At 48.3% G+C, this 121,896-nt stretch overlaps 2 protein-coding genes across 4 annotated transcripts; both read left to right on the top strand.

Annotated features, from left to right (window-relative positions):
* The first annotated feature begins 19,000 nt into the window (after positions 1-19,000).
* Positions 19,001-103,028, top strand: GLB1 (galactosidase beta 1). The gene is made up of 17 exons (XM_056129383.1): positions 19,001-19,183; positions 37,641-37,810; positions 44,268-44,418; positions 45,599-45,659; positions 47,394-47,488; positions 54,242-54,422; positions 58,254-58,312; positions 61,066-61,187; positions 61,265-61,305; positions 65,201-65,313; positions 74,850-74,924; positions 76,997-77,086; positions 81,410-81,523; positions 83,607-83,738; positions 86,583-86,852; positions 100,551-100,763; positions 102,081-103,028. The coding sequence occupies exons 1-17, from the start codon at positions 19,112-19,114 to the stop codon at positions 102,144-102,146; spliced, it is 2,025 nt and encodes a 674-aa protein (XP_055985358.1). The 5' UTR covers positions 19,001-19,111; the 3' UTR covers positions 102,147-103,028.
* Positions 19,069-28,127, top strand: TMPPE (transmembrane protein with metallophosphoesterase domain). Of its 3 annotated transcripts, none has more exons than XM_056129384.1 (2): positions 19,069-19,183; positions 22,034-23,553. In XM_056129384.1, exon 2 carries the CDS (start codon positions 22,131-22,133, stop codon positions 23,499-23,501), a length of 1,371 nt encoding a protein of 456 aa, XP_055985359.1. In that variant the 5' UTR covers positions 19,069-19,183; positions 22,034-22,130; the 3' UTR covers positions 23,502-23,553. The 3 variants fall into 3 exon arrangements, with proteins under 3 accessions (XP_055985359.1, XP_055985361.1, XP_055985360.1); XM_056129386.1 differs by lacking the exon at positions 19,069-19,183 and adding an exon at positions 19,747-19,861 and having other exon boundaries at positions 22,034-28,127; XM_056129385.1 differs by lacking the exon at positions 19,069-19,183 and adding an exon at positions 20,282-20,372 and having other exon boundaries at positions 22,034-28,127.
* Positions 103,029-121,896: the final 18,868 nt, after the last annotated feature.

Here is a 121,896-nt window from a genome sequence, read left to right as displayed (position 1 = left end):
GTCTGATCTCGGAAGCTAAGCAGGGTTGGGCCTGGTTAGTACTTGGATAGGAGACCAGGCCATATATGCTCCCCCAAACAAATCTCTTTGGTGTAATTTGGTATGCTTTGAGTTATATATGTTAGGCAGTGAGTACTTAAAGACTTTGCCTATCACTACAAAATGTTCAGTTCATTTTCTTTAGCTTTTTTCTCCCCACCCTCTTTTACAAGGTGTTGATAGTGGGGGAGACTGGGTGCAGTGGTACAGAGTAGATGAAAAATCTTAACTTGGAGCCAGAACAATAGTACAGTGGGGAGGGCATTTGCCTCCCATGCGGCCAACCCAGGTTCGATCCCCAGCACCCCATATGGTCCCCCAAGCACTGCCAGGAGTAATTCCTGAGTGCAGAGCCAGGAGTAAGTGAAAGAAAGAAAAGAAAGAAAGAAAGAAAGAAAGAAAGAAAGAAAGAAAGAAGGGAGGCAGAGAGGGAGGGAAGGAAGGAAGGAAGGAAGGAAGGAAGGAAGGAAGGAAGGAAGGAAGGAAAGGTGAGAGGGAGGGAGGGAGGAAAGAAAGAGAGAGAAAGAAAGAAAGAAAGAAAGAAAGAAAGAAAGAAAGAAGGAAGGAAGGAAAGAAAGAAAGAAAGAAAGAAAGAAAGAAAGAAAGAAAGAAAGAAAGAAAGAAAGAAAGAAAGAGGGGAGGCAGAGAGGGAGGGAAGGAAGGAAGGAAGGAAGGAAGGAAGGAAGGAAGGAAGGAAGGGTGAGAGGGAGGGAGGGAGGAAAGAAAGAGAGAGAAAGAAAGAAGGAAGGAAGGAAAGAAAGAAAGAAAGAAAGAAAGAAAGAAAGAAAGAAAGAAATCTTAACTCTTTTGGTCAATGTTGCACGTGTAAAACTGCTCGAGAAGTAAGGAGTGTACACCAATAGTTTTATCAAAGCACCTGCTTTTCAGATGTCTCATTTTCTCCTAAGTAGGTTGAGTCTGTAGTCTTTTGGCTGGGACAACCAGAAATAATATTGCATTCTTGTGACATCACATGAAAGGGCCAAGATGTCTCTCCCTCATCTATGAGAGTAACTCTGTGACTTTGTTAAGATCCTGCCCATTTCCCCCCACCACCCACCCGATTTTTTTTTCTTTTGCTATTAAGCTTTCACTGTAAGTATAGCACTGTAGCACTGTCCTCCCGTTGTTCATTGGTTTGCTCAAGTGGGCACCAGTAACGTCTCCATTTCGAGACTTGTTACTATTTTTGGCATATCAAATACACCACGGGGAGCTTGCCAGGCTCTGCCCTTCAGGTGGGATACTCTCCGTAGCTTGCTGGCCTCTCTGAGAGGGACAGAGAAATCAAACTACCCGCTGTGCTATAGCTCCAGCCCAACTCTAAGTATAACATTATTCTCAGTAGCTGAAAACAGGACTGGAGAGATAATACAATGCTTTGCACACAGCTGGCCTGGGTTTGGTCCCCAACACTGCTGGCAGCAACGCCCTGAATACAAAATTGGAAGTAGACCCCAAGCATTGCTGGGTTTGGTTCACCCACCCCCTCCCCAAACAGCAAAAAAATAAAACCTAAGAGTGTATTTTTCTGGGGCTGGAGCAATAGCACAGCGGGTAGAGCGTTTGCCTTGCACGCAGCCAACATGGCCGACCCTGGTTCGATTCCCAGCATCCCATATGGTCCCCCGAGCACTGCCAGGAGTAATTCCTGAGTGCATGAGCCAGGAGTAACCCCTGATCATTGCCGGGTGTGACCCGAAAAGCAAAAAAAATAAAGAGTGTATTTTTCTTATTTATGGATTTGGGGGACTGGTGAGGTGGTTCCATAGAAAAACATTTGCCTTGAGTGTGTGCTGCCCTGCCCAAAAATTCCTAGCCCTGTCCAAAAAAGAGTAGATTAAAAAAAAATAAAGTATTCACAGAATAATTTATAACAAAGAAAAATTAAAAACTACAATTACACTTAAAAACACAGACTTATCTATATACTTTAAAAGAGATTCCATTTGTCGAGTATTTTATTTATTTATTTATGGTTTGCGGGCCACACTGGTTGATGCCCAGGGGTTTCTCTGCACCCAGGAATCACTCCTGATGTGCTTGGGGGATCATATGGGATTCTAGAAGCAAACCTAGGTCGGCTGAATAAAAGGCAAGCACCTTAGTCGCTATGCAATCACTCCAGTCCGTCAGTGTTTTAAAATATGCTAACGCACATAGCGATAGCACAGCGGTAGGGCGTTTGCCTTACAAGCGGCCAACATGGCCGACCCGAGTTCGATTCCTCCGCCCCTCTCGGAGAGCCCGGCAAGCTACCGAGAGTATTCGCTATGCCAGACACAGTAACAACAAAGTCTCCAATGGAGACGTTACTGGGCCCCGCTCGAGCAAATCGACGATCAACGGGAGGGCCTTTACCTTTTTACCTTAACGCACATAAAGTATTTGGGGTGGGGTGGGGGGAGCCAAACCTGGCAGTAATCAGAAACTACTCTCAGCTTGGTGCTCAAAGACCAAGACGTGCCAGGGATGGCACGTGGGCCTCCTGTATGCAGAAGCATGCGCTCCAGCCATCTCCCATCTCCCTGACTCCTACACAATATTATTTAATTATATGCACTGTAGCACTGTCCTCCTGTTGTTCATCGATTTACTCGAGCGGGCCCAGTAACGTCTCCGTTGTCAGACTTGTTGTTACTGTGTTTGGCATATTGAATATGTCACGGGTAGCTTGCCAGGCTTTGCCATGTGGGTGAGATACTCTCAGTAGCTTGCTGGGCTCTCCGAGAGGAGGAATCGAACTCTGGCCAGCCAAGTTGGCCGCATGCAAGGCAAATGCCCGACCGCTGTGCTATTGCTCTATATTATAATATATGATTATGTATAGCATTTATATAAAGTACACAAAATATTCTTTTATATGGGGTAAAACTAATAAAAAGACTAAAAAGTAGCCAGAACCAAAACTTAGGATAGTGTAAGGTAAAAGGAAGGGTGTGGTTGGAACCAGGCTACATGAAAACATCGACCTCAAGTTCTAGAAGCAAACACACACACACACTTTTTAAAAATATAGACCTTTGGGGCCGGAGCGATAGTACAGTGGGGAGGGCATTTGCCTTGCATGTGGCTAACCCAGGTTCAATCCCCAGCATCCCATATAGTCCCCTCAAGCACTGCCAGGAGTAACTCCTGAGTGCAGAGCCAGGAGTAAGCCCTGAGCATTGCTGGGTGTGACCCAAAAACAAAAAGCAACAAAATAAAATAAATATGAACCCTTCTCTATTATAACAATGATGGTTGGAAGGGATTGCTATGGATGGGAGATGTGTGCTGAAAGTGGGTAAAGGACCAAACATGATGGCTTCACGGTATCTGTATTGCAAACCGCAACGCCCAAAAGGAGCAAAAGGTGGGGGAGGGGGGGAGGGGGAGAGGGAGAGAGAGACAGAGACAAAGACAAAGACAGAGAGAGAGAGACAGAGAGACAGAGAAACAGAGAGAAGAAAAGTGCCTGCCATTGGGGACTGGAGCAGTAGTATAGTGGGTAGGGCTTGCATAGTGGGTAGTATAGTATAGTGGGTAGACCTGGGTTTGATCCTGGGCGTCCCATATGGTCCCCCAAGCACCAAGCACCACCAGGAGTAATTTCTGAGTACAGAGCCAGGAGTAACCTCTGAACATCGCTGGGTGTGACCCAAAAAAAAAAAAGTTGTCAGGTGTGGGTGGGATGGGGGTTGACAAGAGGGACAGGAGTGGGGGAGGGGACATTGGTGGTGGGAAATGTACACTGGTAGAGGGATGAGTGTTGGAACATTGTATGACTGAAACCTGATCATGAAAGCTTTGTAACTGTATCCCACAATAATTCAATTTAAAAAATTATAAATTAAAAAAAATTTTAAGGGGGCTGGAGTGATAGTACAGCAGGTAGGGCATTTACCTTGCACGTAGTGGACCCAGGTTCGATCCCCTGCATCCCGTATGGTCCCCTGAGCACCAAGCACTGCCAGGAGTAATTCCTGAGTGCAGAAATGGTAATAAGCCATGTGCATCACTGGGTGCAACCCAAAAAGTCAAGAAAAAAATTTTTAATTAAGTAAAATATTTACTTATTTAAAAAAAAATTCTCTTATCTTTATTTTTTTTCCTTTTTGGGTCACACCCAGCTATGCTCAGGGATTATTCCTGGCTCTGCACTCAGGAATTACTCCTGGCGGTGCTTGGGGGACCATAATGGGATGCCGGGGATCGAACCCAGGTCGGCCACATGCAAGGCAAACGCACTACCTGCTGTGCTATTGCTCTGGCCCTCTTATCTTTAAAAATCAGTTTGAGTAATCTTTTAAGTCAGGTAGGGTACATAGGGATAGACTGTTATCCCGAAACCTGTCCAGAACACTTGGCCTCTGCTGACATGTCATCTGACCATGCTTGTCACCAATAAAATGTCATCATCTCTCATTACACTTAATTCAGATTCTCCAGGTTCAGCAGCGTTAGGCCATCTCTGGACCATAGCCCTTAAGACATTGCTTAAGTTCCACCTCCACATGCCAATGCCCTAACCACCTCACCAGCACCACCAGCCCATTCCTGCCCACTTCTGGAGGAGGTGACCCAGGGTAGGTGAGTGAGGCTGCAGTCTGGAGGGCAAGGAAGGCGTGGAGATCGGCATGGATGGTACTTACCCTTGAGGAGCAAGGTGAGGGAGGCCAGGTAGAGGCGGAGTAACCAGCTTTCCCGGGAGATTCCCCATAATTAGTCAACCCCCCACTTTCTGAAGCGCTCTGCAGCTTTTCGAGCTGTGTCTGAGAGTGCTCCTCACTGAAGGAGCCAGTGACAAATTCTGACAAATTCTCTTGTGGGTATGTTAATTCTTTCCTTGTGCTGCATAGATCAGCCTTACCTCAGGTCTTGCCTGGAGCACTAGAATACAGATACAAATCAGACACAGTTCATTGACCACAAGGAACTCCCTGGTGTGCAGGAAAAATAAATTGTCTATTGGGAGGGGGGCTGAAGGGGTGGACTACAGAGGTACTCCAGAGAGTTGGAGCACCTGCAAATGAGTCTCGGGTTCAGTTCTTTGGACCACACTGTTCCCCAAACACTGCTGGGGGGAATCTTGTGGGCTCCTATGTGTGATGAGTAGCCCCCAGTAACTCCCAAATTCAAAAAGATTTTGTTTTTATCTGTGATTTAAACCTATGGTGAACTCCTGTTGTGAGTCAGCCTCTGTTTCAGAGAAATAATGACTCTCACTTCAGGAAACTGAAAGGCAGAGGTAGACAGCCAAGGATGCTTACCTTTGAGGAGCAAGGTGGAGGAAGGGTAGAAGAAGGCGGAGGAACCAGCTTTCCTTGACGATTCCCCATAATTAATCAAACCCCTCTTTCTATGAGTAAGTCTTCCATCAGAACTGAATCAGAGACACGGAGAGAAATCTCTGTGGGTCCCCCGGGGACTAGGAGACAGTCTCAGTTCCTTCTGGTTGCTGTAATATAACTCCCAGGGGCCAGAAGGTCACAGCAGAGAAATTTCTTTTGCAGTACTGGGGTCTGAGAAGTCCAGGGCTCGTGAGAAATATAAAGTCTGGAGAAATAGTACAAGGGTGACAGCAGTTGCCTTGCCTGATACTATTTTAATAAATAAAGTCCAAATAGAGCTGATACTTGATGATTTTCTGGCTCCAGGCTGGAGGGGCTGTCTGGCTTCTTTGTTCTAAAGGCACTCATCCCATTCCTAAGGACTCTGCCTTCTCTGATATCCCCTAGGGGCACTGGGTAGTGGCTTTCATAATGGATATATGGGGTTAGGGGGAGGACACAAACCTTCTAGAGCCTGCACTAATCTGGTCTGAGGCTATACTCCAAATTAGTGAGTGACCTCCCTTAAACTCCTCTACAGGCTGTAGGAAGGGGTTGGAGTGATAGCACAGCAGGTAGGGCATTCGCCTTGCACGCGGCCCACCAGGTTTTGATTCCCAGCATCCCATATGGTCCCCTGAGCACCACCGAAATAGTTCCTGAGAGCAGAGCCAGGAGTAACCCCTGAGCATCATCGGTGTTACCCCAAAACCAAGCACTGTCTGTCCTCCCGTTGTTCATCGATTTGCTTGAGCAGGCCCAGTAACGTCTCCATCGTGAGACTTGTTGTTACTGTGTTTGGCGTATCAAACATGTCACGGGTAGCTTGCCAGGCTTCGCCGTGCCGGTGAGATACTCTCGGTAGCTTGCTGGGCACTCCGAGAGAGGCTGAGGAATCGAACTCAAGTCGGACGTGTGGGCCTCGTGCAAGGCAAACGCCCTACCCGCTGTGCTATAAAGGCTATAGCAAGGTGGACCAGTTGGTGACTGGAGCAGAACAAAAAAGGAAATGATTCTGGCAGAGGAAGCACCCCAGCCAAAAACTCACTTGAGGAAGAAGGTGTTGAGGCTAGAAGTAAAAACACAGCATAGGATGTTAATTTTTGTAAATATAAAATAGGTCTTCCTTTTCTTCAAAGTTGCCTCCTTTTTCTTCACATTTCACCTTTGAAACTTGCTATATATATTTTAGAATCAGTTTCACATATTCTACAAAATATATGAACGTACAATATGAATGAATTTATTTCATATGTAGAAATATGTATATCCATAGGCTCTTTGGAATTTGTATTTATTTATTTATTTATTTATTTATTTTGCTTTTGGCGATGCACAGGGCTTACTCCTGGCTCGTGCACTCAGGAATTACTCCTGGCGGTGCTCAGGGGACCATATGGGATGCTGGGAATCGAACCCGGGTTAGCCATATGCAAGGCAAATGCCCTACCCACTGTGCTATCACTCCAACCCCTCTTTGGAATTTTTATTTCATTGCTGTTATGAATAATTTTCTTAAAAATAGATACTTCTGTAGCAATGAATTCTCTAGTCCTTGAACTTGGTGTTATGTATAATCTCCATTTATTTATATCTTTAGTTTATCTCACCTTAATTTTGTACTTTTGTTTAGATGTCCAATACAGAGATTTATTTGGATGGATTTTATTCTTGTTTCCTTTGCAAATTATTTTAATTACATCTTTGTTGTTACTGTTACTGTTGTTACTGTGTTTGGCATATCAAATACGTCACAGGGAGCTTGCCAGGCTCTGCCGGGCGGGCAAGATACTCTCGGTAGCTTGCCAGGCTCTCCGAGAGGGGCGGAGGAATCAAACTCGGGTCGGCCATGTTGGCTGCATGCAAGGCAAACGCCCTACCACTGTGCAAAAAAACAGCATAGGAGAGCTCAAAAAGATGCCCATAACACAGAGAAGGATGTGCCACCAGCCCACTTTCAGTTCATCAAGTCTCTCGACACCCAACCCCCACTGTGTCTGCAGAGTCACATGCATACCCCAAACCACAGGTCTGTTCTGTTTTACCCACCCTACTCGCTTAAACTTCCTACAAGGAACCCACAGAGGCTCTCTGTAGATCCCACTTCTACCAGCACTTCCCCCATCATTAGAATTTGCAACCTGACTCCACCCAGCCTCTCCAGCAGAAAAAAATCCTGGTAAGGCAGAGGTGGCAGCCAAAAGTCAAGCCTCTTAAACGGAAGCCTGATACAGTGAGCCACAGGCCAGATGACTGCCCTGACCATCTGGAATTTGCAGTTCCCTCCGTAGCACCCACAAAGCATTAGGAGCAATGAGGACAAAATGGAATTCAGTTGCTTTAGCACAGACAGAAGTCCAACTAAGTCCTCAAATTTGTTGAAAATTTCCACACTGCCCAAGGATAACTTTAGGTGCTCTCTTCAGGAAAGCAACAGTCTTCTCTGGAATAACTGAAATTTAAAAAAAAAAAGCATTGAGAGTCACTCGGGTTGAAGAAATATTGATGAAAAACATTGCTCATTCAAAGGTCAGAGAGATCGCACAGTGGGTAGGGCATTTGCCTTGCATGAAGCCAACAAAGATTCAATTCCTGGCACCCTATATGGTTCCCTGAACACTGGCAGAAGAGATCACTAAGCACCAAGCCAGGAGTGAGCCCTGAGTACTGCTAGGTGTGTCCCCAAAACCAGAAAGAGTTAAAAAAAAAAAACCCACATTACTCATTTAGTTAGAATTGAAGGAACTAAGGAATGCAGTCTGGAGCGATAGCACAGCGGTAGGGCGGTTGCCTTGCACGCAGCCAACATGGCCGACCCGAGTTCGATTCCTCCGCCCCTCTCGGAGAGCCCGGCAAGCTACCGAGAGTATCTCGCCCGCACGGCAGAGCCTGGCAAGCTCCACGTGACATATTCGATATGCCAGACACAGTAACAACAAAGTCTCCAATGGAGACGTTACTGGGCCCGCTCGAGCAAATCGATGATCAACGGGAGGGCCTTTACTTTTACTTTACTAAGGAATACAGTAGTGAGTCAAGGAATGCAGTAGTGAGTCATGGCAGTAGAAACGAAGAACTGAACACCAAATCGGAGTGCTGGAAGACAAAACAGAAGACATTAGAAGAGGCAATAGACAGGAGACACAGAGTCTGGGAGACAAGACAGGGGGGAAGTGAACACAGAACAGATGACGGCTCCAGCCACCTGGGATTTGCAGTTCCTTCTGTAGCACCCACAAAGCATTAGGAGTGATGAGGAAACAAAAGAATTCAGTGACTTTAGCAGATAAAGACAGAAGTCTTGCTTTGCACTGCCTTGCACATATGATCTTTTGAGCCCCATCAGAAATTTTCCCTGAGCACAGAGCCAGGAGTAAGTCCTGAGCATCACTGGGTGTGGACTGCCTCTTACCTGGTGGGGAAGGGGCAGGGGGAGAAGCAAGGGAAGGAAGAAAAACAGAGAAAATTTTGAAGAAAATAGAAAATATTTAGTGGACAACAGCAAGAGGAATAATCTCCAAGTCACTGGAATGTCAGAAAGAGGAAAGAAGGAGAATGGTTGGAGGAAGAGATAGTTGCAAACTTGCCCAGTCTTAGGAAGACCTATGTTCAGAGTCAACACACTCACTGGAATGGTCAATAGTCGGAATCAACCACAAGTGTGGGTGTGGGTGGGGTGGCGGTTGGGGCGAAGGGTAGGTAAGATAGAGAAGGGAACAGTACAACAATAATAGCTGGGGATGATCACGATAGACAAGAACTGAGTGCTAAAAGTAGCACTGTAGCACTATCCTCCCATTGTTCATCAATTTGCATCAGTGGGCAATGTCTAAAAGTAGGTAAAGAAATATTTTTGATAACCTTTTCAGTATCTGTATTGCAAATGCCCAAAAGGAGAGGGAAGAAGGGAGGGAGAGAAGGGGGGGAGAGAGAGAGAGAGAGAGAGAGAGAGAGAGAGAGAGAGAGATGAAAAGTGCCTGCTGTAGATGCAGGCTGTGGGGTGGGGTGGTGGAGGGGGTGATGGAATGGAAACTGGGCTCACTGGTGCTGGGAAATGTACACTGGTGGAGGGATGGGTGTTGGAAAACTGTATGACTGAAACCTAGTCATGAACAGCTTTGTACCTTGTAGGATTACATTGGTTGTCCTTTCTCCCTTGTTACAGAGAGCTTAGGTTTTTCAGGTGATGCTCGTCACAGTGCTCCTGAAGCACCTCCATTCCTCTGTGTTTATTGGAATGTAGCTCTAAACATTTTTAGGATAACATTAGCATGTCCTGTTTCCCTTGCCACAAGGAACTCAGGTTTATTACAGTGTTCCTGAGGCACTTCCATTCCATTATGTTTATCTGTAAACTCTTCCCTATGCTCTCCTCCCCAACCAGTTAATCAGCTTTTTCCCCTCATCAGACTCTGTTAACCTGTAAGGTCAGATTCCTCAGAGATCTATGATTTTATATGTATGGGTGAAATATTGCCTTTCTCCTCTCCTTATGTCTTTTGAAAAGTTTGCTTTAAAGCAATGTCCTTTTCGTATAGATACAGGAAGACAGTTAATATGCTTTTGTAACTTGGGATTCATCAGGAGCGATAGCACAGCGGTAGGGCGTTCGCCTTACAAGTGGCCAACATGGCCGACCCGAGTTCGATTCCTCCGCCCCTCTTGGAGAGCCCGGCAAGCTACCGAGAGTATTCGATATGCCAGACACAGTAACAACAAAGTCTCCAATGGAGATGTTACTGGGCCCGCTCGAGCAAATCGACGATCAACGGGAGGGCCTTTACCTTTTTACCTTCAACTTGGGATTCAATTGGCTTCAAATATTATTCACACTCTGGTATCTGCTTTCTTGACTTAAGCCTCAGTTGCCCTTACTTCCTAGCACCCCAAAAGCAGGGTCCTGAAGAGGGACTGAATGGACCCAGGTCAAGCTGTGAGCTACCTTGGCATCAAAATGGGCCAGGCCAAAGTGCCACGATTCTTAACTAAGTTAAGAGCTTGATCACGGACAAATGCTGTCATGATCCAAAAGTAACGACGAGATAAGGACCCTGCTAGTGCTAGGAAAGACTAATCCGGCCTGAGCACTGTAGTCTGAGATCGAGATGGCCCTCAGAGAGCAATTCTATAAGCTTAATGTATCTCTTACCGTGTCCACACAAAATGATTACTATTATGAATGCCTTATATGTTTCTTGGACAAGGAGAGGAGAAACACACCCATGGAATTCCGCTCTAGGGTGGGTCAACCTGCTAAATGAGAATCTGTCCTAGAAGCAGCTTTCCCGAGGGAAAGAACTTTACCCCTGTAGATTGTGACCACACCTATGTGTAAGACCCAACCCCTCATGCTTGGGATTTAACTAGACTGTAAGAGTGGGCTGGGGGATCAAGATCCAGATTCCAAAGCAAGAGAAGAAAGGGGGATCCAGATTCCAGAGCCAGAAGGAGAACGGAGGGGGATCTAGAAAGAGAATGAAGTAGCACGGGGGGGGGGGGGGGAGTGTGGGGAGGGAGAGAAGCAGGAGGAGAATCAGAGGAAAATGGAGATGGAAATAGATTAAACTGCAACTGGCACCAACCAGCCTGGCTCTCTGTTCTTCCTTCCTCTGCCCATTGCCATGAACCTCCCTGGGGTGGGGGACAGCCTGAGACTACCAAACGCAGACCGGGGAGAGATAGACCACTGCTGTCTTTTTGAGTTTCACCTCGCAGAGATTCAATTAAAAAAAAAAGCCACCGAAATGGAACAATCTTGCCATTTTAATAATAAGACACATTGTAACCAAAGTGACAAGAACCATAGAGAGTGGCAGATTACCATTAACATAGTAACAGAGAAACAAAACTACAATTCACAACTAATGTCACAAGAAACCCTGCAGACAAAGAGGGAAGAGACCCGGGAGAGTCCCAGATCCCATTTCTAGGCAGCTGGGCCTGGTGGTAGGGACACCTGCGCCAAATGGTTCATCCCACTATACTTCCCTCCTCTGTCTCAAGGAGGCTCCTGTTCCCCGTGGTGGGGTGAAATTTACCTGTCCTTGGGGGTCCTTATATTTTTATTTATCACTGGTTAATAACATGATAGAATTTTAGGGGACTATTCCAATAGCCCTAAGTGTGTATAAGGCTCACCAAAATCACCACCAAAGTTCTACTGTCATTTCACACCCTCAGAACTCCTCAATTAGTCATTTTCTATTTTTTCTTTTCCTTCCTTCCTTCCTTCCTTCCTTCCTTCCTTCCTTCCTTTCTTTCCTTTCTTTTTTCTTTCTCTCTTTCTCTCTTTCTTTTTCTTCTTTCTTTCTTTCTTTCTTTCTTTCTTCTTATTCCCTTTTTTTTTTTAACCACACCTGCTGGTGCTCGGGGCTTACTCCTGGCAGTGCTGGGGGACCATACCTCACTGCCAGGGATCAAACTTAGGTCAGTCATGTACAAGGCAAGTGCCTTAATCCTTGTATTATCTCTCCACTCCCACCATACTTTCACTGACATTAAGAGTTAGTTTTATTTTATTTTTTATCTTTTTTTTGCTAGTTCATTTGTTTTAGTTATGTATGTAGCATTGTAGCACTGTCCTCCAGTTGTTCACTGATTTGTTCGAGTAGGCACCAGTAACGTCTCCATTGTGAGACTTGCTACTGTTTTTGGCATATTGAATATGCCACGGGGAGCTTGCCGGGCTTTGCCGTGTGGGCGGGATACTCTGGGTAGCTTGCTGGGCTCTCTGAGAGGGATGGAAGAATCAAACCCAGGTTGGCCGCGTGCAAGGCAAATGCCCTACCCACTGTGCTATCATTCCAGCCCCCAGCTATTACTCCAGCATACTCCACATATAAGTGGAAACTCCTGCTACTTCCTTAGTTCATTCATGTAACATAAGCTCTCCACCTTTCATTCATTTTATCAGGCATCATTTCGTGTCTTTTGCAGAGCAAGGTCATGTTCCTCTGCAATCACCAGTTTTTTTTATCCAGTCATCTCCTGATGGGTATTCAGTTTGATTCCATGTTTTGTCTTTACATCATTTGGATAAATATGCAAGAATAGCATTGCTGGGTCTCATGATATTCCATTTGATTTTGTTACTGTACCAAACACAGATCCTTGCATATGCAAGGTAGTGCCTTCACTACCCTAAGTTTCATCCCCAGCCTTGTGAATTCAAGCATGGGTGCATTTAGTGGCCGAGAACTATCTCCCAGAGAGCTGATAGTGACAGACTCCCACTTCCCGGGCAACTAAATTGAACAGGGTCCCCAAGGCAGAGGGAGAAGGACAACGGGGTAAGGAGGGCTGGACAAGCAATGCTCATGCAGCATTTTTATTGAACAAGCAACAGACTTTTATAGGTCTCTAGAAGGAAGCCTGTCACTGTCCTGTCACTGTCCTGTCACTGTCCTCCCGTTGTTCATCGATTTTGCTCAAGCGGGTCCAGTAACGTCTCCATTGGAGACTTTGTTGTTACTGTGTTTGGCATATCGAATACATCACGGGTAGCTTGCCAGGCTCTGCTGTGCGGGCGAGATACTCTCAGTAGCTTGCCGGGCTCTCCGAAAGGGGCGGAGGAATCAAATTCGGGTTGGCCATGTTGACTGCGTGCAAGGCAAACGCCCCCCTCCAGAAGGAGGCATACATTGGAAAATATACAGGAATGTTCAGGATACATAAGTTTAGAATGTACTGGGCTTCTAGATGTCAATGATTTTTTCTATAATTACATCTTTTCAATGATATTTTCCTTGGTTATATATTCATACACCTTAGCAACATGTTCTGCCATAAGAACATGAAAGAGCCCGCTAGAAAAATAAGAAAGTCAGCCCTTATGTTGTGTAACCCCAAGACAATGGTTTCTAATAAACCAGCCTTTAGACAACACATCCCCAAGACAAGGTAAGGTAAAGTAAAGGCCCTCCCGTTGTTCATCAATTTGCTCGAGAGGGCCCAGTAACGTCTCCATTGGAGATTTTGTTGTTACTGTGTTTGGCATATCGAATACATACATCACGGGTGGCTTGCCAGGCTCTGCCGTGTGGGCTAGATACTCTTGGTAGCTTGCCAGGCTCTCCGAGAGGGGCGGAGGAATCGAACTCGGGTCGGCCATGTTGGCTGCATGCAAGGCAAACGCCTTACCATTGTGCTATCACTCCAGCCCCAAGACAAGAACTTTCTTAATATTAGCTAGCACAGGCTCCCAACAACAGACAAAGGAATGGAGAACAAAGGAACGTGATCACAGTCTGGTTTGTAAACAGTGACTTTTTATTTTCCTCTCGCAAACTTAGTTGTTCGTAATATAGACATTATGAAGGATGGGGGTACACATTATCATAACAGCAAACCGATGTAAAGCCCTTCCTTCAAGGAAAGTTTTTTTAGGAGATTAACTTAAGGATAAAATCTCATCAGGGATTCGGCACTCTAGATTACTAGGAGATCTGCTCAAGGGTGATTTTTTTTTGACTCTTTTCTGGGTCACACCTGGCGATGCACAGGGGTTACTCCTGGCTCTGCACTCAGGAATTACCCCTGGTGGTGCTCAGGGGAGCATATGGGATGCTGGGACTCAAACCCGGGTGGCCGCATGCAAGGCAAACCCCCTACCCACTGTGCTATTGCTTCAGCTCTCTAAGGGTGATTTGCTTTCTCCTTTCCTTAGCTAGCAATCAATTTAAACAATTATATTAAATTCACTTCTCACTAATATTTCTAGTCATTTTGTAGGAACACAGTAAATGAGATATTAAGCTTAAAGGGTGGCTGTCCCTTCCACGACTGTGCTGTTATTATACTTTTTTTTTTCTTTTTGGGTCATATCTGGCAATGCACAGGGGTTACCTCCTGGCTTTACACTCAGGAATTACTCCTGGTGGTGCTCAGGGGACCATATGGGATGTTGGAAATCGAACCTGGGTCAGCCGCGTACTATTACTCCAGTCCCAAGTTATTATACTGCCTATGGCTCTTAGCTTGCCCCTTTTTGATGCCAGGGTAGTTTGTGACTTGGCCTGGGTTCATCCAAGTCCCTAGCTGGGACCCTCCTTTTGGGGGTGTTAGGAAGTAAGGGCAACTGAGGCTTAAGTCAAGTAAATATGATGGATGCCCAGGAGTAAAAAATTAATTCCCATTTACAAAATCATAGCATCAACTGTCTTCTTGTGGACATTGTGGGGCTGGAGAGATAGCACAGTGGGTAGGGCGTTTGCCTTGCATGCGGCCGACCCGGGTTTGATTCCCAGCATCCCATATGGTCCCCTGAGCACCGCCAAGAGTGATTCCTGAGTGCAGAGCCAAGAGTAACCCCTGTGCAATGCCGGGTGTGACCCAAAAAGAAAAAAAAAAAGAACATTGCTAAACCATGCAAAGGACATAAAAGAAAGAGAAAAGCAATATAGGATTAGGAATATCTGATGGAATTGGGTGTGCCTCAGGAGCACTGTGATGGGTGCAACTCAATAAACCTAAGTTCCCTGCGGTAGGAGCAAGAACAAACCAACACAGCCCCTTTTCATTCTTTGCTTGTTTTTGGCCACATCTGGCTGTGCTTAGGGCTTACTCCTGGCTTTGCACTGGAGGGTTACTTTTGGCAAGACTCTATGGGTAGCTGGGGATTGAGCCCAGGCAGTTTTATACAAGGCAAGTACCCTGACTCCATACTATCTTTCTGGCCTTGGGCATGGAGTTTCAGCATTCTTTCTTCTGTTTTCCAAAGGTGGCCTCATGTGGGCAGTTTGTGTATTCAGATATCTCAAACCCCCAAAAGAAACTTTGACATAGACAAAAGAAACATAGACAAGGTATGGCCACCGCCCCTCCCCCAGCCCTCCATGACCACCACATGATGTGACCCAGTTCCTGATACTTGGTGGCCACACCATTGGAAATCTGGGGAAGCTGCTGCTGATCATTCCACAACTTTATCTTCCCAAGGTTTCATAACCATTGTTGGTTGCACAATGTATTGCCAACGCACAGGTCTTGAGACTTCTGTTCTGAAAACTTGAAGACACGTGAGGATAAAGGACAAAGAATCACTGCGTGGCAGAACTGCTCATGTCTGTAGGCAGATAACATTATCTTTTTAGTTCTTTAAATAAATATTTGTTTTGGTCCCAAAATTCCTGAATGTCCTCGACTTAATTCATCAACTGCTAAAATTTGCCTCATTTCTCTGTGTTCTACTTCTCATATGCAGGTTCTGTAGACAATATATAAATTTTTTTAAATGTATGAATATATCATTATCATTGGAGAGAAAATTGCAAATATTATCCCCTGTATCCCTAATTATTTCAGCGATATGGAATTCCTTTTTCTTTATGTGGTAACCTTGGCCCTGTGGAGAAGTCTGAATTCCTGAGTTCTCTCTTAATTGCTTCTCTCTCTCTCTCTCTCTCTCTCTCCACACACTCACACTGTCCTCATATTTTCTAAACAATTTTACTTTGAAAAATAATTAAGTGTTTTTTACTTTGAGCATTGGCACTTTGTCATTATCAAACTTAGAATATGTATCATTGTTCCAGTATACTTTTCTAACCCACAGTCTATGTTTAATTTTTGTTCATTGTCTCAAAATCCTTTTTTCCCCCCCTCTAAATACTTTCTACTTTATTAAAATGAATCCTGAGGCCAGGGAGATGGCTTAAAGGATTGCAGCACATATTTTGTATGTGGGAACCTCTAGTTTCTTAGCCAGCTGTGGAATTCCTATCCAGCAACTAAGAACAAGAAGAAAATTGTACTTGGGGCTGGAGAGATAGTACAGTGGGTAGGGTGTTTGTCTTGCATGTGGTCAACCTGGGTTTAATCCCCCGCACCCCCGTAAGGTCCCCAAGTACCACCAGGAGTGATTCCTGAGTGCAGAGCCAAGAGTAAGACCTGAGAAACTCCTGGTGTGGCCCAAAAAACAAAAAAGGAGATGAAGAAGATGAATAACAAGAAGGAGGAGGAGGAGGGAGAGGAGGAGGAAGAGGAAGAGGGGAGGGGGAGGAGGAACAGGGGAGGAGGGGGAAAAGAAAGGGGAGAAGGAGAAGAAAAAAAGAGAATTATACTTAAAATAATACTTAATGGTGGGGGCTGGAGCAGTAGCACAGCAGGTAGGGTGTTTGCCTTGCATGCGGCCGACCTAGGTTCAATTCCCAGCATCCCATATGGTCCCCTGAGCACTGCCAGGGGTGATTCCTGAGTGCAGAACCCCTGCGCATCGCAGGTGTGACCCAAAAAACAAAATAAATAAATAAAATAAAATAAAATACTTAATGGGCCAGGGAGATAGCTCAAAAGGCAAGCAGAAGGCCTGGGTTCCATATCCAGCACCACATAGTCCGTCTGAACACCAATGATCTCTAATCCCAGCATTAAGGGACTAGAGCACACAGAATGTGGCCTCAAATGACAAAAAGTACCAATATCCTTGCACACAACCTATGCTCCTTTCCTCCATGCGTGTTTTTTTAATAGAGGACCAACTCCCGGCCAGGGTGCTGTGTTCCACCGTGTATCAGTGCAGTGTTGCTTGGGCGAGTGGTGTTGGAGGCTTCCAGTGCAACCCACTGCCTTGGGATGTGGGGGGTGCAGGGGGCCCCAGTAACCACTCTCCGGCCCGCAGAGGTGGCCCGAGGATTGATCCGATGGTGCAAGGAGGGACCAACCGAATGAACACGAGACACAAGAGACAGAGTACAGTTTAGAAACAGAGAGAAAAAGAGACAGGCTTTATTGAGGGCAGCTCAGTCAGGAGCAGAAGCAATATAACCATATATGGTAAGGTCAGCAACAAGAGCTTTACCTAACATTCAAGGTAGACATTTGTACATCAAAGGGTCTTGTGGCAGTAGGTGCATCCTGAGCTTTACATTTATATATCAAAGGGTCTTAGGGAGTAGATGCATCCTGGAGGTTACTATAGATAAGGCCAGATAAGCTGTCAGCCTGATGTGTGCCTATAGATCAGGTATCTGCTGAGATCAGGAAGTCCTGGGAGACTGTCACCAATGTCTGTCCCAAGCAGTTCCTAACATGGGAACCATGGCCAGGGTCTATGAGAGGGCTCTTGGCTTCCCACAGTGGGGAGGGGCGTGGAGAGCATACACTAGGTTTTAAAAACCAAGTCAAGAAGGACTTGCGGGTTGTTTTGTTTTGCTTGCTCATTTTCCCCTCTTCCCTTCCACTGTTGCTGTGACAGGGGGTTTGCACACTTGGTTGTGACAGTTGGGGGTCTAAGCTGAGGGGGAGGGGTGCAGCACTCAGTCTCACATTTTTGTGGTGGTTCTTGCACGAACTCGGGTGCGTGAGACAACGATCATACTTTGTTTATGGTGTCAGAGACCCCAAATGGTCATGCCATATTGTATCCTTGAGGACAGAACAAGTAAGCTGAATTCAGGTCTTCTAAAGATCACAAACTGTGATAAAAGAAATGCTAAAAGAGTCAGGGACACACCTCTGAGTTATATCCCCAGCACCACAGGGACAAACAGCACTGTAGGCCTGGGCTAGAGGGTCACAGGTATGGGCCCTGCACAGTAGCCTCGCTTGGGAGGCCCTGTCATGTTGGGGCAAGCAGTGATCTTACAAGGAATGAGCCTCTTTGGGAACCAGGGAACTATCCTCCTGGGTCCCAGAAAAGGATTTTTTTTTTTGGAGATGGGCACACCCAGCAGTGCTCAGGGCTTCCTCCTGGTTCATTCCTGACAGAGCTTGGGAGAACCACATGGGATGGGATACTGTGGATTGAATCTAGTTAGGCCATGTGTTAGGCAAGCACCCTAACCCACTGTACTATCTCTCAGGCCCCTGCAAAGTGTTGATATCAGGCCTTTATTTGGTGAAGCAAGATACTTTCTTATTGAAACTTATTTAGAAAGGTGTGAGGGGGAGAGAAATATGTGTTTAAGAGAAAAAAATGGCTTCTTCAGAGTAGATAAGCAAAAAAAAAAAAACATAGACAAGCAAGCAAAATACTGTTCAAGGGAGAACACGGGTTTGAAGAGCAAGCTAACATCAGACTCTTAACTAGTAGTAACCAGCAGACCCAGGCCAGTTACCAAAGTGTCCGAAGATCTAGCAATTTTAGCTTCCCCAACTTGAGTTCCGGGCATTGCAGACACGTGGAGAGGCTCAAGAGCAAAACCAAAGGGTTGAGAGGTACTGCTCTGGCGCTCTCAAAGCCCAACAACGAAATCCAGGAGACCCAGGAGCTTTGAGAGGCGACATTGGCAATTATTTGGGCACTTCTCCAGCACCTGAAACAGGTTCTTAAACTTCCACACGAACAGGAACAGCCCGGAGGTAAATAATAAAGACTTCTGGACTCCGTCCCTAGAATTACCGGAGGCCCCGGAACTTGCCTTTTAACCAGTGCCAGCCAAGGCGGCCCCCAGGTTTGCGATGTTGGGGAGAACTGCAAAATTCTGCCGAATTGGTGGAGCCTTAAGAGGTTTCGAGTTCCTCCCCAGGTCACGTTAAAGCAGCCAGGGAGCCTGGAGTTAAAAGTCCTGCAATACCCAGGGCGCGTGATCTGGCTGCTGACAGCCTGGGGGCGCCCCCGGACAGGCCCTTCCCTGGGTCCCTGCCCTCGGGCAGCGGCCCCTAGTCGCCCTCCCGGAATCACGCGGTCGCGGGGGCCCGGTCCCCGCCCGCAGCGGGGCGGGGCGGAGCGCGGGGCGGCGCCAGGCGCGGGTCCTTAATCTGGGGACGCCGAGCGCCCGGCGCGGGTGCCGGTGGCGGGGCCGAGAGGCTGCGGGGACACAATGCTCGGGCTCATCCCTCTCCTCTCTTTGCTCCTGGTGCCGCTGCAGACGGGCGCGGCGGGCCTGCTGCGTGTAAGTCCAACCCTCTCCTGCGCCGGGACGCGCCGAGCGGGCACGGGCTGGCGGAGGACCGGGCAGGGACCGCGGCCCCGCGCTTCTGGGCTTTGGTGGGCGCGGGGCGCGGGGACCCCAGGACGCAGCGCCGAGCCGACGACAGCTGGTGGCAGGCACTGGCCCGGCCCTCCCGTCGGGGGCGGGCCGGGCGGGGCGCGCGTCCTTCTCGGCATCGCTGCGGCTCCCGGGTTCCGCCTCGGTTACCCCTTTGCTCCGGGACCCACGTTCCCCATCGGCGTCACGAGGGGGCTAGTAGCAGGTGCGCCCCAAATTTGCAGCGGGGCATGTATACAAATGGGAGGGGGTTGTGTTCTCTCGGGAGAGCGCGTTTCTGCAGCAGGCGGGGGTGGGCACCTGGGGACTCGGGGGCGGCCTCCCTTGCCCAGCGTATGCTCTGCTGGAGCGCTCCGGAAGGAGAAAAAAATGGGGTCAGGAGCGAGGTCCCCCCACTAACGCTGCCAATGGGAACTTGGGGCTGATCGCTTCCCAGGCGTGCGCTTTTCAAACGTCTCGCGCCCTCGGCTCGGCGCTCCCCGCCCCCGATCCTCCGGGGTCTGGGATTTGCCAGCCGCCGCGGAGGGGGGCGGGCCGCCGGCTGGCCCCCAGCGGCGCGGCAGAGGGGGTCTGGCGCGCCAGGTAGGCGAGGTACCCGGGCCGGCGCGCGCGGCCCAGCGGAAGCACAGTCTCCGCCGCACCGTGCGCGCTCTCGGGGGCGCAGCGGCCCGGCTGCGGACGCTGGGGACCCGGGGGGCGGTACGGGGAGACGTGGGCGCCCTCACCCAGCAGCTCCGACTTCCGTACCTCCGGGAGCTGGGGGTGGGGCCGGGCCAATCTGGAGCACGTTTGAAGTAGTTAGGTGCTTGCCAGGGGGTCCGTGGCTTGTACTTGACAACGCTTTGATGAATGATGCCGAGAGCGAAGAGGGTTGCAGTGATAATCGCAAACGGAGAATGTGAAGTATTTGAACAGCAGCTGCTGAGAATATTTTCATGTTGGGTTCTTGGGCGGTCGGGGAGGGCGGGGAAAGCAAACAACTACTTGATGACCTCCGTGTACCTTGCCCTGACTTCCAGTTTGGAGTGAAGTGGGGCTTCTGGGAAGCCAGGAAGAGCCCCGGGTGAGAGCTAGCTAGCTTTGAGACCCTCTGGTACGTGGAACTGTTAGGCTTTCTCGGGGAATATTTGGAAGGAACGCTGTCAGGGAAGGGGAGGGGGCGCGGGACAGATGTAACCTGCCTCTGGGAGGTTTGTGGGAGGGAGAGAGGATTTATGGGTGAGGGGCAGGATGGCGCCTTGTGGGTAAATGTTAGCGTTGCCTTCTGCAGCTTGGTTCTGCAGAGGGCGCTCTGATTGCCTTGCCACAAAGGAGGCTGGCTTCACCCCAGGATTTCTTACACCAGCTGTCTCGTTTGTTCCCCCTGGACCTAATCCTGGAGGCCCCCAGCAGGCCAGCGTTCAGTGATTCCTAAGAACAGTGGTTCTCAAACTTCAGCTGCCCTAGTTATTGAGACAGGAAACCATTTGTTTTGTTTGTTTTGTTTGGCCACACCCAGTGTTATTCGCGTCTTAACTCCTGGCTCTGTGTCCTGGGATCACTCCTGGCAGGGCTCAGGGGACTATGTGGGGTGCTGTGAGAGAGACCTCTCGTTGGACGCCTGCAAGACAAACGCTTTTACTGACACCCACCAGATAGAAAACTTTATTCTATTTTTTTTCTTTTTGCTTTTGGGGTCACACCCTGCTATTCACAGGGGTTACTCCTGGCTCATGCACTCAGGAATTACTCCTGGCAGTGCTCAGGGGACCATATGGGATGCTGGGAATCGAACCCGGGTCTGCCACTTGCAAGGCAAACACCCTATCCACCACCGTGCGATAGCTCCAGCCCCCAGACAGAAAACTTTAAAACAGTAACTTGTTTAAGAAATAATTATTTTTTAACTTAATATATTTTGTCTTTTTTTGATTCTTGGGTCACACCTGGTGGTGCTCAGGGGTTACTCCTGGCTCAGCACTCAGGAATTATCCCTGGCAGTGCTGGGGGATCATATGGGATGCTGGGAATCGAAACCGGGTGGCTGCGTGTAAGGCAAACGCCCTACCCGCTGTGCTGTCACTCCAGCCCCACTTAACATATTTTGAAAAATAATAATATTCCCCCAAAAATGATTTTTTTTTAGGATGCAGAGTGGCATTGTTTGACATTTTTTTGTAAAACTCTTTCAGTCTTCATGAGTCAGGTTCTTCTAGCTTTCTGTATTCAGCCTTGCCTTATCTCACGTCACTCAGCTTCCGGAAAAGCTCTTACTTTCCGGTCATGAAGGAAGGAGAACTGGAGTGGCAGTTACGGCTTAGCATTATTAATCACACTTTGAAATCCAGTCATTTGAAAGGATTGGGGGAGGGTGAGCGACTGGACCACACTGGTGACACTTGGGCTCCTAGTGCTATGCTCCTGAGAGTGGCTCAGACCTTGTGCAGTGCTGGAGTTCAAACTTAGGTGTTCAGCCGCCTGCAAGGCAAGTGCTTTAACTTTACCCAGTACTATCCCTGACCCTGGCTGATTTTAAGTTATTAAACAACTTCCTGTGCATGGTGGCCACACTTTGAACCTCAAAAAAATGAATAAATAAACTGGAAGTATGCTGTAGGGCATGCTTTTGAAAAAGCAAGTTGTCTATGGCACCATCTGGCTCTGGAGTGGCTTGGACTCTAGGCGGGTTGGGCTGATGTCAGTGGCCTTCAGGTTTTGAGTGGGGACAACATGGCTCTTATATCCCACAAAGCTGATGCCAGTTCCTGGTTGCAGGCGGAGCTGACCTGGAAACCTCTCCTTGACCTCTGTCCTTTTTAAGAAGCTCACCACCCAGGACTGGCAAGGGGGGACCCACTTAGGAGCCGAGGAAATGGCCATCTTCAGGCAGCTGTCCGTGGGCATGAAGGCTGCCCTGGCAGCCAGCACTGTCTTCGTGTCCATGATCGTCTCACGCTCCTATCTCGCAGAGAGCCTAGAGCTCCGGGCCTGGCGTTGGCTCTTCCGCCTGCAGATGGCCCTGTTCACCAATTCTCTCATGCTCATTGGCTCTCTGTACATCTGGCGGGGCACGGTGGGCAACCTCAGCCACGCCCCCGCTGCAGAGTCTGCCTGCTTCCAGCTCTGGAAGATGGCTGTCTTGACATTTCTGGCCTTGGCCCATTCGAGTTTCTTCACCACACTCTTTTTAGTGGCCGAGGAGCCCTATCTCTTTTCCTTGGTTGCCTATTCCTGCCTGGGGGCCTATGTCATCATGGTCTTTTTCCTCTGTACGCTCAGTGGCATGGAGCAAGCCTACCAACTTGTGGCTTGGCGCAGCACGAAGGCCACGAGCAGCCTGGACAAGAGCAGGAAGCTGGCACTCAGGCCAGCCTTGGCAGTGGCGGTGACCGCCGTGCTCAGCGTGGCCGGGCTTCTGAATGCGGCCCAGCCCCCTGCCGTGAATACCGTAACTGTGCCCATCCACCAGCTACCCCCCTCGATGGACCGCCTCAAGATCGTGCTGCTCTCAGACATCCACTTGGGCCCCACCGTGGGCAGGACCAAGATGGAGATGTTCGTGAGGATGGTGAACAGGCTGGAACCAGATGTCACGGTGATCGTGGGGGACCTCTGCGATTCCGAAGCCTCCATCCTCCGGACCGCTGTCAATCCTCTGAGCCAGCTTCAGTCCCGCCTGGGCACCTACTTCGTCACGGGCAACCACGAGTACTACACGTCAGATGTCAGCAACTGGTTCGCCCTGCTGGAAACTCTGAAGGTCCAGCCCCTGCACAACGAGAACGTGAAGATTTCTGCCAACCGGGCCCAGCACGTTGGCGATAGTGGTGGCGGTGGTGGGGATGGCGGCGAGGGTGACGACTGGATCTGCCTGGCGGGAGTGGACGATATCGAAGCCGACATCCTGCACTACTCTGGCCATGGCATGGATCTCGAGAAGGCGCTGGCCGGCTGTAGTGCTGACCACACCACTGTGCTGCTGGCCCATCAGCCCCTGGCCGCCAAGAGAGCCCTCCAGGCCCGGCCTGATATTAACCTCATCCTCTCCGGGCACACGCATGCTGGGCAGATCTTCCCCTTGAACGTGGCCGCCTACCTCCTGAATCCTTTCTTTGCTGGCCTCTACCAAGTGGCTCAGTCCACGTTTGTCTATGTCAGCCCGGGCACCGCCTACTACGGGATTCCCATGAGACTGGGGAGCCGGGCGGAGATCACAGAGCTCATCCTGCAGCGAGCTCCGTGAACCCACCCCACCACCCTGTAGACCATTTCCAGCCCTCCCTCCTATCCCCTCTTCACTGGCTTCATCCCTTCCCATCTCCTGTGCAACCCTAACCAATTCACCCCTGGTCCCGGTCTCCTGCTAGAATGGTGATAGGGATGGTTTCTGTTGACTGTAGGAGCCAATTGATTTGCACTATGCATTTGGGAGACCACTGCATGTCCACATGTGTGAGGACACGCATCGGCTTTCCATCCCCCGTGGAGTGAGCACCTGCATTGCAGAGCTCACTGGGGGAAACGGAAGCATCCACTACCTCTGGAAATCGATGTGTGGGGAAAGCTCAGTGTTGTTCCAGCTGCTCCGTAGGACTCTCTGGAAACACTGATCTGGAGCACTGTGGCTGCGTAATCCAAGAGAGCTGGTGGGCAGAGTGCTGTCTCCCTGTCTTTGTTTGTTTTCACTCATCTTGTGTTGCGGGCCTCACAGAACCTGCTGGAACCTGGGGCTTATCCTTTGCACGCTTTCAGCAATGCTTAGCTCCTGGGCACTTGGGGTTGGGGCCTGAGTGGAAACATGAGCACAGTGCTCGGTGATGCAGAGGGCATTGCCTTCCTGGCCTCACTCGTGGTGAGGCCCTTTGGGACAGATGCTTTGTCCTATTTGGAGACTGGGAAAGGAGGCAGAGAGGCCAGAGCAAGGGCAACCAGATGGGCCTTGGGAATTCCAGGCTCGCAGGCGCTCCCCCTGAAAATTCTTTTCTGACACTGTTAAAGCCATTCCGGTTTCAGACTCGCTTAGAGAGAACTAGTGATGCTTGCTTTGTGGGGTTTTTGTTCGGTTTTATGTTTGGGGCCAGACCTGCAGTGCTGAGGAGCAGGGGGGTGACTCCTGATGGTGCTCAGGGGACTGTGTGGTGGCAGGGATGGAATCGGGGCTCCCACATGCAAAGTATCTGGCCTAGTGCTTTGAGCTGTGTCTCTAGCCCACAATGATACTTGTTCATAGCATTTCTGTGAGGCTGGTTTTAAGATTTTTTTTTTCCTCATTTAAGTTTTTTTTCCCCCCTTGGTTGCAGGGGTGTGACTTTATTATGCAGGATGTCTTCTGCACTGAATTACATCCTCTGCCACTGAGGCTTAATGGCAATCAGCCTGTGTCTTTGGGGGTCAGGGAGAGAGCCCAAGGGGCTGGCAATATGAGGGAGCCTGGGGCTCAGTCCTCAGCACCACCTGCCCCCAAACAAACAAGATACTCAGGAGAAATGAAATGTGTCTGAGGTATGAAGGCTGTCCTGCCCCCTACTCCATACAAGACACCCTTTAAGTCAGGAGTAGACTTGAACTATGGTGGAGGGCCATGAGCCACCACCAGGGCTAAGGTGCCACTCCCTGCCCTATCCCTGGCTCCCCAGCTCCCTTCTCCTTGATCCCACACCCAGCGCACCCTGCCCTGGCCTTAGCAAAGGTGTTCCCTCGGCCCTCTCCCTTTGCGGTGACCCTGCTCCTTTTGGGGGGGGGGGGCGGGAGGGACCATGTGATTTTGGAGAGGAGCCGTTTTAGGCCTTATCGGATGATGCTCCAAAACTATTCCTGGCTCTGTGCTCGGGGGTGACTCCTGGCCATGCTTGGGGATTGTATGTGGTGGTGAGGGATTGAACCTAGGTCAGCTACGTACATGGCAAGCACCTTAACCTCCTGTACCACCGTCTCTGTCTCCCAAGTTTTTGTTTTTGTTTTGCTTTGGGATCATTCCCAGTTGTGCTCAGGGATCACTCTGTCAGGTGATATGTGGTATGTGGTAGCAGGGATCGAACCCAGGTCAGCCTCCTGCACAGCATGCGCCCTACCTACTGTACTATCTCTCCAGCACCCCCTCCCCCCAGTCCTATTTTTTGAATTGACGTGCTTTGTCTCTTTTCTGTCTCAAATGCTACTGTCCCCCATCCTGACCCTGAATTTCTAGCTGGACCGATTTCTCTGTCGGCAGAAACAAACGCCTGAGGAGACAGCAGCACCTTCTCGTGGAGAGGGGAGTGTCCTGCAGTGTTTCCCACTAGGGTTCAGCTGGGACCTTCTTTCTCTTCTTCATCCATTTACCTTCTTTATTTTCTTTGCTTCTGCCTAGGGAAGTGGTGAGAAACATATACTTGAAGTTTGAAAATTCTTTCAATTATATTTGAGCCTTTAGAAAGAAAAATCTATTAAGTGCAAGTGAAAAGGAGAGTCTGGGGAGATGACTCAAAGGGTCGAAACACATGTTTGCCTGTGAGAGCCCTGTGTTCCACCTCCAGCTTCACGTGATTTCCCTAAGAGTAGCTCCTGAGCACTATCGGTGTGGCCCCTCTCCCACAAAAACAAAAACAGGTTAAATGGTATGCTTCTGATAAATAATGTAGAATGATAATATTGTTATCAAATCTCAAATTAATCCTATCACCATCCAGAGATCCTTTTGAAACGTTGTGTTCAGCCCCGGGGTTGGAGCTGAGAGTTGAGCACTTGCCTGGCCTGTGTGAGGTCCAGGGGACATCTTCAGCGCCACACACCAAAACTGGTCACGTTTGACATTTTTCAATGAGGAATATTTGGAAGTAGCCACCAAGTAGAGAGAACTGCATATAAATTCCCACGTTTTCCGTACCCAGTGTCAACACTGCTAAGCATATTCGCGGTGCCATTATTGCAGCCCCTGAAATGAACGGTAAATTTTCTGTTTGTTTTTGGGCCACACCCGGCAATGCTCAGGGGTTATTTCTGGCTCTGCATTCAGGAGTTATTCCTGGTGGTGCTCAGGAGACCATTTGGGATGCTGGAGATCGAATCCGGGTCAACCGCATGCAAGGCAAATGCCCTACCTGTCACTGTTCTATTTCTCCGACCCCCTGGACAGTAACTCTTTAAGATCAGCTGTTGCCTAGGTTTGGGGCTAAAAGCCAAGTCTTCTGCATCGCACCGGAAAGAGAGGCTTTCCACTATCTAAGTGGTACGTGGCTGTATCTGTTACAGGGATCCGGATTCAAGCACAGTTAATTATGTAAAGAGTGTTCCATTTTTTCTGATTATATCAATTGGTTTTTTTTTTTTTTTCAAAAAGCCTGGCATAAAACATATCATCTTAATGGTTCTAAGTGCATAGTTCATTCCTGTTATGTCTATTCACATTGTTCTGAAACAGATATCAAGCCTTTTCATCTTGCACATGTGAGGTTCAGTATCCTCTGAGTAACTTTTCTCCCCATGTCCTGAGCCCCTGCTAAGTGTCATTCTATTTTCTGCTTTGGTGCATTGCGCTGCTCCTGGTATGTCATTTAAGTGGAATCCTGCAGTATTAGCTTTTTGTGTACTTTTTTGTTTTTTTCCAATTAATGCCCTTTGCCTTCATCCATATTCTAACATGTGGTCACTTTTTTTTTTTTTAATTTACACTGGAACAGTATTCCAGCCTAGGCATGGACCATGCTTTGTTTATCCATCCATCAGGGGATATTTGGCTCATTTTCACTTGTGAATAACGCTGCTAAGAACAAGGGTGTACAGATATCCCTTCCACACGCTGCTTTCTATTCTTGTGCCTTTGTGCTCACACTCTGGGACTGCGGGACCATCTGGGAGTTGGAACTTTACATTTTTTGAGGCGCCTTCCTCTAGCACTGTTTCCTCTAGCACTGACACCATGGCACTGTCCCACCAAGAGGGCCTAACGGTTCCTGTCATCTGCAGATCCTCTAGATCTCTATTGATTGTCCTCATTGCTTATGCGGGACTTGGCTTCTCCAGCCTTGTGAGGTAATGAACTTTCAGTGACTTTGGAGGTTGGAAAGGCGCTTGGCTCTGGAGTCACCAGTCATTTTCTAGTTCTCTGAAATATTCCTCCCCTTTCTCTTTGCTCTGTGAAAGGAGAGTCTGGGAGGAGCATCTGGGCAAACACCCTTCCAGTGCTTCTCTTCCCCGTCCCCAATCCCTCTTCTCTCTTCCAAGAGGGCTAGCAACCTAGGAGGAGGTGGTCTCTGCCCTTCCCCTCCCCCCCCCAACCTAATAGCTTGTGCCAGGAGTCCCCAAACATTGCGCTCTCTAGGGAGAGTGGAATAGACGTGAAGCCTCCTGGCAATGGAGATGCCCCCGTCGAATATGTGCTTTTCAGAATTCTAGGAAGGACTCCACTGTCTTCACCTGATCAGCATGGCCTATAACCTGTGGCCGCGCCGAGCTCCTTTAATTCCTTCTAGTTGAGGAATGGGCCCCCAGAATTGTAAATACAATGTTCTTTAGTCCCAAGGATTAGGAAGCATGTGGAATATATCTGTCACTTGGTAACGGCATGTATTAGTGTTAAACTTAATGTCCTGTTTTTCAAAAAAAATGCTTCTTAACCATCAAAATCGCCTAGGACAGATCACTTAACTGTACACATGCTCTGCTGAACAGTGTTTGGTCCTGCTGTGTGTCTGGCCCACATTTAAGCTGCTGTTTGACCTCCCAGTATTATACCACATGTATGTACACAGGGGAGAGGGGGCGGGTGGGGTGAATTTTCCCTTGCTGGGAATTGGGGTTTATTTTGTAATTTTTTCTTTTTTTTTTAATGATCACATCCGTTGTAAAATGACAATGCTGCTGAGCTTGTGTGTCTGAAATAAAGCTGTACTGCTTCAGTCTTGCCGCTGCTTGGCCAGTTCATTTGAAGAGGGTCGTTGTCTCCGCAGCACTTACGTGGGTCCGGAATCCAGCCTGCAGACAACCTCCCTGAGGGTGTGACTCCACTTTGAGGGGACAGTGGATGTTTAGAAAGCTGGGAGCTGCATCCCCTGGGGGGCCCTTAAATATGCAGAGGGGTCAGCTTCGAGGTAGGAAGTAGATTCCCCTAGGCACTGATCCAGTGTGCCCCCGTGATCCTTCCTCTGCAGTTAGCTGCCACCCTACCCTCCAGGTTACTTGTCACTGACCAGTCCAGAGAACCTAGTGTTTTATCTGTATCCAACAGGGTGAGGGGGTGAGGGGAGCCCCTGGAGAGAGTGTGTGGACGGTCCTGCCCGAGACGCACTTCTTGGTTCTTTTTGTTGAAATAGCGAGAACACCCAGCTGGACACCAGAGGCTGTGGGTCTTTTCCAGGAACAGTGCTGCTGGCCCCAGGGCTGCCACTGGGAGGGAGAATCGGGGCTCACAGGGGAATGGTTGGAGGGTTGCGGGGAGCACTGATCCCCATGATTCCAGGAGGGGTCTGGTCCTTCTCTCTGCAGTGTCCCCTGACCCGTGGCAAGAGCCTCACGTCAGCCAGTTCATTCGTGTCCAGGCTCAGGCAGTGGGGATGGGTCCCCTGAAGGCCAGACCCACCTCTGCCAGTCTCCCTGAGGGCTAGGGGGCGCTCAGGACACCCTGACCCCTGGAGCATCTCTGACTCCTCAGCAACTGACACCACTTCCCTTTGGACATCGCAAGTCTCACTAGGAAAGAATTGGAGCACTTCCCCCCCACCCCCTTGGTTTTTGGGGCCATACCCAGCGATTCTCAGGTCTTAAGTTCTTAAGATCTTAAGATTCTCAAGTTCTGGTGATACTCATGGGTGCCAGGGATTGAACCTGGGTCAGCTGCGTGCAAGCCAAACTCCATAACCCCCATCCGCTCTCTCCGGCCCCAGGGCTGAGGGACTCTGCAGTGTGAGTCCGGGTGGTGTCACTGCAGGGTTCTATCTCGAGAGGACCCAGTCACCCCTCCATTTCTTTCACTTCATTTTGCAGAGGGGAAGCCCCCAAGCAGGGAGTCAGGGGTGTGTGGGGGAAGTGGGGAATGGCATGCCAGCTCTGTTGACGGGCTGATAAGGGCTCAGATCTAGCAGTGCAGGGCTGTGCGGGTGGCCCTCGGTGCAGGCATCCAACTCAGAGCCTCACACATGCAGGGCCAGTGCAACTGCCCTTTGGGCTCCTTCCCCAGCCCCTCTTGTCACTGGACTGTGTGTGGGGACTGCCCCAGAGCCCGGGCTGGAAGAAGTGGTTTTTGCCTTGCAGCGCTGACACCACCTTTGGCCCACACGTTCTTGATTAGTCTCCTCAATGGACGTGTCAGGGATCACCGGCAGGTGGCCCGAACTCCTCACCCTCCAGGAATGCTGTGGCTGAGTTGGCTTGAAGGTGCCTCTGGCCTGCAGACCTGAGCGGCAACTCTGACCTTTGCTGGTGGAGGCAGCAGGGCTGCCATGTGACATGGTGACATGGTGACATGGGTTCTGTGCATCCTGCCAGGATCTGTGTCCCTCCCCTGTGTCACCCTGTTTCCCCTGCCCTCCTTTGCCCATGTAGATAGCTCTCAGGTCACTCTAGGGCCATGGTCCCCACCTTCCCTGCCACATCATCATCCTTCAGGCTGTCCAGGAAAAGGCAGTCAGGTGGGAGGTTGTCTGACCCCCACTTTTATGTTCCCATCCTGGCTCTGCTTGGCAGTACCCCTCTTGTCTCCCCATCACAGTGCCCGCTGGAGTTGTGACCAGCTTCTGGAATTCACCTCCACCCCAAGGGGCACTGTGTGAGGTGCCCGTACAAAGATGATGGTAGGGGGCCAAGAAGAATCCCCCTTGCTGACGCATGTCCACCACCCCTCAGCAGCCCCCTCCTGAGTCCCCAGGGATCCCCCTAAAGTCGGCTTCTCTGGCAGAAATACAGATTCCTTAAAGGTGGTGGTTTCTAGAATGTCCAGAATGTTGGAGAATGTTCCAAGTGGGGATCCTGTTCTGAGCCTGTCAATCACCCAACCTTCTTTTGGGTTCTCCTTCCCTTCCTTTATTCCATTCTTCTGCCACACCCAGCTGTGCTTGGGGCTGAGTCCTGGCTCTGTGCTCAGGGATCACTCCTGGAAGTGCTGGGGGACCATATTGGGTGCTGGGGATCAAACCTGGGTCTACCATGTACAAGGTGGGTGCCTTACGCACTGTACAATCTGAAGAAAGAGACTGTCAACCCGTCTCTTTCTTCAGAGCTTCCAAATCTATCAACAATAGCCAGGCAAACACACACTGGGACGAATGACCTGCCCATTCCAGGGGTGGGGCTGCCACAAATGCCAGCTCCTCCATTTCCGTCTGTGTGCATGCCATGGGATGTCACTGCCCACCTAGCACCAGCTCCAGCCTCTTCTTGTTTGACTTCTAGGAAAGATCCAGGTAAGACTCACAGAGAGGAGCAGCACTCAGGCCATTCCTGGGGCCTGTGTCTTCACCGGGGTTGCCCTAGAAGCAGAATGTGAAGCCAGGGCTTGGGTGCAGAGGTGATCGGAGAAGTGATCCAAGAGCCCAGGTACCACGGATGGCAAAACAGGGACCTCAGTAACCCTGACTGTCAGAGCTGTCATTTCTGCATGATTGCCTGGGAAATATGCAAAAGGTCTCCGGAAGGAGGAGAATGTGGTTCTCCAGCCGTGTCGCTTGGGGCCACTCTGGCATGTAGGTTCCCCAGATACAGTGCAGCAGGTCTCAAAGCCTGGAGGAGTGAGTCTGAGCTGAGACACTGTCACGGGCCCCCTATCCTCAGCTCCTGAAGCTGAGTTAAGTTCAGGCTGAGCTGATGTGAGGAGGTTTGGAGAAACATTTCTGCCTTCTCTGTTCTCTCTATATACCTGAGATCTGGCCCCAGCTGGTTTAGGAGAGCATCTTGCTAACCTCAGGAGCTGCATACTATGCCATCACATGTGGGGGTAGGCACATACTGCATATATTATCCACACATCATAGACAGCTCGTTTATCTCATCATCCTCTTTCATTTCTGTCCATATTTGATTGCATTTGAAGCATTTTAGCATGACCATACAGATGCTTCCATTAACATAGCCCTCCCCATCTGTCCCTCTGTTTGTCCACACTTTTTTTTTTCTGGATGCATTTCAATGAATCAAAAACACTGAACACTTCCTTGTCACACTTTGCCATCATGGTAATCATTAACTAGAGGTTGATATCTGCACAGAACCCTTTAAATAGAGGTGTGTGTGTGTGTGTGTGTGTGTGTGTGTGTGTGTGTGTGTAAAATGAAATGCACAAATTTTCTTTTGGAGGGGCATTTGGCACCACTTTCAACTGTGCTCTGGCCTTACTCCTGGCCTGTGCTCATGGATCACTCATGTCAGTGCTCATGGGACCATATGTCATCCTGGGGCTCAAACCACTACAACCCTGTGTAAGGCCAGTGTCTTAACCTCAATACTCCCTCACCAACAGTGCACAGATCTTAACTATACCATTTAGTGAGTTTTGACAGTTATAGAGCAGTATAATCCAAAGCCTATATAATATTCCCATTATCTCAGAAAGATCTCTTGTGTTCCTTCCCAAGAAATACCTATTCCCAGATCTTGTGTTCCTTGTGTTCCTTCCCAAGAAATAACTTTTCCGTGTTCTTCTGTTTTTTAGCCCACACCCAGCAGTGCTTAGGGTCACATCCCAGTCTTAGGGGACTGGCTCAGTCTGTTGAACTATCCCTCCAGCCCTCTAACAATAATCTGGTTTGTTTTATTTTAATGCCATTGCTGTGTGATTCAACTTACAGAATCTCACGCATTTTGGATTTGGCTTCTATGATGCCATCAGATTCTGGTTCACCTGAAACGGAAGTTCCATAATGAGTGCTGTGCAGGGCGGGGATGTGTACAGAATGTTGAGTCACAATACCGAAGGCGTTAGGCCTGCCTGTTCCCCTCTTCCAGGGCTCAGCCTGAGTCACAGCATCACATGGGGCCTGCCTGATGCCTCCTTGCTAAAGTTCCAACAGCTGTGCAAATCATGGTTGCAGTATTTACCGACGGCTAGAGCAATTCTTTCATCTCACAAAGATAAGGGTGACTTTTTGTTTCCCTGTTTAGATTCTATTAATCTACCTGCTATTATTAGCTGGAATAATGTGAAGTATCTTCTACCATCAACTTTCTTGATGCCCTGGAATATAGTGTTTATGGCAATGGGAAGTGAACAACTGAATTATTTCCCTCTATCATTTTTTTTTTCAGAATAGTGACTGTTTACATTATTACAATGTGGACAGAATATCCACCGGTGATTGGTAACTTTTGTTTTATCGCCATGAACCATAACAGCCTTGAAGTTCCCACCCACCCCATCCCCAACCTGTACCAGTACCTGGACACTATCCAAGCTCAGTTAAAACCTGAATGGCTAAGAGCGAGGTCCAGCTTTACCGTTTTAATTTCTTTACATTTTTTGGTTTGTTTTCACTGTAGGTTATATCCTAGAGTACCTGGGGGCCATGGATCAAACCCAGGGCCTCATATATGTAAGACGTTTGCACTACCACTTCAGCCACATCCCCAGCTCTAGGTCTGCTAATTTATTATTTTTTTGGGGAACCACACCCATGGTGCTGGGGGGCTACTCCCATCTTATTGCCCAGAGGTTGCTTCTGGTGATACTTGGGGAGACCCATGCAGTGCGGGGGATCGAACCCAGAGCATGCAAAGTAAAAGGTAAAAAGGTAAAGGCCCTCCCATTGTTCATCGATTTGCTCGAGCGGGCCCAGTAACGTCTCCATCATGAGACTTGTTGTTACTGTGTTTGGCATATCGAATACGTCACGGGGAGCTTGCCAGGCTCTGCCTTGCGGGCGAGATACTCTCGGCAGCTTGCCGGGCTCTCCGAGAGGGGCGGAGGAATCAAACTCGGGTCGGCCATGTTGGCTGCGTGCAAGGCAACCGCCCTACGGCTGTGCTATACAACCCAATCCTTTGAGCTTCCTTAGCTCTAGCTTTGTCCTTTTTGTTTTATTATGAGGGTGGTGCCAGGATTCAAACCTAGAACCTCATTCATGCCTGATTTCTATCACTCAACCACATCCCCATCCTGGCTTGGCTAGTTAAGAGATGGTTCGGACATGTGCAAGATGAAGACAGTTGAGGCAGCTTCTAGGAAAACAGCCCTCGCTGTACACCCCCACCTTCGCCCCACCATCCCATGCCTGCTTAACTGGCTCACTGTGACTGCTGCAGCCCTCCACTCTAATCCCCTCCAACTTGTGGGGTTGGAAGTTTCCAGGGCGCACGGTGCTGAGCTTGTCGCTCCTACACCACTGGGCCGCCCGAGGTTGTACTGGATCCTGGCCATCTCAGGACGGTTCCCCTTGGTGACTCTGACTCCTCAGCCCACAAGCCGTGCTTTGGCTTACTCAGGCATACATGGAAGGAGACTTTCAGACTTGCCTGGGAGGGGACTGGAGCAGAGATGCAGACGCTTTCCTTTGTGGGACAAACCCAGGTCCCAGTACCCAGAAGCATTGTCCCTCCAACCCCTTCCTGCTGTGCCCAGCCCTATCCCTCGAGGTAACTTCAGCTAGTCTTTCCCTCTGCCCATTCTGCCCCAAAATTCTAACTTCATTTCTACCTGTCCAAAGAATTGCCATCATGCACAAGTCTCCTTTGCACTCAGAACTTGTAGGGTGGAGATTGGAGCAATAGTACAGTGGGCAGGACATTTGTCTTGCATGCGACTGACCAAAGTTCAGTCCTAACATCACATACGGTCCTCCGAGCAACTGAGCATCATTGGGTATGACCCAAAAAGAAATGGAAAAAAGAAAAACAAACAAACAAAAAAATTGTGGAAAACACTTCTTTGGAGAAGATGTTTTTAATTTTTATTATGATTATTTCCATTTTGCTTTTTTGGGTCACACCTAGCAATGCTCAGGGGTTACTCCTGGCTCTGCGCTCAGGAATTACTCTGGTAGTGCCTTGGGGACCATATGGGATGCCGGGGATTGAATGCAGGTTGGCTGCATGCAAGGCAAACACCCTACCTGCTGTACTATGACTCCAGCCCCCCGGAGAAGAGGTTTTTAAAGGCACCGCTGGGGACACCCTCTCTGATTTTTATATTTATGTGAATTTCTTACCTTTGGATGGCAATTAAAGCTTCTTTTTTCTTGTAAGATAAGATGACACTCAATTTACAAGCCTGCCTTTAAAGAAATTTTTTCTTCTTCAATAATGTTGGAGGTTTGGGGCTGCAAGGAGTTCTTAGGGGTGCCTAGGGACCATATCTGGTGACACTTGGCTATGTGGGTCTACTCAGGCCCGGTAGTGCTTGGGGTCACCAGGGCCATCCCCAGCAGTCCTGAGGGACCAGGATTGTATGCCAGTGCTCTGTGACATCTCCTGTAGCACTGTAGAACTGTCCTCCTGTTGTTCATCGACTTGATTGAGCAGGCACCAATAACATCTCAAAACAAATTGTGAGATTTGTTGTTACTGTTTCTGGCATATCAAATACGTCACAGGTAGCTTGCCAGGTATTGCCATGTGGGTGGGATATTCTTGGTAGCTTGCTGGGCTCTCTTCGAGAGGGGCGAAGGAATCGAACTCAGGTCGGCCCGGTCTGCCACGTGCAAGGCAAACGCCCTACCCCCTGTGCTATTGCTCCAGCCCAGCATCTCCTAGGTCTTAAAATTTTTTATTTTTGCAGCACCAGGAATTAAATCCAGGCCCTCACACATACAAGTCAAGTGCCGTACTGTAAGTGCTCTACTCTAGGCCTTAAAATTTTGGGAGGGTTTCCCAAGAAATGCTCAGGGACCTTCCTTCTGCCCCCTTGAAGCCACCACCAGCAGTGCTCAGGGCTTACTCCTGGCTCTGTGCTCAGGGATCATTCCTGGCAGGTTTGCGGACGGCAGGAGGTGCCGGGATCAAACTTGGGTTGGCCACACTCAAGGCAAGTGCCATACATGCTGTTCTACTGCTACACCCCTACCCCCACCCCCAGTGACTTTAAATGTACTTTCTTTTTCTTAGTTGGCTTTCTTGTGGCATAACTCATAACAGAGTGAGCCCTGAGCATAGCTGGCTGTGCCCCCCAACATCAAAAATATAGTATTTTTTTTTTTTTTGGTGTGTGTGAGGGGGGCACACCCAGCTGTGCTCAGGGCTTACTCCCAGCTCTAGACTCAGGAACCACTCTTGGTAGTGCTCAGGGAACCATATACAGTGCTGCAGATTGAACCAGGCACCATGTGCAAGGCAAGCACCTTCCCTACTAAACTATCATTTGAACCCCTAATTTTCCATTTTCTGAGTGGTTGAATTTGGCAGTCCTAGTACTCTGGATGTCAGATTTGGTCTGATCCAGGACCCCTGTTCTTACAGTGGCTTACAGGTGTGACTTCAGGGTAGCCCCAAGCTCTCACATACTGTGAAGTTACAATTAAAGCTCTTTTTGAAAAAGCAGGTACCTTTGAGAACTTCAAGATATACAAGGGAATCTATCTAAATAAAATGTGACCCTGGTCCCATAGGCACCTGTTGCCTGTGGCTGCCTTTCTCACCCACCAGAGAGCAGTGTTCCACTCTGCCCAACCCTCCCTGCAAGGCAAGTCAGCTTGCAGAACCCCACCAGCAGAACTGCTGTGAACTGGGTTTCAGGAATCATACCTAGTAACCTGCCCACACAGCAGAGTCTGGCAAACTCCCCTTGGCATACCCAGTATGCCAAATACCAGTAACAATGATGGGTCTCATTCTCCTAACCCTAAAAGAGCCTTGAATATGGCACTTTTTAAAATATCAGGGCTAGGACAAAGGAGATGTTACTGGTGCCTGCTTGAAGCAATCTACGATCAGGGTGGTTATTGTGACCTAGTAGGCATATTCCCCAGAGATGCTTATGTTATCTCCAGAGATAACACCCTTATCTTCAGAACCTCCCCAGACTCCATGGGCTGACTTTGCATGAAGGAGGGGAAGAGTTCAGTGTGGGTTCACTACTCCACACCACATCCAGAGCCCCACTGAGAGCACCCCCACCCCATCATTTAACTGTTTGGAGGTTTTGGGGGTTCCCAAGGAGTGCTTGGGGGTGCCTAGGGTCCACTTCTGGTGACATTTGGCTGTGTGGGTCTGCTCAGGTCCAGTAGTTGAGGCCTTGAGACCACCAGAGCCCTAAGTTAAAATAATTTTAACACCTTTCCAGTCTTAGCACTTTAGTTCCTGAAGTCACCCCAAGAGAGCGTTTCTTGACATGTAAGTTGACTGCTAGAAATGTCTTAAACTGCAGCCCCATGGAGACTAATTCGTAGGCACCTCTCTGTCTATCTCAGACGTTTCATAAAATAATGCCTGTACTGTGTACAGTACACTTCGGTATCTTTATTCTCTGTCATTAAAAAAGAATCAATGCCCGTGTTGATTTCCTGGCTAACAAATCTAGTCCAAGCCACAGCTGCTGTGTGAAAAATACTGCCTTGCAGTTACTGCGTCTGTTCTGCAGAGAAGAGAAGATGCTGATGTAGATGTAGATAGGGAACTGCATGGCCTAGAGACATCCAGTATGAGGCTCCCAGGCTTTGGGGTTTGAACCTGCTGCTCTCCGTGCATCATGTTTATAATGGGGTGTGGGATGATGGGCACTCCCAGTGGTGGTCAGGGACTACTTCTGACTCTGCTCAGGGGTGCCCCCTGTGGTGTTGGATATACAGTGCAAGGGATGGGGAGGTGGGGGTGCAGGGTGTGGGGGCAAGGGGGTGGTTGGGGGGAAGTCCACATCAGGCAAGGCAAGCGCTTAACCTATTGAACTATTTCTGACCCCCACTTTGACTTGTCTTTGTTTTGGTTTGCTGGTGTGGAGGCCACACCTGGCAACGCTCAGGGGTTACTACTGGTTCTGCACTCAGGAGTCACTCCAGGAGTGCTCAGGGGCCACTATGGGGTGCCAAGGATGGAACCTGAGTTGGCCGTGCGCAAGGCAAACACCCTACCCCGCTATGCTACTGCTTTGGTCAACTTCGAATTTTCTTAATGGATCTCAGGGCTCCCAAAGGCATCGCTACGGAGGTAACAAGATAGTATTCAGATCACAGTCACTGTGTACGTGCGTGCGTGTGTGCGAGAGAGAGTGTGTGTGTGTGTGTGTGTGTGTGTGTTCGTGTGTGTGTGTGTGTTCTGTTTCCATAACACAAGGATTTTCTCTCTGGGCCTGTTGCTTCTGTGTGTCAACCATGGGTGATCAGATACCAGGCTGGCTAACCCCGTGGACCCCCACATGGTCCTTTGACTTAAGTAGCCCAGAAACCAGCATCCCATCAGTCCTCCACTGCCCCTTGGTAGTCCCCCACCACAGCTGGCCACCATGTGCACTGCAGCTGGTGGCAATGCTGACGTGATGCCGTCCTTGCTCTAGAACACCACAAAGAGGACATTCACCATTGACTATGAGCACAACCGTTTCCTCAAGGATGGCCAACCCTTCCGCTACATCTCGGGCAGCATCCACTACTCGCGTGTGCCCCGCTTCTACTGGAAGGACCGGCTGCTGAAGATGAAGATGGCAGGGCTGAACGCCATCCAGACGTGAGTACGGGGGCATGGCAGGCTCTCCCAGAGAGGGGGCACACCTGTATTTCTCTGGAAGTTTATTTTTGATTTTTGTTCTGTGAACCCTGCCCAGCAGTGCGCAGGAGCTTATTCCAGGCTCAGTGCTCAAGGATCACTCCTGGTGAGGCTTAGAAGGGGGTCCTATGCAGTGATGCAAGATGAACCCAAGTCAACCATGTGCCAGGCAAGCGCCTTAACCCAAGTGCTATCTCTCCTGTCCCCAGACAGGCAGAGATTTTGATGTCAGAGGCCCCCACGGGTGGATTATGTGAGGTGGGAAGAAGAAAGTTGGTCGCTTTCTCTCGATCTGCCTCTGCCACCCATGACCCAGCTGCAAAGACTAGGACAGATAAAGTCTGCGATGAGTCCCGGCTAGGCCCGGACCAAAGCCCCTGCCAGCCCCACCAGATGGCTGTCAAGCCACACCTGTTGTCTGCTTGGTCTTCTGAGCATGGGAATTGATACCCTGCCATCTGATTTCTCGGGGAGCCAGGGACTCAGGCTAAGACGAGGAATTGCTTATTGAAGGAAAGTAAAGTCAGTCCTAGACCTTACCTAGGGTTACCAGGTTCTTGTCTTGCCTTGCAGCAAAGAATTTTAGGAGTAGACAAACAGTAAAGTAAAACAGATTTTATTTGGAGGATTTTGAAGGTGAGGAGGGAAAGAAAGCAAGGGAGACAGAGAGAATGCGGGCTTCTTCAAGGACTGAGAGAGCCCCTACACATATCCCAGTACTAAGAAAGTACACATCTCAAGAGGGGGCATGCGGGTACCAGATGTACTCAGGCGCCACATGTGCTTGGCCAGCTGGGCAAAAGAGACATATGGGCTCGGACAGCATGTGTGCGCCCTTCCTTTGGTCAAGGTGACTTTTGCAGGGTTATTTCCAAGCCACACCCATGTAGGGCTTTCTAGCTAGACCCTGTGCTAGTGTTGTTGCTAAGTGGGTAGAGTTGGGAGTGGTCTTGAAACTCCTTTTCTTAACCTCTGTTCCTCTTGGATCTTCTCTTGAGGGTAGGTCCAGTCTTCTCAGGTCTGGACTAGCTGAGGGCTAATCAGATTAATCAGATGAAGGTTAATCAGATTAAAGGAATTTCAGGTTTTCCAGTAATTTCCTCAGGCCCTTTCTGTAGGGGTTCAGTCTCCTCCAGGTCGGCTGCTGGAGGTCTTACCCATCTTGCTTTCTGTATCCACAAGGTGGGTCACACTTCGGACTACTGGCTTTATTTCCAGAAATTTCACTGCCACGATGTGTGTGTGCAGGGGGGAGGTGTAGAGGGAGGAGACAGCATATGGGGGGGGCGGTCCCTAATCTACCTGCCTACATTAATTTTTTTGGCTTTTTGGGTCACACCCGGCACTGCACAGGAGTTACTCCTGGCTCTAAACTCAGGAATTACCCCTGGTGGTGCTCAGGGGACCATATAGGATGCTAGGACTTGAACCTGGGTTGGCCGCATGCAAGGCAAATGCCCTACCCACTGTGCTATCACTCCAGCCTCTGCCTACGTTAATTTTAGTGCAGAAATAGGAAGGAGCCAAGTCCCATCTTCAGAGAGGGACTTGTGAGCTGGATTGGTCCTTCTTCAGATGATTGCCACATTTCCAGCAATCTTGAACTATTGTCACCAGAAGCCATCAAATGTGTGTTGACCTGCAGAGAGCAAAGGGAAGTAGAGTTGAGAGAGAGACTGTGACCCTTCATTTGCATGAGTCAAGCCGTTTCTTTGAGGTCAGGATTGCCAGCCTGTGCCAGCCTGGATACTAGCACTTGCCCCAGCACATTATGTGGTATTTGAAGTTTTTGTTTTCAGTAATTCCTATTTTGAAGTCACACCCCAAGGGGGCTGTGATGCCTCTCACAGTTCTGTGCTTGGGGTGGGGGATTGTGTCACTGCCAGTGGGGCTCCTAGACCATGTGGCATGGAGTACTGAGCCCTGCCCTGACACCCCACCCCACCCCTAGCTACATGCAAAGTCAGACCATTGAGCCTGGCAAGACTCTGGAGATAAGAAAAGCAGCTCTAGGGAATATGCCTGCTAGGTGTGATTCCTGAAAGCCAGCTCCAGTGCAGATCTGCTGGTGGTCCTGGGGTTGCCCAGCTACCCCCATGGCTGTCTCAGCTCCCTTCTCTTTTGCCATTGCCAGGGGACAAGACGAGGGGAGAAAGCTGGGAATGGCTCTCCACTTTGGTTTTTGTAACCCCATGTGGATTGCTGATAGCATTTCAAGTCAAGTAGAACACACAGAAGTAGATTCGAGGGACAGAGAATAAAGGACAGTCCCAGTTGTTCTTCTTTTCTATGACCGCTGGGTCTTGTCTGCTGTTCCAGTGCTAGGTACTAGGAACCCAACTGTTCCTAGGAACCCACAGACCTTGGGGTCCTCAGAGAGACCTTTGTGAGATTTTGCCGGGAAATGTGTTTTGTACTGCATGCAGCCAGGAAACTTTGGTCATCGTGCCTCCTGCATGCAGTTCCCATGGTACATGGCAGGTTCCGCTTGCTTTTTTTTTTCTTTTTGGGTCACACCTGGCGATGCTCAGGGGTTACTCCTGGCTCATGCACTCAGGAATTTCTCCTGGCGGTGCTCGGGGGACCATATGGGATGCTGGGAATCAAACCCATGTCGGCCATGTTGGCTGCGTGCAAGGCAAACGCCCTACCCACTGTGCTATCGCTCCAGCCCCTCCGCTTGCTTTTTTAACTAAAAAGTATTTTTCACACTTGCCTTGCATATGTGAAACCCTGGGTTTGATCTTTGGCAGTGCAAAAAAAAAAAAAACTTTTAAAAATATTTTTTTGGGGGAGGCCACCACATCTGACAATGCTCAAGGGTTACTCCTGGCTCTGCACTCAGGAATTACTCCTGGCAAAGCTCAGGGGTCCATATGGAATGCTGGGAATTGAGCCTGGGTCAGCCGCATGCAAGGCAACCGCCTCAGCCCCTAAAGTATCGTTCTGGGGCTGGTGATATGTCTCAGCAATAGAAAATATGTCATATACATAAGGCTCTGAATTTAAGCCTAGTCACCAACCCTTTCTTCCTGCCAAAAAATTTTTTCAAAATCATGACTCATTACTGTAACACTGATATTTTCATTTTTTTTCCCTGTCTTATAGAGGCATATTTAATTTTTACAAGTATGTACATTTACATATGTCCTGTCTGTCCTGTCCTCCCGTTGTTCATCGATTTGCTCGAGCGGGCCCAATAATGTCTCCATTTTTTTCAGACTTGTTGTTACTGTGTTTGGCATATTGAATACATCACGGATAGCTTGCCAGGCTCTGCGTGCAGGCGAGATACTCTCGGTAGCTTGCCTGGCACTCGGAGAGGGGCGGAGGAATCGAACCCAGTTGGCTGGGCTGGCTGTGCGCAAGGCAAACGCCTTACCACTGTGCTATCTACTATTTAGCATTCGATTCTTTTTTATTTTTCCTTGTTTTTGTTTGTGGTGTGTTTTTTTTTAGTGGTTTTGTTGTTGTTGTTGTTGTTCATTTGTTTATTTACTTATTTTTTGTCCACCTGGTGATCAGGCTATTTGCATCTCTGTACTTGGTGGGTTCCTCCCCGTGGTGCTGGAGAAATGGACAGGTCATTCAGTGCCAGGGATTGCATGTAAGGCAAGCACCAGAACCTTCTGACTCTCTCTCTCTCTTTTTTTTTTTAATGTAGGAGTATTGCTATTTATTCAGCCACTGATTAGGCTGATTGAATTAGGCATGAAGTCCACTCAGACTATCTCTTCTCCCTCACTCTTTTCAAGTTTACACTGCCTTGAAAGATCTTCCAGTTCTGTGGAGATTTGATTTATATCTGGCCCTGAATCTGTAGCCTTAGATAGGTGAGCCAACAGTTACACAGCAATCCACAGAGACCCCCACATGATGACTTAGACATGGGGAAATGTGTTGGTTACACTAAGTTTAGCTAGCACCCATCACTTTATATAGAAAACAAACACAAACACCGTCCTCCCGTTCATCGATTTGTTCGAGTGGGCCCAGTAACATCTCCATTTTGAGACTTGTTGCTACTATGTTTGGCATATTGAATATATACAGGCGAGATAATCTCAGTAGCTTGCCGGGCCCTCCGAGAGGGGTGGAGGAATTGAACCGGGCTTGGACGGGCCAGCTGCGCGCAGGGCAAATGCCCTACCACTGTGCTATCGCTCCAGCCCCGACTTCCATAGTGTAGTGGTTATCACGTTCGGCTAACACTTCATATAGGTACAAAAGAAATACTGTGGTTTTTTTTTTTTTGCAGGCTGGAGCAATAATACAGCAGGTAGGATGTTTACCTTGCATACAGTGGATTGGATTCTATGCCTTGTACCACTTATGGTCCCCAAAACTTGCCAGGAGTGATCTCTGACTGCAGAGCCTGGAGTAAGCCCTGAGCACTGCTGGTTGTGGCCCCAGAACAACAAAGTAGACAAGACTAAGGGTGCAGATCAGCTGTAGAAAACATGTGAAGTGTTGGGTCTCTGAGCCCTGGCATCAAGACCATAACAACAAATACAACATATATACAAACTCAAAAAATCAGCAGAGTGTTTCCCGCTAGTGAAAACAGCCTTGCCTTGAGTGTATTCGCAGGACAAAGCTCTAAACTACCAGAAGATGCAGGGGCCCAGGAGATGGCTCAGAGAGGGCTGGAGAGCCCAGTGTGGCCCAAACACAGAAACCCACAATTCTTTTTGTTTGGTTGGTTTTTGGACCACATCCAGCAGTGCTCAGGGCTTTTTCCTGACTCTGCACTCGGGGATCACTCCTGGCAGGCTCAGGGGAACATCTGTGGTGCCAGGGATCCAATGGAGGTCAGCTGCATGCAAAGCAAGCACCCCACCCTCTGTACTGTTGCTCCAGCAATGCCCCCGCTCCCACACACCCCACCACCACCACCACCATCAGTTCATTCATAGAGAGATAGCTCGACAGGCCGGGTGAATGCTCTGCGTGCAGGAGGCCTAAGTTTGTTCTTCAATTTTTGTTTTTCCAGTAACACCTGGCAATGCTCAGGTTACTCCTGGCTCTGCATTCAGGAATCACTGCTGGGATCTGTTGTGCCCAAGTTTCGGATCCCCAGTTGTAGAGAAACCAAGTCCACACATGATAATGCAAAAGCAAAGGAACTTCATTACTAGCTGAGCTCTTGCTAGCTCGAGCTAGGGTCCAAGTCTTACCGAACGCAGTGAAGTCTTGACAAGGACCCCGACTCCAAATCACTAGCAGTTTATATAGAGTTCAGAGTTAAGAAGCAATTTATATACTGGTCTGTTTTTAGCATAGGTCCTATTACAACAGTGGTCAGCCATTAGACAATTGTTTCCAGTATACCAGTTAGTAACAGTTTCTAAGGAGGGTACAGTGATCCCTCATGACCGGCCAGACCCAACAGCTTGATTCCTTATCTCGGCAAATTACTCAACTGGAAGTTTACCAGAAACTGCAAGTCCTGCTTGGGGAAAACAGAAACCGAGGCCTCGTTGAGATTTTATGTTAGCTGCAGCTTGTCATGGCATCAGTTCGCCCTCACAGGATCAACCCTGCATCAGCCACATGCAAAGCAAGCGCCTTCCCCCCTGTACTGTCTCTTTAACCTGGAGGCCTAGGTTTGATCCCCAGTACCTCATGGTCTCCTGAATACCACTTGGAGCAACTCTCAGGCACCGAACCAGGAAAAGCCCCTAAGTACTGTTGCCTGTTGACCCCTACCGCAAAAGAAAAATAGAAATAAATTAAAAATTAAAAGAAAATGCAGGGGGGGCTGGAGAGATAGCACAGCGGGTAGGGCGTTTACTTTGCACGCGGCCAACCCAGGTTCGATTCCCAGCATCCCATATGGTCCCCTGAGCACCGCCAGGAGTAACTCCTGAGTGCAGAGGCAGGAGTAACCCCTGTGCATCGCCAGGTGTGACCCAAAAAGCAAAAAACAAAACAAAACAAAATAAAATGCAGGGGCCAGGAGATAGTACATGGTTAAGGCACTTGCCTTGCATGCTGTCAACCTTAGTTCCATTTCAGCACCTGCATACATGGTCCCCTGAGCACTGCCGGGTGTGGCCTCAGAAAAAGAAAATGCAGGGGAAGAGATAGTACAGCAGGTAGGGCACTTTCTTTGCACGCAGCCAATCTGGATTCAAACCCAGAACATTGCCGGGTATAACCTCAAAACAAAACAAACAAAAAAAGAGAATGTAGTCTCCTTTTGTCTTATTTCCAAGTTGCATATCAGCTTTCCCTTCCTGTTCTTCCCAACAAACACTCTCTCTCTCTCTCTCTCTCTCTCTCTCTCTCTCTCTCTCTCTCTCTCACACACACACACACACACACTAGCTAGAGTCCTAGGAAGCTTCGATCCACCCACCCCCATCACAGTTCTGTACCCTACCATATGACCAGGAGACACTGTGTGTCTTGGCAGGTATGTGCCCTGGAACTTCCATGAGCTCCAGCCAGGAAAATACCAGTTTTCTGGAGACCAGGATGTGGAATATTTCATTCGGCTGGCGCAGGAACTGGATCTGCTGGTCATCCTCAGGCCGGGACCCTATATCTGTGCTGAGTGGGACATGGTGAGTGTGTCTGGACCGGCTCCTCTAGCCTGCTGTGTGCGTGTCAGGGTAGGCTCACGAAGAGTCTTGGGAAGCTGAATGAAATCCACTTGATGAGTCTCACAACCTGGAGGTGTGACTCTCACCAGCAGGAAAATGCCAAAATTAACTGGAATCATCAATATAAAAACTTTGCTTCTCCATGTGGATCCTCCCTGAGTTCTATCCCTGGCACCATCGGAAAAAAAAAAAAAAAACAACAAACTTTGAGTCCCAAAACACTGTATTCATACACAGTGACACAGTGATCTTATCTTGTTAGTTTCTAACTTCTCACAAAGTGGGACTGAGCTCAAATAACTACTGAGCTCAAATAACTTATTTTTTTGCGGGGGGGGGGGGGTGGGGGGAGTCACACCGAGCGACACCCTACCTGCTGTACTATCACTCCAGCCCCTCAAATAACTTCTCTTCATGAGATTTTTCTTCCCGACTCCTCCCCAGCGTTAATTTAATTTCTTTTTTTTCTTTTTAAGTTCAATTATCTCTCCCCCCACCCCCGCCACAGTTACAAAGTTGTTCATGATTGGGTTTCAGTCATACAATGTTTCAACACCCACCCCTGCACCACTGTACATATCTCAGTATCCCCAGTTTCCCTCTTGCCCTTCTCCACAGGCTGCCTCTTTCTGTTCCTCTTTCTCTCCTCTCTCTGTCTCTCTCTCTCTCTCTCTTTCTCTTTCTCCTCCCTTCTCACCTATCTCTCTTTCCTTTTGGGCGTTATGGTTTGCAAGATAGGTACTGAAAGGTTATCAGGTATATCCTTTTCAGCACTCAGTTCTTATCCAGAGGGATAATTTCCAACTATTATTGTCATAATAATGGTCCTTTCTCTGTCCTAACTGCCCTCCACCCCTCACATACTTGTGGAAAACTTCCAACCACAGACCAGTCTTCCTGGCCCTGGGGCTACAGATGGTAACATTCAGGGATAATATCCTGCTCTCTGGGGGGGTGAGGGTGGGAGGTTATTCCTAGCAGTGTTCAGCAGGGAATCACGAGGTGCTGGGGTTCAAATCCAGAGCTCCCACTTGAACGCGTCCCCAGCTCACTGAACCAGCTCTTCTCTGACCTTGCTAGTTCTCAATTCGATTTCCCCTGGAGTGAACATTATAATAACTTCTTCTACCCCTTGTTCTAGGGAGGATTCCCTGCTTGGCTGTTAGACAAAAAATCAATTGTTCTGCGGTCTTCTGACCCAGGTAGGAGGCTACTGATGTCTTGTTGAGAGAGTTTAAGAAAGCTGAGATCACTCACCCAAAAGGCTCAGGCATTTCACGTGCTTCGTGTGCAGGAAACGAGACTTTTGGGAATTGTTCCATTAGATCGCGCTGACAAGCTGAGCCTCTTAGCAGCTGATCCACTGGGTGAACGTGTCCCTCCTGCAGTGCTGGTGTGTAACAAGAGTCAGTGCGTGCATCTGGCTTTCAAAATAGCAGGTGTCACTTCTGAAACACTCTCACTGTTTCACTTGCCCGATAGAAGCAGCTTTTATTTCTTTGCTTTCTTTTACAGAGTGATATTTACACGGTAGAGGTCTTTCCTTACCTTTGTAAATCACTAGATAGTACTTTATCTATAAACCAATCAACTGCAAGGTACCACTTAGTTAGGCTTTTATATTTTTTAAATTTTTTGGCTTTTTTTTTTGGGGGGGGGCATGTCACACCGGCAATGATCAGGGGTTACTCCTGGATCTGCACTCAGGAATTACTCCTGGTGGTGCTTGGGGGACCATATGGGCTGCCAATCATCAAACCCAGGTTGGCCCCGTGAAAGACAAACTCTCTGCCCACTGTACTATCACTCTGCCCCCTCGTTACACTTTTAAATTGTGTTTATTTTTTCTCCCTTCTCCTCTGTTGCTGTTGAGGTGGTGAGTGGAGATTACGCGCCTTTAGTGGTGGGCTTATCTGTGTGCCCCCAGAGGTCATAGTCCTGCCACCATGCTCATGTGTCTTTAGATGCAGTGCTCGCCCATACATCGGAGCTCATGTGCAGTGTCATGAAAGCACACAGAAAAGGTGCTGGGACCGTGCTTGGTGCATGTGGCCGGTGCTGGCATCCAAACTCATGCCTCAACCTGCACAGCAGGTGCTTTTTGCCACTGAGCCATCCTTGGGTCCCTTTGCTGTGTTTCTTCTGAAAATTCCTGTTTCCCTTGGTGATGGTGGTGCTAAAAAGTCAACGTCAGCACACATCCACTGCACCCACGAGATAGATGCCGAGACTCTTACACGTTTCATTATTGTATTTGCTTTAGAGAGTTGCTGCGCTCTTTGTGTTTTTCATATATTATCTCCTTTACTCTGTACAGCAACCGTATGGTCTGTATGTATTCTAGTATACCCATTTGACAATGTTCATATTTTATGTCATTTATTAGTTTATTAATTAATTGGCGGGGGAATTGGGGGCCATACATACCAGTACTCAGGGTCTAATTCTAGCTCTGTGCTTTGGGGTCACTCTCAGCAGTCCTGAGGGTATCAGGTGGTGCCCAGAATAGAACAGGGGTCAATTGCATTCGAGGCAAGGTGCCCTAAATCCTGTGCTCTCTAAGGTCCAACAATGTGTATATTTTCTTAGAATTTGATTTTAGAAAACATAGACTTTAATTTAAAAAAGGAAAACAAATTGTACCGTGGCAGAGAAGGCCACACCATTATGTCACTTACCGTTTTTCTTATTAAACCTTAACTCATGCCTTCTGCATGCTGAGCTGTGTTCAGGAATGCGTGGGCCTTGTCCACTTAGAGCTGAGCCAAGGGGACAGCATCCAAAAAAATATCTTTCCTCAGACTTTTAGCACGTGTGGCAGGTTCCCTATGACAGGTCACGGGTGAATAGGGAATATAGAGCTGTGTATCGGTCTGGGTTGTGTGTTTGTACTGAAAAGGAGGTGATGTATATGATGGTGGGAATCTTCTTTCCAGATTACCTTGAGGCTGTGGACAAGTGGCTGGGAGTCCTGCTGCCCAAGATGAAGCCTCTCCTCTACCAGAATGGAGGCCCCATTATAACTGTGCAGGTAACCATGGCGATAAGCGTGCACGGAGGTGGGTGCTGGAGGAGGGTCCCCTCCCTCCTCAGTAGAGAGAAGGGCAACGCAGACTGGGCAGTGCTCAGTGTAGCTGTGCTGGCCTGATGGTTTAACCCTCAGGCTGGGGAATGTGGTGCTGCTCGGGCCCGGTGGTGCTACCCCTGCTGAGCTTTGGAGGGTAGGTGGTTCTGAGGATCCAACTCGGAGCCCTGGGCTTGCAAGGCAGGCACTCCAGCCCTTTCTGTTATTAATGGCCCTGAGTTGGCTTCTTTCAGAGTCAGTGCCAGGATAGCTCAGGGAGTTTCTGTGCAGCGTCTCTGGAAGTCGAGCTTCTGAATGCCTGTCTCATGCCAGACTCTGGGTAGTATGCCCTGCAAATCCATTTCAATTCTTCATCCACATTTTAATTTTATTTGATTATACTCATTTTTTTGGCATATCAAATACGCCACGGGTACAGTAACAAGTCTCACAATGGAGAAGTTACTGGTGCCCACTCGAGCAAATCGATGAACAACGGGTGGACAGTACTAAATACTCATTTAGTTTCATGATTGTCTTATTTAAATTTATTTATTTCACTTTATATGATTTCTTAATAATTAAGTTAACTAATTTCTAATATAATTATAAATTATATTTATAATATAACAAAATGGATTTATAATATAGTTAATAATATATAAATAATTATATATTATTTCATTTCTTTTTCATTGATTGGACTGGAGAGATAGCACAGCGGGTAGGGCACTTGCCTTGCGCATCAGCGACCTGGGTTCAATTCTTCCGCTCCTCTCGGAGAGCCTGGCAAGCTACCAAGAGTATCTCGCCCTCATGGCAAAGCCTGGCAAGCTACCCGTGACTTATTCAAAATGCTAAAAACAGTAACAACAATCTCACAGTTTGTTGTGAGACGTTACTGGTGTCCGCTTGAGCAAATCGATGATTAACGGAGGACAGTGACAATGACAGTGATTTCATTGATTTATGGTTTTGGTTTGGGGGTCATACCCAGCTGTGCTCAGGGCTTACTCCTGACTCCTAACAAGGCTCAGGAGACCATATGTGGTGTCAGGGATTAAACCTGGGTCAATCACATGCAAGGCATAGGCCTTCACCCCAGTACTATCTCTCTGGTCCCTTAATTAATGTATTCTTATTTAATTTAATGTACTAAAATATTTTGTCCTTTATTTATTTTAACTATTGTGGTATTCGTTTTTATTTTATTTATTTTCAGTTTATGTCTTTATTTTACTTTTTATCTTTCTTGTTTTATTGAATTTATTTAATTTTTTTTTCAGTTAAATTTTATTTCTAGGGCCAGGAATGTGGCTCAGATAGAGCACTTGCCTCTTTTATGTAGGGCTTAGATTTAATTCTCAGCACCATAAGGTCCCCCCAAGCACCATCAGGAGCTACCCCTGAGCAGTGATTTTTTATTGATTTACTTTTGTTTCTTGGGACCGCGTCCAGGTGCTCAGGGCTTAGGGTACCACATGCAATGCCAGGAATCTAACTGGGACCTTAACCCCTGTGCTAGCTCTCTAGTACAAGTAATTTTTAATTCATTCATTTTGTTTAGTTTGATGTTAGTTATTTTTGCGGGTGGTTGGGCACTCCCAGTGATATTCAGGGATTGTTTCTGCCTCTGTGCTCAGGTGTGATCCCTGTCAGAGCCCGGGGACCAATGTGGTGCCAGTGAAAAATTTTGATAATGCTCTGCTTCACATCTTTTTCAGGAGTAAGCACTCAGGGCTTTTACTCCTGGCTCTGTGCTCAAGGGTGACTCCTGGCAGTGCGTTGGGGACCTTACATGGTACCTTATATGAGTTCCACCATATGCAAGATGTTTTAGCTCTCTAGCTCAAGTTATTTTGAGATTTTGTTTTATATTTTAGATCTAAGTAAATTTTTTTTCTTATTTGATTTATCTATTTTAATTATTTATCTGATTTTATTTGCACTGTAATTTAAGTTACTTATTTCTATTTACTTTAGTACATTTTATTTTGTTTTTTTTTGCTTTTTGCTTTATTCAAATTTTGTAATTATTTTATTATTCTAACTTATTTCTGTTGATTATTTGTTTTAGACTTTAAATATATTTATTCTCATTTGTTTTTTATTTTTTGTCTTATTAATTTAATTTCAATTTTTGTAATTTTAATTTAATTTTGTATTTATTTTTACTTTATACTGTCACTGTCCTCCCATTGTTCATCGATTTGCTCGAGCAGACCCAGTAACGTCTCCATTGTGCGACTTTTTGTTACTGTGTTTGGCATATTGAATACTCTTGGTAGCTTGCCAGGCTCTCCAAGAGGGGCGGAGGAATCGAACCCGGCTCAGCTGGGCTGGCTGCACGCAAGGCAAACACCCTACCACTGTGCTATCACTCCAGCCCTTTATATCCTATTTTATTCTATACTATTATTGAATTTATATTTTATTTTTCATTTATTATATTTTTATAATTTGATAATAAATTTTACTGTGTTGTATTTTTAAATTATTTGATGTCTGTTATTTATTTTATTTTGCTTTTAATTGTCGCTTTAATTTATAATTACGCTTAATGCATTCGTTCTTTTATCATTTCCCTAACTTTTTTTTTGCTTTTTGGGTCACACCTGACGATGCACAGGGGTTCCTTCTGACTCTGCACTCAGGAATTACTTCTGGCGGTGCTCAGAGGACCATATGGGATGCTGGGAATTGAACCCGGGTCGGCTGCGTGCAAGGCAAAATGCCCTACCTGCTGTGCTAGCTCTCCAGCCCCTCCCTAACTATTTTAAAATTTAATTTTATTCACAAATCACAAATCATCCTGTTATTTGTCGATTGCCTCGAGCAGGCCCCAGTAACGTCTCCTTCATCCTAGCCCTGAGATTATATTCAAGGCTCTTTAGGAGAATGAGACCCATCATTGTTACTGGTATTTGGCATATTGGGTACGCCACGGGGAGTTTGCCGGACTCTGCCATGTGGGCAGGCTACATTCGGTAGCCTGCCAGTTTGTCCAAAGTAGGAGTGAGATAATAAGATATCATAATAAGATGTTGCGTGGCCGACAATTAATTATTCACTTAATTTTATTTTATTCAAAATTAGTTGCACCATATTAATTAATTATTTAATTAATTACCATATTAAACAATTAATTATTCACTTAATTTTATTTTATTTAAAATTAATTGTATCATTCATTTTATTTTAAAATGCATTTAAATTTATTTTATTATTAAATTTGTTTTTTTTTCTTTTTGGGTCACACCCAGCAATGCTCAGGGGTTATTCCTGGCTCTGCACTCAGGAATTATTCCTGGTGGTGCTTGTGCTTGGGGGACCATATGGGATGCCAGGGATTGAACTCAAGTCGGCTGCGTGCAAGGCAAACGCCCTACCCACTGTGCCATCACTCCAGCCCCGAAATTTGTATTGTTTCAAATTCATTCTATCTTACCTTTTTTTTTTTACTTTTTTTTTTTTTAATAATTTATTTCTTTATTGAATCACTGTGGGAAAAGTTACAGAGCTTTCGGGTTTAGGTCTCAGTCATGTAAATATCAAACACATTTCCCTTTACCAATACTTATTTTTAACCAGGAACCCCAATAGAACCCCACCTCCCACCCCTCCCAATTCCTGTGAGGCAGTTGAGTTCTACTTAATACTGTATCTACTTTGACTAGATACATTGTTTCGATAGAAGATGCACAATTATTGTTTAGGGTTTACGACCCCCCCACCCCCATCAGACATGCTGAAACAGCGTTGTGAAATGATTTGCTTTCTACAACTTGGTTTAAGAATAAAATGATGTCGCGCGGCCGCTATTGCAGCCGCGCGGTTTTGGATTTCTGCTATTTTACTTATTAACCCTGGAAGAATTTCTATTAAAAGTTAGATAGTTAAGAGATTGGTTTCTGTGCTCTGGAGTCGTGGCCGTGCAGGAGAGCCGCTCCTGGGGGGCAGCTGGCGACCTCGGTCGGGCGTGAAGGACGGCCCATTACGCCCCCCTTCCCATGAGGTCCCTGCCACTGCCCCCCCCCCTCGCGGCTCAAACCTGCTGTCCACAAGGCTCCGGTGCGGCCGCCATCTTTCTTTCCGTTTTTTACTTTTTTTTAAAATTTATTTTATTCATACTTTTTTCTTTTTGGGGTGTTTTGATCCCTATGCATAGAACCAGGAGTAAGCCCTGAGCATCACCAGGTATGGTTCCAAAACAAAACAGAATTTTAATTAAAATAAAATCTATTAAATTTTTTGTTTTCATATTTTATTTTATTAACTGAAGTTTAAGTTTAATAATTTGATTAATTTTTGTCTAATTTTATTCTATTATTTTAGGTTTAATTTTTTTAATTGGTTTTTGTTGGGTTTGTTTTGGTTTTTGGGTCACACCTCGCTGGTGGTCAGATCTAATCCCTGGCTCTACATTCAGGAATTATTCCTGATAGTGCTCAAGGAATCATATGGGGTGCCAGGGATCGAACCCAAGTTGGCTGCATACAAGGCAAGCACCCTACCTGCTCTACTGTCACTCTGGCCCAAATTTTGTTATTGTTTAATATATTTTATTTTCCTTAAATTTAATTTAATTTTATATTTTTATTTTATATTTTAATTCATTTGATTCATTTGACTCATTTTCAATCGGAATAATTTTCATACCAGGTTTCTGAGTTGAATTTTTTTAAGTTGCTCTGTGTCATAAACATTTAACTCTCATTAAGTATTCTTTGACATACAATTCATGGTTGCCCGACTTGTCATTGGGTCACTGTTTGGAAGTCTTCTGGGGTGACTTACTTGGCATGACTATAATCTCAGAACCTTCAGTCAGTGCCTCTGTTTGTCAGGCCTTGTAGCAGGTCACCTGATTTGTCCCATCTCTAAGTCCTCTGATCCCCACACTTCTCTGCCTGGCAGCCCTGGGCCCCACCACACCTGTGCACACATCACCTGCCTACCTTCCAGATGATTCTGGCAAAGACTGCAGGACTAAGCAAGGGAGGGGCTGGTCTAATGTTCCTGGTTTCTGTCTTTGGACCACACCCAGCAGTGCTCAGTGGTTACTCCTGGCTCTGTGCTCAGGAATTACTTCTAGCAGGCTTGGGGGTGGGGGTAGGGGGCATGTGAGAAGTCGAACCTATGTCACCTGCATGCAAGACTAGTGCCCTTCCCGCTTTACTATGGCTCCGGCTCCTGGTTTCTGTCTTAATTTGGGTGCAGAATCATGCTGACTTTGTCCCAGTTCCCAATGATCCAGAGCCTTGGGGTGCCCACGCAGACAAGCCATGTGTCAGCAACCAGGGCCAAAGTGATTCTTGTGAGGGTGTTTGGGACTCTTGTAGGTGCTGGACGCCCACCTGGTCCTTTATCCATTCTGATGATTCAACCACACGTGCTCATATTTTTTCCCCAGGGATTAGCTAAACCAGCGCCCACTAAGCTGGATTTTTATTTGTGGACACTTAGCTCAGTTTGTGCGAAGACTGCACCTTAAGTAAGTAAAGTGCAAATGCCTACTGATAATATCCAGGGTGAAAATAATTAGGAGTAGGCTTTGTCCACCCACATACTGCTCCATCCGATGACTGGAGCATTTCCCATGGGATAATAGCCCTGTTTATAGCCCTTATTACAGAAGAGCAGCAACTGTTAAGGTGTGTGGTGCTTCGTGGCTTCATTAAGGAGAAAGATGGGAACACTGGAATGCAGATCTGCAGGAGTGGCCTCTGGGAACACCCCATCAGTCTGGTTCATAAGCACTGGACCGTGGAACACAGCTGTGCCCGTTGTGATCATAGAAACTGTGGTTGCTCGGGTTTTCCAACAGCACGCCTGTTTGATAACGCTTATGTTATCAAAACAAAAACATAAGCCAAAGGCCTAAAATGTCTGCTCGCTGGCCCTTTTTTGAAAAAGTGTACAGACTAGGGAGAAACAATCCCTTACCCCCAAACACCAACCTCAAATTACACTTTTTCCCCCTTACAATTGGCAATAATAATAATAATAATAATAATCCATTCATCTATCATTGGACACCTAGGTTGATTCCATATCTTAGCTATTGTACTGAATGCACCAATGAATAATGGGGTGCACGATAATGTCCTAGGGGGAAATAATGTTCCAACTAGTGTATGTGACATGGTACCCCACTTTTAGGGCAGAAAACAAGGACTATATTATATGAGTATGTTGAGAGAGAGAGCAAAAGAGAGAGAGAGAGAGAAAGTGTGTGTGTGTGTGTGTGTGTGTGTGTGTGTGTGTGTGTGTGTGTGTGTGTTGATCAGGAAGAATACCAAAATGTTAACTGTAGTTATTTCTGAATAATCAATTTAACAGATTCCCCCCTCCTTCCATTTTCTACATTTCTAACACAGAAAGGTCTTCTTTAGGTAATAGAAGATTCTCCCCTACCACGGAGAGAATCTCCCCTACAATCTCCGTGGTAGGGGAGAATCTCTACAATGTGAGAATTAGCTGGGTCATTTTTCAGTTTTTTGTTTTGTTTTGTTTTTTGTTTTTGCTTATTCTGGGTGGCGGTGATTTGTACACCGATTTGCTCTTTGGAAAATGAGTTTGGGGGACTGAGCTGAGTGTAGGAGATATTTTTGGCTAGCATCTTAGCAGATGTCCAGGTACTTTCTCTAAACTCAGGAGCGCCTTGGGCGGACAGCCTAGGCATCTTCTGACTTTTCCCTCTTCATCTTCCATTTGCAGGTGGAGAATGAGTATGGCAGCTATTTTACCTGCGATTATGATTACCTGCGCTTCCTGGCGAAACGCTTCAGGGAACACCTGGGTGAGGACGTGGTTCTCTTCACCACAGATGGAGCGAATGAAAAGTTTCTGCAGTGCGGGGCACTGCAGGGGCTGTTCGCCACAGTCGACTTCGGAGCAGGTTGGTGTTTGTAGTAACAGAAAACCCAGCTGGCACCTCTGGGCCTTTTTCTAGTGTCTTTCTTTCAGTCTATACTTCTGGATAAGCAGTGTTTTATATCTACTTGCAGTGCTGGGGATTGAACACAGAGGCCAATACATGTCAAAAGCACGTGGTCTAAGGCTGAAAAGATAGTATATATGATCTATCACTGAGCTGGTTTTAAGCTGTTTTTGTGTTTGATCTTTTTGGGGGAAGGGGCGGTGTTGTTGAGCCACACCTAGCTGTGCTCAGGGATTACTTTTGGTTCTGCACTCAGAGATCATTTTGGGGGCTCAGGAGACCATATGGGATGCTGGGGATTGAACTGGGGTCAGCCACATGCAAGGCAAGTGCCCTACTTGCTATACTGTCTCTTCCCCAGTTTTAAGCTGTTTTGATGAGCATATTGAATAAGAGTTCTCAAATTTGCCTTTCTACAGTGACAGATAAACTAGGATCATTGATAAAGGACCCCATCCCTGCAAAGGTTATTGACTGATTTGTACAAGAGCTGATTTTTTTTTTTTTTTTGCTTTTTTGGGTCACACCCAGCGATGCTCAGAGGTTATTCCTGGCTCTGCACTCAGGAATTCCTCCAGGCAGTGCTTGGGGGACCATATGGGATGCCAGGGATCGAATCCAGGTCGGCCACGTGCAAGGCAAACGCCCTACCCGCTGTGCTATCGCTCCAGCCCCACAAGAGCTGATTTAAGTTAAGCTTGTACAGTTAAGCTCATTTGTACAGGAGCTTTGTTCTCAGAACATCCCACCCCCACCCCTACCCCCTGCTATGGCACCAACCCAGAACCTAAGTGCTATTCTCTGTGGGCTCAGTGGCTCAGGGCAGCTATGAAAGACTGAACCCTGAAGCATTTGCTTTCGGGGTGTTCTCAGCTTTTCTTACCTGCCACTGCCTTCCTATACATGCCACTGTCCCCATCTTGCTGGAGCACATCGTGCTTTGCATGCAGAAGACCTGGGTTCGATTCCCAGCACTGCTGAGTCCCTTGAGCACCACCATGAGCCTGCCCAGTACTGACAGGTGTGACCCAAAAGAAAAAGCAGGAGAACAAACAAAAATGGCCAACTGCAATCTTTGAATCGAGTCTATAGGTTTTGATTTGCTTTGGGGGCCTCATCCAACTAGTGCTCAGGGGTTACTCCTAACTCTGCACTCAGGAATTACTCCTGGCTCACTGGGGATCACATGGGGTGCCAGGAATTGAACCGGGGTCAACCAACTGTAAGGCAAGCCTCCTACCCACTGTACTCTGGCCCCCTTAAGTCTGTAGTTTAAAAAGTAGCTTTTCCTGATTTTTATCATTGTCTACTGTTTATTCTGTGCTCTCAGGGAATACCACTCAAGCATTTAGGTACAAAGGCCCACCATGTCTGGTGTTTACTCCCAAATGGCTGAGAAGAAAATATCATATATTTATAGAGAAACTAATAAAGATGGGTAAAATGTTAACAACTGGGCCATCAACAGAAAAGGAATATTCTTCAAAATCATTCTTTGTCCTATTCTCACAACTTTTCTAGAAGTTGGAAATGAGATCAAAACAAAAAGTCCCCCAGCCCCACTTTTCCCCCACCAAAAGCAGCTTTTCCAGTAGCACAGAGATCACTGCTTCCCCTGCCGACTAAGACGCTCGCCCTCACTGCATGCACGCCCTCACCTGCTCTGGAGGTGCATGTGCAGAAGATGCATTTGCAGCACTTCCTCCACATCATCAAACAAGGATGACTGAGCCAGGGACACTCTCAAAGAGCTGGAGCACATGGTTTGCATGCTGGAGGCCTAGGTTCAATGCCTGGCACCTCATAGTGCCCCAGGGATTGAATTGACTTGCGATGAACTGAGTGTGTCTAGGACTGTGGGACCTTGCTCAGAGCATTTAGTAAGGAAGTCACTCATGTCCAGAGAGCTGCACAGGAAATGCCGTGCTGGTTGCCACCTGCTCTGGCACACTCCTACCTCAGGGGGGTAAATGCACTTGCATTTCCATGTGGAGGAATCCACTGATGATCACTGGATTGTTAGGACAAGGAGTGACAGCATCTGCAGCTGGGGCTTATGAGACAAATCGCTGGTGTGCCTGGGCCAGGAACTTGAGCACTTCTGCTTCTTTTGCCTCTCTTTTGGTTTAATTTTAGTGTTTGGGTCACTCCTGGTAGAGCTCAGGACTGACTCCTGGCTCTGCTCTCAGGGATCACTCCCGGCAGGGCTTGAGGGACCCTATGAGTTGCCTGGGAATGAACCCAGGTCAGCTGCATGCAAAGCAAGTGCCCTATTCAATATACCATCTCTCCAACTCCAGCTTTGCTTTCTTTGTGTCTTAATCATTTTTTTTTTGTTTCTTTGGGGAGGAGGGGGGCATGCCCAGAGGTATTCAGGGGCTACTCCTAGTTTCGCACTCAGAGTTGCTCCTAGTGATGCTCAGGGGACCAGTTGGTGCCAGGAGGGACCCAGTACTATTTCTGAGTACTTAATTCATTTATTTGTCTATATGATTATGTATTCACAGGATTTTTATTGTTGTTAGTTTTGGTGTTTTTTTTTTCCTCTCCAGAGATGTAACTCAGAGTCTCCCACGTGCAAAGCATGAGCTCTCTGCACCGAGCTGCATCCAGGGTCCAGCAGGGTTTGTTTTCCAGTGTCCTGGTTGTGAGGTTTGGGTTCTCAGGGTCCTCTGCTCTTGTCAGAGAGACTCTTCCTGCTGGCTCTTTCACTGACGTGGCAGGACCTAACTCTTCTTTTTTTTTTTTTGCTTTTTGGGTCACACCCAGCGATGCTCAGGCGTTACTTCTGGCTTTGCACTCAGGAATTACTCCTGGCGGTGCTCAGAGGACCATATGGGATGCTGGGAATCAAACCCGGGTCGGCCACGTGCAAGGCAAACGCCCTACCTGCTGTGCTATCGCTCCTGCCCCGGGGCCTTACTCTTCTGCACAGGAATTCTTCTACTTGCTGGAGGGGGAAGGGAGAGTGGGGACTCTGGGAGGCAAGGCAAAGCTCAAATATCCACATGGAAAGCTTCAGGAGGAAAAATTAAGAGCCAGGAGCCTAAGATGGCCGATGAGCCCAGATTGAAATGAAAATTCAGAGTGTGCACATGTATTCAGGACCAATGCAGTGAAGTCACCTTCATCTCTTGAGCAAGGATCTGTGACACTTTCCTGAGGGTGGCACTATGGGGGCTATGAGGCACACAGGTCCATTCAGGAGGAATCATCTGATCAATGGAGGTACATGTGTAGAGACCAGAACACATGGGTTGGAGAGTTAGCACTATGCCTTGCATACAGCTGACCCAGATTCAATTCCCAGCACAGGGTTTGATCATAGGAGTGATCCCTGAGCACTATGTTTGGGTTTGGAGTCACAGGCCCCTCCTCCACATGTGACCCCAAACATAGGAGTGATCCCTGAGCACAGAGCCAGGAGTAAGCCCAGAGCACCACAAGCATGGACCAGAAAACAAAACTCAAAACCAAACAAGAACAGAGGCCAGGAGCCCAGACTCCATGAAAACACAGACAAAGATGCCAGGCTTGTGACTGTGCTCAGGAAGGGCCTGGGACCTACTCAGGGTGGAAGCCAATGTTCTCTGTCCACCACCTCATCCCTCACCTTCTGCCAAATGGACAGTCTGGGCCCAGCCCAGAGCTCACTTGCTTTTTTTTTTTTTTTAACCAATGGGGTGTGCAGAAGGACAGGGGCCTCAGGCTCCCGCCTCTGAAGGTCTCTTTTTTATTCAACTTCTTGTTTCCATCATTGACCTTTCTCTCCCCTCTCATAATTCTCAGGTACCAACATCACAGCTGCTTTCCTGACCCAGAGGAAGAGTGAGCCCAAAGGACCCTTGGTAAGCCGTAGGGTGAGGTGGATGAGGTGTAGAGGCTGTTGGCTTGAGCTGACTTCGTCTTGGCTATTGGGAACTCCAGCAATGAGCTGTGGTAGGGTCAGGTCATTCTTTGGCTTGTCTGGCTTCACTCTTGGGTCAGCAGCCGATGGGATTATGGCACATGATCTGCTGAGCCCACAAGCTCTGACCTCACACCTCACACGGAGCTTGGCGTCTATTAGTGTCAAAACAACCAGTACAGTTGGGATAGAGTGAAGAAGGATCCTTTGTCCCGGTTGCTGGGAATATGCCTCTGTGGAAAAAGAGTTTGGAGAATTCTCCACAAGTTAAATATTGAACTGCCATAATGACCCAGCGACCCCATTCCTTGGCATCTGTCCCAAGAACACAAAAAGCCTGAACTCAAAGGAAGATGCGAGCCTGTGTTCATTGCAGCATCAAGCACAATCGCCAAGATAGGAAAGCAATCCAAATGCCCAGCAGCAGAGGAGTGCGAAAGGAAGCTGGTGTATGTGCACAGTGGAATATATCACACAGCCCTGTGACATCATGCTGTTTGCTCCAATGCAGATGCAGCTAGAAGGTGTCAAGTTAAGCTAAATAAGAGGGAGGACAAATACCTGATGACCTCATTCCTTTGTAGTGTATAAAAAAAATGCAAGGGAATAGACCATGTCTAATAACAGACCCTTGGTCTTCTGTGGGGATGGGGGGGAAGTTGGGTAACACCTGTAGGTACTCAAGGCTTAGGTACTGGCTCCGCGCCCAGGGATCATTCTTTTTGGTGCTCAGTGGGCCATATGAAATGAACCCCAGGTTGGCCGTGTGCAAAGCAAATATCCTACCCACTGTTCTAATCCCTCCAGCCCCAGATTCTTGGTCTTTGACTACAGCCGTGGTGGTGAAGAAGAAGAAGCTGACTTAAAGTGACATAGAGAATTAAAAAAAAAAAGTGACATAAAGACAATGGTGCAAGGTCTGACACTTTGGTGGTGCTAAAGGTGCAGTGATTTACACACCAAAAGATAGCACTAATGCTCTAATAACCACGTTTCCTCAACTGTGATTGGAAAAAATAATTTGTTTTTATATTTCTTTATTAGTGAATCACCGTGAGGTACTGTTACATGCTTACAAACTTTCGTGTTTGCATTTCAGTCATACAATGATCGGGTACCCATCCCTCCACCAGTGCCCATTTTCCATGACCAATGATCCCAGTATCCCTCCCACCCCAATCCCCCACCCCGCCTCTGTGGTAGGGCATTCCCTTTTGTTCTCTCCCACCTTTTGGGTATTGTGATTTGCAAAAGAGGTATTGAATGGCCATCATGTTTGGTCTATAGTCTATTTTAGGCAGCTCCCAAACCGAGCGGGTCCTCCCAGCATCCTTTACTTGGTGTTCCCTTCTGTCTCTGAGAGCTGCCTTTTCCCCTAGCATGTGAGGCCGGCTTCCAAGACATAGAGCAAACTTCCTGGTCCTTATCTCTACTATTCTTGGGTGTTAGTTTCCTATTCTGTTACTTTATATTCCACAGATGAATTCAATCTTTTTATGTCTGTTCTCCTCTTTCTGACTTATTTCATTTAACATACTTTCCATGTTGATCCACAATATATGAAAATTTCATGACTTCATCTTTTTTAACAGCTACATAGTATTCTATTGTGTAGATGTACCAGAGTTTCTTTAACCAGTCATCTGTTCTCCGGCACACCAGTTTTTTCCAGATTTTGGCTATTGTAAACAGTGCAGCAATGAACATACAAATGCAGATGTCATTTCTACTGTACTTTTTTGCCTTTCCGGAATATATTCCCAGTAGTGGTATTACTGGGTCAAATGGGAGCTCAAGTTCTGATTTTTTTGAGAAGCGACCATACTGTTTCCTGAAAAGGCTGAACCAGTAGCATTCCCACCAGCTGAAAAAAAAAATTTAAGGCAAAAACTAAGGAGGGGGAGGGCGGCTGAGCACAGAGGATAGTGCTTTTGCCTTGCATGCAGTCACCCTGGGTTCGATTCCCAGCTTCCCATATGGTCCCCTGAGCACTGCCAGAGGTATTCCTGAGGGCAGAGCCAGGAGTAACCCCTGTGCATAGCTGGGTATGACCCAAAAAGCAAAAAAAAAAAAAAAACCAAGGGGGATCGGGTGTAGTTCAGAGCTCTTGTGCCTCTCTTGGGCACCATCCAAATGATCACCAGTAGTACATGGTCCCCTGAGTATTGCCAAGTACAGCCCTGGAGGCCGCAGGATGATCCACCTAGGGGCACCATGTCCTTGGGCCCCGAGCACTGACTGAGAGCACCCCAGAACCCTGAGGACCACTTGGGAGTCCCTGCCCCCACTAAGAGAGCCAAAATAAAAAGGGGAAAAAAAAGAACAGCCTTTTCTGAATCTGGTTAGTGAGCACTGCAGAACACACCCACACAGAGAGGACCTATGCCAAGACCCCTCAAAATGACCCTCTCTCCATTTCTGGGCCAAGGGCTTAGCAGGGTAATGCCCCAAAGAAGCAGGAAATGTCTGGGGGCTTCTAGGCAGAAGAACCGATAGGTGAACCCACTTGACATGAACCTGGTACTGGGCAATGGTTTTGTCAAGAGTCCTCTCTGTTCCCTACCCCTGGAGATGAATACATCTCATCTCCCCCTTCTACCTACTCCTTAGGGAAGAAGCTAGGTCGCCAGCTACAGGAAAGCACCGCCTTGGAAGGTTTAAGTCTATCCTAAGTTCTTCCCTTTTTCTTTTCAGGTCAATTCTGAATTCTACACTGGCTGGATTGACCACTGGGGCTCACCTCACTCAACAGTCAGCACCAAAGCTATCGTCTCCTCTCTCTCCGAGATGCTGGCCCAGGGAGCAAATGTGAACATGTGAGTGCCAGTTCTGGAGGAGAGGGTGCCCACCACACCACAGCCCGCAGTCACTGCTGTCTCTTGTTTTCTTGTAGGTACATGTTTATAGGTGGGACCAATTTTGGCTATTGGAATGGTAAGAGCAATTTAATGTCTGTTTGTGGAAGCTTTGCTAGAATATTTCTGGGGCTTAATGTTAGGGGGAGGAAGCTGTGGATAGTTTTTTATTTCGTTTTTGTTTGTCTCCTAAATTTTCTTTTCTTTTCCCTTTTTTTTTTTTTTTTTTTTTTTGCGTTTTGGGTTACACCTGGTGAAACTCAGGGGTAACTCTGACAGTGCTCGGGAGACCATATGGGATGTTGAGGATTGAATCTGTGTCAGCTGTGTGCAAAGCAAATGCTCTTCCTGCTGTATTACCGTTCCAGCCCTATCTCCTAAATTTTCTCGTATCTATGAAGTGTCTTTTTTTTTTTTTTTTTTTTTTTTGCTTTTTGGGTCACACCTGGCGATGCATATGGGTTACTCCTGGCTCTGCACTCAGGAGTTACTCCTGGCGGTGCTCAGGGGACCATATGGGATGCTGGGAATCGAACCCGGGTTGGCCGCGTGCAAGGCAAACACCCTACCCGCTGTGCTATCTCCCCAGCCCCTATGAAGTGTCTTTATCATTTTAAAAATCAAGGTCAAGAGAGAGAGCTCAATGGGCTGATTGCATTCTTTACTTTGGGCCTTTTGGGTTTCTTTTTTTTGTAGGGGATGGAGCGATAGCACAACAAATAGGGCATTTGCCTTGCACATAGCCGAACAGGTCAACCCGAGTTCGATTTCTCCGCCCCTCTTGGAGAGCCCGGCAAGCTACCGAGAGTATCTCGCCTGCGCAGCAGAGCCTGGCAAGCTCCACGTGACATATTCAATATGCCGAACACAGTAACAACAAGTCTCACAATGTTACCTGGCCTGCTCGAGCAAATTGATGAACAACGGGAGGACAGGGACAGGGGTGCCACATCTGTGGTACTTATGGCTTATTCCTGGCTCTGCGCTCAGGGGTTGATGGTGGCAGGCTCAGGGCACCATAAGGGGTGCCAGGCATCTAACCCAGGTTGGCAATGTGCAAGATAAACGCCCTACCCACTGTACTGTCCCTCTGGCCCCTGAGTGCATTCTTTGCATGTGGGAGTCAGGTTCAGTCCCCAGCACTGTATAGAGGCCCAGGAGCATTGCCAGGAGCAACTCCAAGCACAGAGCTGGGAACAGTCTCTGAAAACTTCCAGGTGGGACCCAAAAAACAAACGAAAAAGGAACTAAAGAGATAGGCTAGAGCTTAAGGCACTGTCTTATATGTGGCCAGCTCCGGTTTAATCCCCCAGCACAACACCTGGTCTCCTGAGCCCCACCAGGAGTGATCCCTGAGGTGTGCACCTCCCCCAACCCCCTCCCCGCCCACACACACACAAGGAAGAAGAAGAAGAAATTAAAAAAAGACTATAACAACCTGGCATTTTAACTCAGCAGGTTAGCGCGTAATGCAGATGTGATTACAACTTTAGTCTTCTTAAGAAATCTTGATTTTTTTTTAATTTGGGGCCACATCTGGCAACACTCAGGGATCATCTACTTGATGTACTAGTGCTGTAGCCCCTTAAGACATTTTTTATAGGATACTACTTACAGACCCTCCCGGCTGGCCTGACTGCTGGCCCTCAGTGCTCACTCTACTGCTGGCCCTGACTGCTGACCCTCAGTGCTGGCCATGATTAATAAGGAAGGGGAAGGGGAGTAGAACTGGGCCAATAAAAGATCAGATCTTTGAAAATGTAGTTTCTGTGCAGAGAATTAACAGAAGAGAATTGGAGGGTTCCCAATCCATCACTTACCTATTAGCACCCAAGAATCATGCAAGGGAGCTCCATGATTTGGGAGCTTGTCCAGGGAGGTGGCTATCCACACAACCCTGCAGGAACTTGATCAGAATTTCTACTTTGTGTATGTAAAAATGAGATCGGATGTGAGAATGTTCTAGTTTGTTCCTGCCTTTGTGCACTGCCAGGGCTCTCTGGGTCTGTGTGTGTGTTAGAGAGGAGTGTATGTTTGCGGTAGCCCTGAGCTGCTGCACCATGGTCACATGTCACTTCCCCTGGCAGCCAGCTAGAAAGGCGACTCTTGTGCCCAGCTTAAGATCTTGCCAAGGGGCTAGAGCAATAGCACAGCGGGTAGGGCATTTGCCTTGCACACGGCCGACCTGAGTTCAATTCCCAGCATCCCATATGGTCCCCTGAGCACCACCAGGAGTAATTCCTGAGTGCAGAGCCAGGAGATCCCCAGGTGTGACTGCCAAAAAAGAAAAAAAAAAGACCTTGCCAAGTCAGAGTCCCCAGAGCGGCCCAGGAATCTGGGTTTGAATGAGCCTCCCCACACACGACTCTAATTGCTGGCAACAGGATCCTACCTAGTATTGCACATGACCTTAAACCTCACCTGTGGAAAAGTTTGGAGTCTCCATCCTCAAGTTTGGAGGCTCTGCCCTCTGACAGTCACTGCCAGGCCCTTGGCTTCTCTCCTTTTCTTTCAACAGCATTGGCATTACTCACGGGTCTCTCCTACGGGTCATATTCCCTGGGAAAAGACTCTGAGATTCCCCCATGGGGAGTGGACTAGGGCAATGCTCACGAATGTGGGTGCAAGCCAAGGAAGAAGAAGGAGCTAGGCTGTGAGGCAGTGTCTGTCAGCTGTGACTCAGGTACCAGGGAGAGAGCACAGCCCGGGAAGGTGCTTGCCTTGACGCAGCCAAGCACTGTATATGGCCCCCAAGCCCCACAAGAAGTGATCCCTGGGGGCTGGAGCGATAGTATAGTGGGTAGGGTGTTTGCCTTGCACGGGGCCAACCCGGGTTTGACTTCCAGCATCCCATATGGTCCCCCAACACTTCCAGGAATAATTCCTGAGTGCAGAGCCAGGAGTAACCCCTGAGCATCACTGGGTGTGACCCAAAAGAGAAAAAAAAAAAGAAGTGATCCCTGAGAACAGAGCCAGGAGGAAGCCCTGAACACTGCCAGGTTTCCCCCCACCCCCAATAAAAAGCAGGGGGCTCTGACGATTCTAGAGGGAGCATGGACTTGGGAAAAGGTCCTTTGAGACAAAGGAACCCAATTGTTATCACTCCGCATTGGTTGGTTCTGGAAAGCCCACCGGCTCTTCATTCATCCATAACCCCATGTTAGTTCAGTGTTGGCTATGAGCTTTCCCAGAGGGTCTGAGTATTGGCCAAGGGTGGGGTGTTCCCAGCACTGAACACAGCAAAGGGTCCTGAAAGGGCATTTCAAAGACACCCCACAGAGCCCCCCTGCCAAGGTTTTCTGGAAATCTCTGGGCTGATGGGTAACAGTGCCATCTCCCCGGTTTGGCTTGGTAACCCCCCTCAGTGGTTCCCAGCCACTCCATAGACCCTGCCACGTGTCTCCACCCTGATATTTGTGGATGCACACCATCTGGAAAGAACCCAAGCTGCCGAGTTCCCAGACAGTGACCGGTGTGGTGCCACTCCTGGGCATGAGACATAGAGTGGGTTTGCCAGGAAGCTTACCTGAGGGTGCTGGGACCCGCTGACTTTGTGAACTCAGGCTGAGGAAGTGGACAGAGAAAAGGCCGTGTAGATGCTCAGGAACTGGCCAAGTGCCACCTATTCAAAGAAACGCATTTCTCTAAAGTCCCCTTTGTCATTTAAATACCAGATCATGTGTGTCCTTTCTGTTTTATTTTTGTTTGGGGCCACATCTGGTGATGCTCCGGACTTACTCCTGGCTCTGCTCAGGAATTACCGCTGGCAGCGCTCAAGGGACTATATGAGATGCCAGGGATTGAACACAGGATGACCTCTTGCACGGCAGACACGCCCAGCCATACTATTGCTCCAGCTCTGTATCTGTCCCTTCTTTTCTCCCTCTACAGTGCCAGCTGTGCTCATGAGTATCAAAGAATGTCCCCAGGGTCACACACGGGTAGTGACAAGTGGTGTGTTCTTTGTCTCCTAGGGGCCAACCTGCCGTACCAAGCCCAGCCCACCAGCTATGATTACGACGCCCCACTGAGCGAGGCAGGGGATCTCACCGAGAAGTACTACGCTCTGCGAGATGTTATTGGGAAGGTGAGTCTTGTGCGGGTTGTGGAGTGTGGCCCGCCTCACTCTTGCCTTCCTAGAGGCTGCGTGTTCAAGAGGCAAGGACAGAGCTGATGGATAGACCCACCTGGACCCAACTGCTGTGAGAGAGGCTGGTTTATTCTCTTGTAGAACTGAGACAACAGCAGGACAAACAGAATATAAGTGGGGCCAGAGTGATAGTCCCGTGGGTAAGGCACATGCCTTGTAGGTGGCTGACCTGAGGTTCATTCTCCAGCGCTGACCCAGGTTCAGTCTCCAAGACTCTCATGTGATCCCCCAAGCAGTGCCAGGAGTGATCCCTGAGCACAGAGCCAGGAGTAAATTCTTTTTTTGTTATTTTTTGCTTTGTGGGGTCACAACGGGGAGGCAAGGGGTTACTCCTGGCTCCACATTACACCTGGCTCTGCTCAGAGAACCATATGGGATGCTGGGAATTGAACCCGGGTCAGCCGCAGGAAAGGCAAGCGCCCTACCTGCTGTGCTGTAGCTCCAGCCCCGAAGTAAGTTCTAAGCACCGCCAGGAGTGGCCCAGAGTAAATAATTAAATTGAAAGAACATCAGTACAGGGTCCAGGACCATCCTGATCCATCTTATCTGACATGTGACCACCATGACTGTTATTTATGTAGTAGGTGAGAAAATGTTCGTGACTAGCTCTTTCTAGTCAGAAAAACCTCTACTTTGCAGCCTGAGCTCAACCCCATCAACATAGTAACCTACCAAGGCATCTAAAGCAGCAGGTGGGGTTTCCTGTCTCTGCTGTGGGTTGGGGGAAAAAAAAATACAAAGCAAAAAACCAAAGTTTTTCTGCTCAGTCACCTGAGTTTTGAAGTTAAAAAAAAAGAGCTTTTTTATTAAAACTCTTTTAAATAATCATCCGTTTTTCTAACCCAGTAGTCTTAAAATGTGTATCTAACCAGTTTTCTTCCATAAAATAAAATGGAAGACAGCCAATTGCTTAATAGTTCAGGTTCCTTAACATGGATTAACACATTGACACAGAATGTACCACCCATGGTTCACACCTGAATGTAGTTTAATTAACACAGAGTACAGCACCAGTGCCAACTGTTAACAGCATTTATGTTCTCAGTGAAATTGGAGACGATGTCTGCTGTAAAATGGAGGAGAAACCACCAGGGTCTCTATTAGGCAGTAAAAAGAAAAGATCAGAGTGTGAGAACAGGAGAGAGTTAAAGTCTCCAGTGAGAGGGAAATACAAGTCCCTGATCCTACCAGAACACAATGAGTTTTGTAGTGTTTTGGTTTGGGAAGGGGCTCCCAAACAGTGATCCGAGACCCAGGGGTCACTCCTGGTGAAACTCAGTCAACCAGGCCAGTGGTTGGGCCTAGGGTATCACCCAGCAACATGTAGGAGATCATGTGGTGCCAGGGATGAAACCTAGTACATGCCCTAACCACTGAGCTATCTCAGCAACTTCCCACTGAAGCGTGAGCATTCGTGCCTAGTTCTGTAGCCAGAGCGTGTGAAAGTCAGACAGGCAGAGCAGGCCCCCAAGCCACAACAGAGCAGGAAGTGGGAGGTCACTGCTCACAGTGATTACAATGTACATAATGACATTCGTGGGCAAGTATGGGATCATTCCAGAATGCTTAAGCAGTTGAAGGGAGTCTATCTCTACCGTTCAAGAAGGAAAACAGTAGGAAAGGAGAGAAGTAATACATTTAATGACATCAAAATTCAAGATTGCCTTTTATAGAAGAAATAGTAGAGACTACCCCAAACGGAAAAGTGCCATAATATTGAGGCAATAGTACAACAGGCAGGAATTTGCCTTGCACGTGGCTAATCCAGTATCTCATATGGTCCCCCGAGCACTATCAGGAGTAATTCCTGAGTGCAGAGCCAGGAGTAACCCCTGAGCAACCAAAAAGAAAAAAAAAAAAGCCACAATAGAACTCTTAAAAATGCTTTTTTTTAAACGAAGAAAAAAAATTTAGGGTGTTGAGGACCTCTCAGACCACCCTTGGTGGAGCTCAGAGGGCACCCAGGACTGTACCAGGTACTGCTAGGGACACATTCCTGGCATCCACCCTAACATCTGTACTGTTGACCTCTTGGATAGGGCTGGTGTCAGCAGCCGAGACTAAGGGGGACAGAGAAGGAATAGACTTGGGAAGGGGCAGGGAGAATGGGATCAGCTCTGGCTTTGTGCCTCTCCAGGTTTTCCGGAAACATCCAGGTAGAGCATGAAAAGTTTCAGTTAAGATTGAGAAGCTTGTGGCCAGAGGGATAGTACAACGTGTGGGGCATTTGCCTTGCACATGGCCAACCTGGGTTCGATCCCTGGCATCCCATATAGTGCCCCGAACAATGACAGGAGCGATTCCTATGTGTAGAGCCAGGAGTAATCCCTGAGTTTCATAGGGTGTGACCCAAAAAGCAAAAAAAAAAAAAAAAAAAAAAAGTGAGAAGCTTCAGGGACCAGAGCCATAGCACAACTGGTAGCATTTGCCCTGTACACAGCTAACTCAGGTTCAACCCCTGACATCCATATGGTCTCCCAGGCAGTACTAGGAGTAATTCCTGAATGCAGATCCAAAAGTAACCCCTGAGCATTGCTAGATATGGGCCCCCTGCCACCATCCCCTCAGTAAAAACATGCAAGAAGCTTTATTAGGGTGCCAGCAGGAAGACCAGTTCCTGAAGCAACTTGAAGGACTGGGGAGGTTGAGATGGTGCATGGGAGACCGGTGAAGACAGGGGAACTTCCCCAGACACAAACCCCCAGGGTCCAAAGTGTCTAATCAGAACAGAGTGAGAGGCCAACTTCAAAAATGAATGTAACTGACAGTTTGAGTAGATAAATAGCAGGTTAACCTGTGGTCTTCATTTCCACTACTACTCCATTCTTTCTCTTATTTCTGATTTTAGATTTAGAAGAGAGAAGCTCTGTTCAGTGTGGACTATTTCTTACAGGGCAGAGGGGTGGTGTTTGGTTGGGTGTTTTGTTTGTTTTTTGTTTTGCTTTCTTTTTGTATTTTGGACCACACCTGGCAGTGCTCAGGGCTTACTACTGGCCCTGTACTCAGGGACCTACTCCTGGTGATGCTCAGGGATTAAGCCATGAGACCACTGTTGGCTACATACAAGGCAGGTGCCTTAATCCCTGTACTATCTCTTCAACCATATATTTCATTATTGAAATGGTTTTGTTTTGTGTTTTGGCCATACCCGGCTATATTCAGGGCTTACTTCTGGCTCTGTGCTCAGGGATCACTATGGTGGGCTTGGGGGACCCTGTGCAGAGCTGGGAATTGAACTCAGGTCTGTTTCATAGAATGCAAACATCCCACCCACTGTACTATTTCTTTGATCCCTGGGCCTCTTTCTTATGAGACTTTATAGACGTTCAATTTGCTCTTCCAGCAAATAATATTCAGAATATTTGCTGGACCTCTGCACATGTGATAGCCAGTTGTGCTGTCTCTCCTGCCCAATTGCTGAGTTAAGATTCACATAAGCACTGAGGATGTGACTTAGCAATAGAGGTCTTGCCTGGCATGTGTTTGGAGCCCTGGGTTGGAGTGTGGAAGGGAAGAAATGGAATCATCAATATCTCCCTATACTCCCTGACTGAGAGCTATTTCCTTCACCACATATTTTTTTTTTTAAAGTGGACTGGGTCAACACTTTAATTCACTTTAAGAGTTGGAGGGTGGGAGCTGGAGCAATAGCACAGCGGGTAGGGTGTTTGCCTTGCATGGGGCCAACCCGGGTTTGACTCCCAGCATCCCATTATGATCCCCTGAGCACCGCCAGTGTAATTCCTGAGTGCAGAACCAGGAGTAACCCCTGTGCATCACCAGGTGTGACCCAAAAAGCCAAAAAAAAAAATAGTTGGAGGGTAGGGCTGGAGTGATAGTACAATGAGTTGAGCATTTGCCTTGCATACGGTCGATCCAGGTTTGATCCCCAGCATTCCATATGGTTCCCCGAGCACTGCCAGGAGTGATTCCTGAGTGCAGAGCCAGGAGTAACCTCTGAGCATCACTGAGTGTGACACAAAAAAAAAAATAATTAAGTTGGAGGGTGAAAGACAAAATCTTTCCTGGAGAGTGATTTCCCAGGTGGCAGGGCTCAGGAAAGGACTATAGACAAGCCTTTGCAAATAACTCTTCCATGCATGACAAAGCTCCTGACATTTGTGTTTTCTAAGATGATCTCTTTGGTGTGGGGGAAATTCAGCCATCTACAGTGAACTTTGATGATGAACACAAGCCTGGAGCCTGTTCTTTTTCTGTTCTTCCCTCCCGATTCCTGAAGGGGGCAGTGCTGAGTTACTGTTGCTTTTAAGACCTTTTTTCTTTCTTTCTTTTTTTTGAATGTAGTGGTCCCCTGAGATTGGGTCCCCAGGAAGTGGCTTTTGGGGTTTTGGTTTTATTTGGGGGGGGGGAGTGAGTTGGTTGTTTTTTGTTTTGGTTTTGGGATCACCCTAGCCATGCTGGGCCAAGGCTATGTGCTATGTGCTGTTGGGGGAAAGGGGGATTGTCACTCGCAACTGTGCTCCAGAGAGATGTCAGGGTTCAAACCCAGGCCTTCTCCCTGCAGAGCATGTCACAAGGAACCATATGTGGTGCTGGACATCAAACTAAGGTTGGTTGAAGGCAAGACAAGAGTCATAACCCCTGAACTATCTCTCTGGCCCCCATATTTTTTTTTTAATAAATCCCCAAGTGATGGATAAAGGTAAAGGTAAAGGCCCTCCCGTTGATCATCGATTTGCTCAAACGGGCCCAGTAACGTCTCCATCATGAGACTTGTTGTTACTGTGTCTGGCATATCGAATACTTCACGGGGAGCTTGCCAGGCTCTGCCGTGCGGGCGAGATACTCTCGGTAGCTTGCCGGGCTCTCTGAGAGGGGCGGAGGAATCGAACTCGGGTCGGTCATGTTGGCTGTGTGCAAGGCAAACGCCCTACCGCTGTGCTATCGCTCCAGCCCCAAGTGATGGATATCAGGTTAAATTAGTATTTTGTTGAGGTTTGTTTCTTTTTCTGTTGGCACTGTGGTGATTCCAACCCAGGGTCTCACACATGCCAGGCAAGAGCTCTACTGCTAAGCTATATCTTCAGCTCTTACGTGAATCTTAACTCAGTCCATGTGTCACAAAGCACAGACCTTGCATGCGTGAGACCTGAGTTCAATCCCCAATATCACAGTGGGGCAGGGGGATGGTACTACTCTGGGCCAGAGAGATGGTAGGGTACTGGCCTTGCATGTGACTGACCCAGATTTGATCCCCCAGCACTGCATATTGTCCACCAGCCCCGTCCAGGGGTTATTCCTCAGCACAAAACCAGAAATAGTCCCTGAATACTAGCAGGTGTGGCAAGTAAAAGATTATGGAAAGACATTATTTGGAGGGAAGGGTGTCACACCCAGCATCACTCAAAAGCTACTTCTGGTTCTGCATTCAGGAATTACTCCTGGCAGTGCTCAGGGATCATATGGGATGCCAGAGATCGAACCTGGGTTAGGCATGTGCAAGGCAAACACCTTACCCACTGTACTATCTCTTTAGCCCCCTAAAGACTTCAAGAGAGGTGCCAGAGAGATAGTACAGGATTTGAGGTTCTTGCCTTGTATGCAGTCAATTCCTGACACTGCATATGGTCCTCAAGCCCTGCCAGGCATGACCCCTGAGCACCACTGGTGGGACCCAAATCCCCTTTCCTACACTGGAATAAAGAATTGTAGAAGATAAGGCCAGAGAGATGGTTCAAAGGACTGAAGCAGCCTGCCATAGAGGCAGGCAGGGGTTGGGGGGTGGGGATGATGAGAGGGAACTTGGGGACACTGGTATTGGGAAATGTACACTGGTAAAGGGATGGGTGTTGGGATACTGTATCTAATATGATATCTAATCATGAGCAGTTTTGTAAGGGTCTATCTCACGGTGATTCAATTGCACTGTAGCACCATCCTCCCATTGTTCATCGATTTGCTCAAGCGGGCACCAGTGACGTCTCTATTATGAGACTTGTTACTGTGTTACTGCTTTGGCATACTGAATACACCACAGGGAGCTTGCCAGACTCTGCCGTGTGGGGGTGATTCAATTAAAAAGTTTTAAAAAATGCATAAAAATAAATAAATGGGGGGGAGAACTGAAGCATATGTGAGAGCCTCCAGTTCAATCTGGCACCTCATTGTCCCCGATGCATCTCTGGGAGGGACCTTTGAGCATCACACTGGGAGTAATCCCTGAGTACAGCTAGGTGTGACCCCAAAAACAATGTCAGGAGATTTCTGGTATGGTCAGATGTTTGTGGATACCTATAAAATTTATAGAAAAGAAAAAACGGAAAAGAGAAAGAATGGGTGAAACAAACAGAAATGCTTCTGTACACAGAGAGTTCAGGGGACAGAAGGCATCCTGAAACAAAGTGAGCCTTCATACATTTAAATTCTTCAGAGGGGTTTGAGAAGCTCTTACAGCTCTAAATTAAGAACAGGGTACTATTTTAAAAGGGAGCCATTAAATGAGTAGAAAGGAAAACTAATCTCCTGTGACCCATAGAGAGAGTCAGCTGGGTTGACTGCAGGCTTTGATTGAGGGCTTTGCCTGCAGAAGGGGCAGGATCAATTCCCAGATACCACCAGGAGAAACTCCAGAGTACACATATGGGAGTAGCACCACCTGCATACCCCTGAAAGTTGCCTCCAAACAAACAAAAACCTCCTACATTAGAAAGTGAAGAATGGGAGATAAAAGATGAGTGATACAGTGGAACAATCTAGATGCCTAAATTAGGGGGGGAAAGGGAAGAAGAAAGAAAATATCAAATCTTGGGGGCTGGAGCAATAGCACAGCAGGTAGGGTGTTTGCCTTGCATGGGACCAACCTGGGTTCGATTCCCAGCATCCCATATGGTCCCCTGAGCACCGCCAGGAGTGATTCCTGAGTTCAGAGCCAGGAGTAATCCAAATCCCTGAGCATCACCAGGTGTGATCCAAAAAAACAAGAAAGAAAAAAGAAAGTATAAAATCTTACAGCAGAATTTTTTGCAGAACAGAAAAGGATATGTGGGTTTCCCAGCATAACTAATAAATAACAAAAACACCCCTTTCCTGGGTTGGGGTAGCCCAGTAGTAGAACACCTGCCTCAGATATGTGAGATCAGTTCCCAGTACTGCAAAAGAAAACAACAACAAAAAAAATCTATCTCCAAAATACATTTTTGGAAAATTTTGGAACATGGAGTTTACAAGTTTCTAGAAATAAAAAGGCAGGGGATTTGGGACACAGCCATCTGTGCTCAGGGCTTGCTTCTGGCTCTGTGCTCAGAGAACACTCTTGGTGGGGCCCAGGGGACTATATGTAGTGCTGGGGGTTGGACCTAGGTTGACTGTACGCAACACGAATGTCTTACCCTCTGTCCTCTCTGGCCCTGCAGTCACTTTTTTTTTTTAAAGAAAAAGAATGAAATTAAAATGCCTTGCATGCTTAAGGCCTGGGTTTGAGATCCCTAGCAGAAAAACAGAGACAGACAGACAGAGAGAAGAGAGAGAAATGATATAAGGATGAACTTTCTCAGGGCCACAGTGATAGACGGTGGATTAGTCACTTGCCTTGCATGTGACTGACACAGGTTCAAATCCCATATGGTTCTCAAGCCACACCAGGAGTAATTCCTGAGTGCAGATCAAGGAGTAACCCCTGAGCATTGCCAAGTGGTCTACTAATTAAATAAGTAAATAAATAAAGGATGAACTCTCTTTGTTTTGGAAGAGGGGACAAGGTTTAAGAGTTTGGTGGTCACAGTCAGTGATGCTCCGGAGATATTCCTGACTCTGATCAGGAGTAACTCCTGGTGGTGCTTGGGGGATCATAAGTAGTGGTAGGGATCAAACCAGATTCATGCACACACAAGACAAGTGTCTTACTGTGTACCTATCTCTCAGGCCATGGAAAGTTGCTTTTTTTGTAGAATTCTCCATTCATCCATGTTGTCAAAAAACAGGATCGAACATGCCAGCAGAGTGTATACAGCAGTACCAGAAACAACATCATATGCTTCTTGTAACATGAGCACTGTTGGTTGGTTTTGAATTTAGAGTCACTAAACAAATGAAGGGGAATGTATGATGACTGAAGAAATGTTTCACTCTGACACTGTAAAGGTATACTGGAGGCCTGGGTCTGACTCCCCTGCACTCCTGGAATGACTCTAAGCCCTGAGACCCAGCAGGTGTAGCCCCAAAACAAACAAAAAGAGCATAAAGGGGCGAAAATGATAGGAAAATGGGTGAGGAACTGCCTGGGTTTGATCCCCAGCATCCCATATGGTCCCCCAAGCACCACCAAGAGTAATTCCTGCACCCAGAGCAGGAGCAAGTCCTGAGCATCACTGGGCATGACTCAAAGACCTCCCCCACTCAAAAAAAAGTGTAGAAAGAAAAAATAACTTGATAAGTGATGAACTGTCACTGTCACGTCCTCCCGTTGTTCATCAGTTTGCTCGAGTGGACCCAGTAACATTTCCATTGTGAGACTTGTTGTTACTGTGTTTGGCATATTGAGTATGTCACAGGTAGCTTGCCAGGCTTTGCTGTGCGGGCGAGACACTCTTGGTAGTTTGTCAGGCTCTCCGAGAGGAGTGGAGGAATCGAACCCAGCTCGGTTGGGCCGGCTGCGTGCAAGGTAAACGCGCTACCGCTGTGCTATCGCTGCAGCCCAAGTAATGAACTAGGAAATAAAAATATAGGATATTATCTACAACTATAAAGGTAGCCAGTAGAGAAAGTGAAAATGGTGACATAATCACATTGACAAGAGAAGGGCGATAATTCAGATAGTACAGCTAAGCTAAAATTCTCATGTTTGGGGGAGGGGCCCTCTCCAGGGCTACTCTCAGTGGTACTTAGGGACCATGTGGGCCAGAGAGCTCGTTCAGGGCTCTCACGTGCAAAGCATTGGTCCAGCCCTTGGAGCCATCTCCTTGCCCTCTGCTTATTTGGAGGGGGAGGGGTGTTGTTTTGTTTTATGATTGTTATTTGTTTAGGGGGCCACACCCAGAGGTGCTCAGGGCTTATTCCTTAGTGCACACCTGGTAGGACGCAAGGGACCATATAGGATGCCGGGGATCGAACCTGGTCAGCCACATGCAAGGAAAAACCTACCTGCTGTAATCTCTCCAGTACGCCTCTGCTTGTTTTTGCTGTTTTGAATTCTTTTGTTTAGAATTGAGTAGTTCTTGCTTAGAACAGACACAAAAAAGAAATGCACTTAGAAGGGAGAATCACCAGAGACTCTTCTGGAGAAAGCTGTTCCCTTACCTGTCCAAAAGTCACTTACACTATTTTTGAGCCCAGGATATGGCTCAGTGGTAAAGCACTTACCTTACTGGCACCACCTCTCCGACCCCTCCACAAAAAAAAAAAAAAAAAAGCTATCACTTGTACTGTTTTCTGTGTCTTATCACCTTTTTTTTTAATCTTTGTTTTTCCAGCTTTGATAGTTTTTTTTTATTTTCTTTTTCCACTCTGATATATAGTTTGAAGAGTTACCAGAAGGTTTTATCCCTCCATCTACACCGAAGTTTGCCTATGGGAAAGTTGATATGGAAAAGGTAAGAAAAGAAGAGCAGAAGGTCCAGAGTGGACAGTGGGATGTGGCAGGCGCGCGTGAAAGTGCTACCCCTGGGGTGTCAATCTGTTACCCTCCCGGGAGACTGGGGGAGTCAGTGGTATTTCTGGAAATCAGATGTGGGAGGTGAGAGGATGGGGCATGCATAGTGGCAGGCGAGCAGAGGGCATGTGCAGGAGAAGGGAGGTGAGCAGACGGAACATGTGCAAGAGAAGGGAGGTGAGCAAAGGGGGCATGTGCAGGAGAAGGGAGGTGAGTAGACGGAACATGTGCAGGAGAAGGGAGGTGAACAGGGGCATGTGCAGGAGAAAGGAGGTGAGCAAAGGGAGCGTGTGCAGGACAAGGGAGGTGAGCAGAGGGGGCATGTGCAGGTGAAGGGCGGGTGCCTGGGCCATTCTGGTCATTCTGCAACAGTCACCAGGAGCTGTTGAGGGGTTGCCAGGTCCGCTTTTATGACTGGTGAGCTTCTTTTCCAGAATCAGCTTTCTTAGGGGGTTCCCATAAACCACCGGCATTTAGATAAATCTTTGCCCTAAATCATGTAGTCTCCTCTATCTCACAATCATGTCCTAATTTTTTGTGGTCAGTATCTTACATGGTAAATGGGACAGCACAGAGGAAAAGCTCAAAATTAATCACAAATAGAAGCTCTGGGGCATTTTCTTCTAGGAAAAGAGCAAAAAAAGAGAGAAAGGTTTCATTTAACAGTCAAAAGTGAAATAAGTCACTATTTGTTTTGATCATCAGTGTCTTCAGGTTTTCCCCTTTTAGAATCCCTAACTCCTACATGTCTTAACTTATAAGAAAGAAAAAAAAACACATGAATATATAGATATTTCTTAAGAATCTTGATATTCTAAAACAGCATGGTAAGTTTTTATCTTTAAGCAAAATACCAACTATGATTGTGTAACTTTTCCATTCACAAAGCCCTGGATACGATGGTTGAGTTCTTGTAAAGTTTCCACCCAGTGTCAAAATTGTAGCACATTCTTAAAAAGAATGTTCTCTCTGCCTGAAAGAAATCTTTAGATCTAGCCAAATTTGACTCACCTTAGAGAAGGGAGCACTTGTTGATTGCTGCAGCTAATTAAGGGAAAGTTTGGGTGGTTAGGTGGATGGTTGATTGATTGATTGATTGATTGATTAATGAGTTGGTTTGTTGGTTGATTGATTGGTTGGTTTAGAGCTGTGAGAAATCCATGTTTATGTAACAGAAAAGAACTCCAAATGTTTAAGACAACATTACTGCTAGAGCTAAATTAGCTTAGTACCAAAGGCACATTCTGTTAATCTTGAAGGAATATTATATGAGATGAAAGGTGTTTTTGTTGTTAATTAAACCTACACAGTTTGGGACTGGAGCAATAGCCCAGCAGGTAGGGCATTTGCCTTGCACGTGGCCAACCGGGGTTCAATTCCCAGCATTCGATATGGTTCCCTGAGCACTGCCAGGAGTAATTCCTGAGTGCATGAGCCAGGAGTAACCCCTGTGCATCTCCAGGTGTAACCCAAAAAGCAAAAAAAAAAAAACAAAAACAAAAAAAAAAAATACACAATTTTAGGATAGTCACAAAACTACACAATCACATAGATTGGAGAGAACAGGTTGTAAATATAACCGGGCGGACTTGTTGGAGGATAATACAGGCCTACCCTGAAGGAGCAGACAGTGGAGAGAAAGGACAAAGAGAACAACTGGAAAATGCTGGAAGTGCCTTCGACAGTCCGAGGAGGGCTCTGTGATGGTTGGGGAGCCTGCCCCACGGAAGCCGTCTGCAGCTGGCCTTGCACGCATCTCATGCACGGCTCTTTCTCCTGTCCCGTAGGCGTTCGTGTTTCTGCTTTGTTATGTTTGAAACTTCTTTTCAAAAGACCAGCGCTTATTTTTTCAGTAAAAGTTCATGGACGGGCAGGATCAAAGGTATCGCTGAATGAATTTGAGCAATTCAGGTTTATTTGCAGATTGAGTCTAGTCTACTAATGTCTTGGATTATTGGCAAATGACATTATCCTCTGTTCACGGTAGCAAATGCTGCGTTTGTTTCTTTTCAGTTGGTGACAGTGGAGGAAGCTCTGGGTGTTCTGTGTCCCGGTGGGCCCACTAAGAGCCTTTACCCTCTGACGTTTACCGAGGTGAAGCAGGTGAGCCTCCGGGAGCAGTGCTCTCCCATTTTTCTAGGGACCCAGTGCGCTTCTTCTGCTGTTTTACAGCACCTAGTCTAAGAGTCTGGGGGACACAAGGGCTACACCCACAACATGGGTAGGTGTGGGGACATGCGGTGCCGGGGATTCAGCCTCAAACTCTGGAGTCACCTCTCTAGCCCTCGATTACTTTTGGTTTGATTGGTTTTTGTTTGGGGCACACCTGACAGTTCCACCAAGGTACTCCAGGTACTATGCTCAAGGGATGACTCTCAACAGTATTTAGAGGGAACATACTGAGCCAAATACTGTGGGACAACCCCCCCGCCTACCACCACTGACCAATTTATCTGGCCTAGACAGTCCCTTGTTTTTCAATTGTGATTCTTTGGGCAGGGGAAGCCCCCAAGGGCCTCTCGGGGAGATACTGGGTGAATTGTTCAGTGCTTGGCCCAGTTGCTGAGATGCTGCAAGGCCCAGGAGAGCCCTGTGGTTCTGGGGATTGAAATTTGGGCCTCACGCATGGAGGCTTTCACGCCAGCACTCTGAGCCCTGCACCTGTGATTATATTCCAATAAAATCTGGCTTTTAGGTAAGTAAAATTGGATAAGGAAGTGGCCCTCCCCCAAGTTTTCATGCACTTTGAGAGCTATCTCATGCCCTCATCTTTAAAACAAATGCTGCCTCCCCCGAGCAGGGCCTCTGAGCACTGCCACCCACCAGGTATGAGCCATAGAGCAGGTGGCACCATGGAATGACATCCAGGTCAGGCACAGGCACCTATAGATATTGTTCCTTTCCAGAACCCCCTGCTTCTGAACTCCGGCCAAAGCAGAACTCTTGATCAAGTGGGCAATCTGCGCCCTGGCAGCTTCAGGCCTGGGGCAAGCCCACAGAACATTGATTTCCAGGGAACCTTGTGGAGGGCACCGCTGCAGGAATGCAGCGCTGACCTTCCGCATCCACACCCCTGCGACCCGTTCTCCTACCTCCGAGGCCATCCACAGGCTACAGGGAGCAGCACATTTCCACTCTCCTCCCGGAAGCTCTGTCCAAAGTTTTCCTCTCTCTGTCTGAGTTAGAACCTGTGACTTTGGTTAGTTTCAAAAGAGGAGCTAGAGGGGCTGGAGCGATAGTACAGTGGGTAGGGCATTTGCCTCGCACGTGGCCAACCCGGGTTCAATTCTCAGCACCCCATATGGTCCCCCGAGCACCACCAGGAGTAATTCCTGAGTGCAGAGGCAGGAGTAACCCCTGAACATTGCTGGGTGTGACCCAAAAAGCAAAAAAGAACAAGAGGAGCTAGGAAGAGCTGGAGAGATAGTAAACTGCATGTGGCTGACCCAGGCTCAATCTTCCACAATTACATAAGGTCCCCCAAGCACCGAGCACTGTAAGCACAGCCAGGTGTGGTCCAGAAACAAACAAAAGAGAGAAGAAGTCCAGAGTGATAGCACAACAGGTAGAGCACTTACCTTGCTGACCCAGGTTCAATCCCCAGCACCTCATGGGGTCCCTTGACTATGATCACTGAGTGCAGAGTCAGGACTAAGCTCTGAGCATTTTGGGATGTGATCCAAAAACAAAGGGGGTGGTGAGGGGAGGTGGCTAGACATACAACTCAGCAGGCTGAGTGCGAGCTATGCATGTGGAGGGCCCAGGTTTGATTACCAGGTGTAGCCCAAAAACAAACAAAAGAGTTGGCCAGGGTGTGATTTGGGGACCTGAAGCCAGAACCCTTATGCATGAAGGTTTGGATACCCGTGACACTGAGTTCAGCCTTTCCCTGCAGTAGAAAGATTGACTTGTTTTTCAGTTCCTCCAAATTACCTTTCGTCTTGCCTGAGGTGCAGCCCATTCTTTGCTTTTGTGGGGTCCCCCAGGGGTGTTTGGGTGACCATGTGTTCCCGGGGCCCTAACCCAGAACACCTACATATAAAACAGATGCTCCAGCATTTTGCCACTGTGCTCTCTGCTCTTTGGAGGCCCTGGGCATGGAAAACTTTCTGTTCCATAGAGAATTTCCATGTCTTCTGTGACTTAGCACTTGGTCCATCTCACCCTGACTCATGTCCCCAGGACAGGGACCAGAGACATAATACAGCAGGTAGGCTTTTGCCTTGCACACCACTTACCTGGATTTGATTCTTAGCATCCCATGTGGTTCACCAACCCCCACCAGAAGTGAACCCTGAGTGCAGAGCCAGGAGTTAGCCCTGAGCACTGCCAGGTGTGGCCCCAAAACTAATTAAAACCAATGAAAAGAAAGCCCACTCTGATGGCTGCTACCCAAGGCTGTTCCCGATCAAGCAGAATGTTGGGTCTCCCCTCAGGGATACCAGCGTCTGAATATATCTTCTGACTTAGCAGCAGGTCACACCCCCCACCGCTGAGTCTCTGTTTCCCCCTACTCCTGCAGTTGAAACAGTTTCTAGTTTTGACTCTTGTTTTGTAGTAGAGAACGACAGACCCCACCAACCTGGAGAATGTTTTGCCAAACAGATCATCTCTTGGGCTTTGTTTTGGGGTTTTGTTCTTCTCGGTTTTGTGGTATTGGTTTTTCTTGGTTTTGTTTTTTGAGTTAGCCTAAGGAACCTTTGAGGTAGATGATGCATCCCTTTATGAATTTCTAGCCCATCACTAACCCTGTCCAGGGCATTTTTTAAAGAGGGAAAGAGGGATTCGGAGAAATGTTCTTCGGGGTTGCTTGCGGCTGACAGCTCTGGTCTTCTGAGCTGAAAATTTAAGCCCATTCTCTTTTCTCCAAAGGATATATCAAGTCTGGGGATAATAGTTCATTTCCGATGGTTTTAGAAACATCACTAACACCTGGATTAAGGGTGACCAAGTCCTGTTTTTGTCCTTTTCGGGTTGATTGTGGGTTTGGGGCCATACCCGGCAAAGCTCAGGACTCTGCACACAGGAATCACTCCTGGCAGTGCTTGGTGAAACATAGGGTGCTGGGGGGACTGAACCCTGGTTATTACATGCAAGGCAAGCATCCCACCCACTGTTCAATCTCTCTAGCCCTCTGTTTTTTTGTCTTTAAGCATCAGTTTTGGGGGCTGGAGAGAAAAGTGTAACGGGCACTATCTTTGTTTTCACTTTGTTTCTCTCACACCCACTGTGATTTAGTTCGCATTTATTGTTATTCATATACATAGACTCAACAAGTTTATGAGAAATGGGGGCCTAGACTCTGGTTCTTCATTTACACTTACCCTAAGACTTGACTCAAGCTGTCTTCAGTGACTACATAGCTTTTTGCCTTTTTCAGGCTTGTCATAAAATAAGTGAAACCAACTATGGAAGATGCCAAACATCATCTTTCGTCTTCTATAGTCTTGTCTTGGAGGGTAGGACAGTGGAGGTGGGCACACCCGGTAGTGCTCAGGGCTTATTCCTGGCTCTGTACTAAGGAATCACTCCTGGCGGGGCTCAGGAGACCATGTGGGTGCTGGGGATCAAACCAGGGTCAAACTCTTACAAGGCCAGCACCCTACCCACTGTACTCTCTCTTTAGCCCTGCTTATATAGTCTCAGACTCTAGAAAGCCCTGAAATTTCTTTTACTGAGGAATCTAATTTCAAGTGATTCCTAAGTGCAGAGCCAGGAGTGACTCTTGAACATTGCCAGGTGTGACCCAAAAAGTGAAAAATAATGTCATCTGTGGAGAGAGTCCAAATATGTGTTTTACAGTCAGTCACGGAATCACTGGGCCAGGTAGGTAGGGTGTGAAGTGTGGGACCATGGAGTTTGGGTAGGCGAGGAGGTTACATGGGTAGTGGAAAAGAAGGAATATTGTGACGTGAGATCTTAAAGGTCTACCTGGAGGGCTTTGCTGGTTGGTGACTGGCCCCTAGACATTTATACATCCATTGTTTCTCAACTTTCACCACCTTATTAGTTGTTGGACCAGGTTCTTTCACAGCGAGTAGGGCATTTGCCTTGCACGCGGCCGACCCAGGTTCGATTCCCAGCATCCCATATGGTCCCCTGAGCACCGCCATGAGTAACTCCTGAGTGCAGAGCCAGGAGTAACCCCTGTGCATCGCCAGGTGTGACCCAAAAAGAAAAAAAAAAGACACCAGGGGCTGGAGCGATAGTTCAGTGGGTAGAGCATTTACCTTGCATGAAGCCGACCCAGGTTTGATCCCCAGCATCCCATATGATCCCCTGAGAACTGCCAGGAATGATTCCTAAGCGCGGAGCCAGTAATAACCCCTGATTGCCAGGTGTGACCCAAAAAGCAAAAAATAGAATGAATGTGTTTAAAATGGATGACACGAGTGATTTCTTGTTTGTTTCTCCCTTCCTAACCAGTACTTTGGGTTCGTGCTCTATCGAACAACACTGCCTCAAAACTACAGCGAACCGACACCCCTCATCGCACCCTTTTATGCAGTCCACGATCGGGCCTACGTGGCACTGGATGGGGTAAGAGCTGTGTGCACTGTGTGTGTCCGCTGGTGCTTTTTGCCTGTCTTTCCCCTTCTGGCATAGCTCCTGCCCTGGATGGAGTCCTTCAGCTGTCCGCTGCTCATTCTTGATCCCCCTGCTGGATCTCCAACCTCTCTTAACCCACAGGACTGGGCTCCCCTCCTAACACTATCTTCTCTGACTGACCTGTGTCTCCTGTGTTCCCTAAGGCGGGGTTTTGTGCCCACCACTGATATGCCTTCCTTAACTCTGCCTTCCTGGAGAGCCAAAAGACCCACAAGAACTTCGTTTCATAGGAAAATACAGACATGGGGCAGAGAGAAATCATAAGGAAACACAGGGCAGCAGGGCTGTTAACCTTGCACACATTGACCCAGGTTCAATTCCCAGAACCCTGTATGGTCCCTCAAGCCCCACCGGGAGTGATCCTTGAGCACTGTGCAGTGTGACCCTCCCCCAAAAATATGCAGGCTCAGTTCAAGTTCATCTTTCTCCCTGAAACAACCCTATGAACGAACACATGAGATTTTCCTAACCCAGAAAACTGGTTGAGAAAACTTTTAGTTTGAGCATCTCTTCCTGTCACCCTCAGTGGCTCGAGGTCCCGAGGAGCGGGTTTCTGAGTACTGTGCATTTAGCATCCTTTCAAGGAGCCAGACCAGGGTTGTCCTAGCCAACAGTGATCACAGTAACAGTCATTTTTATTTTATTTTATTTGCACAGCGGTAGGGCTTGCACACAGCCAACATGGCCAACCCGAGTTCAATTCCTCCGCCCCTCTTGGAGAGCCCGGCAAGCTGCCGAGAGTATCTCGCCCTCACAGCAGAGCCTGGCAAGCTACCCGTGACGTATTCGATATGCCAAACACAGTAACAAGAAGTCTCATGATGGAGACATTACTGGGGCCCGCTCGAGCAAATCAATGAACAACAGGAGGACCGTGATCTGTGATCCGTTTATTTTATTTATTTATTTACTTATTTTGACTTTAGTTTTTTTTTTTTTACTTTTTTTTGGGGTCACACCCAGCGATGCCCAGGGGTTACTCCTGGTTCTGCACTCAGGAATTACTCCTGGTGGTGCTTGGGGGACCATATGGGATGCTGGGAATAGAACTCAGGTCGGCCGCATGCAAGGCAAGCGCCCTACCCATTGTGCTATCACTCCAGCCCCTTATTTTGACTTTTGGATCATACCCAGTGATGCTCAGCACTGACTGTGCAGAGCATCTGACTCTGCACCTGGCTCTGCACTCAGAAATGACTCCTGACAGTGCTCGGGGGACCATATGAGATGTCAGGGATCAAACCCATTTGGCCACTTGCAAGGCAAATGCCCTCCCCCGCTGTACTATTGCTCTGACCCCATTTTCATTTTAAAAGAGGAGACTTTTCCAAACAGAGGAACAGATTCCTGCTTGAACGCCTGTTGCTTTCCTCCCTCTGTTACCTGACGTTTGGGGGTGCTCATCCTCTCAGGGATCTGGGCTTGAGAATATTCATAGCTAGCAGGTTTCGTTGGCTTCACTTGTCACCTCACTGCCTGTTGAATGGAAGTGATTTAGTGATGACGACTTTTGTGCTGAAACAACATAAAGCAATTCCTGGGATTCTCTGCCGGAATTCCCCCACTCCATTCCCTTTCTGTTAGAAGTAGAGGCAAGGAGGGGCTGGAGCGATAGCATAGCAGGTAGGGCATTTGCCTTGCATGCGGCCGAACTGGGTTCGATTTGTAGCATCCCATATGGTCCCCTGAGCACCGCCAAAAGTAATTCTGAGTGCAGAGCCAGGAGTAATCCTTGTGCATCGCCAGGTGTGACCCAAAAAGCAAATAATAATAATAATAGAGGCAGGAAAAGCAGCCAAGACCTTTCCTTGCTCAAAACAGTATCTGATGAGCAGTGATGGGAGTGGGGATGGATGGGACAGAGGGGGGGAGAAACGTGGCCTCCAGGTTGGTGGCTTGGGCAGGGCAGCCGGGTCAGCTTTGCTTCCCAGGCACAGGGCAGGGCGGGCTGCACCTGCCCCCCTCTGCAGCTCTCCTCACCCCAGTGCCTTCTCACTTGCTGTGGAATCCGCAGGTCCCCCTGGGAGTCCTGGAGCGAAATGGTTTTCTGAATCTGAATGTAAAGGGGCAAGCAGGAGCCACTCTGGACATTCTGGTGGAGAACATGGGGCGTGTGAACTACGGCCCGAATATCACTGATTTTAAGGTAAGGCCAGCCGGACTGGTGGGAAGGAGCTTTCGCATCTGAGTGGTGCCTGGAGGTTTCTGTGAAGCATGTGGATCTGGGCCTGCATGCTTTTCTTCTAGCCCTGCTACAGTAGAAGCACTTTATTGTACTTTATTTTAGGGGCTGGATTGATAGCACAGTGGGTAAGGCGTTTGCCTTGCACACAGCCAACCCGATCGGCCCAGGTTCGATTACTCCACCCCTCATGGAGAGCCCAGCAAGCTACTGAGAGTATTTTGTCCATACAGCAAAGCCTGGCAAGCAACCCGTGATGTATTCAATATGCCAAACACAGTAACAACAAGTCTCACAATAGAGACATTACTGGGCCCGCTCGAGCAAATCAGTGAACAATGGGAGGACAGTGCAGTGCTACCTATTTTAGGGTATGGGGCATCTTCCAATTAGTGTATGGGGCGGCCCATACTCCGCCAGCTGGGCTAGATAGTTTATTGCTCAGGCGCAGAGCCACCCCAGTGGTACTTTGGGGCCACCAGGGGCCTAAACCCAGAGGAACTTAGAGCACCGTGCAGTACCAGTAACTGAATTCAGTTCTTGGCATCTGCACCCTTAACTCCTGAGCTATCTCCTCCACCCTAGAAGCAATTTGCTTTCATCTGTTGGTCACAGTTAGTTGACGCCTAACTGTGTTTGGGATCAACTGTTGGTATGGTGTTCAGGAGTCCCTGTGGTGCCAGGATTGAACCCGGGGTGCCCCTACACAAAGTCTTCTCAGCTGGCTCCCTTGCCCCAGAAGCAGTTTTTCAAAGCACATGATCTGTGTCGGATCTTGATGAGTGAATGAATGTACCCTGATTTATTTTTCAGTCTGGTGGTTGGGTTGTTTTGAAGATCTGTTTTCCTCTGCAGGTGGTGAGAGAGTGGAGCTTTTTAGCATGTTTCCCTTTCTGCAGAATGACATGGAGGGAGGAAGCCACTCATGACACTTTTTTTTTGCATTTTTTTTGCGGGGGGATCACACCCTGTGATGCTCAGGGGCTACTCCTGGCTTTGCACTCAAGACTCCTGGCGGTGCTCAGGGGACCATATGGGATGCTGGGGATTGAACCCGGGTCGGCCACGTGCAAGGCAAACACCCTACCTGCTGGACTATCGCTCCGACCCCCAAGTCATGACGCTTTATTTGCTTGAAAAACCCACCTGCTTCATGCCAGGCGTTTCCTTCCCATCCCCCTCCCTCCCCTTATACCCTCCCCGCCGCCCCCAGCCCTGAGCTGTTCTTTTCTGCGTGCAGAATGGTTCATGACAAAATCTTGAACTGTAGACAGCCTTTCCCTGCCTGGGTACCCCCAGCCTCTTTTGGCTACTCTGTGTTAAAATACCTTTTTCTATACCAGAAGCTTTTAATCAAGCACATTTTTTTTTCTTTTTGGGTCACACCCGGTGATGCACAGGGGATATTCCTGGATCATGCACTCAGGAATTATTCCTGGCGGTGCTCGAGGGACCATATGGGATGCTGGGAATCGAACCCGGGTCGGCTGCATGCAAGGCAAACACCCTACCCACTGTGCTATCGCTCCAGCCCCCTCAAGCACATTTTTTGAGCTTTATTCAGAAAATGTTCATTAAGCTCCTTCGCTCTGCACAGTGCTCCAGGGGGTGCAGAATGCTAAGACGCTCACTCCAATATGGGGAGTAGGTCTGCTGCTCTGGGACTAAGGCTGCCCCAAGGGAATTGGGGACAGATCTAGGATGAGACAGATGTCTGAGAAACTCTCTAACTCTATGAGTGGCATCTCAGAGGCAAAACAATGATGGGCTTAGGGAGCTGGCCATGCAGACCTCCACCTTCTCCATCTTAAATACAGTTGTGTGCTCCAGCTAGATGCGTGACCGTCCTGCTGGCCGCTCACTATGCAGAGCCAGCACTGGTGGGCCTCGGCTGTGGTCTCGGCAGCATTCACCGATCCTGCACTACTCAGTGGGCAGCTGAAACTTGCTATGGAGAGGTGGGCTGGGACCAACTGAGGAGTCTGCCTTCTGTCACCTCATTTAGTCCTATACTAAGTGTGTGAACCAGATGTGGTCGTGCCCGAGAGTCAGTTGAAGGGACTCAAGGCTCTACCCTCCTGGTTAAGGGTGAGGGTCGCCGTCCGCCCCCTTCTGCAGCTAGCAATAACTTGGCACCAAACTGGGTTGGGGGTCAGGAATTAAAACCAAAAAATAACAGGAGCTAGAGAGAGAATACAGCAGGTAGGGTGATTGCCTTGCATGCAGCCAGCCCCAGGTTTGATTCCAGGCACTATAAGTGGTTCTCTGAGGACCACCAGGAGTGATCCCTGAGCACAGAGCCAGGAGTAGGCCCTAAGCTCTTCAACCCCCCTCCAAAAAAAAACAGGGGTCAGGAGATAGAACGGTCCCCTGAGCATCAGTGGTTGCATCCCTGGAACTCCTTAGCACTGCGTAGGTGGGTATTACTGGCACTCCGGGGCCCGAGCAGCACCACATCCTTGGACCCTTGCATTGAACTGCGATCCTAGTTGTCTGAAAATAACCAGTGGGACCCTGGCCCCTCCTTAATACCTTGGTACCCTCCCAAATATAAGTTCTAACTCAATCCCCGTCTGTAGAGGTGGAACTCTGGCCTGTTGCGAGGCCGGGCTGTCCCGGGAAGCAGAGAGAAAACTGGCTGGGGATGGGCCTCACCCTGGGAGATGTGTTTTTCCTCAAGCGGTTGAGACTTGGTCATCGTGGGTGCCTCATCTGTTGTCAGCCTGGCCCTGAATTGGGGGTGGGAAGGACAACCATGAAGTCCTGTCCTCCTGGTCAGCTTACCATCCCCCTGCTTCTCCTTGGCAGGGTCTGGTTGCCAACCTGACACTTGGCAACAACACCCTCACAAACTGGACCATCTACCCACTGGACACGGAGGAGGCGGTACGCAGCCACCTGGGGGGTTTCGGTGACCGTGACAGCAGCCACCAGCTCGGAGCCCCTGCCCACAGAGCCCCTCCCCAAAACTCGTCTGTCTACATGCTCCCGGCCTTCTACATGGGGAGCTTCTCCATCCCCAAAGATATCCCAGATCTGCCCCAGGACACCTTCATACTGTTTCCCGGATGGACCAAGGTAAGTGTCAGGAGAGTGTAGAGTCAGGAGTAACCCCTGAGCATCACTGGATGTGACATCCCCACCCACCCCCCACAAAAAAAAAGGAAAGAAAGAATGTGAACTGATTCCAATGCCAAATGAAAATATAAGTCCACACAAGGACATATACATAGATATCCAAAGAAGCATTATCTTTCACTGAAAGCGAAAGCTAGAAATAATTTTCTCTAGCCATTGATGGAGGGCCAAATTCAATGCGGAATGCCCGTCATGTAAATGCTCTTCCACAGTGAAAGCGACTGGAGGACAGATGAGGAGATTCCCCCAATCTATATGAATTTGAGAAATATCAGGACCACAGAGTGTGGTTCAGCAGCAAAACCCATGCCTTGCTTTAGAGATCTGGGTTCAAGCCCAACCACCCCAATAAAAGAAAGACACGGTGGTAACTAATAGATGCCAGCCCTAAAAGGTCACCTAAAAAGTCATGTAGTGTATAAAATTTTAGAAAACGCTGAAGAGACAAAATGTAAAGCCCTACATGAGTGCCTGGTGCTGGAGGTAGAAATGCAGAGTAAATCTCAACAGGTACAGGGCTGGGGGCAATGGGAATGTTCCAGAGTTAAATGATCGTGGTGCTTGCAGTCTTCTTACGTTTGTTGTGCCTTGTTTGACTGATTGATTGATTGATTGTTTTGAGGGCCACATTTGGTGCTCAGGTACTGTTTCTGGCTTTGTACTCAGGAGTGTGGGCTGGAGTGATAGCACAGTGAGTAGGGCGTTTGCCTTGCACGTGGCTGACCCCAGTTCGATTCCTCTCCCCCTCTCGGAGAGTCTGGCAAGCTACCGAGAGTATCGTGCCCGCATGGCAGAGCCTGGCAAGCTACCCGTGATGTATTCAATATGCCAAAAACAGTAACAAGAAGTCTCACAATAGAGACGTTACTGGTGCCCACTTGAGCAAATCATTGAACAATGGGAGGACAGTGCTACAGTGCTACTCAGGAGTGACCCCTGGCAGGCCTCAGGGGGCTTGTGTGGTTGCCAGGGATATGAACTAGGGCCACGGCCACTGCTCAGCCTATAAGGCAAGTGCCTTATGTGTTGTACTATCACTCTAGTTCCCTGGTTTTAAGACCCAGCATAGAGTATTTCCTTTTCTCCTTTTTCCTCTCTTTTCTCTTCTTGTGGTGCTGGGGATCAAACTCAGGGCCTTGCCCATGTAACCCAGTGCTCTTCTGCTGAACTGCTGAGCCGTAGCCCCTACCCCAAGCACTGAGCCCTCACTCAGCAGCTGTGATGTTTGTGGCTCAATGTCCTCACTTGATAGTGAGGCAGGCACTCCAGGAGCTGCAGTGAGGACGGAAACAGCAGGTACCCGCCGAGCCAGGTGGATGTCACATTCCACAGCTCATCTGCTGTAGTCTTTATGTCCATGTTACTCAGGTGAGACTTGATGTGAGAATAAGGTTGATTCCACTATGGCTGTTCTTTATTTTAAAAGATACTGATATTTGTACTTTTCCTGATTAAATGAAATTTTTTAAAAATTATTTATTATTATTCTTTTTTGCTTTCTGGGTCACACCCAGTGATGCAAAGGGGTTACTCCTAGCTCATGCACTCAGAAATTACTCTTGGCAGTGCTCAGGGGACCATATGGGATGCTGGGAATCGAACCCGGGTCGGCCACGTGCAAGGCAAATGCCCTACCCATTGTGCTATCGTTCCAGCCCCAGAAATTTTAAAAAGTTAATGTCCTAGTTTTCTAGGTTTAGGAAAAGGAATAAATTAAAATTTTTTTTTTAATTTTCTCTAAATAAATAAATAAATAAATAAATGGGCACTGATGACCAGGAATCTGGTTTTTCTTGGTGAGCATGCCCCATAAACCTTAATATCCTTTTGTGTTGATGTTTATATACTTCAAACTCTCAGGCCTTCTAGTCAGTTCTTACATCATGTTGATGGCCTGTATTAGGTCTCTCTCTCTCTCTCTCTCTCTCTCTCTCCCTCTCTCTCTCTCTCATTTCCACTATAATTTTTTCTTTTTCTAATTTAATCTTATTTTATTTTTGGTTTTGGGCCATACCTAGCAGTGCTTAGGGCTTGCTACTGGCTCTGTGCTCAGGGATCACTTCTGGGGGAGCGATGGAGTGGGGGGTCTCAGGGGACCATTTTAGTGCTGGGAATTAAACTTGGGTTCGCCACATGCAAGGCAAACAAGCTACCTGCTGTACACTCTCTCCAACCCCATATTTTTTATTGTAGTCTAGCTTGTAATAGTGTTGACATTCATGGTCTTGGGTGTACATAGTTACCTCAGTCCAGTCTCCCACCAGTGACCTTTTGTCACCTACTCAAAGAGTCAACAGTCCATCCACCCCCTATGCCCTTCCACTCTTGTTTGCTTTGGTTTTAGGGTTTTGGGGTTAGACCCAGCTGTGCCCAGGGATCACTCCTGCAGGGTTCAAGAAACCATATGTGGGGCCAGGAGTCAAACCCGGCTCAGCCACATACAAGGCATACGCCACTGGACCCTGTGACCCCTACCCATCTTCTCTGCCTCCTTAGAGTACACCTGGCAGTGCTTAGGAGTTACTCCAGGAGTTAGTCATCACTCAACCTTTTTAATCTGTTTCCCTAGCCCACACCTTCCATTTTGATGAATCCACCATTGGCCTTTGTTGATGCACTCACTACCTCTGGTGTTCTCCTCAGAGCCACGTCCCCTCACTGACTCCGACCTCTGAATCCCCTGGCTTGTCCAGCAGCTCCTGGTCTCTGTCTTCCCCTTCCCCCAGTTGCCTTTTCGTGCCCAGGCCGCTCTCCTGTGGCCACCTCACCCTCTTTCCACCCCCTCTGCCCACGGCTGCCCTCCTCGGCTGCTGTCAGAGGTAGCTCCTTTTCCTCAGCTTCCTGTCAGACTTATCTCCCCACCTCCACCCTGGCTTCCTGCCCCAGGCTTGCGTGAGGAAGCCTTGGCTCTGCCTGCCCTCCCCGCCTTCTTCCTCCACCCCAAGATCCTGTTCTCACAGGTCTTCCTGCAGCATTTTTGTCAGCCTTGCTGCCTTAGTGCCTTTTCCAGCCAAGAAGTGGTATCTTGGCCCTAGACAATAAAGAAAAGCCTCACCTCACCACACACCATCTTCCTGTGCTCTTTGGGGCCTCATTCTTGTCCCCTCATTCCCTCTTTGCCCCTACCTTCCTTTTCCCAGCCTCTCTCTTGGTCTTGCACAACTTGGCTTCCTCCCTTCATGCCCTCTTGTTGACTCGTTCAGCCCTCTGGGGTACCAAGTGCTATGTCTTCCTTTCAGAACTTTCATTAGCTCTTAATTTGAGAAAGGACTGGCCATGCCTCCTCTGAGCCCTCTCTGTGCCTGTCATGGGCTCAGCATTGCCATGGTTTCTAGCACCAGGACAGCATTGACCTTTACCTACTGAGTTTGAGGATTTATTTCTTAAATATTGTTAATTTAATTTCTTTTTCTTTTTGGGACACACCCAGCGATGCACAGGGGCTACTCCTGGCTTTTACACTCAGGAATTACTCCTAGCAGTGCTTGGGGGACCATATGGGATGCTGGGAATCCAAACTGGGTCGGCTGCATGCAAGGCAAATGCCCTACCCGCTGTGCTATCGCTCCAGCCCCTACCCGCTGAGTTTGCACCTTCTTGAGTGGCATGAGTGCTCATGTCTTTCCCATCCTGCTCTGCCCCCAGGACCTGGCACTTATGTGAATTGATAAAAGTTCTGTGAATTGACCCCAAAAACCCCAACGGTGTGGCCCTGGAGAAAGTGGGTGAGGAGTGTGAGTCCCGAGGCTGAGCTACTCGTGCTGGGATTCACGGGGGGGCTCTGGACTCAGAGCCAAGGCAGATAGAAATCCTCAAATCTGAATCATTAGCTGCCCAAGAGGAGCCAGGCCGGGCCTTGGGGGAAGGTGCCGTCAGGAGATGTGAGAAAGCGAGAGAAAACATTTCAGAGGGGAATGAGGAGAAGAGCCGGGCTTGAAGCCAACTCAAAGGGCAGAAAGCACAGAGAGGCGGTCAGCGGGCGCGCTGGGTTTGCAGATCAGAAGGGGTTCACCCGCTCCAGGTCATAAAGGACCTGCTCGGCTTTGGAGCTCTGCTCAGAAGCCAAGGCACCACCTCTGCTCACCGCAAGAAGCACCTGTGGCAGGATGTGTCACGTCATCACACTCCTGCTGCAGATGAGCCACACAGGGGCCCCCGGGGCAGAGCGGCAGCTGTGGGGCTCCCTGAGCCCCAAGTCTGTCCAGGTACAAGGCACATCTGCCAAGCCTGAGAGCGGCTTGCTGGCACCAACGCCCAGGGAGTCAGCCCCTTGCCCGAGGTTAGGGTTAAGCAGAAGGAAGGCGCTAACCCAGAGCTCAGTGTCCACAGGCCCTGCCCCCTGCAGACCACTGAGAACCACTTTCATCAGCCACTAACACAAGGGACAAGGGACAGGGGGGAAGGGCAGGCTTCTGGGAAGCAGCACCCTCAAATCAGCCTCAGGGTTTGGGGGCTCCAGATCTCCCCCTTTCCCAGAGCCCCCTGACTGAGTCACTGTGCCGAATGCACCCACGAAGGTGAGCCTCTGAGCCCTGGGCAGGCTGAGTGGGGCACCAGCCTTGACCACACCCCTGTCCTGCAGAACTTTCTTCTGCCAGCTCAGGGCTTCTGTGCACCTTGTCATTTCACCCATTTATCAAGCACCTGCCTGAGGCTCAGAACTGGTGGTGCAGTGGACTCAGAGTGACCCAGAGAGATGATGGGTAGGAAAGAGGGGAAGACGGGGTGATAGTATGGCAGTTTTAGGGCACCCTTCTGAACCTGGGTCACACAGCCTTCAGTGCACGGGTTTGCGTGCCAGTGGTCACTGGGTTCCCTGTGTCAGTGACGCAGGGAGCTGCCCCCATCAGCTCTCGCTCTCGCAGCCGCAGGGAGGGAAAAGAGGGGGATTCATCTGCGGGTCTCACCCAGCTCCCAAGGGACATGGGTCAGCTGTGACTGGCTGCTTCAGGCACACACATGTCATTGAAATTTATATTTTTTCTTTTTTTTTCCCCCTTTTTGGGTCACACCCAGCAATGCTCAGGGATTTACTCTGCATTCAGAAATTACTCCTGGCGGTGCTCAGGGGACCATATGGAATGCTGGGGAGCAAACCCGGGTCGGCCGCATGCAAGGCAAACGCCCTACCTGCTGTGCTATCGCTCCGGCCCCTGTCATTGAAATTTAAACCTCAGCACATCACTCCTCCCTATAGGTACAAAATTTCACCTGTCTTGTTTGAACCCCTTTTCTTCTCTGACATCATTAGATGAGCAAATAAATGCCTGCCCCTCCCCCTTCCCCACTATCCCCCCCTCATTCTGCAACAGGCTATAACCTTTGAGCGAGGCTGGGCTTGGCTGATCACCCATCTTAGGGTACTTATTCCTCGTGAAAGCGGCTCAGGGTCAAGGAGGCTTATCTCAAAGTGTTCCAGCAAGCCTCCCCAGGGGTGGAGAGCAAGTGGGTGTACCCTCAGTCACTAGAAAGGACAGGAGAGAGAGTGACCGGATAGGGTGCCTTAGGTAGCCCTTCTGTTTCTTGTTTTGTTTTGTGTTTTGTTTTGTTTTGGGGCCACACCCGGCTGTGCTCAGAGCTTATTCCTGTCTCTGCACTCAGTCCTGGCAGTGCATGGGGGAACATGGGACACTGGGGATTGAACCCAAGTCGGCTGCTTGCAAGGCAAGTGCCCTCCCCACTGTACTCTCTCCAGTTACACCCTTCCATTTCTTGACCCTTTTTTGGAGCTCAGCCCTACGCAGGAAAGGGCCTCAGGAGGGGTCCCTGGGAAGCTGAAAGGCGTGGCTCAGACTCTTGAATTCTCAGGGCTGGAGACATAGTTCAGAGGGTAGAATGCTTGCCTTCCATTCAGCCAACCCAGCTTCGATCCTCAGCACCTCTCTGTGGGCCCCTGAATCCCTAGCAGCAGTAATTCCTGAATGCAGAGCCAGGAGTAAGTCCTGCAGATCTCTAGGTGTGGCCCAAAAATAAACCAAAAATGCCTTGAATTCTCTGATGAAGGACTCCTTTTCAGAGTATTCTGCAGTTGTATTTCATTTTAGTTTACAGCACAGGTACTAAAAGGTTATCATATATATTCCTTTCAGCACTCAGTTCTTGTCCAGAGTGATTATTTCCAACAATCATTGCCACAGTGGCCCATTGGACTGACCCAGGGATAACCCTAGGTCATCCAAGGAACAGCCAGGGGAAGACCTGAAGGGTGAGACTGGGCCATCCATGTGAAGAGCCACAGCTAGAACATTCTAGAACCAGGGGATAATCCAGAGCCAGAAAGATGCCATGAACAAGGGGACATTCTTGTGGGAAAGAAGGAATGAGAGATGGGGGCAGTGCCACACAGGGGATGAGGGTTTTAGTAGGAGTGGAAGAACAGATTTATGTTGAGGAGGTCACTTCTTGGTGGACAATGGTTTGCAGCAGGGAGCCGCTCGAATCCAGGGTTCCTGGCGGGAGCAACGTCATAATTCTGTCCCGAAAGGGTGGACGTGGCAGTGGCAGGTGGAGAGAAGGGCGGAGCTTGGAGCGAAAAGGCACGATCTGAGCAGGAATTTGGATGTGAGGAAAAGGATCCCAAGGAGGACTCGAGGAGGTGGGGAGACTGGACGGCAGAGAGTGTGCTGTTTTGGATGTGCGCAGTCTGCAGGTGATCTGGCTAGAGAGAGTCGAAGCCCAACACTCCTGTCTGATGAGCAGAGAAGTAGGTCAGGCATTTCCAGGAAGCTGACATTTATTGAACTATTAGTATCACCTTGGTGATAAAAGCAGAGGGTGCTGTGTCTGCCAGAGGTCAGGCCGTGGTCAGAGAAAGTCAGACTGTGGGGTTGTTGATTCAGAGGCTGCCCCGGGAAGCCCCAGAGGACATGGGGGTTCACTCTGCAACCTCCTGGCCCCCAAGGGACTCCCTGTGCTGGGCTGGAAGCTGGCCGAAAGGAGGAACACATGACTTGCAGACTGGAGGCCCCAAGTTCGGTCCTTGGCATACACGGACTCCCCCCTACCCCCAACCTCTGCCCCAGCCAGCACCTTCAGCATAGCTCTGCTGGCCCAGAGTGCCAACCCAGCAGGCCAGCATGTATGGACTGTGGTCCCCAGGTCCCCCCCAAACCCTCCCAGAGGGGACCCACTTCGCGTTTCAAAAAGTCATCTCTCTGCGGATGGGCCCCAGGATCACAGCCCCGTGGGGAAGGGAGTCTGCCCACCCAGTGTGAGACGGTGACTCTGATCCCTTGGGTCACCCACACGCACACAGCCCCAGCGCTGTGTGGGACTCCCCACAGGTGCGTGAGTGTCATCACGGGGCTCATAGCCGACTTGTGAAAAATTAAATTGCGAGTACCCAAATGAAAGATGTGTGAGCACCCCAAACAGGTGTGCTCAAGTACAGGCCCAATAACCACAGCAGCCTCAGGGAGCGTGTGGGCGGGCAGTGCAGCTGAAGGGTCCCTGGAATGAGCACTGTGATGAGGGACCCCTGCAACCAGATGACCAGACACCCCCACCCCGTCACAGCCTCGACAACAAAAGGAAGAAGAGGGAACAGTGTGTCTGCTTTTATTCATTATTATTTGGGGGCCATACTCAGCAGTGCTTGGGGGCAACTCCCAGTCTGTGCTCAGGGGACCATGCAGTCTGGCTTGAACCCAGAGCTCAGGCATGCAAAGTGTGTGCTCTAGTCCTTTGAGCCATCTCCCTGAGCCTTTACCAACTTGTACATTTTCCTCGTTAGCCAATCACCCCAGCATAACTTTTTTTTTCTTTTGAGGGTAGGGCACACACCCAGTAGTGCTTAGGGCTGACTCCTGGCTCTGTGTTCAGGGACACTTCTGGCTGTCCCAGGAGACCGAATGGGATGCTGGGAATTGAACTCCAATCAGATACATGCAAGGCAAGTGCCCTGCCCGTGGTACATTGCTCCAGCCCCTCTCAGCATAACTTTTAAAAGAGAAACCAAAGTGGGGCCAAAGTGATGGTCCAGCGGGTTGGATGCAGCCTACCTGGGTTCAATCCTCAGCATCATGTATGGTCCTCTGAGCACCACCAGGAGTAATTCCTGAGTGCAGAGCTACGAGTAAGCCCTGAGCACTGCCAAGTGTTACCCAAAAAGCCCAGAGAGAGAGAGAGACAGAGACAGGAGAGACAAACAAAAATCACCTTGGTGATAAAAGCAGAGGGTGCTGTGTCTGCCAGAGGTCAGAAAATCAATGTTTAGTTTTTATTCTTTTGGTTTTGGGGGATTTGGGAAATGGAGGGTTGTGCCAAGCCAGTGGTGCCTGAACGTGACTCCCAGCTCTGTTCAGGGCTCACTTCTGATGGTGCTCACAGGCGGTGCTGATGCAGAGCTCGGACCTATTCTGCAGGCAAACCACACACTCAGCATATTTCATTCTCTCTGACCCAATTTTTTTTCAATTGATTTTTTTTTAACTTGACTCTGTAAAGGAGGAGGGTGGTTTGGCCACACCTGGCTGTGCTCAGGGCTTCCTCTTGGCTCTGTACTTGGGTATCATGCCTGGCAGTGCTCAGGAAATGGTATGGGGTGCCAGGGATCAGATCTGGGTCAGCCACGTGCAAGCCACATGTCTTGCCCACTTTACTATCTTTCTTAGGGCCACATCCAGCATTTCTCAGATCTTATTCCTGGCTCTGTGCTCAGGGATCACTCCTGGCAGTGCTTGAACTGTTAGTTCAAGTTTCTTTAACTAATTTGTGTAGTTAAACTACACAATTTTGTAACTAATTAAAATTAGTTTCTTTAACTAATTTGTGTAGCCTCACATCCTTTAATTCCCTTAATGTTGTCACAAATGACAAGAACTTGGGGTGCTGGGGATCAAATTTGCTGTACCATCTTTGACCCTCTTAAAGTCATTTTCAGCACTTAAAAAATTCTTTTAAAAACTGTCATATATTGATGGGAATGTGTACTGGTCTAGCCCCTTGGGGAAATCAGTGTGGAAGTTTTTGAAGATGTTAAAAACAGTAGATTTACCATACAGTCCACTCCTAGGTATCTATCCAAAGAATGCATTTGAAGGCCATGTACATTTGTGTGTTGACTGCAGCTCTATTTACCATAGGAAAGTTAAGGGAGCAACCAAGGGCCTAACCACAGATGAGTGGATAAAGAAGTTGTGGCTTCAGGGGGCAGAGCAGTAGTACAGTGGGTAGGGGGCTGCCCTTGCACACAGCCAAGCCAAGTTTGATCCCCAGCACCCCGTATGTTCCCCCGAGCACTGCCAGGAGTAAGCCCTGAGCACCACTGGGTGTGCCCACCTGCCTCCCCCTAAAATAAGAAATTGTGGTTTCTGTACATAATGAAATACTTCTCAGCTGTGAGAAAAGACAAGTTCTTGTCATTTGTGACAACAATAAGGGAACTGAAGGATGTGAGGCTACACAAATTAGTTAAAGAAAAATTATGTTGATTCACTTGTAGGTGGAATGTATTAGGGGAAAAAAAAACAGCAATGGGAGAAGGAAAGCCAACCTTGGCTTCAGACCACAGAATTAAGATTGGGGGTAAAAGGGTGGAGGGGTGGAGGACAGCCACTATGGGGGGACACTTAGGTGGTTGTGGGGTGACAATTGAAGGAGGTGATTTGGGGGAAGTGGTTGTTTTGGGTTTTATGTCTAAGGATTTCCTTTTGCTTACAATGAACAGTGCACTGAGGTTTAAAGTGAGAGGGGCTGGAGTGATAGTACAGCAGGTGAAGGCACTTGCCTTGCACGCAACTAACCTGGGTTCAATCCCCAGCACCCTTTATGGTCCCCCAAGCCCACCAGGAGAAGTAAATGCAGGGTGAGGGAGGGTACGGGGTTAATAAGGGAGAAGAAGACAGGTCCAACTCCTGAGGATTGTGGAGTCATGAACTAAGCTGGGAAGCAGACACCGTGTGTTGAAGGCTCATAGTGGGCACAGGCATCATTAGGGGGTGGGGGGAGGTGGGCGGGGGGAGCTGGAGAACTTGGGACTTTGCAGTTCCAGCCTCAGGGAAGCTGGGCTGCTTGAGGACAGTGACCTCCGCACAGATGGGCAACGAGGAGCAACAGTCTGAGGTTCTATTCACCCCCTCCTGGAAGTGGGGCCACTGTGGGGTTCCCCACTAGGAATTAAGTCCTCCCCGTGAGAGCAGAGAGTGGGGGAGCAGGGGACACACTAGCAGGAAAGAGGCTCCAAGAGCCCTGAGCAGCCTGCCTGGGGGGAGAGGGGGCATCACGAGCCACCTGCAGGAGGTGCTCGGGAGCCCCTGGAGTTTCTGGGGGACCCTGAGAAGGTGGAGGGGGGAGTGGGAGGGAGTAGTCACTCTGGTATGGAGAGTAGGGTTGAAACGTTGTGTACATGGAGCCCTATTAGCAGTATGATAAGTGATGGGGATGAAAATGATAAAACAAGAATCAGCCAGGCCTGCCCGCCGGCCCGCCCCCCCCCTCCGCCCCACCTGGTGCTCTGGGGGACACTCTGGAGATGTTGGTGGTGAGGCAACTGCAGGATGGCGGGAGCCTTGGTAAATTATAAGAATCCCCCCAAATGGATAAAGTGACACTCTCAGTCTCTTATATAATAACTTACATTGTTCTTGTGGGCTGGAGCGATAGCCCAGTGAGTAGAGCATTTGCCTTGCAGGCAGCCGACCTGGTCGACATGAGTTCGATTCCTCCTCCCCTCTCGGAGAGCCCAGCAAGCTACTGAGACTATCTCTGCCCGCATGGCAGAGCCTGGCAAGCTCCCCGTGACATATTTGATATGCCAAACACAGTAACAAGTCTCACAATGTTACTGGGCCCGCTCGAGCAAATCGATGAACAATGGGAGGACAGTGACAATGACAGGGATTGTTCTTGTCCTTTCTCTGTCTGTATAAGACTAGCTGCTGCTCTGTTCATAAACTGAATTTCTGATACTTTTTGTTTCAATTTGCTTCAATTTGATCCCTCCCTTTTTCCTTCCTTCCTTCCTTCCATTATTTTCTCCCTCCCTCTCCCTTTTTTCTCCCTTTCTCCCTTCCTCCCTCCCATTTTTTCAATTACCATACCCAGAATAAACAAAGCTCCTCATTCTTGCTTGTAACCTTCTCTCTAAGATAGCTCAGTAATTCCTAAAAACTGTCACAGGGGGCCAGAGTGATAGCACAGTGGGTAGGGCGTTTGCCTTGCATGCGGCCGACCCAGGTTCAATCCCCAGTATCCCATATGGTCCCCCAGCACCGCCAGGAGTGATTCCTGAGTGTAGAGCCAGAAGTAACCCCTGAGCATTGCTGGGTGTGACCCAAAAAGAGAAAGAAAGAAAAAAAAATACTGTCACAGGTAATACATTTTACATATAAAATCACGATCACGATCACGACCACCCTGTTGTTCGTCGATTGCCTCGAGCAGGTGCCAGTAACGTCTTCTTCGTCCTAGCCCTGAGATTTTTTTTTTTTTAAAGTGCCATACTCAGGGCTTTTTCAGGGTTAGGAGAATGAGACCCATCATTGTTACTGGTATTTGGCATATTGGGTATACCACGGGGAGTTTGCCAGACTCTGCTGTGTGGGCATGTTACATTTGGTAGCCTACCAGTTTGACCAAATTAGGAATGAGATGATAAGATGTCGCGCGGCCGCAAATGCGGCCGCGCGCTTCCGGGAGCTGAGTGTGATGATCTCTGGATCCTGGCCGTTGTTGGAGTTACACGGCAGTTGGTGGGTGTAACTGTCTAGTTACTGGCAGGTCCAGTCCCAAACTGTGCAGGCTTGGAGATCTCAGCCCCGGGTCCCACACACCTGGGTTCCTCTGTCAGTTCTTTTATGCGTGAGGCTCATCCAAGTGTGTGGAGAGTGCTCCCAGCATGGCCTTGGCTGGGCCTCGGTGGTCTTCAGCTGTTGGGCCCTGGTGGAGACAGTCAGGCATAGGGTAGGAGACTCTGTCTTGTTCTCTCCCAGGAGCTGAGTGTGATGATCTCTGGATCCTGGCCGTTGTTGGAGTTACACGGCAGTTGGTGGGTGTAACTGTCTAGTTACTGGCAGGTCCAGTCCCAAACTGTGCAGGCTTGGAGATCTCAGCCCCGGGTCCCACACATATAAAATATTCACACAAATTTACTAATATTTCAATTATGGAGCATATGTTGTTATATTGAAAAAACACATGGAAATGATCTAGAAGATTTATCTCTTTTGGTTGTTAGAAAACAAAAATCTAGGGGCTGGAGCAATAGCACAGCGGGTAGGGCGTTTGCCTTGCGCACGGCCAACCCAGGTTTGATTCCCAGCATCCCATATGGTCCCCTGAGCACTGCCAGGGGTAATTCCTGATGCAGAGCCAGGAGTAACCCCTGTGCATTGCCAGGTGTCACTCAAAAAGCAAAAAAAAAAAAAATCTAGATTAATTAAATATGTAAAGGTTTCCAGGTTCTATAGAGGGCTCTTAGAATTCTGAGGATGGAAAAAAAAAGGAATCAAAGTCTTTTTCTATAGCTAAGGAATTATGAGTAATATGTAGTTTTATTACCGTTTCTATTTTAAGATATTCATAATATGATAGTTATATAAACTGTGTAACAATATCATGTAGGTATTGAAATTTGATAATCAGTTTCCAAAACCAAGATCTTAATCCTTTATGAGGGCACAGGTGCCACCGTGACAGGCTCCTATAGGGCTAAGAAGCCAGCTAGACCTAGCTTTCCATTTCCCACCTTAACTCCTGGACTATCTGGCCCCTTTTCCTTTCTTCTAAAATATTCCACCCCAGGGATTAGAGAGATAGTACAGTGGAGAGGGCGTTTGCCTTGCACACAGCTGACCCAGGTTTGATCACAGGCATCACATATGGTCCCTGAATCCCACCAGTTGTGATCCCTGAGCACAGAGCCAGGAGTAAACCCTGAGCACCATTCAGATATGGCCCAAGAAATTAAACAAAAAGGGGACAGAGCAATAGCATAGCGGGTAGGGCATTTGCCTTGCATGCGGTGACCTGGGTTCGATCCCCGGCATCCCATATGGTCCCCCAAGCACCGCCAGGAGTAATTCCTGAATGCAGAGCCAGGAATAACCCCTGAGCATCACTGCGTGTGACCCAAAAAGCAAAAAAAAAAAATTTAATTAAAATTAATAGGGGAAAAATAAAAAGATGAAATCTTGCTTTTTGTTGTTACTTGGTTGGAGCTGGAAGGAAATGTCAGAGGAAACTAAATATACTCAGGAGTTGTTCCTGACTCCACTTAGGAATTAATCCTGACGATGCTCGGGGACACTGGGGGTTGAACTTGGGTGGACTTGTGTGTAAGGCAAGCACCTTACCTACCACTGTGCACTCTCTCCAGTACCAATTTTCAAAAGTAAAATGTTTTAAAATGGCTCAATAAAAAAGTGTTTGTTGAAAGCACCAAAAGAATAAAAGCAAGTATTTCATCCATTCAGCTAGCTGTTAGGTCCCACCCTGTGGCACATGTGGCCCAAGCCGAGAGGCTGTGCACAACCAGAAAAGGGTCCTGTTCTCCGGCCTCTCCCAGTAGCTTCTGGACTACCTCTCTGGCCCCTGGGGAGAGCATTCCACGGCCACTGTCTCCAGTGACCAGGCCTTGGTGCCCCTAGGGAACGTGGTGCTGCTGAAGGTGACAGTTTCTTTTCCTTTCTTTCTCTGCAGGGTCAGGTTTGGATCAACGGCTTTAACCTTGGCCGCTACTGGCCAGCTCGGGGCCCCCAGATGACCTTGTTTGTGCCAAAACACATTCTGGTGACCTCAGCTCCAAACAACATCACAGTGCTGGAGCTGGAGCACGCTCCCTGCAATAATGGCGACCCTCAGTTCTGTGCCGTGGAGTTTGTGGACAAGCCCGTGATCTCATCAGCAGTAGCAGTATGTCTTGGACCTACGACTGTCCCTTTTTCCTTTCTCTTCCCAGGATTTTGACATTTGTTTGGTGGGTGAGGGCAGGGTTGTTTTCCACACCCAACAGTGCTTGGGAACCACTGAGGTGCTGGAGATTGAACTGCGATTGGCCACCTGCAAAGCAAATGCCTTAACCGTGGTACCATCTCTCCAACCCCTAATCCACCCTCTCATAAATGTTTCTTTCTTTTTTTTTTTCTTTTGAGTCACACCCAGCGATGCTCAGGAGTTACTCCTGGCAGTGCTTAAGAGACATATGAGATGCCGGGGAATGAACCTTGGTCGACTGTGTGCAAGGCAAATCCCCTACCCACTGTACTATCGCTCTAGATCCTTGTGTCGTCTTATTTTTTAAGCTAGAAGTGTGGGGACCAGAGCAATAGTACAAGGGTTAAGGCACTTCCACACAGCTAACCTCTGTTTGGTCCTCAGCACAGCATAGGCTCCCCTGAGCACCGCTGCCAGTAACCACCCCCCCCCCAAGCTTGGAGTAGGGGGATGGCCCAAAAACTGAATCTTCCCCCCAATGTTTTTTTAAATAGAGATAAGTAAAAGCTAGAAGTTTTTACTGTATTTTGGAAGGAGGTCTGTGCAACACATGGCAGTGCTCAGGGCTCACTCCTGGGGTACTCAAGGTGCCATTTGTGGTACCAGGGATTGGCCACCTGCAAGGCCAGTGCCTCAACCTCTGTACTGCCCCCTCCCTACTGTCCCTGTAGTATATTCTAGTCTACACACAGTGTAGCCATTCAAGAGCCACTGACTGACAGGGACCTTCCTCAAGTCTCCAGTTGGGCAGAAACACCAACTTCCCTGGGGAACTATATCTGCCCTGGGCCTGAAAAGGGAAAAGTGGTGTTGCCTTCTCCTGCCCCGGTGTCTCCTCAGCCCCGCAGAGACTCCTTGGCCCCCATGAGCTAGCTGAGCGCCCTGATCCCTACCACACCCCCACCATCTTTCCCAGCATTGGTGCTTAGCTGGTATGGAGGGGAGGAACCCCAAAGGAACAGACCTCTTGGAGGGGCAACCAGATACAGGCCTTTGGGGGTGGCCAGTCCAGCTTCCAGGAAGGGCAGGACACATCTGGGAAGGAGCACTGAGGGGTGAGAGGAAGTGTGGGCTTGCCCTGGGGGGAATGTTCCTGCCTCGGGAGGAGGACAGGTCACTGGCAGACACAGCACTGGATGGGGAGAGTGTCTAATGGCCTTCCACTTGCCCAATCTTGGTCATCAGGGACTCCATGAGAAGGTCCAACTCATCCCCATATTTTCCCTCCTTCAACAGAGAAAGAAGATGTGGCAAGGCCCCTGGCACAGAGGAGCTAATCAGGAGCTCTCGGGAAGTCACTGACCGGCTCTGCACCCCAAGATAAATCCCAGCTGGGGCTCCACTTGGAGCAGAACCTCCTGCGCACGCTGGTACCAGCCCCGGACATCCTCGGGCTCGAGACACCTCAGGACCCGCAAAGCAGAACCCTGTACTAGAGGAAAATGTTTGATATTAGCCCTTCGCCTCCAAAACACCGACTGGCAACAAGCATCTTGAACTTGCCCACTCTCAGGAGAGACCCATCAGAGGTGAGGGAGCCGTTTCCACCCCGCCAGGTGGCTCCCAGTGGCCTGAGATGGTGGCATCTCCCCCCCACCCCACCCCACTCTTTGCTCTTTGACAGTAAAAAGCAATAATGCATTTCCAAAGGCCTCTCGATCGCCAGCTTTCCGGATCGTTCGGCTAATGTGCTGGGAAGGCCCTACTGAGCGTCTCTGTAGCCTGGTCCTTCGGTCCCTGTTGAGTCCCCGTCGTGGTTCTGCTGGCCTCCACCCTCCTTTCTATAGCCTTCTCGGAGGGAATACAAAGTGGGCAAAGCTGCAGCCACAGCTTCCACATCATTCCCTGGGGAGCCTGAGCCAAGACGTCCTAAATCCTGAGTGTTGAGGTGGTGGACCACAAGAACAGGAGTCTCAGCGGCGTTTCAACAAGTTCAGGGCCTTTGAGATTGTTGCCGGGTGTGGCGGGGTGTCTCAGCTGGCCCCTGGTGCATCCCCAGCCTTACAAGCATCAGCCCGAGATCTTGGCTCTGGTGGCCGGGGAGTCCTGAGGAGCTTCAGACACTGCCAGGAAGAGAGACCTAGCCGGCTTCTGGAACTCTGCTTCCCCACAAGTACTAGCTTTGATTTTTCATTTGGAATTAATTCTGTTTTCTTCTACTCAATAAAATTTGTGCACAAATCATGTTACTGGTTTGGGTTTGTTTGTTTTTGTTGTTGTCTTTTTAAATTTTGAAGCCACATCCTGCAGTACTCAGGAACTGCTTCTGGCTCTGAGCTTGGGGGGTCACTGTCGGGATCCGAGGGCTAGCCATGTGGTGTGGTGCACACACTGAGATCAGCCATGTGCAAGGCAGCACCTTAACCTTCACCCTGGCCCTAACTCTCCAGCCCCAATGTTAACTGTTTTAGTTTTGGTTTTGCAGGGGGTAGGGCAGGTCGGGAAGCTGACCATACTCAGCAGTGCTCAAGGCTTACTCCTTGCTCTGTGTTCAGGGATCGCCCTTGGCAGGGCTGGAGGGACCATATGTGGTGTGGGAATTGAATCTGGGTTGGCTGCATGCAAGACTTGCACCATAACCGATAGCAGCTCTCTCACCTGATGCTCTTAAGCAAGCTCTACATTACAGGTTCTGATCTCAAGCGTAACTGCACCAGAGCAAGTTAAACAGGCCTCTTCACTAGCTACAGGAAGGGCAAACGGTCAAGGTCAGCCTCGTGGACTGCTGCTTCCTGAGCCCTCCTTAACTTTCTTTTGAATTTCTGGGAAATCCACTAGGTGTCCCGTCAATACAACTCAAAAGGATCCTGCCAGCATCTTCAATGAGCAAATTAGGGAGAGGACATGGTTTGATTTGTCTAAACAATAGTTTACTATGCTCCAAAATGATGACATACACCTGTATTTATGTGAAAACCCTTCCTGGTAGGTCGTGGGAGGAAGAATGGATCACCTTAAGTTTGACATCACTTTGCATGATTAGAGGGCAGGAGAGGTAATACAGCCAGTAGGGTGCTTGCCTTGCATGCACTCAACCCAGGTTCAATCCCCAGTACCCGCTTTATGGTTCTCGGAGCTCTTTCAGGAGTGTACCCTGAGCACTGCCAGGTGTGGCCTAGAAACGTGAAAAATCATTGACTAGTTAGAGGAATGGCTCCTGTCCACACTCCTGGCATGCGCAGCCTCTTGGTGGGCAGGTGCACAGAGGGCAAATGTGATGGACACAGACACACACTTGATGGACGCATCCTGCCATGGCCATGGCCCCCATGGCACTTACCTCCTCTCCTGCCCCATTCTAGGCATTTTCTATATTTTATTTCCTTGGGGCTGGAGCGATAGCACAGTGGTAGGGCGTTTGCCTTGCACGCAGCCAACATGGCCGACCCGAATTCGATTCCTCCACCCCTCTCTGAGAGCCCGGCAAGCTACTGAGAGTATCTCACCCGCACGGCAGAGCCTGGCAAGCTCCCCGTGACGTATTCGATATGCCAGACACAGTAACAACAAAGTCTCCAATGGAGACGTTACTGGGCCCGTTCGAGCAAATCGATGATCAACGGGAGGGCCTTTGCCCCTCGAAAGAACTCTGAGGATGGTGTCTTCCTCTTTTCTCACCTGACCAATTGGTGTAGACAGGTTGAACCCAACTGTCCTGGCCCAGTGCTCCAGCGCACTTGATTACATGACACCGAGGAGAGCTCTAGAAAAAGACACGTCACTGTGGTCACAGCATTTGATTTAGGTTTTTTGTTTTGTTTTGCTTTTTTTGGGTCACACCCAGCAATGCTCAGAAGTTACACGTGGGGGCTGGAGAGATAGCACAGCGGGTAGGGCGTTTGCCTTGCACGCGGCCGACCTGAGTTCGATTCCTAGCATCCCATATGGTCCCCTGAGCACTGCCAGGAGTGACTCCTGAGTGCAGAGCCAGGAGTAATCCCTGTGCATCTTTGGATGTGACCCAAAAAGCAAAAAAAAAAAAAAAAAAAAAAGAAGTTACATGTGGCTCTGCACTCGGGACCATACGGGATGCCAGGGACTGAACCCGGATCAGCAGTGTGCAAGGCAAGAGCCCTACCCGCTGTACTATTGCTCCAAACCTCAGTCACAGTGTTTGAAAGGTACTTTCCTTCTTCATTTTTTTCTTACCTGTATTTTGAGCTACAAAGTAGATGCCAATTTTTTTTAAGAGGAAGAACAGGGTTTGTTGCTTGTCTACAACCTCTTTTGATGGTCGTCTGTTTGCCTCAGTCTCATAGAGCTCAGACTCAGGTGGGTTGGTAGGCTGTGACAGAGTGGTGAAAAGTGCCTACACTTGTAGCAGGAGGCTTCTCTGGGTAGAGTCAAATCATTTTATTCAGGACATGTCCCAGAGATCTTTCTCAATGTCCAACCTCATTTGATGTTTGGACCTACCACAAGGAAAAAAAAAAAAGGCTCTATTGAGACAGCATGGCCTCATTTTCTTGTTCTTTTTCCACTGCTCAGCTACCAAAAACTTAATACTTGAGAACTGTGTCTAGTGACTAGCTTTGGAAAGAAATGTGAGACAGTTCCTGGAAGAGCAGCAAGTATACAGAGTCATGGGCCTGCCACATCTGGGAGACCAGTTGAGAAACCTCAAGGGCCCTTGTGTGGAAGGCCTTGTCCCATCTGCTCTCACATACACTTTACATCCTTCCAGAACCATCTATGGAAGGCAGCAGAAATCCATTTTATAGGTAGTACCATGCCTGTTTCTAACATGATGTTTACAGGTAGAAACATTTCCTCCCCTCTAGTTTTATTTTTGGGGGGCCTCACTGGCACTACCCAATGGTTACTCCTGTCTCTGCACCCAGGAATTACTCCTGGTTGGCCTGGGGGATCAAATGGGATGACGGGGATCAAACCTGGTTTGGCGAGGTGCAAGGCAGATGCCCTATCCACAGTACTATCTCTCTGGCCCCAAAAGGAGAAACTTTTCTTCTTTGGAATTCTATTTACACTCCTTGGCTAAGAAACACCCCACGAGTAAGAATCACTCCAAGAATGTGCCGACAGCCATGTTTAAGTTCGTTTGTCTAACACTTCAGCTCTGGTTTCATGTGATTTCCACAGACGAAACAGCAGGGAAAGTCTAGAATTGTCATTCATTTACTTACAGGTTGGAGTTTTTTGGTGGGGTCTGGTGCTTTGGGGCCATGCGCAACTATGTTCAGGGTCTATCCCTGGCTGTAAGCTCAGGGGCTGCTCCCAGTGGTGTTCTGGGGACTATATGCAGTGCCAGGAATCAAAGCGGGTAGGCCACATGCAAGGCAAATGCCTTAACCCTCACACCTACCCGCTGTGCTATTACTCCAGCTCTCACTATCTCTTAGAGATGGAGTTGGGTTTCAATCTGGTTTGTCCCCAAAGCTCTGTCTTGACATTTGTGAAGGAATCTTTTGGGATTCTCTTTAGTCCACAAAACTAGGGCATCCCCTTTTATCAAAGAGAGAGAGAGAGAGATCATACATAAGTAACTCTGCCCTGGAGTCCACTGACAACACCCTGGACTTCTGCAGGGCTGACGTTGTCTTCTCCTGCGTCATCCTACTGATCTGGTTTTCTGATCTCTTAAATTTGCATAAGGTTGTATAGATGCTGCCTCTTTTTATTTTTTTTTATTTTTTTGCTTTTTGGGTCACACCCAGCGATGCTCAGGGGTTATTCCTGGCTCTGCACTCAGGAATTACTCCTGGCGGTGCTTGGGGGACCATATGGGATGCCGAGGATCGAACCCAGGTCGGCTGCGTGCAAGGCAAATGCCCTACCCGCTGTGTTGACGACCCCCCCCCCCAAAAAAATCAGTATTGTCTTTATTTCTTGCCTTGTAGCCTTATTTGGGGGCAAGGGGGAGGGTCACATCTTGTAGTACTCAGGGTCCATTCCTGGTTTTTTGTTTGAGAGTGACTCCTGACAATGTTTGGGGACCACATATAGTACCAAATTCAAACGCCAGGGTTGGCCATACAAAAGGCAGTGCCTTATTTCTTTTCTTGTATGTTTGTTTTGTTTTGGCTTTTGGGGTCACACCCAACGATGCTCAGGGGTTACTCCTGGCTCAGCACTCAGGAATTACTCCTGGCGGTGCTCAGGGGACCATATGGGATGCCGGGGATTGAACCTGGGTTGGCCACGTGCAAAGCAAACACCCTCCCCGCTGGACTATGACTCCAGCCTGTGTGTCTTATTTCTTGTACTCTATCTCCAGCCCCATTGCCTTATAAACTTTATTTTATAAGTTTCTTTAGGCTAATCTGAACACTTTATGTCATGGGATGGGGATGTGACTCAGCAGTAGAACTTATGCCCCATAATTATATAACTTGTAGAACACCTGGGCTTCAACAGTTTTAGTGAAGTGTAGTTTATGTACCATAAAATTTACCTATATTAAGTTAGTTTGAGAAAGATTGCTAAATATACACCATTGTGCACCCATCACCTTAATCCAGTTTTGGAACATATTTGTCACCCCAGGAAGTTCTCTTGGGAAGAAAGTCTTTATTCCATTCCCACCCCCCACCAAAGGCAGTCAGACATCTGTTTCCTGTCTATGGTTTTTCCTTTTGTTTTAGCGTGGGGGCCACACTCAGGTACTCAGGGACTACTCTATGTTCAGGCGTCCCTCCCAGTAGTGGCCAGAATAGTATGTGATGCTGGGGATTCAGCGTAGGGCTCCTACATGCAAACACCTCTCCTGACCTTAGTTTTGCCTCTTGCAGGAATTTCACATTACCAGATACACATAACTAGACTCCTGCATCCAATATCTTTCATTTAGCAGGATGCATTACCGACTGATTCACAGTGGGATGTATTCAGAAATTTGTTCCTTTCTATTCCTGCATAGTATTCCATTCTGTGCTTTGCATTCTGTTTATCAATGTCCTGTAATAAACATTTGGATTATTTCCACTGGGCGGCTTCACTAAATAATGCTAATCTGAGCAGCCATGGTAATCCTTTGTGAAGTCGGATGTTTTCATGTTCCCTGAGTAGATACCTAGGAATGGAATTATTTAGTCATGTGGTAAAGGAATAGTAAACTTTCCAAGAAACTGTCAGTTTCAGAACTGGCGATTTTGCCCAGATGAGTGAGTATGAGGAAGCGTCCTGCCCCCTGTGCTTTCTCCTGCTCTGCCCGGCCCATTTGGCAACTGACTTGTCTCAGACAGCCTTGGTTCTCAGCGACTCCAGACGATTCAGAATGAAGTTATTTCCTGTTCATACAAGTTTGGGTTTTTTTCGTTACCTACCACCCACCCACCCACCACCACCACCACCACCAACACACACACACACACACGGTTCCACTTCCCCCTGGAAGTCTCCCTGGGGAATTTCCTGGCTCCGCGCAGCAACGTCTCCACCAGGTTTGGGATAGACCCAATCGACCAGGTCCAGAACTAAACAGTAGGATGGGTGCCTCGCATTTAGCAGACAGCAGGACACCCACCAACTGGCTGCCAACTTCAGTCCTTCAGTGACAGGAACTCAGAGTTTTTCTCCCTCTCTGCCGTGCTCAGTATACACCAGCTCGCAGTTGCCAGACCCAAAGAGCTAACTTTGTTAAGTCCTGGCATAGCCAGACAGCAGCTGCATAGTTCATCTGAAGTGACCTGGATGAGTCTTCATGGTGTATTGTATTGTGATTGCAAAGAAGTTGATTGCCAACAACTGAAAGGCCAAATCCGCTAGACAAGCTCTGTGTTTGTCATCTACCAGGAAGAGCTTTACAGAAGACCTGAGTAAAGAACTAGTTTCATCTTTCTACGAAAAGATCCTGTGATTGTCTGATAAACCAATAACCGGAAAGTGTTGGAATACATCTCTGAGATCATTACATGCATTTATTCTCTTTATAAATGCTACAGAAGGACCAGAGCTATAGTACAGAGTGTAGGGAGTTTGCCTTGCACATGGTCAACCCGGGTTTGATCCCCAGCATCCCATATAGTCCTCCGAGCACAGCCAGGAGTAATTTCTGAGTGCAGAGCCAGGAGTAACCCCTGAGTATCTTTGGATGTGACCCAAAAAGACCAAAACAAAACAAACAAAAAAAAGTTATGGGATCCAACATGGTTAGAGGTGGAATTCTTTTGTGTGTGTGTGTGTGTGTGTGTGCTTTTTGGGTCACACCCAGCGATGCACAGGGGTTACTCCTGGTTTTGCACTCAGGAATTACTCCTGGTGGTTCTCAGGGGACCATATGGGATGCTAGGAATCGAACCTGGATCGGCCATGTGCAAGCCAAACGCCCTACCAGCTGTACTATAGCTCCAGCCCCAAAGGGGCAAAATTCTTAGTAAAAATAATCAGATAATTATGTTGATCACCTTGTCTTTCTTTTTCCTTTTTGGTTTGTTTTGGGGCCATACTTAATAGTGCTCAGGGCTTAATCCTGGCTCTGTGCACAGAGCTCTCTCCTCATGATGCTCAGGGAACACTATGTAGTGCCAGGGATCAAAAACTGATGGCCACAAGGCAAAGGAGTTTGCCCACTGAACTACCTCTGATCTCCCTTTTCCCTGATCCTTCTCTGTCCTTCTGATCAATAAGAATTCCACCTCTAGGGACTGGAGCTATAGGACAGCTGGTAGGGCATTTGCTTGCACATGGCCGACCCAGGTTCGATTCCTAGCATCCCATATGGTCCCCTGAGCACTACCAGACCACCAGGAGTAATTCGTGAGTACAGAGCCTGGAGTAACCCCTGAGCATCACCAGGTGTGATCAAAAAACAAATAAATAAATAAATAAATAAATTGCCCCTTTGTGGCTAGGGAGCCATCAGGCTCAGGTGTGCCAACAGAGCAATGATTTTGAGAACAAGCGGCAATTTGCATATGAAAATTCCATATCCCTGATGCCTGCAAGGCAATTGGTGTAAAATGTGAAAATCACTCACATTCTACAGATCTAAATCAAATTTTCCACCCCTCCTCGCTGAGAAGGGCCCTTCAACATCATTCTGATCTCCTCTTTCCCATTTTGTCAAAAATGACAAAATGCCATCATTTTTGGTTTCAATAATTTATTTATTTGCTTTTTGAGTCACACCCAGCGATGTTCAAAGATTACTCCTGGCTCTGCACACAGGAATCACTCCTGGAGATGCTTGGGGGACTATATTGGATGCCAGAGATTGAACCCAGGTTGGCTGCTTACAAGGCAAATGCCTACCCACTGTACTATCACTCTGGCCCGGTTCTCATAATTTCTACATTGCTATTTCCCTACTTCTTCATTTTGGAAATTTTATCACCCAAGATCTAAATATTTGTAGTCAATTAAATCCACTGCTTAGGGTAATGCAATTAATCTCTAATAAAGGGCTATACAGACAGCCTAATGGGTTGAGCACATGGTTTACATGTGGGATGCCTGGATTTGACCCCTGACACTGCAGGATTCGCCCAAATACCACTGGAAGTGACTTCTTATCACAGAACTTGGTGTAGCCCCTGAGTACTGCCAGGTGTGTTCTCAAAAAAAACACATGAAAAATTAATCTTTACTATGCTCTACAAATGTGCTTGTAGTCTACATCTTTATGTTAAATTTATTCTTTTATTGGTGAGTATGTAAAACATACTAGGAATTCAGGAGAACTGGTAATCCCTTTATCAACATTTCTCTCAATCACTCTCTCTCTCTCTCTCTCTTTCTCTCTCTCTGATCGAGCATCAGGAGGTTGGAGTGATAGTACAGCAGAGAGGATGCTTGCCTTGCAAGCAGGCCACCTGGGTTTCATATCCAGCACCTTATAAGGCCCCTCAAGTCCACCAGGAGTGATCTCTGAGTGCAGAACCAGAGTAAGCCATGACTACCGCAGGGTGTGACCTATCCAAAAAACAAAACCGATGACTAAGTTTCTAGCTACAACAGTGGAAACTGTGATCTATGCTGTCAAGGTTGCTACTGGCAGGTGAGGTGAGTAAACACTAAGTGATCTCCTGGAGTTGCCTTGGAGACGGTAGCGAATGGTGAAGCAGTTAGGAGGGGCTCACAGTCAGAATCTCCCGTCACCATCCGGGGACTCTGTTTCACTGCTAAGCCCCAGAGCAGGACTCAGGTACATGTGGTTTTTAGAGGCAAGGTTCTGGTAACTAAGGAGCAATGAAAGAGCAGAGGACATAAGAATACAGGTAAACAAGGACATTGCCTTTAGTTTAAAACAGCTGATGACAGGGGCTGGAGTGATAGCACAGTGGGCAGGGTGTTTGCCTTGCACGCGGCCAACCAGGGTTCTATTCCCAGCATCCCATATGGTGCCCTGAGCACCACCAGGAGTAATTCCTGAGTGCAAAGCCAGGAGTAACCCCTGAGCATTGCCAGGTGTGACCCAAAAAGCAGAATTTTTTTTTAATTTTAAAAATTTAAAAAGTGAAACAGCTTATTACAGAGCCCAAGAAAGGGGCCAGAACAATAATACAGCAGGTAGGGCATTTGCCTTGCACACAACTGACACAGGTTTGATCCCTGGCATCCTATATGGTCCCCTGAGCATCACCAGGAGTAATTTCTGAGTAAAGAGCCAAGAGTAATCCCTGAGCATTGCTGGGTGTGACCTAAAAGCCAAAAAAATAAAAATTAAAAAGGAGAGCCAAAGAGAGGTGTTTGTCTTGCAGGCAACCTACCCATGTTTGATTTCTAGCATCCTATATTGTCTCCTGAGGCCCACCGAAAGTGATCCCTGAGTGGAGAGAAAGGAGAAAGCCCTGAGCATTGCCAAGTATGCTGCCAAAACCTAAAATATTCTTATGAGATATAGTCAAAGCTGGGCTGGAGCAATAGCACAGAGGGTAGGGTGTTTGCCTTGCAAGTGGCTGACCTGGGTTCAATTCCTCCATCCCTCTCAGAGAGCCTGGCAAGCTACTGAGAGTAGCTTGCCCAAATGGCAGAGCCTGGAAAGCTCCCCGTGGTGTATTCGATATGCCAAAAATAATAACAAGTCTCACAATGGAGACGCTACTGGTGCCCACTTAAGCAAATCGATAAACAACGAGAAAATGGTATAATAGTGGTACAGTGCTACAGTCAAAGTTATGTGCCTATTAGAGGAGAAAATTTAGTTAGGGGCTGGAGCGATAGCACAGCGGGTAGGGCATTTGCCTTGCACGCGGCCAACCCGAGTTCGATTCTCAGCATCCCATATGGTCCCCTTAGCACTGCCAGGAGTAATTCCTGAGTGCATGATCCAGGAGAAACCCCTGAGCATTGCCGGGTGTGACCCCCCCAAAAAAAGAAGCAAAAAAAGGAAAAAGAAAATTTAGTTAACAAATCGCCCTTTTCAAGAATTTAGGGGGGTGACAAAGAATAAAGAAGAGAGTGAGGAGATGGCTCACAGAGCTGGAGCAATATGGCCTCATCCACACCCCAAACACACACATACACACACACACACGCACACACACATACACCACACACTTATTTCATTTCTCAGTCCAACTCAGAAAAGTTGGTTTTTTTTGGAGGGCCATTGCTATGGAAAATCCCTTTTTTCATTTCCCAGTTAAAGAAAACAGGCCAAGAAAGAAAGATGGCGGCCACATGGGAGCCTGGTGGAGAGCAGGTCTGAGCCGGGGGTGGGGGCGCGACTGAAACCTCATGGGACGGGGGTCGCTCCGGCCCGTCCTTCATGCCCGACCGAGGTCACCAGTTGCCCCCCACGAGCGGCTCTCCGGCACGGCCACGGCCCCAGAAGCACAAGGACTTAATACAGAAATCCAGCCGCTTGGAGCAGAAAAGCAATTGGACTAAGCATTAATCCATGCCATCTTGCCTGCCCGGAAGGGAAAGGGTGTTGCCCCATTCGCTCTCTCCTCTCTGGAAAGAAAGATGGTGGCCACATGGGAGCCTGGTGGAGAGCAGGTATGAGCCAGGGGTGGGGCGCGACTGAAACCTCATGGGGCGGGGGGCGCTCCGGCCCGTCCTTCACGCCCGGCCGAGGTCACCAGTTGCCCCCCACGAGCGGCTCTCCGGCACGGCCACGGCCCCAGAAGCACAGAGACCAATCTCTTAATTATCTGACTCTCAGTAGAAATACTTGCAGGGTTAATAAATAAAATAGCAGAAATCCAAAACCGCTATTGCGGCCGCGCAACATCATTTAATTCTTGAACCCAGCTGTAGAAAGCAGATCATTTCACAATGCTTTTTCAGCATGGCTGAGTTTGGGGGGGAGGGGTAAAGTCTAAATAATAATGGTGCAACTTTTATCAAAACAATGAAGCTAGTCAAAGTAGACAGAGTGTTAACTAGAATTCATCTACCCCACAGACACTGGGGGGGGAGTTGGGGAGGGGTTTACTGGGGTTCTTCGTGGTGAAAAATAAGTATTGGTAAAGGGAATTGTGATTGATATTTGCATGACTGAGACCTAAACTTGAAAGCTTTGTAATTTTTCCCACAGCGATTCAATAAATAAATAAATAAATAAATTTTAAAAAATAGATGCATATAAGTTTAAAAAAAAAAGCAAACAGGCCAACTCATAGAGGCAGGGGGAGGGTTCAGGTGTGGGGGAGGGGTGGACAGGGGAGATTGGTGGTGGAAAATGTGCACTGGTGGAGGGATGAGCGTTCGATCATTGTACAACTGAAACTCAAACGTGAAAGCTGTGTAACTATATCTCACGGTGATTCGATAAAAATTAAAAAAGAAAAGAAAAGAAGCAGACAAATGTAAATGCCTCCACCCATGACCCATGTGCCAAGACTCTGCCCCCGGAGTCCAGCCAGGGTTTGCTGGGCAAGAAGACATTTCTGTCACCCGCTCACAGACTGAGTGTGGACGCGGCGTTGTCCCCGGTCTACCATGGCTGTCAGCAGAAATGAGATTTGTCTTACAAGCCCTCCACGAGGCCCGTGAGGCCCCGCGGGAGTGACTTTCAGCACTTCCTCTGGCGAGACGCCCGCCTCAGCTTGCCCCGAATTAACACTGTCTGCGTGATCTCACCGGCCCACGTGTTCTTTGGCTGTGTCTTGACTCAAATGTGGAGCTGAGCCGCTGGGGTTTTTACAAAAACCTCAGCCACCTCGGGCCTTTTCATCTTCCGAGCTTTACAGAAGCTTCGGAGAGATCGTGGGACGGGCTCGTGACAGTGTGGCAGCCTCAGCTCTGTGACATCGAGCGCAAGATGCTCCACCCACTCCTCCTGTTAGAAGCATCACCCCTCTCTAGGGCTTGCTCTCACCACCCTCCCCCTACCCATCATTACGACATTTCTCATTTCTAGATTAAACATGAACCACCATTTTCCTGGAATGACATCTGCTTTCCTTTCCTCTCGGGCTGCAACTTTTTTTTTTTCCAACTTTGTCAGTTTGCCTTTATTTAAAAGGTTATGTTGTGGCCACCGCTGGAGCCTGGGTCCTCTGCATGGAGACTCTGGTAGGGGTCTTCACCAGGTGGTCCGTGAATTCCTGATACAGGGACTTGGTGAAAAAGGTCTCCTTCCAGAGGCCTGGAGTCAGATAACTGTAGGTCTTGGAGATAGCATCAAACGTGGACTTGGCAAAGTTGCCCAGAGTGGCAGTGCAGCCCGTGGCTGTGCAACTTCTAGGAAGGAACCCTAATGAACCAGAGGCTCCTGTGGGCTAAAGGGGAAGAAAGAGGCTTCTGAGGAGAAACAGAAAAGCATCCCTCAGGGATTGCATCTCACTGCCATCGCAGGGGCTGAGCTCTCGGACTTGGAATTGCAACAGAAACCCCAGCACTCACGAGGTTTGAGCAGAGGGATTTTTTTTTTCTTTTTGAGTCACACCTGGCGATGCACAGGGGCATTCCTGGCTCTGCACTCAAGAATTACTCCTGGCGGTGCTCAGGGGACCATATGGAATACTGGGAACTTGGATTAGCCACGTACAAGGCAAATGCCCTACCAGCTGCGCTATCACTTCAGCCCCATTGAACAAAGGGAGCTTCTGAGCCTCCATCCTCAAGGTCGAGATACATGTTTGGCTTAGAAATAAGGAGAAATTGGGGCCAGAGTGATAGTACAGGGATAAGATATTTGCCTTGCAGGTGGTCCACCCGAGTTCAATCCCTGGCATCTCATATGGTCCCCCAAGCACCGCCAGGAGTGATTCCTGAGTGCAGAGCCAGGAGTAACCCTTGAGCAGAGAGAGAGAGAGAGAGAGAGAGAGAGAGAGAGAGGGAGGGAGGGAGGAACGAAGGAAGGAAGGAAGGAAGGAAGGAAGAAAGAAAGAAAGAAAGAAAGAAAGAAAGAAAGAAATTTCCTGATGGGAGTGGACCAAGCAGAAGAGAGGGTTGACATTTATAAAAAGAGGGTCAAGATGGGCTGGAGTACGTATACAGTAAGTAGAGCATTTGCCTTGCCTGGGTTCAATCCCAGCTATCCCATATGGTCCTCTGGGCCCTGCCAGGAGTGATCCCTGAGTACAAAACAAAGATTAAGGGGCCGGAGCTCTAATACAGTGGGTAGGTGCTTCTCTTGCACGTAGCAGACCAGGATTTGATCCCCCGCATCTCATATGGTCTCCTGAGCCCCATTGGGAGTCATTCCTGAGAATGGAGCCAGGAGCATCCCTGAGCATCGTCAGGTGTAAGCCATCAACAACACCAGGTGTGGTCCCCAAAACAAAACCCCCCAAAAGGGGCCAAGCATCACGGTTCAATGTTGAGATTTATGCATGTGGATCAAGGAAACTCTCCAGGGGTCCCAGCAGTGGGGTGCCGGTGGATGCCCCCTTCCAGCTATAGCAGCAGGAGGCAGCCAGAGCTCCAGGATGCCCCACTCAGCCTAGACGGGAGACATTTCCAGTAAGGCCTGCAGGTGAGCGGAGAGTGACTCCAAGGAGAGATGACTGAGACGGCACTATCCTGTCCCAGGCTGTAAGGCCACTTGTCACCGAGGAGTAGGTAGGGGTCAGGGAAAGGCTGGATGGACTCAGATTAAGTGCCTGATCTCCTGGATCACCTGGGCCTCAAGGACTAGTTTTGTTCTGGCAGGAACCTGTGCTGTGTTTGTTTGCACAGACACCTGTGTGTGTCTCTGACACCTCTGGGTAGGAACAGCCCCTCCTGGTGCCAGCAAATGTGTCAGAACCTTTTGTTCTTTGTTAGTGGGTATATTACTTCCACCAAATGAGTCAGCATATTTATTGCAAAGTGTTTTCTACCCTGATCTTTTAATATTGTATTCGCTTCAAGTGGACTACAGTTTGGGCGATTGTTCTAGCTCATTGTTTTAGAATTGTAGTCTGTCCTTAGACTATGGGGTTTGGGTTTGCATTCTCATTTTGTTTAAAAGGATGACACCTGGTCATACTCAGGGCTTATTCCTGGCTCTGCATTCAGGGATCACTCCTGGACGGGCTTGGGAGACCATATGGTTTACCAGGGATTGAACCTGGGTCAGCTGCATGCAAGACACGTACCTTGCCTGCTGAGCTATCTCTCCAGCCCCTGTCTGGGAGTTTTTTTTGTTTGTTTGTTTGGTTGGTTGGGTTTTTTTTTTTTTTGGAGGAAATCATTGCAAAGGGTATCTAAGGCATTCCAAATTATAACCTGAATCCCAGACATGTCATGACAGAAGACAGACATGTGAATCTGTCCCCAATCTGGGTGGAGCCTGGAGGGGCGGGGCTGGGGGGGCCCTATTTTGCTTTGTTTTTGTTTTGCTTTGTTTTTTTGGGGGGTCATGGGACTGGAGCAATAGCACAGCAGGTAGGGCATTTGCCTTGCATGTGGCCGACCCAGGTTCGATTCCCAGCATCCCATATGTTCCCCTGAGCACCGCCAGGGGTAGTTCCTGAGTGCAGAACCAGGAGTAACCCCTGTGCATCACCAGGTGTGACCCAAAAAGCACAAAAAATTGTTTGGGGGTCACACTCAGAGATGCTCAGGAGTTACTCCTGGCTTTGCACTCAGGGATCTCTCCTGGCAGTGCTCAGGGGACCATACAGGATGCGATGCCGAGTCAACAGCATGTAAGGCAAGTGCTTTACCCACTATACTGTCTCTCCAGTCCCTCCTTTAGTGTATCTTACCCCTCTGAGCTCATGAAAGTGCAGAATACCTTGCAGTTGGGCAGTAGGGAGTAACCACAGCATGTCCATGACTTGGGATATCCTATAGACAGAAACTAACAGACCTCAGCACCAAGACCCAACCTTGGGGCCCAAGCGATAGTACAGCAAGTGGGGTGTTTGCCTCGCACACAGTTGACCCAGGTTTGATTCCCAGGGCCCCATAGGTCCTCTGAGCACCACCAACAGTAATAACTGAGCACTTCCTGGTGCAGCCAGAAGAAGAAGGAAGAGGAGGAGGAGGAGGAGAGGAGAAAGACGACGATGCCGATGATGACAGTAACTCTGTTGACCAGTGTAGGGAGGCACTTCCAAAGAGGGGAGCGTCACATTCTATATCTGAGCCCAGGCAGGGTTGGAGAGCAGGAGTCTCCCGGGGCTGGGCCTGGACTTGGAGCCCCAGCTGGAGGGACATTGCTGTTGCTGAGACTTCTTGTTGCCACTTGTGGTCCTTTACTCCAAAGTCATGTCTGGGTTCCTGAACACAGAGTCCTAGAGACCAATGCAGGAAGGACACAAAGGAATGAAGGGAGGAGGGGGCCTGTTTGCTTGCTTTCCTGGTTTCCTTGTTTTCTGGTTTCCTTCCTTCCTTCCTTCCTGCCCTCCCTCCCTCCTTCCTTTCTTCCTTCCACCCCTCCTTCCTTCCCTCTTTCCTTCCTTCCTTCCTTCCTTCCTTCCTTTTCCTTCCTTCTTCACTATTCTCTTTCTCTTTCTTTCCTTCTTCCTTTTTCTCTCCCTTTCTTCCTTCATCTCTTTCTCTTGCTCTTCCTTTCTTTCTCTTTTTTTCTTTCTCGCTTTTGTCTCTTTTTCTTTCTTTGGTCTTTCATTCTCTCTCTCTTGCTCTTTCTTTATTACTCATTTTTTCTTTTTGTTTTTAGCCCACACCTGGCTATGTTCAGGTCTTACTCCTGGTTCTGTGCTTCCTTGAGCTGGGGCTCAAAACCAGATCGGCTGCATGCAAGGCAAGAGCCCTATCCATTATCCTGTCTCTCCAACCCTCTGTTTCCTTATTTTGGTTTTGGGGGCACCATAGTGCTTGGGGTTGATCCCTTCAGTGCTCGAGGAACTATTCAGTGTCAGGGATCAAAACCAGGGCTCCTGCATGCCTTTCACCTAGTCTCCTAATCTGTCTCTCTCGGCCTCGATGATTTGCTGTTAAAGGTTAGTTTCTCTCTGTCTCCCTGCTCATAGGCTCCTCTACAGGAATATTTTTTGGGGGGGAGGGTTCTTTTTTTGCGGTGTGTTCTTGTTGTTGTTGTTTGTTTGTTTGTTTTTGTTTTTTTGGGTCACACCTAGTGATGCTCAGGGCTCAGAAATTACTCCTGGCAGTGCTCGGGGGACCATATGGGACCATATGTCTTTTTAGGTCACACCCAGTGATACTCAGGGCTCAGGAATTACTCCTGGCAGCGCTCGGGGGACCATATGGGATGCCGGGGATCAGCAACATGCATCAGCCTCATGTAAGGCAAATGCTCTACCTGCTGTACTATTGCTCTGGCGCTCTATAGGAGTTTTGATGTGCACAGACATCATGTGTATGGACATTTCGAATGCACACTCTACCCAGAAGCCTTTGCCTGATGCTGCATCCCTTCCCTAGCTCCTGTGAAAGTGATTTTTCCCTTCCCCCAGAGAACAGTTCTCATTTGAGTTAGGAAGACACCTCACTGGCATGTAGACACAATTCACTCTGTGGAAGCGCTGTGGATCAGGCTGAAACAGAGGCCTGACTGGAGCTCTGTGTGTCATGGAGAGCCCACACATTTGGGCAAACACTATTCTAGGTGTTGACTTTGACAAACCCAGAGCCTCACACATGCAAAGCAGCAGCTCAACACTGGGGCTGCACATGTATTCTAGATGAGAACATTGGAACACGGTAGCCAGTGTCCCGCAGACAGCCGTCCCTCCTGTGGGAAGCTAGTGGTTGAAGCTTGGAGTGGAAGCATATGAGAGAAAGTTCCATTTTCCTGACAGCCTTTCCTGACATTGGTTTTTTTCCCTGTCTTTGGATTCAAACTGAAATATCGATTCTTTCTGTGTCCCCGGTCTTCCCACCTTCAGACTCAAGCTTTCTCAGCTCTCCTGCATCTTCACTGACCCATTCACTCTGCATATATACTGGAACTGAATGGAATTCATGACCTCTTGAGCCAGTTTTATATAATGTACATGTAAGTCAGGAAGGTGGTGGTTGTTATTTGCTTTTTGGATCACACCTGGTGATGCTCAGGGGTTACTCCTGGCTCTGCACTCAGGAATTACTCCTGGTGGTGCTTGAGGAACCATATGGGATGCCGGGGATCGAACCCGGGTCGGCCACATGCAAGGCAAACGCCCTACCCATTATACTATCACTCTAGCCCCTAAGTCAGGAAGATTTAAAATGGCATTTTCTCCTAAGTACTTAACAGTTTTAACGTCTACATTTTTTTTCATAGGGGCCAAATGTGGCCATGGTCAGTGGGTTGTGAGGTACCAGGGGTCAAACTTGTGTCCTCACATGCTGGACACGTGCTTTACCACTTGTGATTTTTCCCCTAGCTTAGGGGACATTTGGAACTGTTGTCCATAGTAACTTTTTCCTTTTTGAAATAAAGTAAGTCATTACCCAACTGCTTAATTGTGAGCCTATCCAGCTGTTCAACACAAGTTGTTGATGAGAACACCAAATTATTTCGGCACCTTGTCAATAGTTAATTGACTATAAGCACAGACAGGGTTTGGTTGCTATTGTTTTACTTGGTTCTACTCCTTTGATCTTGTTTCTCCTTACGCCAGACCACATTGTCATGAGTGTAGTAGCTCTGAAGTAAGTTTTAAAATTGCCAATTGTGAGTCTACCACTTTGTTCTTTTTAATTCTCTTTGTTCCCCTTCATTTTCATATAAAGTCTGTTGAAAAGTCTGTGACTGGGCTGGAGATAGTACAAAGGACAAAGTCTTGTCTTGTGCGCAACCAGTTCGACATCCTACACCCCACGCCCACCAGGAGTGATCACTGAGCACAGACCCAGGAGTATGCCCTGAGCACTGTTGGGTATGGCCCAAAAAAAGAAAAGAAATAAACATCTACAATCTTTGAGAAAGATGTTTTCAAGGAACAGTTTGTCTTTCTTTTTTTCAACTGAAGCACCATGATTTACAGCTTTCAAATGAAGCACCATGATTTTCTTCAAAGCTGGTTTTAGACACACTGTGTCCCAGCACTGATCCCACCACCAGTGTCATCTTCCCTCCACCAGGTTCCCAGGTTCCCTCCCACCCCCACCCTCCTCACCGCCAGTGTGCCAATTGACAGGCACATCTTTCAGTTTGGTTGTTGAAATTTGGGTCTCTTGTTTTCCGTGTTGCTAACTCTGTGGTTTGAATATTTAGCTCTACCACTACTCTCCATCCCCTTGACCCTTGCTCACTTCCTTCCCTCTATCTCTTCCATTCCTTTCCTTCTATGCCTAGAACAGTTCTTGGACTGAACGACGGTGCCTTCCCACTGCACAAGCTTCTCCTCCATTAACGCCTCTGAGAGGAGCCTCGTTAGACCACAAACTATTCCACCAAATCCATTTGGTACATGTTTTCATAGTGGTGGGGTGAAACAAAGAAGAATCCCTCCAGCAGAGGTAGCAGGAAGGGGTCTCCACACTTTAGTCCTGCTGCAGATGTCTCCTACCTGGTTGGGCCCCAAAAGTCTCAGTTTGTCTTCTATGATCAAAAGACCAAGAGATCAGAGGAGGAGATAGTCACACATCCTGTGAGCTCCTGATGCTATCTTGTCCCCATCTGCTGACGTCAGCACTTCTCCGAGGCCTCACACTTCTCTGCAGCCAGGATCACCTCAGCTGAGTGTCCACCTGCTGTCCACATCTGAGAGCTCCCTTTTCTGTAACATCTATATAATTCCTGAGTTATCTTTTCAATGTGATAAATTATTTCTCCTTTTCATCTTCTGAAATGGAAAATATCTGTTTGGGCAAATTATGGGAAGAATGGATGTTTAAAGAAAGAAGGATGATGGGGGCTGGAGCGATAGTACAGTGGATAGGGCAATTGCCTTGCATGGCCAATCTGGGTTCGATTCCCAGCATTCCATATGGTCTCCCAAGCACCAGCAGGAATAATTCCTGAGTGCATGAGTCAGGAGTAACCCCTGTGCATCGCTGGGTGTGACCCAAAAAGCAAGAAAGAAAGCAAGAAAGCAAGAAAGGAAGGAAGGAAGGAAGAAAGGAAGGAAGGAAGGAAGGAAGGAAGGAAGGAAGGAAGGAAGGAAGAAAGGATAAAACTGGAGAGATAGTACTGTGGGTAGGACATTTGCCTTGCATGCAGCCAAGACAGGTTGATCCCGGGCACCCCCTATTGTTCCCCAAGCCTGCCAGGAGTGATCCCTAAACACAGTCAGGAGTAAGCCTTGAGCACAGTCAGGCATGCCCCCCAAAAAAAACAAAAAAGAAAATGAAAAAAAGATGCCTAAGAGATATAAAGCACCATTATCCCCCCAATAGCACAGCGGTAGGGCGTTCGCCTTACAAGCGGCCAACATGGCCCACCTGAGTTCGATTCCTCCGCCCCTCTCAGAGAGCCCAGCAAGCTACCGAGAGTATCTCGCCCACACGGCAGGGCTTGGCAAGCTCCCCGTGACGTATTCGATATGCCAGACACAGTAACAACAAGTCTCACAATGGAGACGTTACTGGGCCCGCTCGAGCAAATCGACGATAAACGGGAGGGCCTTTACCTTACCTTACCTATCCCCCCAATAAAATTACTAACATCAGGTCGGAGAGAGAGTACGATGGATAGGAGGCTTGCCTTGCAAGCACCTAAACTGGGTTCTATTACTGGTATCCCATATGGTCCCCTAAGTACTGTTAGGAGTGATCCCTGAGTGCAGAGTCACTAGTAAGCCCTGAATACTGCCTTGTGTGGCAGCAAAACTAACAAACTAAGAAGGAAGGAAGGAAGGAAGGA

The sequence above is a fragment of the Sorex fumeus genome, unplaced genomic scaffold (assembly GCF_029834395.1).
Source record: "Sorex fumeus unplaced genomic scaffold, SorFum_2.1 ptg000072l, whole genome shotgun sequence".
In the NCBI taxonomy this organism is placed as follows: domain Eukaryota; kingdom Metazoa; phylum Chordata; class Mammalia; order Eulipotyphla; family Soricidae; genus Sorex; species Sorex fumeus.
This window is presented reverse-complemented; position numbering and strand designations above follow the sequence as displayed.

Bases quoted from the DNA above. Each gene is read 5' to 3' on its own strand.
- GLB1 (XM_056129383.1), top strand. From the start codon at position 19,112: ATGCTCGGGCTCATCCCTCTCCTCTCTTTGCTCCTGGTGCCGCTGCAG. The intron at 61,306-65,200 runs GTAAGAGCAATT...TTTGTCTCCTAG, and splicing joins CAATTTTGGCTATTGGAATG to GGGCCAACCTGCCGTACCAA. The intron at 65,314-74,849 runs GTGAGTCTTGTG...TCTGATATATAG, and splicing joins TGCGAGATGTTATTGGGAAG to TTTGAAGAGTTACCAGAAGG.
- TMPPE (XM_056129386.1), top strand. From the start codon at position 22,131: ATGGCCATCTTCAGGCAGCTGTCCGTGGGCATGAAGGCTGCCCTGGCA.